The 127860-nt window shown below is 39.0% G+C and overlaps 1 protein-coding gene across 3 annotated transcripts; it reads left to right on the top strand.

Moving 5' to 3' along the window:
- Positions 1 to 23817: 23817 nt before the first annotated feature.
- On the top strand, positions 23818 to 104329 carry LOC141497398 (fibronectin type-III domain-containing protein 3A-like). 3 transcript variants are annotated; one of them, XM_074200044.1, is made up of 26 exons: positions 23818 to 23923; positions 50203 to 50330; positions 53675 to 53750; positions 55563 to 55639; positions 58755 to 59013; positions 59405 to 59689; positions 69603 to 69658; positions 72189 to 72340; positions 73648 to 73707; positions 74075 to 74213; positions 80300 to 80353; positions 81572 to 81693; positions 81778 to 81955; positions 82225 to 82311; positions 83293 to 83431; positions 84385 to 84453; positions 84600 to 84718; positions 84839 to 84944; positions 86000 to 86175; positions 86269 to 86382; positions 93166 to 93315; positions 95003 to 95277; positions 97490 to 97702; positions 101513 to 101679; positions 103533 to 103654; positions 103997 to 104329. In XM_074200044.1, exons 2-26 carry the CDS (start codon positions 50238 to 50240, stop codon positions 104309 to 104311), a joined length of 3603 nt encoding a protein of 1200 aa, XP_074056145.1. In that variant the 5' UTR covers positions 23818 to 23923; positions 50203 to 50237; the 3' UTR covers positions 104312 to 104329. The 3 variants fall into 3 exon arrangements, with proteins under 3 accessions (XP_074056145.1, XP_074056147.1, XP_074056146.1); XM_074200046.1 differs by lacking the exon at positions 59405 to 59689 and having other exon boundaries at positions 23819 to 23923; XM_074200045.1 differs by lacking the exon at positions 23818 to 23923 and having other exon boundaries at positions 49316 to 50330.
- Positions 104330 to 127860: the final 23531 nt, after the last annotated feature.

Raw genomic sequence — 127860 nt, 5'->3', positions numbered from 1 at the left:
TTCTGATGTGGGCGGGGGGGGGGGGACTTGTTTGAGGAACAGTAAATAAGCCAGGTTGGTTCAAATTTAGGTCCACAGTTCATGACGATGAGTAGTGGGGGAGAGTATTTGACCAGATTTTCCCCTTCCAAATATAAAGGTCAGCTTATGTCCTTTGGATAGAAAATAAACATTCATTTGAAACTCCCACGTAGGTAAACTATGTCCTCCCATCCTGTGATGCTTCGATGCCCCAGGTTCTCACACCTGGGAGTCCTTCTTCTACCTTGTGCCACATTCACTTCTTCCCATGAACCCTCCATCAAGGATCTCCCAACCAGGTCAAGGCTTTCACAGTTTTGTTGATACTACTGTAATACTCAATCCTGGAAATAGATATTGTTTTTTTTCTTAACTATGTACTTAACAGTTGGAAACACTTGAACTGGTGAAGTGTTATTTAAAGAGGAGTTTAGTAGGAAAAAAACACCATCTTTTGCACGAACAAATGATGGTGTGAGTGTTTATTAATGCACAAAAAATGTGATTGATTAGAATCTAAGACTTGCATAAAGAAGGGCCTTAGAGAAAAGGAGACAGAGCTAAAAGAGACAGAGAGAGACACCCAGTGACTTTGAGCCATGTTATTAAAGATGGAAAACCAACGCCATACACAGGACAGCTTCTTAAAACATACACACACTGGTAAATTACCGAAGTATGTTTATCAAAAAAACAAAGTTAACATAAAATTTAGCATAACTGTTTTTCAATCTTAAGAAAATTATAGCTGACAGACTTTTAAAATAAAAGACAATTCCAAACAACTACTCTCAAAAACCCTGAAAGCTAATGGATTAAAAATGGAGCCCTTCTGACCTAGCACCCTTGATTTCTCCTTTTGCCATTTGCCATTTCCACTAATTTCCCATTATTGAATAGTTGACCTCCTATTCTCCTCACGTCTTCTAGCTGTCTGACTAAAACAATATGGTGAAGTGACTAGAGACAGGAAGAGTTGAATTCAAGTGCCACTAGATGTGTCCCAGTGAAGTCAGTTAGCCCCTCAGTGTCCCAGGCAAGTCTCTAAGACTGTAAGTATCCAACCAACTACCAACCTTCTACGCTTTGTGATGGATGCAATCCATCGAGGAGTTACTGAGGGTTTTTAATATACCAAAGACCGAGGAATCATTTTTTAAGGCAAAAACTGTCCCAGCCCTCAAGGGACCTTATATTCTAATGAGTGAGACAACATGTACATATATAGAAATATACAGGAGACTTGCAAAGTGGATGGAAAGTAACCTTAGAGGGAGGTGAAAGCCCTAGCAGCTGGTCACAAGTCCTCATCAAAAAAAAAAAAAAAAAAAAAAAAGTCGGCATGTCTCTAAAGCAGAAAGAGATTCCACGGCTGCCTGGGAGTGAAGTTAGAAGATTCCAATTTGGAAGGAATCCCTCTCCCCACCCCCCATTTTACAGCTAAGGAAACTGGGGTCTTGAGTGGGGAAGCATCTCAGATGAGTGGCATCATAACTTTGTTCTTTATCAATTCAGAAATATGTGATTTGAGAGCTACAGAAACCACAAAGGTATATGTGATGCTAGGAGAACTGGGAGTTCATCACATTCAGATGCTATGTGATTGGATAAGGATGTCCAAGGTCAGTTCCTAAATTGTTCTCTGGTCCCCATTTTGTATACATGAACAATACAGAACATGGTGACCAGGAACCAAATTACACAGGAATGGCAGTGTGTCACCTCATTTCGAACCATTAAAATGGATACCATCGATGTGTATTAGGTCAACCATGGATTGTCTCCAAAAGGAGGGGATTTCAAAGGTTGGAAGGGTATCCATTAAGAAGAGTATATGGTTTAATGCAAGGATAGACCCCCTAAAGAAGCAAGGGCCCCCAGAGAAATTTACATTCATGTTAGTGATACTCTTGCAACCCCTACTCCGTCCCACACTTTCCCCTTTCTTTCCTAAACCAGATCCAGAACTGAACCACTGGATCTTTGACCCAGAACACCACCATCCTGAGAGCTCTCTTCCTCCCCAGGGTAGTTCTCCCCACCACAAGGTCCTCTGTAGGTCCCATGATAGCTGATTCAACTGTTCCTTACCATGGTAACCTACATTTTCACTTGGGCTGGGGACAAATAGCATGTAGTTTACCCAGGATCACTAATGATGTTCTATAAACGTTCACATACCATCATTTGTTTGTGCTGTCAACCTCAGGATTTTGATTTCTCTGTCTCTCCTGGTGCATAGTTTTCCTTAAAATATCTCTATTTCCCTATATATCTTTATCAGCCTCTTTTTTCTACCTCTTTTTTCTCAATTTCTTTTTCCTTTTAATTTCACTCTTTCCCTCTTCTTCACTGTCCAATCGAGATGTAATATAGAATTAAAATGTATGTTTTTGTGTGTTAATTTTCTGATCTTAATTTAAACATCAGAAAAGTGGAATACTTTACATTTCTTTCATAAAAACTAAATTAAGTTGCTTTTTATTTCGGTACAGCCCTCAATTTTTATAGAGGGAGGATGCCTATGTAACTTGGGGTTTTTTTTTAACTGTAGGTCAATGGCCTATGATAGAAAAAATGTTCTCCACCCCTGGGTTATAGTATAGACAACATTCCCATTATAGGCTAACCCTCCAACTGCCATTTCAAACCTTCTCATCTCAACACCTAACTTAGCTTATCTCTCATAGCATGCTAGGCTCTTAGTCTTGCCAAACTGGTTTCTGCATTTCAAGAAATATTTTTTTTATTCTATAGAAATACCTTCATTTCAGTCTCCATAGATCAATGTTGGCATATTAAAAAAAACTATTAACTTCTGGCAGTGGGAGTATCAAAATCCACTGATTTCTCCCCTCAGTGTCTAGATTTTGTTTGACTCATTCCTTCCAAGGAGAAAGAGTACCCCTCTTCTCATTCATTTTTAATGTTCCTCCCATTAGCCATTTGTTTCTTGGGCTGCCATGATCAAAGAATATCCAACCTAGTAGTGATGAGCCTTAGTTAAATGCTAATCCTTGGGCAATAGGCACAATTGATTTCAGGGATCCTACTTGGAGCTTAGTAAGACTGACCAGAGTTTGTACTTCACCAGTAATCTTCCAGGGTCCCTCATCTCTAGGTTATGATGAAGAAACAGAATTAGATAGAGGGAAAGAGTACATTTATGGGTTGGGTTGGGAGTTTTGGGTTTTTGGGGGTTTTTTTTGGACTGGTGGTGTTGGTTTCATGGCTATAGGGAGCAACCACTGAGTAAGTTCCCTTGACCAGTACAGATCAGCTCCTGCTCTGAAATTCATAGTCTTAGCAAGTTACTTAAGGGACCTAGAGGTTAAGTGACTTGCCAAGGATCACACAGCCAGGGTGCATTATAAGCTAGACTTGAACCCAGGTCTTCTGGAATCCATCTATACTGCTTCTCCATATGTAATTAATGATAGGGACTTCCAGCTGGATAGCAAGTGAAGGCAGTTCTGAAGAAGCATAGAGACATTAGTTTGATCTCGGAGTCAAGATCAGGGTTCAAGGGAATATTTAGATGGTCTAGAGTCCCAGTTAGGATGGCCAGTCATTCCAGACTTAACCCTCAGGTACAAAAAGGTGCTTGGGGAAGAGGGTCACAAGAAGAAATACCTTAGGATATTGTTCTATCATAAAGTACCAAAAGAAATACTCATGAGAATCTCAAATCCCAAAAAAGCTCTTTGCTCAGTCCTAGGGCTCAGTTTCTCCAGGGGAGAGTACAGGGGGTGTCAAGAAATGTAAAAAACCCTTTAATATAGCTACTAATTTCTCTGAACATTTGTGCACCATGTCTATTTCCTTACACTTCATATAATCCCCAGGGTCGATCTCCTTGTAACTCTACTAAGTTACAGAGCTAGACTTTCCATTCTAAATTACAAAGGCATAACTTTAATTTTGCTGAGCAGACTTTCTTAGAACACTCGTCCATATGGCATTTAAATTTGTATCCGCAGGGATTACCATGAATCTGACCTCTACAGTCCTTCTTGAGAGTTGGTCACTTGATCTGGGAAATGTTATGTATGTTGCTAGTGCTATCTTAGAAATTCAGCACAACTAACTTATCATCTTGGAAGTTGCCCTTCTCATGTGGAAGGTCATACAATGGCTGTGTCTACAAAATTCAAAAGTGGACTGCAACTTTTCTAATTCTCCAGCTTTTAGTTCAATTCCGATCACAAAATTGCCATTTGGGTTCCTTACATCATTTTTGCTCCAATTTGTGTCCTCTATTTCTTTAAAAAAGGAGACTGTAGGCTCTGCTTCTTTTCTGGCAAATATTTACTAAATCAGTGCTGAATTTGAGTCTTTCTTAAGATCTTTAAAAATCTAAATAATTACCAAAGGAAGCCAAGAAAGTTCTCACTCTTCTGAATTAACTCTACCCATTTTCATTTGCAACAAAATGTGAATCTCCATTGAAGTCCTCTCCCATCAGTGCCTCACTATAGGATGGAAAAGAGCCTGGGTTTGGCCAAAACAAGTTCTGTCAGGTTCTATCAAGCTGGAAAAGCTTGGAATGCTATCATAACTAAAGTAGGAGAGATTTATTACTGGAAGATTGATAACTCACTTCAATTTTTCTTTCTTTTTTGTGGGAGAAGACACAGCAATACATGAAACTTTTTTATAAGGTGTTGGAGTTAGAGTTTGCAATGGTCAGTACAATATCCTCACCAATGCAATTACAAATACTTCAAAATCTTAACAGATGAGGGGACTCTTTCTCCATATCATGTTAAAACAATGCCACTGTTTTTACATGCATAATCTCTATCAGATTACTCACTGTCATGGGAAGGAAGGAGAGAAGTGAGGGAGGTAGAAAAATGTGGAACTCGAAATCTTACAGAAAATGAATGTTGAAAACTATCTTTACATGTAATTGGAAAAAAATTAAATTAAAATTATAAAAACAATTTCATGTCAACCCTTTCCTCATTATCTTTGAGATCTAAAGCTGGAAGGGACCTCACAAGTCATCTAGTCCAACCCAGAAATAATAAGTAACTTGCCTAAGATCACTTTATACTGGAGTACCTTCTAGTCTATTTTCTTCTCCATTGAATAGTAATGATTATAACTAATCCGTGTATCTGGGCCATGGTTTGTAGTGCTTAAGTATAAACTGACAGTCTTTCTTTCCCATTTTTAGCCATATACTATTAACAATCTATGTCTCATAGGTGTCAGAGGACTTAGGACGTCATCTATTTTTATCCCCTAATTTTACAGAGGGCCATAGTTTCCTCCTCTAAACAATAAGGCATTCTTTATCCACTTAGTTTTTCCTGTGTGAATAGTCAAGTCAAACTCTTTTGAATGATTATGGATCTCATTTAAGAGATCCTGAAATGTTCAGGAGCATGATGCTATCAGTACAATGTCATCTACAAACAAGAACATCTGGAGTACCTCACCATCCATAGAGAATTGTTGTTCAATGTGGATCATTGAAAACATCCTTCATGACAATGATAAACACCTTTGGGGGACAGGTTTCTCCCAGTTTTAGGACTTGCTTGATATTATTAGAAATTTCCAGGTCATATAACTAACTAGGTTGAGGACCAAACATTTTCTCTGATCTTTATCTCTCAAATCTCTCCATAAGAGGAATTATGTATAAGAGATAAAGGACTTTTAGCTAACTCCTCTATTTAAGATACCTAGAACCCCAAGGATATAAAAATCTAATGAACTAGCAGCTGAGAAGGCTAATCCATAACCCATAACTTGATAGTTTAGCACCCTCTACCCCACTACACATCTTGCTCTGACAAGCCTCCACAAGCTGACCCATAGACATGTAACAAATCTCAACTCCCTCCTGCCTCCTCCTCTCTATACTGCAGATATATTCTGCTAGAAAAATGAGCAACAGAAGTGTGGCAGGACACCAGAATGAATATGGATTAACCAGGCCTGCCTGAATCAAAAGGTATGGCATCTATCTAGAGCTCCTTCAGTATCCACAAAAGTCACTTTGGGGGGGGGGGGTAGGGCAATGGATAGAGCACCAGCCCTAGAATCACTTCAAATCTGGCCTCAGACACTTGATACTTAGTAGCTGTGTGACCTTGGACAAGTAACTTAATCCCATGGTCTTGCAAAAAAAAGTCACTTGGAACAGAGACTGAAACCAGTGAAATGTGAATTGATCAGTATGGAAGTAAGATGAGACAGTTTTCAGGTCCAGCCCTCAGGAGGGCCATAATCAAATGGGAATGGATCAGAAACTAAGCAATAAGGGAATAAAAAGAAACAAAGACTGAAATTGCCAAGGATCTCAGGAGGAAAAAAATTCAACTAAAGACTTTGAATATAAGCAGATAAACCAATAGTAACAGCTGGGCAAATCTGGACATTATGAATAAATACTTCAAGACAAAGAAAAATTAATCAGTACCTGATAGAGGATCTTATATCTCCCCAATGATTTAAAAGAAAAAGAAAAAGAAAAATTGGAAAACTGGAAGAAATAACTTGAACAGAAGAAATAACTGGCAGAAACAAAAAAGAGAATAATTCATTGGTAATGTAATTGAGTGAAGAACAATCTAGAAAAGGAGAGGCAAAAAGCAATAACATTATATAAAAATGTGATCTTCACACAAGCAAAACATATTAACTTCAAAAACAGGATTATAGAAACAACTTAAGTAGTATTCATCTCTGAGAACTATAAGAATAATACAAGAAAATGTTTTAATACAGACAACAAAGTGCTAGTCGAAAGAATCTGCAGATTGCCTCCAGTGGTGGAAAAACCCTATGCTGAAAATTCTAGGACACATAGTATTGAAACTTTAAAATTTCAATGACAAACAATAGGGGAAATACCTTTAAATATAAAGGAAAAGAGATTCAAATAACATAAGACTGTTCTATATCCATCAGAAATAGCAAGAGGGAATGGAATACTGTCTTCCAAAGAGCAAAGGAGGTCATACCCCGAAGGTGTGACATACCCTGAAAACCTAATATTGAAATGAAATGAAATGGAAACAGCTGTACATTCAATAGAAAAGAATAATTGAAAGTATTCCTACAAAGAAAACCAAACCTAAACAAATTATTTGCTTTTCAAACACCCTAGACAATGTAAAAACACACACAAAAAAATATTACTCGGAGTATTATCTATCAATGTTGCCTTTGTTGCATATCTTTCAAGGAATCTTGTGTTATTTTTGGCATACTCATGGGAAAATCTTTAAGATAGTATTGCTCTAATGAATCAAATGTTTTGTTGTTTTAAAGTATAAGTCTCCCTATCTTGCCAAGACTGAAAGCACTAGAGCTACTTAATGGCCCAGCTTCAGTCTGATTGGCATGGAATCTTCAACCCGCTCTATTTCAACCTTCCATTTTGCCCCTTCTTAAACAAACTGATGCCCTTCCCCTACTCTTTGGGATCATCATATTAGTGCAGATACCCCAAAGAATTACCACCACCCCCATAGCTCAGAACTCCTGAATTCAAGGAATCCACAAGCCTTGAGTTCTCCATAGCTAGGATTATAGTATTGTACCACCACATCTTGTAGCAAAGGAGTTTTTATAGTCAACAAACAATAAGTACAGTGAGAAGTTCTATTTTCTTCCTCTTTCAGTCAAATGTGTAATTATGAAGATACAGTCTGCTATTTTGTTGTTATTTGGTTTTAATCATGTCAGACTCTCCATGACCGCATTTGGTGTTTTCTTGGTAAAGATATTGCAGTAGTTTGATATTTCCCTCTCCAGCTCATTTTACAGATGAGGAAACTGAGTCAAACAGGTTTAAGTAAATTGCCCAGGGTCATACAGTTAGTAAGTGTCTGAAGTCAAGATCTGAACTCAGGAAAATGAGTCTTCCTGACTTTAGAGCTGGCACTCTATCCATTGTGGCATCCATCTAACTGCCTAGGTTCTGCTATGGTATCTCATTTACAGAGGCCTGCCTTTTTCCTTTTCATACCTTCATGTGGAGATTATGCTCATAAAAATTTTGTGCAGATGATGGAAAACTAGGCATAGGAATTATTAGTCTTCTTTTATGGTAATAAAGTCTGAGATTTATCTCAAAGCTTTGGTTCTTTCCCCTCTTTTTAGAACCAATGACCTCAAAAATTGTGTCCCCTTCAGCATGGAATTGTGTATGTATATCTTTACACATATGTATATAGCTACATATATGTGTATATGCAGAGTGGTTAGAGCATTGGCCTTGGAGTCAGGACAGGTGTTTGAATCTGACCTCAGTCACTTAACACTAGCTGTGTGACCTTGGACAAATCACTTAATCCTGATTGCTTCACATCCAGGGCCATCTCTAGTCATCCTGATTCCTATCTGACCACTGGACCCAGATGGCTCTGGAGAAGAAAGTGAGTCTGGTGACTTAGCACAGCAACCCCTCACTCAAATCCAATTTATGTACTTTTCGTGACATCACCTACCTGATGTCATGGTCTTCTTTGAGAGGAAAGGACAAAACATCAACATACATGTTATCTATATTTATATATGAATGTGTATTTGGTCTGGGGAAGAGGAAAGGAAGAAAAGAGTTTGTTATAAACATGTTTCCAGATCTTTTCCATTTCACATCTGTTTTTCTGTCCTTCCAGTTTCATTCTAAAACTATTTAGTTGGGTTTCTCCTGGAGTTTTCTTTAAAGCTATTTTTCCAAAAACACTCTTATTAGAGGAAATAGTTTCTGGGAGGAAGAGCAGGAGATAAAGGAGATATCTCTCCAAAGAAAACTGAGGAGATAGAAAACCAAAAGATATCAATACAAAATTTATTTTTTTTAAAAGCTGGTTTTCCATTCATTACTTTTCCAAATTTTATGAAATGACATGCACTTTCAACATACATGGCGCAAGGATTCCTAACAAGGTTACCAGGTAACCCAAAATGAACCACAACCAAATAATGACCGATCCCCTTGCTCCCCATTTTCACTGTCCCATTTCTTACCAAACTTTACAGCTAGCTAAAAAAAGTAAGTAAGATTTGGTTATTTTTCAAACAACAGCTTTTAACATTGCCCTTTTTTATTAAGCATGCAATCAAGTCCATCTGGGAAACTGACTCAAGAAGTGAAATGCCCTAAATTGGCGAATCCCCTACCACTGTCAGTTGACCAAAAGTAACACCTGGCCTAAAGAAACTCCTTCCTGGCAGTCAATTTTCTCATCACTACACAGTAATCGTAGCCCCTAGTAAAAATAATCTGGGTAACATGTTACAGTAGAAAAAAAGATAGGGCAGCTATAACCCCTTGCTCTTTTGAAAAGACAGCATATATGTGACATATGTATATTTAAAGAAGCTCTAAATCTGTCCTGGTGCAGCCCTCCTGGATTAGTCTCTGAGCAGAGGCCAGTCAGCTGGAGGGAAAGATCTCTAGCTGACTGTTGAGTGAGAGGATTCAGGCTAAGGCTCTTTCCCCCCTGCCCCCTCTCTGGGAGGGGAGGTGGAAGCCTGGCTGTCTGTGAATGTATCCTGCTCCAAAGCCCAAGAAAAAACAAATCCCATTTAAAGAAAGCTCTCCTCAAAATGGCACGAAGAACTGTTTTTATTAGCACAATCGGCTTTTCTGCACTCTGAACAAGGAGTATTCATTTCCAGGACTTGGTCTCCTGGCCAGAGTTGGCCTCGGTGGCTTCTTCAGCAGCCGCCTGGGTGGGAGGGTCAGACTTCTCTATGGTCCTGTACAGTACCAGGGTGAAGATGACTGTGAAGCCTTGGGCCCTGAAGGCAGCAGCTCCAGTTTGATATTTAAGAGGTGCTGACAGGATTTCCATTGGACAAGCCAATTCAATTCAACAGACATTTCTCAGGCCTCCTACTATGTACAAGGTAAGAGGAGTCTTTGAGAGAGAGCTGGCCTCAAAGACAGGAAGACTTGGATTCAAGACCAGCTTCTGCTCCATCCTAGATGTGTGACTCACTGGCAAGTACTGAACCACTAAGATGAAGTCATAGGGAAGAGGTTGACTGACACTGGTAGAGGGAGTCTCCATACCTGGGAGTTACCCATACCAAGAAAATCACAGGCCTAGTCGCTATCCCTCTCTGTAATCTAACATGCTAGGCACTGGGGGGGGGGGGGGGGGGGGAGAGATAAAGGAAAAGGCCCTGAGCCTGTCCGCCTGAAAGTGAGGGCCAGGATAGCTGGATAAAACTTCAAATTCAGAAAATTTCAACTACCTACTCAATATAGTGCTTGCATTATAAATCCTCTGCCCCCCAACCCCCACCCCTTCCAGTGTTATCACCTCCTGCTCCCCTTCATGTACCAATAATGCTGGTAGAGCTGGACTATGCAATGCCCCCCCACATATGGCCTGGTGTGTATTGATCTCAGAAATTGGATGGATGTCAAATTTCCACTTCACTTTTAGCTTTGAAGACGAGCCGTTGCATGACCTTCCACATGAGAAGGGCAGCTTCCAAGATGTTAAGTGGGCCTTTGCTTGCTTGGAGTTCAGGCATCTAGAAGGCTCACATCATCTAGCAGGCCCTCCCCCAACATTTCTCCACCTGTCGAAACTCTACCCATCCTTTAAAGCCCAGCTCAAATGCCACTCACTCCATGAAAACACGGCAAGAAAAATTTCAAGGGAAATAGGCCCTTCTGCCCCTCCAAAAATAGACATCACTGCTACCGCCTTATCCACTCCCCCCTCCTCAGAAGTCATCTCCTTCTCTCTAAACTCTGAAAGCCTTTTTTAGTACTTCTCAGTTAGTCATTTCCTTCTATTTTGCCAGGACTGTATTAAAAAATTTTGAATTTATTTTGTTAAGGCTAGTGCCCCATAGCCATGTAACAGTCATTGCATTATATTTATGTGTGTTATCTGTATATGTGTTAGCTCCACTCCTTCATTATAGAATGGTCAGGTTTGTGTAGTCCAACCCCCCTCATTCTACCACTGAGGCAAGTGAAGTTGAGAAGTGACTTGTCCAAGATCATGCTGGGATAAGTGACAGAGCTGGGATTTGAATTTCAATTCACTAACTCCAAGTCCAGTGTTTTCACTAAATCATGCCACCTCCACTTTGCTTAGCTGGTAATTTTATGGCCCTTCAAGACTTTCAAATTCTGTTACTCACAATAACTCTGCAAGGTAGGTAGAAAAGGTATTATTATCACCATTTTGACAAAGGAAGTTGAGGCTCAGAGGTGAAGTCAAAATTCAAACCAGGTTTTTCTAGTTCTATGCCCAGCACTCTCCACTCCCCTTGCCTGTCACCCCCAACCTACTTCTACTTTCTGGCTCCCTTCCTTTTCAAGAATAAAAGACAGAAGCAAAGGAGGAAAACAAATTAGTTATCTTCTTCAGTTTCAAACACTTGCAAATAGAAGAAAGGATTCAACTGTGCCAACTTTCCTGAGGGTTATCATCATCTATTTGTTTGGGTACATTTTAAAGCATGGAGGCCGTTTCACATTCTTGAGAGATAATGATATCAAAACCTTCTCGGCCACATTGAACACGGGCTCCCAAAAAACAGGCAAAATCATATCTTCACAGCTCAAATTCTTTAATCCTTAAAACCAGTGAAGGTCAAATGCTTCCCTTCCCAGCATACAACTGGAAGGAAGATGATAGACCTTCTTTACAAAAATTATCTGTAGACTGATTCCCAAACTGTCTTCTTTTTTTCCCAGTTGCTTTTGTTCCAATCATTTCCAGGGAAATGAGTCCTGGACTAAAACCCAAGTCCAACAGCTCATGAACAAATGTGTCAAAAGAACTCTGAATGTGGTTTGTATCACAACTCTGTTCCTTCTTCCCTATGTGTAGCACAGATGAAAGGGTTGCACCTTTAGAATCAGAGGGCTTGGATTCACATCTTGCCTCTGACATGACATGAGTGGCCTTGGACATGTCATTTAACTGCTCTGCTCAGTTTCCTCAACTGTTCAGTGAAGGAGTTTAACTTGATGATCCTTACAATCTCTCCCAGCCCTATATCTATAATCATATGACCTTGATTCCCTTCTTTGGGTCTCAGACTTGGCTTCAGTGATCTCTACATTTCCTTTTCTTCTGTCTTTGAAAGCTCTGAATATAGAATTCCATAGCTTCCACTGTTAATCCTCAAAGACTCTTACTTAGGAGTGCTAAAATAATATTTATACTCTTTTGAGTGATAATAGCAATTTCCTTACAAAAGAGCCAGCATGCACTGCCCCCAAATCTTGTATAACTCGAAAAAAATGGAGAGGGGCAGCACAAAGAGGGGTAGAAGCAATAACTCCAAATACACTGGGATCCTTTACAAATGAACAGGGCAAGACCCCCCCCCCCCATCTCTACATCCCAGGCGTCCAGTTACACCATAATTTGGAACTCATTTCTGCAACTGGCCTTGAAGTCACTTTGTCCCTCTTTCTTGTTACACTTATCTTATTTAGGATGACTTCAGTCCCTGTCAGATGTCTTTTGTGAGAATTCATCTCTTACTCTGTTTTGGGAAATGGAAAATGCCTTTTGTGAGAATTCATCTCTTGTTCTGTTTTGGGAAATGGAAGACAGAGATCTACTGATTTGACCGGATAAACCCAAGGAAGAAATCAGAAGAGCCTTGCTTAGAAGGATTAGTCAGGCTCTACTTAGTTTGTGAAGGCAGAGCTGGTAGCAATTGGGGGAGTGGGATAGTTGCAGAGAGGCAGATTTCAAGTAGATGTTTGGAAAAAACTTCCTAAGAATCAAAAGTATCCCAGAGCAGAATGTTCTACCTTGGAAGCTTTGTCCTCCTAGCAAAGGGCTTCTGGGAAGAAATCAGGGGTCAGAGGACTAAGAAGCAAAGTATACTCAAAAACCTAAGTTCTTAGTGTCAGATTCTCCATTTATTAGCTGTGTGGCTGTAGGCATGTCATTGACTTTCTCTGAGTTTAAGTTTCTTTATTCACAAAATGATGTTTGGGGAGGCTAGGTGGCGCAGTGGATAAAGCACCGGCCCTGGAGTCAGGAATACCTGGGTTCAAATCCGGGCTCACTCAATAATTACCTAGCTGTATGGCCTTGGGCAAGCCACTTAACCCCATTTGCCTTGAAAAATCATAAAAAAATAAAATAAAATAAAATGATGTTTGCCCTTTATCCTTGAAGAAGACCATGACATTGGGGAGATGATACCATGACAATCCCATGAATTGGATTGGAGTTCTAAGTCACCAGCCTCACTTTCTCCTCCTTAATTCATAAAACAGGGTAAAGGTCAATGCTGCATATCATGTCTCCCCACAAAGTTGCTATAAGAGATTTAGTTTTCCAGAGGCAAAGCACAAAATAGATTTGAGATGTCATTACTCTCCATTTACCCAAATTAAACTTCATTTTTCTCATTTGGTCTCAAGAATTTACAATGAACTAAGCTGAAGGCAACCAGCCTTTGTGATCTCTTTATAAATATACAGACATATACATTTATTTTTTTCTAGAAACCGAGAGACAAAAAGATACTCAGAGAGACAGACATACACACATCTATAGGTTGAAATATTATATAGATATAGATACATACACACACATCTATGTATGTATATATATATATATATATATGTATATAAAATCAATCTTCCTATTACATATATATATTTCAACCAGGTTGATAAAACTGGGAAAGAATCGAAGGGAGAAGGGAGGGCAGGGGGAGCATGCAAGCTACTTGCAAATATTTGAAGGGCTGTCATAAAGAGGTGGATTTATCTTTGTTCTACTTGGCCCCAGAAAACAGAACTGAGGGAGCGTGAGGGGGTGGAATTGCAGAGGGGGCAACATAGGCTGGATCTCAGCAAAAAAAAAAAAAAGCTTCCTAACAATTAGAGTTGACTGCCAGGACTCTCCACTCAAGGTTACAGGGAAGCCAGACTTCAGAAAGAAAAAAAGAAAGAAAGAGAGAGAGAGAGAGAGAGAGAGAGAGAGAGAGAGAGAGAGAGAGAGAGAGAAAGGAAGGAAGGAAGGAAGGAAGGAAGGAAGGAAGGAAGGAAGGAAGGAAGGAAGGAAGGAAGGAAGAAAGAAAGAAAATGAAAGAAAGGAAGGAAGCAGGGAAGGAGTGAAGAAAGGAAGAGAGGAAGGAAGGAAGGAAGGAAGGGAGGGAGGGAAAGAAAAAAGTATACAGAGAAACTGAAGTAGCTAACATACCATTAGCCATGTGGGGGAAAAAACGAACTGAAAGAGACTTCTTGTTATTGTTGTTTAGTCATTTCAGTTGTATACAATTCTTTGTGACCCCATTTGAGTTCTCAGCAAAGATATTGGAGCGTTTTGTCAATTTCTTCTCCAGCTCCTTTTACAGATGAGGAACTGAGGCAAACAAGATGAAGTGACTTGCCCAGGTTCATACAGCTAGTGAGAGTCTGAGGTCTGATTTGAACTCACAAAGAAAAGTCTTGACTCCAGATCTGGCATTCTATTCACTGGGCCACCTAGCTGCCATGCTCAAAAAAGAGGCCCTCCTTCAAAAGGAAAATGACTCATTTAAAGAATATATGCAAGGGGGCAGCTAGGTGGTGCAATGGATAGAGCACCAGCCCTGGAGTCAGGAGGACCTGAGTTCAATTCCAACCTCAGACACTTAATAATTACCTAGCTGTGTGGCCTTGGTCAAGCCACTTAACCCCATTGCCTTGCAAAAACCTAAAAAAAAAAAAGAATATATGCAAGAATTAACCCTAGTTGGGTGTTTTTAATAAATCACAAGAATAAAGGAAACAAGAGCTTATAGAAATTTAAAAATCAGGTAGCAACTGAACATGCAAAGGTCAACAGAGGGGTAAGGGGACCTGTCCAGGGTCACCTGGATAATCATTGTCAGAGGCAGGAATCTCAATCCCAGATCTTCCTTCCTCCAATCCTACCCTTGTATTTCTCACAGTGGAAAGAATGTTAACTCTGGAGTCAGAGGAATCTGTCTGAGTATCTTAAGCTCCCTGAGACTCAATTTCTTCAAATGTAAAGTGAGGAGGTAGGATTAGATGAGGTCTTTTTCTAGCCCTAGATCTATGATCCTTCAATCTTAGAATTAAAAGAGCCCCACCAAAAAATTATAAGAAATAATGAAAATATAAAGACCTATATACAGTATGTGATAGGAAAACTGAAAAAGAAAAAAAATGTGAAGAGCTGTCCAGTGGGAAAGGGCAGCCAGAGGGAAAAATCAGGAGCAATGGATGGAAGCCCCAAATGCAAGGAAAGTTTTTCTAACAATTAAAGCAATGTCAATGCATCCTGTCTAAAAGTAAGAGATGACCATGTGCAAAGTGTGTGAACTTTGAAAAATTTACAAAGAAACATAAGCATTTCAAGCAAGTCTAGAAACAACAACCAAGTCATCGAACCAAAAAGGAAAGTACTTAAAATAAATCCCAGTTCTCAAAACAATAAAAACTAGGTGTTAAATAATGTGAGACTTTGCAGTACTCTATTGGCTAAATATCTCCGTGTTCCAGAAACCTCTTTGAGATACAGAACATTTTAAAATCAGAGGGTAGAAGGAGAGGGAAGGGAAATCCCAAAGTAAAACATTAATCATATAAATAAAGCAGAAGTCCATAGTTAAAGAATCATATATAAATAATAGTAAAAGACCATGGAATTTTGTCTGATGAAGTTTGGATGGTAACAATAAGAATCAAAAAGACTAGTATTTCCATCTTATAAACTAAATAATAATTTAACAAAGAATGATAGGGAAAAGACAAATTTGACAATGATAATCATAAATTTAAATGGATTGGATTACCCAGGAAAAAAGAAAAAGTTACATAGAGCATTAAGAAGTGTATTCAGCACTCTGTTCTTTACAGGAATCAACACTGTATTCTTTACAGGAAATGAATTTCATTCAGAATAATTTGTGGGAATTTATACTGAAAAGGTTAGTCTAAATTACTGTGCCACTGCTAACTCACCAAGAGTAGGAGTGGCATTGAAGATAGTAGATAAGTTTCAAACCACAATGCATTAAAAGAAATGAAAAACATGTTAATAAGTTCTAATCGAGTTAAGAATATGTTGATTTTACGTATTATATATGTGTGTGTGTGTGTGTGTGTGTGTGTGTGTGTTTTAATTTCTCTGTAGTAAAATTTATCAAGGAAAAATTCAGTTGTGCAGATTGAGCCCTTTTTTTAAAGGTTTTTGCAAGGCAAACGGGTTAAAGTGGCTTGCCCAAGGCCACACAGCTAGGTAATTATTAAGTGTCTGAGGTCGGATTTGAACTCAGGTACTCCTGACTCCAGGGCCGGTGCTCTATCCACTGTGCCACCTAGCCGCCCCTATGAGCCCTTTTTTTTTTTTTGCTTTTTGTTTTTTTTGCTATGGCCAATGCAGAAATTTGTTTTGTGGATTACATATATTTGTAGCAGGAGCTTTGCTTTTCATGTTTTCTCCCATTTGGAAAGTAGGAGAAAGAGAATGCAGCCCTGAAAATAAAACAAAACTGAATTTTTAAAAAATAGGAAAACACTCTCTAGTTACATCTATTTTTAGTCTCTCATTTTTATTTTTTGTTAGATGTAGCACATTTTGGTAGCCTGATATAAAAATCTCTCACTATTACTGATTTCAAGCCTTTATTTCTTCCTTCAAATTCTCTCTAGAGCCAATAAAAATATAATTAAGAAATTAGAGAGGGAACTAAAGTGAATAAACTAGAATGAACACATGTAGAGAGAACTCAATGGAAAAAGCAAAGGATCTATATTTTTCTGAGCAAACACCGAATGTACACAATATCTGACCATTCACAGGACACAAAAATGAGGGGAAGCAGGAGAATCCAGCTATGCAGTATATTTTGGGAAGATCCATGGGTTGTTGCAGGAAGGGTACATGCATATCATACCTATCATTTACTGTAACTCATAGGGTCTTAGGATAGGAGAGGGCTTTAAAGATCATCTAATCCAATCTTCACATTTTACAGATGGGTAAATAAGGTTCAAAGATAAAGTGCCTTGGGGCAGCTAGGTGGCACAGTGGATAGAGCACCGGTCCTGAGTTCAAATCCAACCTCAGACACTTAATAATTACCTAGCTGTGTGGCCTTGGGCAAGCAACTTAACCCCATTGCCTTGCAAAAACCTAAAAAAAAAAAAAAAAAAAAAAAAAAAAAAAAAAAAAAAAAAAAAAAAAGATAAAGTGCCTGTTAAGAGGAAGGATTTGAACTCAGAGGCTCTGATTACAAAATAAGCAATCTTTCCATAGTACCATGATACCTCCTGGGAAATTTTGCTTACTGAATGAATTTCTCTTATCTATCATACACTGAAGGAAAACTAGAGCTCATGTAAGTTGCACAATGACTTAATATTGCTCAACTTTTTCATTTACTTTTTCTCTATCATAGAACGAAAAGGCCCCAACACATTAACAATTTTTCTGATCCCAGGGCAATGCCCCACCTTGTAGTGACATCAAGTAAAGAGAGGGAACGAGTACAGGTTGTTTGTTAGAGTTCCTACATATAGAAGGGAGCTGAGACTTTTCCCAGTGGATTAGGTGACTGATTGTTGAATAAATGACGGTTGATGTTTCCAACAGAGTCAGGACTCAAAAGAAGGCAGCCTATGCTGGCCAAAGTTGAATTGAGGCCAAAGAAAATATTAGTAAAGAAAGAATCTGAAGAAAAAGCAGGCAAAGTGTAATTTTTTTAAAGCATGAAAGTTTTATATGCTATATTTAGATAACTTACTCGGGGTTCAATATTATGACCATTAATTGAAACAGATGCTATTCTTTTCATTACTAAATTATCTAAGTATAGTTATTCCATTTAGATTCATTTACGATTCAATTTAGCTTAAAAGATTTTAATTAGGAGAGGAAAGTTATTCATGCTTCAGAAAACTAAGCTTTAGTGTAATCAGCTGTAGATTATTTTAAGCCTTAATTTGTTTTATTTCAGGGAACTCCTCTACAAAAGCTTAAACAAGCCTTCAGTTGGAGGATCGCTCACTGTTAGTTTTTGACTGTGTCTCTCAACAATGGTTCCCAAACTGAAGCCAAAACACAACCTAACAGTCCAAATGGTCTCTGGTCTAGCATGGGAGTGAGAAGCCAAGCCTTTTTTCCAACGGACCATTATTTGGCTTTAGACGTTTTTCATGCTTCGAAGAGACCATCTATATGACAAGTGATAACACGGAGCAGGAAACATTTTTAGCCAAATGTGATCTGAAGCAAACCCCTGTCTCACACTAACCACACAGATCCTTTTTTTTTGGGGGGGGGGGGATTGAGGGGTTATAAGTTTGGTTGTCCCACAAAGATGGCTGCTGGCTGTTGCCTGTGATTGCAATAGGGGACTTTTGGCACTTTGGCTAGAGTTCCCTGCATTGACCTGTTGGGCATCAGGGTCAGAACTGGACCACATCTTTGGGAACAACTTCCTGTCCCATTCTGGGATGCCTTCCGACCAATTAGTTGTAATCAGCAGTAACACAAATAGCCACCAGCTCTAGAGATAGCAATTAGCCTATCCCCACAATGGTGTGGATAAGGCCCTTTTCTTCTGTGCTCTTGGAAAATGTATGTTCCCTAGAGTATAAGGGAGCAGGAATCTCATTCAAACTGAATTTTAGAACTTCTAGGACCTTTTGATTCAAGTCCACCCTGCTCTAGCAGTTGTCTTTTACTGAAAGTCCTCTCATTTGGTACCTCTAACTGTTCAAACATGCCATGCTATCCTGGGGGTACATATCTCCTCGTGTATATCATTTAACAGTATGTAGATTATTCAGGAATAATGGAAGCCTACCTAGCCAACTGAAAAACACTAGACCAATTCAATGTTCTCAGCTGCTTCAACAGCTGATTCAGATTGCCATGAAGTCAAACCAATTGATTTTGTGGAACTTGGCCATGGAATCTGGGGGGTGGGGGGGGGACCAACCCAACTCCACTGTGCTGGAAGTCCTTTCAGTAATGTCATGACTACCAGGTCAGGTCTAGTCACAGTCTCATGACTGGTTCTGATCTGAGATCTTGACAAGCATAAGGGGCATCTTCAAAACCAATTATCTTTAGCATTGGTGCTGTAATATACAATATACAATATGCAATAAATCCCCTAGAGAGCACTTCAATATTCCGTGATCTGTATTATACTGAGCCAAACCCCACTCCTATCACAATGGTAGATGCCTAAGACCTCTCTCTCCATAACACAGGTGGTATACTTGTTTCCCAAAACTAGCATTAGAAAAAGGACTTTACTGTACTTAGAATGATTTATGTTGGAATACTTGTATCTCACTTCAAGCAAGGATTTAGCCAACTTTCTGCCTTTGGAGTAGATTCAAAACTCACGGATGGCTGTAACTTCAGAGTATGATGGCAGGTTTTGAACTAAGCTTTGAAACCAGTCATAAATCACCAGGTTTTCTAGGAGGGGTAGAAGGCAGAGTGAAGGGTGGGAAGTGGGAGGTGGTGGTGGCATCTTTTTTTTCTAAAATGTCCATTTGGAACAATGGTTTACCATAATGGCCCACAAACCCCAAAATATCCTTTCAAGTGCATAAGATAAAAGGAAAAGAAGCAGGAGTTTCAAGAAATCTGTCCATGGTGATCAAGGACTGGATTATGATCTCCAGGGAATCCTTTTCTTAATTACTGCCAAGCTTTAGAAAGCATATATTCTGCAACATAAAGAATGTGAAGCATTCACCCCTTAAGAACTTTGGTACTCTGGATATGAGACTCTAGTTCTCCAGATGAGAGAGAAATCCATTATATAACATGGCATCATTAATCACAGTTTTCCTTGTTCAAGACAATTGAATCAAAACATGAACAAAGTGCTTCCTGGGAATTCACAGGGCCATACAACTTTGGCATCGAAGAGAAGAAACGTGTCTACTACCTTTAAAAATACACCAGCTTCTAAGCAAAAGTTACAGACATCTTTAAATAGATTATATAGACCACTTTTTCATAATTTATTCACTTAAAAATAGTTGAGATTGTCATTGAGTACAATAACCAACAAAGACTTGGAAATAAAGATACATCTCATTTGAATAAGCTCTGTGGAATATCCAAATTGTCTTTCTCTTTAGCTATACGTGTAAGAGATAAGGGTATAAAGCCAATCTTAGCTAACAGAAATGACTTGATCTGGCCAAAAGTATTGTAAAGCAACTTTCTGCTAAAGTGACTTGTATTTTGTCAATGACTTCTGTGGCAAAATCAGGGATAAAAATCAGGAAAATATCAAATAAAAACAGGACCCTGGATGTAATGAAGGTATACTTTTGGAATTCAGCAAACCTTCAAAAATCATTTATTTTGTCATATTTAGAGCTAGGAAAGACCTTCAGGGTCATTTCTAAAGGTTCCTCATTTTATGTGTAGGTCATTGACATCATGAATCCTTTTCAGAATCACGTTTCTCAATGCCCAAAATAACATATAGAGAATTACAAAGGAAATTAATTATACTGAAATAGTTATTAAAATATCTGAGAAACAAGTGCATGGACCCCTAGTTAAGATACCCCTGAACTCATCCAATTGCCTCAATTAGAGAGGAGGACAGTGGGGCCCAGAGCAGGGAAGAGACTTCTCTGAAGCTCATATAGAAGGGATCCAAGCAATGAGCAAGCAGTCTTATTAAGCATCTAACTCATGCAATGAGCTAAACAATGGAGAAATGCACAGAATAGTGAGAAATGTGCTTCCAAGGAGTTTACATTAAAATTGAGGGGTGGGGGAGATATAGTAAGGGAACCACAGTGATGGGAAGGTACTAACAATTGAGGGTAATAGAAAAGATACTGAAAGGAGACAGAATTCAATAAAAGCAAAAAGGAAGATTTCATTTATCTTGATTGCTAACACTTGCAGAAAAGTACATTTGAGGAGGAGAGGTTAAAGAAGAGGTGGTACCTTTCAATTTGAGAGACTCCGAAAGGGTTAAAGGTTAATGATGAGGTGTCCTTCAGGGATGGTTTCAAGTCTGTACCCCTCAAAAAGTCTAGTCAGTTGCTTTCTTCATGCTACATTTCTAGGTCTGGAATGTGTTGCATATCTTTTGGAGTCAGAGCCTTACTTTTCAATATCCTGGATGCTCCATTGTTTTTCATTATGAATTTTCAGATCCTAGAATCTAGATCTGGAAGGATCCTCAGAGATCATCTGGCTTACTGCACCCCACACCCCAAGTCAAACTGCCACCTTCTGTGAGGCTTCTCTCAGTCCCTAGATGAAAGGGATCTCTTTCCGTGTAAGAGTAGTTGTCCTGAATCTCTCTTTTGTTTTTCCCTGGCTTGCCTGTGCCTTCTCTTTTACCTGCCTTTGTCTTGCCCTTATAGTAGGCATACTTTGTGGTTGATGTACTGGATGTGGGTCTGTGTTATGGAGTATTTTCCCACCATCACCCACCAAGGGGATCAGAGGAGAGTTTGGCTAACTTAAAATATGTTGGGTATCTGCTGTACATAAGAAAGAACCTATGGTGTTGGAGGGAGAGGTGAGGCTGTGCTAGAAGAAACATGTAGGTCATGGTCCTTGCTTTCCCAATATGATGACCTTTGTCCTTGCACTCTCTGCAACTGTATTCAGAGCATTACAGTTGAAACTGAGTTGGGTGTTTAAAGTACACAAGCCACTTTCCTATAATGTGAGGAAAGCTGCAGGCTGGAGCAAATTCTCCATAGAGAAGTTACAGGTTGATCACATTGTGTTCAGCTTGACAGAGCGTTACAGAGTCTCATTTCAGGTCTAGACTGGCTACTGTTGACTTCTGTGCCTTGGCTTCATCTGGCTTTCCATGCACAAGTCCAAACACCACAGGGGTTGATTTCTCTCTGCTACTTGGGTTTCTGAAAGTGGGTAGTGGGGAGAGGGCTAGGGGGCAGACTCCAGTTTTGGAAGTTGTCCCCCATTTCAGGTCTCATCAGAGTGCTGTTTCTGAATTCCCCTCCATTAGTTTTTGTACCATTCCAAGCAAGAGGCACTCTGCTCAACTCCGCCCTCCGTTTCTTCACACCTTGCTGCCCTTTGAAGAGGGATTTCGCTGGGTTCTGCTTCGCCCCAAAGAGCAGGTACTAGAAGCAGAGTGGGCAAGTTGCACAGAGGTGGGTGTGGATTTGATCTCAGGCAGGCTCTCCAAAACGGGAGAGTTGTCCGCCAATTACCCGCCAAGGCAGAGGCTCCTTCTCAGAGTGATCACTTTTTAGGTTGAGATTTGATTCTGTGGGCTTTGGAGCCTCCCGATTCTGAGACTCTGTGTGTCCAGCTCCTCCTTCGTGGCCAAGGCTCCTGTTGCCCCCCCCTCGGGCCCCCCAACTTTACCCGCTCGTTGCTTAGCCTACGGGAATCACCTCATAAATGATCGAGGGGCAGGGGGGGGCGTGGTTTGGGGTTTCCGGTCAGTTCATTTCGCACCTCCCCAAACTTTTCCCTCGCGTCTCTTCCCAGCGGCTCCAACTGGGGATTCTCCCACAGTCCCTTTCGAGGTCGGGGGAGGCTTTAGTTCCCGGACTTCTTCGGCGCCCCTGACCTTCCCCCCCCCCCCCCGGCCGCCCTGGGCTCGGCGCTGTCCCGGCGGGGCCCCGGCAGTTTCTTTGGCCCAGCCCTTGCCCTTCAGGGCTTCCGCTCACCTCGCAAGATTGTATGCCTTGGGCGTCCAGGCCCGCGCTCGGCCTGGTCCCTGGGGCGGCGACCTGCGGGGGGCGGGGGCCGGGGAGGCCTGCCGCGGGGGGCACACGGGTTGTCGGCCCCGTGAGTTTGCAAGCCCGGCCCGGCCGCTCGCAGCCCAGACGCCGCGGAGCGCCGGCGGCCGAAGCCCCGAGGCGACTTCGCGGAGCCATCGGGGCCGCCGGCCTTGTTGCCTCGACAGCTGGGTAAGTGGGCAGCCCGCGGGGCACCCCCTCCCCGCGCGTCGCCCCGAGCGCCCGCGGGCCGCTCTCTGGGGGCCCGGGCCCGGGGGGCCCGTCTGTGCCCCCCCCCCGCGGCGGCGCATGCGCCATGGCCGCATTCCATCATGGCGGGGCTGTCGGGCCGCGGGCCCGCCGCTCCGCGCCGAGATTGAAGCGGCACCTGGCCGGCCGAGGCGCCGGGCGACGACGACCGCGACGGCTCGCGGCTGGCCGAGGGAAGGCGGGACGACGCCGCGGCGGCGGCCCCGGCCCCGGTGTCGCCCCCTGGGTGTGGGCGGCAGTGAGTGTCGCCGCTCCGGGGCCCCCCCTGTGCGCCCCGGCCGGGGCAGGCGGGCTGGGCCCGGGGCCGGCCGCGCGTGCCGAGGGAGCAGGCGGCTGGCGGCGGGGGAGGGGCGGCCGGGCCGGCAGCTGCTGCTGTACATCGGCCTCCCCGCGGCGGCGGCGGCTCCGGGAGGCGCAGCCTTGCGGGGCGCGCTGGCCGCCCGGGGCCCGGGAACGATGCGCGGGGGCTAGGGCTGCGAGCCGCCGGGGCGCGGGGGGGGCGGGGGCGGCCGAGGCCCGGCCCCGAGGCTCAGCCAGGGTCGGAGCGTGAGAGTCCGGCGGGGAGGGGGAGGGAGCGGCGCGCGCGGGCGGCAGGGGAGGGAGCGGGGGGCGGGGGGAGCTGGGGGCTATTGGGGGAGGGCCGGGCCGGCGGAGGGGAAAGTTTCCGAGTGGGTGGGAGGGGGAGCGCCGCCTGAGGGCTCCTTTTACATCGCGGAGCTTAAAAGTGCCTGCGGCCCGGCGCTGGCGGGACTGAGCGCAGGGACCGCGATCCGCCCCGCGCCGCCCGCCGCCGCCCGCCCTCGGCCCCTCGGGCCGTCGCCGGCCAGTGCCACGTCGCCGCGGGCCGCCCCTTCCCGGACCCCCGCAGCAGCCCCGGACGGCTCCCGGCCCGAGGGACGCCACTTGTCTCCGCCGCGAGCCGAGCGAGGCCCCGGATCGCCGGTAACCGGCGGGGGGGGGGGGGGGGGGGGGCGCGGGCCCGACGCGCGGTGGCCGCTTTGGGGTGGTGTTGCCAACCCGGGCCGGGGCAAGGGCCGTTAGCGCGCCGTCCCCTCTACGACTGCAGACGCGGCGAGCTGCCCGGCCCCGACTCCCCGGCTCCCTGGGGTGCGGGGGGGGGGGGCGGCCGGGCTCCCCAGCCTTTACCTTTCCTGGCTCCCGGAGCAGTCCGCTTCGGCTCCTTTAGCTTCGGGGTCCGGGGCTGAGGGCAGACAAAGGTGCCTGCTAAGAGCCCCGAAGTCGGTCGCAAGCGAGGGCACCCAAACGTCCCGACTTTGCCGATGTCATTCATTGGGTTGGGCCAGTAAATGATGTCTTTTAGCACTTGCCCGACCGCCCGCTCGCTCTCTCGCTCGCTCGAAATCGGGGCAAGGAGATGCTTAGGACAGTAGCTGGTTCGGGAAAAGAGCCCTTCTGCTGGCCCCCTTCGGGCTCCCTCGGGCCAGTCCTCCTCAGCACCCCTAAAGCCGAAGCGTTCGTGACGACAAAACCAAGTCGCAATGGACTGGCTTTTTTCTCCCTGTACTTTTTTTATGATGAGAATAACTTGAATGGGTTCCTTGTGCAGTCCTTTGAAACAGGCTATTTGGGGAACTCTAAATGGTACTGTTGCAACAAGTTTTTCTTTTCCAAGAGTTGGCCCGAAACAGGCAGCACTTTGGCAATAAGGCAAAAGAACACATGTCTAGGACTGTTTCCTTTTTTAAATTTTTTTTTAAATCAAACGTGAGGAAAGGTTCTGATGTGAATTTTATTTAAGAGCCGAGTGGTTATTTTGCAAGGATTGTGCCACATTTCCAGATGAGGCATCCGTGCATACCTTTGTAGGAAAGAAATCATTATTTTCTCTCTTCCCTTCACTCCACCTTGCAGAATGTGAGTCCATGCTTCACTTTTAACTCTGGTTGCCTTGAAACCACCAGTAAAACACTTTTTATATTTAAAAATGCTCATTTTGAAGATTGTTTTGCATGCATCCTATAAAGTGGCTATGACAAATACCCAAAAGTTTTCATGGGGGGGGGGGGGGGGGGCGGAGTTCCAGCATAAGGTATTATGCTTTTGCTATATACTCACTTGATTCCTTTTATTCTTGGCTAATTCTGAATATTTAAACTAATGTTTGCAAAGTTACCTTCTTATGAAAGTCTATGAACAAGTTAAGTGAAAGATTAATTTCAGCTAGAAGATAAATGAAGCCCTAACTTGAGATAAGACTTGGAAATGATGGTAAATACATCCTAGAAATATTTTTCCCTTCATGGTGTTCTAGGGAGCTTTCTTTTATCTGCTTCTTTGACATAAATGAAAAGATAAGATTAAAACTTTGTTTTCAACAGTCACTAAAGCTTGCAAAACACCCTAAAATGTTCACTTTTCTTTTCCTCAGTATTGCTTAATTTATGTCTGAATGATCAATGTACTATTTTTTTTTTGTGCCTGTGTAACCAGGATTTCACCTGCCTTTGTGTCTGACTAAGAGAACTGTGGTTAAATTAGCCAAGGTCAAGGTAGTTACCTTTATCAGTTGAAGTCAGAGTTGAGTTTGAGGAGTAACAGTACATGCTGACCTCTTTACTATATCTTTGAAAAACTTACTGTAAAATGAGTGATTCACTTCTCCTAATTCTGTTTGCCTCCATGGCTCAGTCCAGAAAGGGAATTCCAAAGGCCCAAATGCTTTTTTTGGAGGACTTTTGTAAAATGACTGTGAAGGTAACTCCACTAAAGTTCTCTTCATAAGGAAAAAATCGGAACCCAGATTCATTTTTATTATGCTTCAAATCTGTGATATAAATTGAAGTTGCAGTTCTTAATACAATTTGCTCTTGGCTATATCTCAAATGTGACTCAAAATTAAGTGAGAAGTCATTGGGCACTTTGAGACCTTGAAAGGAATCGAGTTTATTCCCTCAAAAGTGCAGAGCCATTAAAAAAAAAAGTGGACCTTGAGACTATCTCTAGTGCCTTCATTCCAGGTAAAAACAAAATACTCATTTGAAGCCAACTCCATGAATGTTTATTGAAACAGTATTCATAAAGATAATTTTAAACATAAACTGTTCAATTTTGTTGTTGTTTAAAGGCATGTTGGAATATTTTCTCTAGGCATGTAGACTTTAAAATTGGGGGAAGAGAAACTCATTGGACAATTTAAAAATTTGATAGAAATAAATATATAAAAATCTATTAGTACTATTAATTTATATCAGCAGTCATGATGTGCAGACAGGACTAATTTATAATGATAGCTGAAGCATCTTCAAAAGGCTTTCTGAGACTAAATATTACGTGACAGTATGTATATTTATAATTAATGTGATTTTTGGATTCTAAAAATTGAGAAATTCTTGGATATCTTGTGGCCTTATGGGTAAATTAGTGAGTTCTAAAAAATCAGACAAGACTTCCTTTTGCATATTCTGTAGTGCTAAAATGTTCTAATATTAGAGTAATACCATATCATTTAGAACAGGAAATTGTACTTTGGAGATTATGATATATTTTAGGTAGTTGTGGTTGCATTAAGTCAATGAAAGCAGTATGTTTGTAGATATTAATCTGATACAGTAGTCCTTCCCATTTCCATGCCTTAGCCACTGTGTTTCAGATCATGAAGTATCACTCACTGCATCAAAGAGTAAGGGGCCACAACCCTGAAATTGAGGCTTGAGAGTCTGTCTAGGAATTATAATATAACACATGTTCCCTAGGAGCCTATGGATCTTTGCCAGAGCTAAACATAATTTTATGAGTTAGAAGGTGACTGCTGTCTGTAGTTCAGACTTTCCTTTTTTGGCCTTACTCATAAGGTAAGTGTAATTTAAATATATTGTTACTTTAAGGAGAAAATCTTTCATGACAAATGCCATTGGGGGGGTCACACTAGTAGTCCATCCTACATTATTTTCTACATCTGATAGGGCCAACAAGGCAGATTTTAAATAACCACACGGTTGCCCTCTATGACTTGAGCTCCACAAGTTTAGAAAAACATCTCAAACATGGCTACCTTTCCCTAATAGCTCATCCATGAATTTATTGTATAAATTGTTTTTGAAGTGGTTTATATTTTTAGCCTATCTCAGAAATCAACAGCCCACTGTTCAAGCAGGGTTTCTTATATTGTCCCAAGACTGTGTCAAGATGTGCCACCGAGAACTAGTTCCAGAATTACAGGGTTTGATGATCAAGCCCGTGTTTGCCCAATCCATAGTACGTATACTTATTTCCATGAAATTTTCTCTCAGCCTTCCCCCCCATCGCAACCCTAATTTCTTTTGCCTGTCTTCAAAGACTGCTGCTTTCTTGAGATCCTTGATAATTCTATACCCCCATCTCCAAGTGATCTATTATTTCAGCAAGCATATTGTATTCTTGCTTCAGAAAATTGTAATATAATCTTCCCAATAATTGCATGTATATGGAATGTTAATTTCTGGCATGAAAATGTTGTGGTCTGCTAAATGGGAATCTGCATATCTTAAAAATATTGCCTGACCTTTTTTTTAAGCATACTCAGCCATGTCATGTTTTATTCTATACGCATTATATCTGCTAAGAACTCATAGTCTTTGTGATTTAAATTGTTTTCTACCAGATCAACATTTAAAATAACAGTTTCTTAAAATCCTTGTTTTCCAAAACCATCCTTATTCATTATGCTTTTATTTATGTAGGACAACTTGAGAGTTTAGAATTTAAGCTCTCCTTGTGTATGATGTTTTCAACACTCTCTTTCTCTCTCTCTCTCTCTCTCTCTCTCTCTCTCTCTCTCTCTCTCTCTCTGAAGCATTTTGAAAATGGTTTAGTGATATTTAGTGTTAGTTATTCTTGATGGTCCTTCTCTTGATCATGTAGAACAAGGACTCCTTGATCATTTGAAGGTGCATTAAAAAAAAATATGTACTTGTCCAGATTAATCAAAGTCCTTTTTTAGGATTTGGTAAATAAGCTATACTTTTTCTTGCTTTATTGCCCTTAATAGTTTAAAGGTTAGTTAGTTAAAGGTTAAGCGTTCATGATGCTTCCAGGTTTATATAGGGATTTTTATAGAATTCTGGACTTGCACTTTACATGAATTGAAATAGTGTAGAAATAATCATTTCATATTATTTCTATGTATACAGTGTGTCTGGTTCTATAGCTCTATCCTGATTTTGCATTTTCCCACAGGACTTCTATAAATTCCAGTTGGAAAATGGTGGGTATTTTTCCAAAAATATCTCCCCCAATATTGAGGCAAGGACACAGTTATAATTAATCCTTCAATTTTACAAATAGTACAAATTGCAATGCATTACAAATACATTTTATAGTAGTCACTGTAGAAACCAGAGAAGGGAATTCAAACAGTGGAAAAATTTACATTCAGTTTTTGTATTTAAATTACTCTGTCACTTTTGCTATATGCCATAATATTTTGTAGCATTGAAACTTAAATACTTAAATAACATAAGGACAAAGAAAGACCTTGGTGTAAAATTGTGTAAGCAGTGCTTCAGACTGTGTAAGTGCAGTTACCGAAGTCCTACATGTTCCATGAAACCTTCTGCAGCCAACCTTGACTTCTCCCTAATTCTGATCAAAAACAGCATTTACAATTAATAACTTGCATTTTACATACTTTACAGTTTATAAAATATAAATGTATCACACTTAATCCTCACAACAACTTGCCTCCCTCTTCAAACCTCTTCTGATGTTTTGAATCTCTCTTCTTTGCATTTAGAATGGAATTTGAAATAATAAAACGTGTGTATTTTTTCCCCTATGAAACAAGCCTCTTGAGGGCAGAGATTTTGTCCTTTATTTCCTTAGTAACTCCAATAGTACCATTCATACACCATTGCTTTCTTGTTGCTGTATGTTGTACATACATTTGCTTGCATTATGTTCTATTACATTACATATACACAGGAAAGCTCTAATTTCCAAACATAAAAAGAAAAGTTCCTAGCTAAAATTTTTGGAACTGTGAAATAAATTTTCCTGCAGAAAAAAAATATATCAATGACACCTGTGTTCCTAGGCTGTATCACACTTAACACACAATGCAGGTGACATACTGTATACAGTATTTGAATTTTTTTTAAAGGATGCTATTATGATTGTGCTTTAAACAATTTAATGAGGCATTTTATTGTAAATGCTGGTATTTGAGAAAAGGGGAGTTAAGATAGACTTGTGAAAATGATTCTGAAGGACGATTCAGGATATTTTCAAGGACTTTGTTATCACGTCTAATTTAAGTTCTTAATTATAACTTGTTTTCTTAGCTACAGATGTCTTCCTAGCACTTCTTTAAGGGTTATTTATTTAAGGGTTATTAAAAAGGGCTCCTTTTTTAAATGCAGAATTTTCTGAGGTACCTAGGCTAGAACTGGAAGAAGAATGGGGATTTGTAGGACAGAGAGCTGGAAGGGACCATCTTGTTCAGTCTCCCTTTCTTATGAAGGACAAAGCTGAGGTCCAGGGAGGTTACTTTATTTTGCCCAGGAACATACTGATAGTGGATTTGAATTTGATATAAGATTTGAACCCATGGTTCTCTTAAAAATGCACTATTTGTACATTTAAGTAAGTAATTACTGGGGGGGAGTGGGGGGGGTTAACTGACTGTTAGTGGCAAAAGAGGCAAGTTGGAGAGATCTTCATTCACTTGGGTAGAGTGAGAGGGCTGAGAAGGCCAGAGTGTAGTTTAAAAAAAAAATAGTAAAGCAGAAATGTTGGGTTAGATAGTTTGTCCCTGTGTTGGCCACGAGGTGGTACCACTGACCCAGAACAGCTTGGTTTCTATCTAGAGTAGAACCCGGGGAGAGAATTTTGGTCTTTTTAGTTGGACATTCATATGAATGAGGCATTCCCAAGTAGGGGAGTCTTTCTTTTGTCTCTCCCCTTTGTGAAATATTTCATTTGTGTTTGTAAGCCCTGGCTCAAAGATACTATATAAGTACACCATGATCAGGTAGGCAGGGGGAATAGTTCAGTATTAGGGAAACAGTCAACATAATTGAATGTATCAGTAACAAAACCAACAGAAATCATGATTTTCTCAATAGATGCTGAAAAAGCCTTTGACAAAATAAAACATCCATTCCTACTAAAAAAAACACCAGAGAGTATAGGGATAAATGAAGTTTTCCTTAAAATAATGATATATATATATATATATATATATATATATCATTATTTTAAGGAAAACTTCATATATAAAATGGGGATAAACTAGGAGTATTCCCAATAAGATCGAGGTGAAACAAGGATGCCTATTAGCACCATTTCTGTTCAATATAGTATTAAAAATGTTAGCTTTAGTAAAAAGAGAAGAAAAAGAAATTGAAGGAATCAAAGATATTATAAGGCAATATATTACCAGACCATATATTACCCTGTATCCCCCCACAGTATGGTGTACAGTGCTGAGCCTATAGTATTTAATACTAGCTAGTATTTCTAGAATACTAATGAATGTTTGCAAAGTACTTATACATATATGATCTCATTTGATCCTTACAACAAACCTAAGAGGTTGATTCTATATTATCTCCATTTTATAGATGAAGAAACTGAGGGGCTAAGAGGTTAAGAGACTTGCCCAGGGGCAACTAGGTTGCGTAGTGGATAGAGCACTGGCCTGGAATCAGGAGTACCTGAATTCAAATCCGAACTCAGACACTTAATAATTACATGGCTGTGTGGCCTTGGGCAAGTCACTTATCCCCTTTGACTTGCAGAAAACTAAAAGACAGACAGACAGACAGACTTACCCAGGGTTACACAACTAAAGTGACTGAGGATTTTTACTTAGGTCTTAATCTCAAATTCAACTCCCTATCCATTGCACCACCTAAGATTTTACTCAATAAATGTTTATTGAATTGATTTAACACTCTTTAAGTAAAGTTTGTGCCTTCTTTTTCTGATTCTGGTTAACCATATCATTTAATTTCATGGTATCTGCTTATTTTTATCACTCATTGTTGGTATTCTTTCCAATGATGTAAATCATAACTCATTTAACTTCTTTCATCCTGGATGACTTTTTTCATCCCCTTGTATAAATATTCCCCAGGGAATCCGACTAGGATGCTGGGGATCTTCTACTTCCTTTAACATTCCATGGACCACAGTGGCATACACAGGTTGCCCATTGGTGCTCTCTTGTTCTTGCTCCATGACCAGTTCCCCTTCTTTTCCAGTCAGTCAAGTCATCTTTCCAATGTCATGCTTTCTGCTGCTTCTCTTGTACAGTCCTGGGTTTGTAATGTGGGGCAGTCTTCATGTGTCCACCATATTCCTCTCTAAAGCCTTTTGCGGTAACCTCGAATAATAATTGAGGAGGGTCTTCCCCCCTTTCATGACTTAGCAGTATAGCAGCATCAGAATAATAATGTTGACAAAAAGGATGGATCTTTGTTTCCAGATAAAGCTTGGGTCATTAGAAGCATTGCACAGTTTCCTGAAGGCAACCCAGCTCATTCTCTTCTTCCTGTTTAATTCTGGGCCCAGCTCCTTGTCTACCCACAGTGTCTTTCCAAGATATGTGTATTGATGGCCCAGTTTTATGGGTTGTCCATCGAACTGTGTGTTATTCCAGACAAATAGTCATTTTACAGTCATCTCGGGGTTTTTTTTTTTCCTGTTGTAAATAGGTCAGAGAGTTGAATTTTTGCTTAGGAGGACTAAATTCATTTTCCAATGAAAGAAAAACTTACTAAATTTTGTCTAGCTAACCTAATTAGTATGCAGTGAAAATTGTCTTACATTGGACCTGGGCTCAGAAACAAACTAGTTGCCTTTTGGAACAAGGCCTGGAACTAGAGTGGCCTTGAGTTCAGGGTTGGGGGTGGAGGTACCCTTCTTTGTCATTTAACTCCTTTATATTGTTGTGTCCTGACTTGCTTTCCTCATAGCCCACCTCTGTGGTCCTCATCCATTACTTATATCTTTGAGAAAATATCGTGAATAAAAATTTGTTATTATTTTATACCTTCTATGTATCACATCATTTTGCTTTTTGACAGAAATGTAGATCCTTCTGAAATATAGCAAACAAAAAAAAAGATGAATGTTAGATGTACTCATCATTTTAATAGTTTTAACTCCATCTTTAAAATGACAAATCCTTAAAGAAATTATATATGGGGGCGGCTAGGTGGCACAGTGGATAAAGCACGGGCCCTGGAGTCAGGAGTAGCTGGGTTCAAATCCGGCCTCAGACACTTAATATACCTAGTTGTGTGGCCTTGGGCAAGCCACTTAACCCCATTTGCCTTGCAAAAACCTAAAAAAGAAAAAAGAAATTATATATGTATTATGCTGATCTTTATAATCTGTAACCACATACTGTTCATTCATGCTATGCTTCAGTGGGACTATTATGATGAATAATTAATTATTCAGCTAAAATTGTTGTCAGCTTTATGATATTTATAAACTAGGCAACACAATTTAGTCAAAGAACAATGCAGTTTTAAAAAATTGTTAGTGACCAAAATGAAAATAATGGAAGATCACACCTTATCAAAGTTTTACATAATTAGCATTGCTGTTTAATATAAATTTAAAGGAGTAACAAAACATATTAATCTGCTTTCCATCTAGAAATTTGCCAGAAGGCTTAAATCTTCAAAGACCTGACTATAGTATATTCCAGAAATTGCTTTTGTGATATTTCAGGGTTTATTTTTTAATGCACCTGTATGTAACTTTAGAGTTCCATTTAAAACAAATTAAAAGACCTGAGTAAGTGGTTGTCATGGAGAATTTCAAGTCTGATGAATACTATTTTTGGAATGGAGTAGGGAACATGAGCTACACAGGGAACTCTGCATTCTCAATTGAAGCACACACTTGGCTGTTGGAAATGAAAAAGGTAATAATAAAAATTATGAAATTACGGGGAGCCAGAGCCTAGAATTTTGTTTCTCTAAAACATGGGGGAGAAGAGAAAATTCAAATTGGCTATTGTGAACTTGAGTCAGGTTGAATTATTTCTTCTGAGAGGTAGTTCCACTTTGAAAGAAAGATTGCTAATAGTGCCTAGGATGCAAAGTGAAATGAAAACATTTATGTCACAGGATGAAATGTGATTAATTTTGGATTACCACTTCCACTCCTTTGAAAGTTTTCAAAAGTACTGCTGGTGGCCCAATCTGATTTAGTATATTTGTCTTCATTTTCTATCAGTTACCAAATGCTAGTGATGATTATCTGTCCAATAAGGGAATCAAACAGTTTGTTTTTGAAAATTCCATAAAGTAGAAAAACTTCCTTTTCTCTCTCCTTCCTCTTTCCTCCATTGGTGTTAGTGTTTAAAATGCATGTAAGTCTCATGGCTGAACTGATTGTTTTCTCAGGGTGGTATGTCCTAGGACATCAGGTTGAAATAGGGCATGAAACCTACCCTTTGTTGCAAATCTCTAAGCAGTTTTGAAACTCTGAAGGTGTTTTCCTTTTCCTGAGCCTGAAATCAGGATTGTAAATCCTGCTGAGAGGTGCCTGGACATCTCTTGGAGCTTGTATTGCTTGCTTTTTTTTTTCCTTCTCCCTCCTCCCTGCTTCTGGCTGGGGCCCGAATTTTCAGCTTAATTCTTTGTTGCAGTTTAAAGGTAATATCCACAGAACTTCCCTCAATGAATTCTCTAGGTGGTTTGGTTTGGGTTTTTTCCCCCTTTTGTGGAAATGCTCCTCAGCATTTTTGTGGTTTTCCTCCCCTGATCATTTCTTTTAGGACTGCCCAGCTACTCAAGTGCAAAGTTGGGGGGGGGGAGAAAAAAAAAGCAGCAAGACCAGGAGCTTCTAGCGGAATTGAGTAGGAGATTGCAGGAGAATGGAAAGCAAAATTTAAAAAGCTGCTTTGAGAAAGGTACTTTAGGAGAGAGAATAGTTAATTGACCTACCTAATGAGATGGAAAATAGATTATGTTGGGGGAGGGGCACTCCTTGCAACAGCCAGAGAGATTCTCTACCCTGAAAAAAAATCCTTGGCAACCAAGCCTTTGTCAAACTGTCTTTCATTATGTAGTTATTTATCTTACTATATGTGGGAGATGAAAGCATCAGTTAAATTAAATGGTAAATGATCTGTTCTGAGACATAAAATAACCTCCCTAGTTGGCTTTTTCTTTGGATCCCCACTTGATGACTAAGAGGACTCAAAAACTTGCTGCTTCCTAGATTTGTGCCGCATGCCTCTTCTAGAAGTATTTTAGCTTCCCCTCATGAAGATAGCCTTAGCCTTGGTGGCAAAGACAAACTGAAATGCAGTCCTGGTTTTACTCTCAAATGTTAAGTGTTCAGGTTATGCAAATATTTGTAGCCCCCTCAATTACTTCTCTATCTTTTAAGCACTGAGCTTCAATTCTTTGTTCCCTCCTCAAAAATCAAGGCCAGAATTTATTTCTGAACAAAAAGAGACCCAGATACTACCCCAAAGGTAAGTATTCTCAAATCCCACCATGTCAACCTTACCAGATAGCACAACTAGAAAACTCCTTTTGAAAGGTCAAAACAAGTATTTCAAGCCTCTCTCCACAGAAATAACAGTTCTGATTTCTAGCTGAAGTCATTTTCACAAGTGCTTAGAGATGAACTCTTAATAGCTCTGTACAGTGTTTATAAATTATTCAGGTTTGGGGTTTTCTTTAAAACATTTGTCACCCTTTCCTAATCTCTGTCTCCAACCGTGCTTCTCAGAAGGGGAAAGAGCAGACAAGTTAATAAAATTCTCTTTAAATGATGCCTGTGTTGGGGGGGGGGGGCGGGGGGGGAGAAGGAATGGAGCAATAATTTTCCCATTACAGATTTTTATAGCAAAACATTTCTCAGAATCTTGAGACTTTTGAAACTTATTTAAGCTTGATTATCACACCAAGTTGACCCAATTCATTAAGGATTTATCTTATCTAAATTCCACAATTCCTATGTTGTGGGTCAGTCATTTCGATTGTGTCTGGTTCATCGTGACCCTATTTAAAGTTTTCTTGGCTAAGATACTGGAGTAGTTGGCCATTTCCTTCTCCAGGTAGGAAACTGAAGCAAATGAGGTTAAGTGACTTGCCCAGGGTCACGTAGCTAGTAAGTGTCGAAGACCAGATTTGAACTCAGGAAGATGTCTTCCTGACTCCAGACTTGGCACTCTATCCCCCCCCCAAATAAAAAGGTTGCAGAAATCAAGATGTATATCAGTTTATACCCCTTGGGTGTTATCATGAGACCCCCTATATGCAAAGTGTATTCATCTAAGCCCATTGGATTGTGGAAAGCCTATAATAGTATTGTTTTGCTGTACTAGGATTATAAGGAGGATTCTGTTTTCCAATTCTAAGCAGCTAATTACTAGCTCAGTACAAGGTAAGAGTATTTCCCGACTTCCTCAGTACGTTGGGATGATATGGAGAGCGATGCTTATGCCTACATTGCTCTTCTACTCCTAGCCTATTGGTTTCTTAGCCTTTGCAGTATCTTCAGTGGTCAGAGAAACGATCTCTTTTTTTATTGAGCAGAGTTGTGCCCTTCTCTCAAGGGTGGATGTTCCAAAAGACGTTTTTCTGACCTTGCAGTTACCTTGACTTTATATTAATTTGGTCATTCAGCTTAACCTTTCCAAGACACATTTATTTCTTCATTCTAAAAGCAGTTAGCCAGTATTCCATATAACACCTAGCCTTTTATATATCCCTTAACTAGTGCAAAGGGAATAACTTGTTGGCTTTAACTTGTTTCAGTATCTTCAGTCAGAAGAATCTGTTGTAGGAAAAGGGACTAGCACATGTGAGACAAGTGACTCAGACTGGGCCTGAAAACAACTACCTCTCAGTTGTACTAAGTCTAAGAAATTGGGTTGAGATTGTTGATTTGACCAGTTTCTTTAAAAGGTGAATTACATGGACTTCCACCAAAGTTAATTTTGTCACTGTGAGAATACAATTTCTATAATAGTGTGAGCTTTTTCCTCAACAAAAATGGGCCATTCGTGTATTGTTTTAAATTTGTTGTAACACCGATGCCTGAGTATCCTGAAGTCAGCAAAAACTCATTTGACATCCTAGAATTACTTACTACTACTCTTACTTCAGCTTAAGAAAAAGGCTTCCTAGGGCAGGTGGCGGCCCTGTAGCTATTCTGTGCTTTAATCAATGCCTTGTAACTATGGTGTTGAATGGTAACAAATAGGACTAGGCTGACCCAATGCAACTCTTGAAAGGTGTCCCCGGATGACAATGCGCAGCCCCGCGGTTCTCTCGGGAGATCCCAGCCCACTTTTCCAGTCATCTGAGTTGTGACCAAAGGAGACTTCTGTTGGAATACTTGATCGAGTTCTTCAACAACTTAAGAACTAGGAAATCCCAAGTCTTGATCAGCTCAATCGGAACTTCAGGGTGATGCAAGTGAAAAAGGGAGAGTGAAAAAGCGAGCCAGGGGGCTGGAGGGCTAGGGGACAGAAACCCTCCCTGAAGTGGAAATGAATGAGTCTCCAGGCAATTCCTCCCGCTCTTGGTGAATTTCTTGGGAGTTGGGGGTTTCTGTAGTTCCACTAAATCAGGGATCTTTGGTCATTTGTGTGTCATAGACCCACACTTTTGGAAGTCTGGGGACGTTGTTGGACCCCTCTCAGAATAACGTCTTTAAATGTACAAAATGAAACACATAGAATTCCAAAGGACACCAATCAAATTGAAATGTTTTTTAAAAAATCTAACTTCACAGAGCCCAGGTTAGGAATCACCTCCCCCCCCAAAAAAAAGTTAGAGGGTATACATTTGGGAGCAGTATCTTCTACCTTTCCATAAAGGGAGAGAGAGAATGTTGTACAATTATTAAAACCTTTAAAGCAACCTTCTCTGTGTCCTCCAACCCTAAGGACCCTTGCTAGCTAAAAACATTCATTCTTTCTCATGTAATGCTCTCTCTGACTCCTTTAGTAAGGTATAACTATTGCTGTGCCATCCTATTTCAGCTCAAAAAATCTGGCACTGTATTATCAATGAAAAGCTGTGGGTATTTGTTTGTAGAATGCTTGTGAAAGGGAGCTTCATGGGGCCAAGAAAATTCTGGCTCTGAACTCAAGTACTTACAAAGCAGCTGGCTAAAAAAATATTACTGACAATGCAGTGTATTTTCACCAGATGGTGTTTTCAGATGTTATAGTTCAGCTGTCCCTTCTGTTAAACCAAGCTCACTTCTAACTTTTGAGAAAATAAAGCTACTTAGGGATGAGTTCATTAGAGTTTCTCAACTTCAAGCAATTTTGGAGAAGTTGGACTCTTTTTGAAGATCTACATTGGTGGAAAATTGAAAAAAAAAAAAAACCCTTGTGCTGCTATGTTCCACTTTGCATTTTAAAATGCTTTTTAAGGTTAGTCCATCCCAGCCATGCAGGCTAGTTAAAAAAACAAACAAGCCAGTGAGCCTCAGCCTTATCTGGCCTTTGAGGAACAGTCAGGATGGTGTGAAGAGCTAGCTATGTGTGTGCCAGGGACTTTCGCCTTAGGTGGGGAAAAAGTTTGGAAAAAGACCATAGCACTAGTTACTGGAGAATAGGTGCTGTCTGGCAGCTGCCTTGGGAGAAAGAGATCTGAAATAGCTCCCATTTATCAGACTCTTGAAGGGCTCCAAAGCACTTGGCTCCTAATAATCCTGAGGTAAATAGCATAAATATCCTCACTTTATAGATGAAAGCCCTGAAAAGTAATGGAATGCAATTTGCCACAGCTAGCTGAGGCTTGGGTTGTGTTCTCCCAACTGACTCTGACTCTGCCACTCTATATGTGTTATAACAGAAATAATGAGCAAATGCTAACAAGATCTTTACCCCAGAGGAGGAGGGAGGAAGGATAGTACAGTGGAAAGAATAGTAGCAGAGCAGTTGGGTTCAAATCCTATGTAAGGTACATACTGCCTATGCGACCCCGAACAAGTTATTTCACTTCTGTAGAGGAGCTCTGTTTCCTCATCAGAAAAATGAGAAGTTTGGAATAGAAGACCTCTGAGGTCCCTTCTAGCACTAGATCTATCATCCTGTGAAATTCCCAGTGATCCTGTTAGTTCCCCATATCACCAGGCTAAAGTCATGTAAGCATCTTCAAAGAAATATACTCACTCATGTTACTTTCCCCACTGATTTTTCTAGAAGGTTTAATAAAAAGAGACAAGAGTTTTTCTTTGATTTCCTTTAGCCACAGAGCCCATGAACGTGTGCTAATTTTCATTCCTGGTGTATAGGCTGGTCAAAGATGATCATCATCATGGAATTTGGTCACACACACAAAAAAAAACAGAAAGGTGTGTCTGAACATCTTCTTGAATCGTGCATAATTTACCCTAAAATCATCAATCCCTGAGCAACCTTCTAACAGGTTTACATTCATGTCAACAACCTCAATTGTATAACTTATTTCATGTAATCTCCATTTTGAAATTTTTAAAAATCATTGCCTCACTGATTTTCCATTAGTGTCTCATTCTAAGAGGAAATGTCTTTCTGGAATCTGAAACCAAAGAAAAATTAAATGATATCAAAATTAAGTTTTTGAAATCCGATAATTGTAACATAAATTAGTGTGTTTTTATCATGGAAATCTGAAAGTATGAGTATAGTAATACCTCAGACAATTTTGTCATGGTATCTGTGATTCTTAGTGAAAATACAGTTTGAAAGAATTTTTCCCTATAAATTTTTAAGAACTTTCTTGTAAGTAAAGGAAATTTAATCCAGAAATACCAAAGAATCAAGAAATGAAGGAGTACCTCTAACTCTAGGATGCAGCAATTGTAGAGATTCTTCTATGTGTAGAATTTCAGGTTTGCATGGTTATATGATAAAGCTTTATTATAATTGAAATTTTTCTTTCAAATTCCATTTAATTGACCATTTATTAAGCACTTTCTATGTGCTAGATTAATAAGTCATGGTCCCCCTTTTTTTTTTTTTTTTAGTTTTTGCAAGGCAATGGGGTTAAGTGGCTTGCCCAAGGCCACACAGCTAGGCAATTATTAAGTGTCTAAGGCCAGATTTGAACTCAGGCACTCCTGACTCCAGGGCCAGTGCTCTATCCACTGCGCCACCTAGCCGCCCCATGTTCCCTATTCTTAAGGAATTTAAAGTCTAATATGTCAGTTATTACCAGTCTTTATTCTAGCTCATAGAACATTTCTACTGTACTTAAAAATAATGAAGTTGGGGGGGGGTGGTCCAAAACCATCTAGAATTCTAACTATCATCAGCTTACATATCAATCAAGGGAACAATACAAATTTACTAATCTAATCAACAATCACACACCAACCAATTATTATTAATCACTTACTGTGTGCCTGATACCATCCTGGGGGCTAGGGAATCAAATATAAAGAATGAAATAATTTCTATTCAAAAAGAACTGAAGTTTTAACCAGAGAAGATAAGTCATAAGTAAGTAATAACAGCTAACATTTTCTAGTTCTTCAAAGTTTGTGAAGTACTTTCCACATTTCTCATTTGGTCTTTAGAACATTTGGAGGTAAGCACCTTTCTTATCCCCATTTTATAGATGAAGAATCTGAGTCAGAGAGGTTAAAGTGATTTGCTCAGGGTCACGGTAAGTGCCCAAGGGAGGATTTGAATTCAGATCTTCCTGTCACCTATGCTGCCTCAGTTTAAAATGAATAAATATAAAGAAAAACTATGAGAGGAACAACACTAACAGAATGGGGGGGGGGGCAGGAGGGATCAGGAATGGCTTTATGTAGAAGTGGTAATTTAATTAGTTCCTAAATAATAATATTAACAAACATGTATGGTGCTTTAAGAATTGCAAAGCATATCTCATTTGATCCTCACAACAACCTATAAGGTAGGTGCTATTATTAATTCTATTTTACAATGAAAAAACTGAGGCTGAGAAAAGTTAAGTGATTTTACCTAGTGTTGCACAGCTAGCCAATATCTTTCGATTTGCACTCAGGTCTTCAGAATCCAATGCCAGATTTTATCTACTGCAGCATACATGAGACAGGTTGGGGGGGTTGCTGCATTTCAAGTATGTGGAATAGCAAGTTGGCCAGTTTGGCTGACATATTAAGTGCTTGGAAGGGAATGAAGTGTAGCAAGACTGTTATGGTAGAGCAGGGCCAGCTTGTGAAGAGATTGAAAGATCCATGAGAAAGTTTATATTTGATCCTAGAAGCACTAAGGTCCACTTCAGAGTCTGTTTCAGTAGTTCAGTCCAGAATTAGGGTTGTGGCTGTGTGAATGAAGAGAAGGAGCTATGTTGGAGAGGGCATACAGGAAAAAAATGGTATATTTTGGCACCAAACTGAATGCGGCAGGGCTGGGGGTGGGGAGGAGACAGTGAATGAAGAGTCCAAGTGATACTGAAGTTATGAACCTAAGTGACTAGAATGATGGTAAAGGGGCAAGTTTGAGGGGAAAGATAGTTCCATTTTGGACATGTTTAGGATGCCTATAGGACGTAACAGTTTTAAACATCCAATAAACAATTGATCTTGAGAGATGAGTTCAGAAGAAACACTCAGGTTGGCTCTATTGATCTGGGAGTTAGATGCATATACAAATGACAATTAAACCTATGATAACTGAGGAGGTCACCAAAAGAATTCATTGAGAAGGGATAGAATTTAGATGATGATACAGAAAAGAAATCTAAGTGGACACCCACATAAAAAAAACCAAGAGAAGAGAGGGAATTCAGGAGGAGAAACATAATCAGGAGCATCAGATGAGGAAGACAAGAAAGATGAAGATAGGGGAAAGGTCATCAAACTTGGGAACTGTATCATTTAGAAATTTGGAGATAGTTTCAGTTGAGTGATGAGGAAGCCGGATTGCTATATTAGAAAGCCAATTCTTGGGAGAATACAAATATACCTCCCTCAAAATCTGAAAGAGTCCTTACTGTATGATTATTATGAAAATACTGTTTAAGCACATTTTCTATGCATGGCATTTTCTCTTAATAACTGCTCTAAAATATAGGAAGCTTGGGTAACTTAGATTCAAAAATGTGTAGGAGTAGAATCGCGTAGTTAGAATTTCTGATTAATGCTCCTTTCAAATTACTAAAATGTAAGGTTACTGAGTTAAACTGTTTTTTCCCAAGAATTCATTTAAAGTATTTGTTTACTGGAGGAGTTTCTGAGCCCTGTCTTCTTGAATTTACATGATTTGATGAGATTTGAATTAGAATCTGACAAGAAATTTAATCTGAAGGCACCATGGTTTAGTAGTTGACCAAGTCAAGAAGTGTTTATTAAGTACCTACTATGTACCAATACTGAGTGCTGGAGAGAAAGAAAGAATGATCGAAGTAGCCCCTACCCTCAAGGAGCTCACATTCTGTGGCTACCCTGCAAATAGCTATGTCCAGGCTACCCTGGAGATCACCCCAGCCTGCAGGTGCTCGGCTTCTTACAGAATAGGGGGTTTGAGATGAGGCTAGAAGGAAGCCACTGGGTAGGGTGAAGGATGGAGAAAACTTCAGGCATTGAGGCCAGCTAATGAATAGAGGAATGGAGTCTTTTTCAAGGAATACCAAGATGGCTCATGGCACTGGATCATAGAGCATGTGGGAAGATTGGAAATGTTGGAAGGGGCAGAGTGGAAGTATCTTTAAAAGCTAAAGAGAGGATTTTATATTTGATTCTGGAGGTGCTGAGGAGCCACAGGGAGGTGACATGGTCAGACCTTCACTTTAGAAAAATCACTTTGATAGCTGAGTGGAGGGCATATGGGACTGGGGAGAGGTGAGGCAGGGAGAGCAGTCAGAAGACCAGTATGATAGCTCAGTGGGAGGTGAAGAGGCCCTGCACCAGGGCAGTGGCTTTGTTGGAGGAGAGAAGGCAGAGACCAGAGATATGGTGATGGTAGAATTGTAGAACTTGACAACCGATTAGATGTGAGATAGTGAAGAGTCAAGAATGCCACCTAGCATTTGAGTGCCTGGGAAAAGAAATAGTTCACATTTCTAGAGTACTTTAAAATTTACAAAGCACTTTACACATGTGCTCATTTGATCCTTGCAGGTGTTATTATTATCCCTACTTTCCAGGTGGGGAAACTAAAATAGTTTAAGTGACTTGCCCAGGGTCACATAGCTAGTAAATATTTGTATTTGACCTTCAGATCTTGACTCTAGGTCCAGTCATCTATCCATTGCCCCACCTAGCTTCCTCAGTAATAAGAAAGAGGGGAGTGTTTGTGGTGGGGGGGGAGACTGGAAGATAATGAGTTCAGTTCTGAATAAACTGAGTTTAAGATGGCTCTGGGGCATCCAATTTGAGATATCCAATAGATAGTTGGAGATGTGAGATATTATTAGGACGTAGACCGAGAATAATTTGCATAGAGATGATAGTTAACTTAATAGGAGCTGATGAAATTTCTCCAAGTGAAGTAGTACAGAGGAAGAAGAGGGCCCAGGAGAAAAGTTTAGGAAACAGCCACAGTTCTCAGGATCCAACAAGGGGTCAAACCACTAGCACTCTAGGCTGGGAGTCGGAAGACCTGGGTTTAAATTAGAGGTTGGACTAGTGGGGAAGCTAGGTAGTGAAGTGGATAGAGCACTGGCCCTGGAGTCAAGAGGACCTGAGTTCAAATTCGGCCTCAGAGACTTAATAATTACCTAGCTGTGTGGCCTTGGGCAAGTCACTTAACCCCATTGCCTTACAAAAAACTGAGGTTGGACTAGAAGAGTCTTCTTTCCAACTCAAGATCTTCCACTCCTCTGTTTGCTTCCTGATATTCATTTTAGTCAGCTTCCCCTCCTTTTAGGCAGGAATGTTCTCTTCTTGAAAAGCCACTGGTATGTGGAGCTCTGAAGAGGCTGAGAAGATGGCTAAGAAAAATGGCTGATGGGGCAGCTAGATGGCGCAGTGGATAGAGCACCGACCCTGGAGTGAGTTCAAATCTGGCCTCAGACACTTAATTATCTCACTGTGTGGCCTTGGGCAAACCACTTAACCCCATTTGCCATGCAAAAACCTAAAAAAAAAAAAAAAATGGCTGACTTAGCATTTTGGGCTGCCTGTTGTGGGGGAGAAAGCGTAGCTGGGTCTGGACATAGGACTTGTGCACAAGGACCACATCATTTAATTTCTCAGAGCTTGAACTTCTTCATCTAGAAAATGAGGATAATATTGGTACTACCTGCTTCACAAGATTAGGGTGAGAAAAGGAGTCTCAGGTTTTCAAAGTACTAAGTAAATGAGAGTTGTTATATGGGGCAAAAACTGAATATGTTCCTGGAGATTTGTTTACAGGACAGCTTAGAGTCAGAAGGATTCTAGGCACTGTTCAAATAATCCCAAAAGGTCTTATGCCTAAACCAATTTGCCAAGAGGATCAGGATCCTTTTTGATTTGCTCTAAGTGGTGAAGACCTGTTGGACCTAGCCTTGCTTCTGGACTATATATGCATGTTCTTCTAGCAGTGAATTGATTCTTTGGAAACATGATGTTGGATGAACTGTTTTGAGTACAGCTCCATATGAGCAGTGTTATAAATGCATTATCAGTCAAATAGTACTACAGCAAGGGGCACCCCGGGTAGTATTTGGCTTCATTTGTAGAACAATATTTGATATGAACCTGTAAGGTTTTTGATAGCCCTTATTTATTTACAAATTTGACAATTTATTTAAACAAAATCATACTTGCTACTGAATAGAGCCAAGTCCACAGCTACATAGGACCTTAAATAGAGTGTGTGAATGTCCCCGATTTTAGCAGCACTAACGCAACAGAAAAGGGTCAGAATTGTGGGAGGGGGAGAATGAGAAAGTATTGATAATGCTTAATAGGTAGGGGGAAGTATGAAGCAGTACAAATGGAAAATTTGAAAACCCATCCATAAGAAATGGCTTGCATCTGTTCAGTGATAATCCAGCATAAAGCGCATGTCAAATCACTTCCTGATTTTTTTTAGAGTAACAGTTGTGGAATCTTTAGTTATATGAGAAATATGTAGCCTTGCCAAAAAATAAAATGACAATAACACATTAATGTGGGCTGCCATACATAGAAAATAAAATCTAGTTTGAGACAGATTGAAAAGGGCTATAAAACATGCCTAGCCTTTTCAAAATTATGTAAATGAGTTGATGTCATAATTAATCGATGATGCTTATCACCCTTGGAGAGCCTCAGAGCAAGGTAAAGATGCCCTACACATTCTGATTCTTTTGGAATGTTTAGATCTACTTCCAGCCTGCCAAGTAATTTCTTTTTTCAGAGAATTCTCAAAAGCATTCATTTCTACCATGTTGGCGGTTCATGTTTCTACCTTTTCAAAAAAAATGAGATTTTTCTCTGCAACTCTGGGCCAACACTGTCTCATGTAATGTTATATGAATAATTTGGCTGACACTTTCCATCCCAGAAATGTTGTACTATATTAAGGAGTTTCTATATGTGGCTCATGAACCACTTATGGAATTCCTAGAGTGAGTGATCTGAATCTTGGCAGCTAGTGGTATGTAAGTGTGACATGTAAAGTTGGGGGTTTGTGCCAGTTTTTAACTCTAGAATCAAATGGAACTGGAACTGAGCCTGTAACAGGGCTTTTTAACTTGTAATTTCAGTCTCCTGATGTGTTTATACATAATATACATATGTGTGTGTATATTTATATATATATATATATATATGTAAGTTAAGGATATCCTTATCTATATTTTTAGTTCAGTGATAAGCTGATGTAGCCATACATATTTAAGAAATCCAATGCATTTTCAATTAGATTTTGGTACAGGTGGCCCTTCAATATTCTCAGGGGATTTTACTTCCATTAGCCATATTACCTCCATTGGTGCAGATCATAACCCACCCATGCCTTTTTATCAACTTTGATCCTAACAAAGATGAATAAGATACAGTCCTCACTCTCCAGGAGCTTAGATTCTCACATGGGAGAACATTATATAATTTTGCAAAAAAAAATAGATATAAAAATAATTGATAAAGGACAAGAACGTGGTAACCACAATAAAAGAAGGGTGGATGAAGAATGTAGATTTCAGGTGAGGGACAGCATAGGATTGTTGTTTTAGAGCCAGAAGATAACCCCAGAGGGCAAAGAGTCTGTCTTATTTTACAGATGAAGTATGGGGTGGGGACAGAGGAGAACAAGAAAGGGGAAGTATGGAAGAGGTTGGACTTTGGCATACCTGGAAATCATAGTATCTTAGTGCTTCAGACCCACTGACAGTTGTAGAATCTGTTTCACAGTTGACTTTTTCTTTGCAAAACTTTTATAAATCAAGGATCCTTCCTCTATCATTGGTCACCATGGTGACCTCCTGACCTCTCAAAATCATAATTTTCTTTCATCCTGGGGAACCCACTAACTCTTGACTCTCTAGGAATTTGTGCTTCTGGGGCTCAGCTGTAATACCCAGCTTTGCCTTTAGGTGTTACCTATGCAAAGTAATTTATGAATGATGATTTGGGTTATCTAAAGTAAATTAGCCCTTCTCTTTGTCAATCTATAACAATTCTCTATATTCAATTTACTTAGAGATACCTTTTCAAGTACTGCTGTATATTATAGGAGCCCTCATGAGATGCCATGCGTATGAGAACAGTAATTGTTTTACATGAAAGAAAAATAACTGGAACTTGAACGTCTCTTAACTTACAAGAGCAGTAGAGAAAACCTTGTTATCAGAGATGAACAAGTGTGCTGGATATGTTCATGTTTAGAACTGTAGGTGACATGACATTAAATATGCAAGCCTATTACATTTGGATACCTTCAACTAAGTATAGTTAAAATTGCTGAAGGGGTTTCCTCCCGCTCTAATGAATTTAATTTTTGTCTTAAGCACTTCAATTCTTTTATAAGACTTAAGTTTAGGTTCCTGAACTGAGGTGTGGTATGTCACATTCCTGGAAGAGAAGATTTTTAAGGCCTAGCTATAAGTCACTAAAAATAGGGGGTTTAGACTCATCACTTCCAGCATAATTTAATTTTAGCATTGCGACTGGCAGCACTATAGTACAGGTATTTTTAGTAGGGATAATTATATGTCATCTGATATGAATATATTTTATATGCTGTGGTAATTCAGAGAATGGTAAATTGGATGACATGGACTGACATTCAAATGCAAATAACTTAAGTAATCAAGAATGATTAAATAATTTATGCAGTTTCAACTGTTGTTAACCAAAAGCAAATAAATAGTAAGTAGTATTTTATATGAGACATGTGTTTTTCTGACTTGGCATGTAGTTTGGGCAAGGCCAGTGTTTAACTTTTATATAAACACTTGACTTAAGGGATATTAACTGTAGGTTTCATCTATACCTTCTTAGGGAATGTTTTTAGAGAGATTCAACCAATCAACAAGGATTGGGGGATGCAAATACAAAAGTCACTGAAAAGCATAAGAATCATAGCAATGGTGGTGAGAGTATTTTTAATAACATCTTCAGTTTAGTCTGATACAGATTCAATATTAGGAGGCATGTGTATTGTAGATCTTTCTCAGTTTGCCTATGTTGAGCATAAAATAAAGGCGGTAGCAGGCTTAGATGTTTAAACTGCTCTTCTCCTAGGTTGTAAAATGTTTTTAATGACTATTTTCCTTGAATACTGTGGAGATCAAGAGCAGTGTGGTAATGAGCAACTGGGGGGGGGGGTCGGAATAAATCATCTCTGAAGTCCTTTTTGGCTCTAACATCCCTTAAGTCTATGAGTAGAATTTGTTAGACACAAAACTAAATGGGACAGTTGAATCCACAGGACTGGGCCTTTAAACTGTTGAGTGCAACAAAAATCATTCATTCTCTCTCTGGACCTGGTTTGCAGCTGAGCCTAAGAAGGAAAGACCCTGTTAAACAAGCTTGGATGCTTTGAGGAGGAATCTGCAATGTGTAATGGACTACTGTCTAACACTTGGACTAAGACCAGTAGCCATTTAGCTGCTTTGTAGCTGGGGAGCTGGCAGTCTGTGCTGGAAGAAACACAGATGATAAAGCAGGGCTGCAAACAGTGTGCACCTGGCCAGATGACCATGGCTATTGTGGGAGGGAGAAGAGCCTATGGTTGGGGCTATTAGGATTGTGCTTTTCCAGATCATATATCACACTTGATGTCCATAAAGATAATGTAACTGCTGAGGCTGATGGGACTGCTAAAAATCACATCTCTATGTGACATGATAGGATTTGGGGCCTGATCTCCACAACTGATTTAAAGTCTTTCCATTGTAGCACATTTGAGAGTCTGTTGTCATTTACCTTTCTACCCAAATTCAACTGGACCTCAGATTGGTGTGGTTATTAGTGGAGCTGCCTCAGCCATTTGAAAACTTCATCTTGCATGGCACTGGCAGCTTCGGGTACAGAGTAGTTGCCAGGAGACAGTCTGAGGTGTGTTCTAGCATCATCAACAAGGAAGGTAGTTGTAACAAAGCTCTAAGCTCTTCCCAGGCTCTAAAGGGCCCGTTTCTTATCCAATATTCGGTACTCGAAAGCAAACACAAGAAATGGCAACTTCATTAAGGGTAAATCGAGGATTGCTGGGGAAAGGGAACAAAGTTAATTGCTGTATTTGTACTGTTATATTCCAGTAAGGAATCACTGTCATCCTGGTACGGAGTAAGCAATATTGTATTTATTTGTGGTTTCTCTGTTAATTGCAAAGTAGTTTTCAGTTTTGTCTTATGCAGTCTGAAAAACTGATAGAGATAAATGTTGGCTGGTCTACATTGGCATCTTTTTTCCAGAACAGGTGGTAGTTTTTTAATATGGTGTTTATATGTAGGAAAACTGCATTTTATCTGGTGTAAAAAGAGAAAGATTTAATGGATCCCACAATAGTAAGAATTGTTCTGTATTTGTTTGGCATGTTGTATTTTCCAGATATTTTCCATTTTACTTATTTCATTATATTTTTACACCAGTCCTGCAAGGTGAGCAAGGCAGGTATTATTTTCTCCATTGGGTAGATGAGGAAATTTCTAGTGCCCTGATTTAAATTCTGGTTGAATTGATGCAGTGTGATTTAATGAATAGTCTTCGAGTTAGAAAACTGACTTTTTTTCTGGTCATGTCACTATTAAACATTTATCAAAAGAGTAGGTCCTAGGGCAGTTCAGTGGAGTAGTACATAGAGCATCGACCCTGGAGTCAGGAGGACCTGAGTTCAAATACAGCCATAGACACTTAATAATTGCCTAGCTGTGTGACTTTAGGCAAGTCACTTTAACCCCATTGCCTTAAAAAAAATTTTTAAAGTAGGTCCTTCCCCCATTGAGTTGTTATTATCCAGTGGACTTAGAAATGTACTGTTCTTGGGAATCACCTACTTGTATCTATGTTATTTAACTTCGATATACTGTTCAACCATTAGTCACTCTTTGAAATGGAGCAGACTTTGCCACCTATGTGAGAAGAACCAAAATCTGTGATTCCAACTTCAGTACTGCCTTTCATTTATGAGGTGTGGGATAATGACTGGATTTGAGGTTAGGAAAAACTGCTTTGATGCTGTGTAGTTGTGTCACCATGGGCAAGGCACCTATTCTAAGTCAGTTTCCTCACCTGTAAAATAGGGGTAACCTGGCAACCTCTCACTCTTGATTCATCACTCTTCCTCACCTCATTTATCCAATTAATTGCCATATCTGGTCATTTCTTTCTCCAGATGCTCTCTCAGACATCTTGCTTCCTTTTCATTTCTATAGCTACCACTCATCTTAGTTCAGATCCTCATTCCCTCCCACTTTGACTATTGCAGTAACCTCTTGGTTGGGGTCTCTGCCTCAAGTCTATTTTTTTTTAGGTTTTTGCAAGGAAAACGGGGTTAAGTGGCTTGCTCAAGGTCTCACAGTTAGGTAATTAAGTGTCTGAGACCAGATTTGAACTCGGGTACTCCTGACTCCAGGGCTGGTGCTCTATCCACTGCACTACCTAGCCACCCCTGCCTCAAGTTTTTACCCATTCCAAATCATTCTGCACTTGGCCACCAAACTGAGTAATGTACAACAAACTCCAATGACTCTCTTATTCTAGCATCAGTTATAAAGTCCTTTGCTTGACATTTAAAGATCTTTGCAATTTGGGTGACATGTAAAGATCTTTGCAACTTTGCAACCCTTTCTTACCTTTCCAGTCTTATTAGACTTTACTTCCCTCTTCACACCCTACATTCCAGCCACACCAGCCCACTCCATCTCCTTGCTTTTGCACTCATCCCCCAGGCTTACAATATACACCTCACATCTGCCCCCTTAGAGTCCCTAGTTTCCTTCAAGATACAGTCTAAGTGGGATGACTAGGTGGCTCAGTGGATAGAGCACCGGCCCTGGAGTCAGGAGTGCCTGAGTTCAAATCCGGCCTCAGATACTTAATAATTACCTAGCTGTGTGGCCTTGGGCAAGCCACTTAATTAACCCCATTGCGTTGCAAAAAAAAAAAAAGATACACTCTAAGTGTGACCTTCTTAATGAAATAGCCTGTGATTTCTAATGTTGCCAGGGCCTCCTACATTCCCAAAATAAACTTGTATTGATTTTGTGTATTGTATATATGCTCATATATGTATGCCTTATTTCTCCCACTAGAATGTTAGTTCTTTGGACTGTTTCACTTTTTTTTTTCTTTTTATCTCTAGTGTTTAGCACAGTCCCTCCTCATACACAGTAGGTGTTTAATGTTTGAGTAATTGATTGTCAATAATGATACTTGTATTGAGCTCATAGGCTGGTTGTGAGGCTCAAGTTTTATATTGTTGTTCAGTCAATTTTCAGTCATGTCCAAGTCTTTGTGACCCCATTTGGGAATTTCTTGGCAAAAAATACTGGAGTGGTTTGCCATTTCCTTCTCCAGTTCATTTTACAGGTGAGGGAACAGAGGGAATCAGGGTTAAGTGACTTGTCCAGGGTCACACCACCAGGGTCTGAAGTCAGATGAAAACTCAGGAAGATGACTCTTCCTTATTTCAGGTCTGGCATTCTATCCACTGCTCCACTTAACTGACTTATATGAATAGGTATGCCTACATGTCTATATGTGTGTGTACACAAACATATATTATAATGTGTCATTTTAAAGCCTCTATAAAAATCTGTTGTTATTATTTATAAAAGCAATTTTCATAAAACTTTTATGGAAGGCAAATTACTTAAAGACTACTACTTTCTAGAGTATTTTGGAAAGTGACTTATTAGGAAAGAAATACGAACTTCATTTAATTGGCTTCATTTCTTTTACAGGCTGATCAATGTAAGAAATAGTCCTTTTATGTATTATGGCTGAACAGGTTCCTGCTTTAGAACCTACACCCGTAATGAATGACATGTCTCTTCCGCCTCATCTGGTAAACGGGGAAAACATGCAACAGGTGAGAATGGGTATTATTTTTAAATTAAAAAAAACACTTAGCTTTTTTAAAGCCTAGTATAACTGTTATGCCAAAAAAAATTATGCAGATACATGGAGTCAAACCCTTTTTTTGGCACTGTGTGCTCCAGCAATGAGCTCATGTCTTTAGTTCTTAAGTCATCATTACCAACAGTATTATAATCCTCATCTCTTTATTGGTGCTGCTCATCATCTACCCTAATTTTTAAAGACATCTCTTTGGTTCCATCCACTTGTGTGAAAATTTTGTCTAAATATATTAAAAGTGTTTAAATATATAAAAAGGTTTGGTGCCCCAATGGCTAACAGTTTTGGACTTTCCAAAATGTCAGAAAATATTGATTTACAAATGATGATTCAATATATCCATAGGAAATAATGTGTGTATATAGATGTGATATTCACATATATATGGTACATTTTTTTACATTTTACTAACACTGATAAGGGTCTGATAGCCAACATATAGAAATTTAATATGCTGAAAGCTATTACTCATCAGATAAGTGATCAGAAAACATGAACAAACTTCATGAAAGAAAAATTCCAAACTATTAACCCTATAAAAGTCTGCTCCAAATAACTAATAATAAATGCAAATTAAAACAGCTCTTGAGATCTCACTTCACACTCAGCAAACAGGCAAAGATTATAAAATACAGAAATGGTCAATGTTGGAGGGTCTGTGAAAAGACTGTGAATTGATCCTGCTGTTCTAGAAGGCAATTTGGAATTATGCAAAAAAAAAAGTGACTAGAATGTGACTTGACTCTGAGATCCTACTACTAAGCATATAAGAAGTGTTAAAGACAGAAAGAAAAGTTTCACTTATATCAGATTATTCATAGCAGCACATTTTTGACATAGCAAAGAATTAAAAGCAAAGTAGGTGCCCATTAATTGGGGAATGGTTAAATCATTTGTGGTATGTGAATATAATAAAATATAACTATAATGACATAAAGCACATCAATAAAATAAAAATAAATTTTAAAAAATTTTTTATTTGCAATAAGCTGACCAAAAGAAAAAGACATGTCCAAGTAATGTTTGAACTAGTTATCTAGATGATACCCTTGAACCCAGCATTGACCATTCATAGATTTAGAGCTGGAAGGGACCTCATGGGTCATCTGATCCACTCCCTTCACTTTATAAAAGAGTAAACTTTAAGTTCAAAATACTCTCTGTTATTCTTTAATGCCTCTTCTGTAGAAATACCAGAATATTATAGTACCTTAAATAGCTGACAAAGTAGGTTATTTTATTGAAAATAAATTTTGTATTTACTTATAAATCAAAGATGTTTTAAAAGAACTGTTTATCAGGTAAGCCCAAATGTTTATAAAAACAGGGGATAACTTCCCTACTTATCCCAATGCCCTATATTACACAGATCACAATCACATTAAATTTGTTTATTGGCAAAATGGTCACCTTCTTATACCTGGCTAAAGAGTGAAGTCCCAGAATTTGGAGGTGAAAGGCACATTAGGAATGAGCTTGTCCCGATTATTTTTTTTTTATTTCATAGATGAGAAAGCTGAAGCCAAGAGGAGTGAAATGTTCTCACCAAAGTCATATAACTAATTAGGAACAGAACCAGAATCTGCATTTCTTAACTCTTTCCATTGTACTTGGTTAGTTCTTTGGGGGATTCAACCAGATTGAGTTTTATTCATAAGAGGAAACTGTCTCTCTTGGTTTGAAGAATTGATCCTTCTTGGCCTAATGATTACTTCTATTGTCATCCAAGATCAAAGGTGTTGTCAGAATTGATGTGGCTTCTATTTTAGACTTACATGATCAAATCAAAAATAATGATATGCATTCTTGAAATTTTAAGTTCTCTTAGCTTTCTTCTGATATTGTGGACATAATAATGATAGCAGATATTTCTCTAACACTTTAAGGTTAACAGAGCATATTTCAAATGTTATCTCATTAGATTCTTACAATAACTCTGGAAGGTAGGTAATCATTTTCTCATCTTACAAATGAGGGACTGAAATTCAAAGAGATTAATTGACTTGCTTACTGGCACAAATCTGGGAAGTGTCTGATACATGATTTGAACCCAGGTCTTAATTCTAAGTTCAAGGCTGTATCTACTATGCCACCTAACTACGTGTATAGAAAAATGATGATTGATTCCTTCAGTCAATTTCATCATAATGGTTAAGAGTAAAGTTTTTGTGTTTAAAGTACCATTTTGAACAACAATGATTTAAGTTACTAATACTTTCTGATGGTAATAATTTTACAAAAACAAAATACCATAGACTTCACTTTTGTTGGTTTGGTAAACCATTGCCATGCTAACATTTCCTTTTGGTCTTCACAGTCCTGCCCAAACGAGATGCAAATGTTGTTGGAAAATATTTATCAAAATAAATAAAAGCACGATAAAACAGAGATAATATTACATTTTAAAACTTAGTCAATATGTAGTCTGCAGCAATCCTTATGTACAGATGAATAGCTCCCATTTCTATTCAAGTTTAATACCATTGGGTTACATGACCATTCTAGAGAAATCCAACTTAACATATGGAATGTCAGGCCCTCATTTCATATCTACATTAAAAAGAAGCACAGCAGAAAAGTGGGGGCTACTAGGACAATATATTGTATCCATTTTCAGAATGAGGCTTTCTTTATTGAATGCTTTTGTTAAACTGATTTTCATTGTCACAAAGGGAAAAGGCACCAATAAAATGTGTTTTACAAATGAAAAAGCAGTGAAATCCAGAGAGAGTACATTCAGCTTTTAACTTTGATATCAGCTTGTTGAAGAGAAGGCAGTATAAAAATAGTTTTGTTGAAATAATCATCCAACTTCATTTTTTGATCACCAGTTGTACCAGTTTACATATGGAGGGCACTATTGGTATCCATTTTGTTGGTCATTAGCTATAGCTGCTGGTCCAGTAGAGGAAGTATGCCAGGTGACCATATATTCTCCAGTGTACTGTTCCTCAAGTATTCTGGGACTCTGTAGCCAAAAAGAAATTAAGGTTTGGTCTTTACACCTTTCAGCACTTGTTTTCTAATAAGAAATTCTTGTGTGTTTATCCTGAACTTTATATTTCCAGTTTTTAACCAGTGGAGTAAAGTGAAAAAGCCTGGGACGGGTAACTATAGGTTTTTAAAGGGATTGATTAATTTAATTTCTCCTTTGGGCTAATTTACTTGCTTAGCTAGAGATCTGGATGGCTCCCAGTGGGCCCCCTTGACCAACCTGAGACTCTCATAAAATAAACAAAGATAGATTCTTTTCTAGTCATTAAGGACAACACATTTAACTATAGCTCTTCTTTATAGGTTATATTGGTGCAGGTCAATCCTGGAGAAACATTCACCATTAGAACTGAGGATGGACACGTTCAGTGTATCCAAGGTAAGTGAAAATTTAATCAAATGGGTGGTATTTGAATGAAACTAGAATGTAGTGAATCTAATAGCATGAAAATATTTTAGAAACATTTGTTTTCAGTAGCTGTATCAAGCCTATTTAATCATTTCTTGGGTTAACACATACCTTAGTTGGAGGTTTATTATTATTATTATTATTATTAGCAGGGCTTATGGTCCAGATCTTGCCAGCAACTTGTGATAAATTAAGCTACTTCAGGACAGTTAGTAAGCAATTTTAAGTACCTACTGTGTGTCAAGCACTTCAGACACTTGAAGTGAAATAATTCAGAAGTCATATTTCCAAGGTCAAATTCCAAGGCTTTCCATCTGCCACCCCTCCACAATTAGTCATCCAGTCTTTGCTTGAAGACATCTAGTGGGGAAGATCCCACTTCTTTCATGGTCAGTCCATTCTGCACATTGAGACAATTCTCATTGTTAGGAAGCATTTCCTGATATCCAACCTAAACTGGTCTCTCCAGAACCTCTGCTCATTGCTCCTAGTCCTGCCTTTTGGTGTCAAGAAGACAGAATCTAATCTCTCTTCTGACTGACTACCTTTCAGATATTTATGTTCACATTCTCCCCCCACAGCTCCAAGCTAAACATCCTCAGTTCCCTCAGATGATCTCCATATAGTATGAACTTGAGGTCTTTCTCCATCCTGGACCTTCTTTACTTCTTTTGAAACCCCTTCAGCTTATTGGTGACTGCCCTAGAAGGCAGTGCCCACAATTGACTCAGCATTCCAGCTAGGGTAGTGGGTAATGGTCCTCTTGCCTCCTTATTCCTGGGTGCTTGGCCTTTTTTTTTTACAAGGCAATGAGGTTAAGTGGCTTGCCCAAGGCCACACAGCTAGGTAATTAAGTGTCTGAGGCGGGATTTGAACTCAGGTACTCCTGACTCCAGGGTCGGTGCTCTATCCACTTCACCACCTAGCTGCCCCTGCTTGGGCTCTCTTAATGGAGCCCAAATTCATGTTTGCTTTGTTGTATACCCTGACTCCATGTCAAACCTTAGCTATTGTTCACATATGTATCTGACTTTTTGATTTTGATTATGAGTACTTTAGGTAATTTTTTTAAAACTTTGTACTAGGTATGTTACTATTCTAGGATTTCACAACAAATATAGAGTTCATATTCTTAGGAGGTAAACACTAGTTTGTTTACCTACTATATGTGTTAAAGACTGAGGATAATGGCATGTTTTGGTCTCCATGCTTTGTAACATTTTCAGTCATCTTTTTATTGTTATAGGGATTTGTATATTTTTCAGAGTCAAATAGAAACAAAAGGTCTGATTTTCCATGGGTTTTACACTTTACACAATACTTTCTTCCCACCAGCCTTAGGAGGTCGACAGTAGAAGTATTCATATCCCCGTTTTAAAGATGAATCTTGAACAGGCTCAGATAGCTAATTAAGTAGGCCCTGAATCTGGACTCACACCCAAGTATTCTGACTCCTAAGCCCAGCATTCTTTCCATTTCACCACTACCATTTAGTAAAGGAAGGCTGAATACAGTTGAAGTCTGGCACTTGTTACATGATTAGCATTAGATCTTTTATTTCTTAATATGCTATTTATAAGTAATAACATTAAGTTATAAAGTGGACTTTGATACTAGCATTGAGATGACCGAGGGTAATTTAAGATTTTGTAAAAAAAAAAAAAAAAAAAAGCATTGTCTTCATATTTGTAGTTTGAGAGAGAAATAATGTGTAAGTATATTATTGTAGTAATATGATCCTGTGTTGATTTGATATTCACATTTTTAATCATCCTGCTTTAGGACCAGCCCATGTTCCTATGATGTCACTAAATGGCTCTATGCCACCGATATTTGTTCCTCCTGGTTATATGTCTCAGGTATGTCAGAAAATTTTATTTGGCACTTTGTGTTGAGGAATTTTTAGAGATTATTCATTCATTCACCAAATAGTAAATGCCAAGACACTGTGGTAGGCCTTCATGGAATATCCCATAATGAAAAACAAGTCTTTGCCCTCGAGAATTTATAATCTCAATATGATTTTTTTAAAAAAGCAATTATGTAAAATGTTTAATATTCTTTCTATTCTTATAGTGAGTGAATTTGGGAAAACTGATTAGTTTTTCATTAAAACATTTGGCAACACGTTGCAAAACAGTAACCAAAGTGTATTATTTGACCAATCCCTCCATAGAGCTCACTTGATGCCTTAAATGAGAACTTTTTTATGTAGCCAGTGCTAAATCTAGGAATCTGAAGCTAGTTAAATAGTGCTGCAGTGTTTCTGTTAATGAATCAAGACCCTTAGGACATGATATCAAACAGTGCTTAGAAAGTTTGGTTTGAACAATGCTGAAGATATATAGGGGGCTTCAGAGGAAAATTTCCCTAGAACTCTAAATAAAATGTGGTGTTAAATGCAACCTTGAGAATTTATGGGTCCAATTAAATATTAACCATGAAAAAAATCAAGCTGATCACAGTGCCCCCTTGCAGATAGGGGTCCACATTCCCTAATACTTCATGTGCCAGTATTTTTATTACACTGAAAAGGGTGTGTTTTGTTGTTTCCATTTCCCCACTTTAATGTTTCCTTGCTGAAATCAGACTTGTCTTTATACTTGGAGTCTCCTTTTAAAGCATTACTAGATTCTTGGTCTTGTTAATCTATGATGATAACTATTTTTTTATTTAAATGCTTTTTCAAAGTTTTACTAACATTAGCTATAGAAGTGTTAGATGCCAGAGAGAGGAAGACATCTAAGGGGATTAAAGGTCCCCAGGAAAGCACAAGTAGGTGAAAGAAGAAGGTTCATAGTGGCTCTACCAATTAGTGATGGGAGTTAGGTTGCTGCTAAGAGTGTAAACATTTCTATGATCTGGCAGGAAGGAAAAAACCAAGAAAACTGGGGAACTGGAGTTCAGATTAAAAATCTCTTAGAGAAGGAGATGAATGTTTCCACAATTTTGCTCCTTGCAGTAAGCTTTGCAAAACAATTGGAAGCTACATGTGTCCTAAAGGCCTGTGCTTCTTGGTGTAGAGAGAATCTTCCTGTTGTAAGTCCTTTTAGAAGTGAGGTAGGGTAGTATGTGACCCAGTGGGAGCAGGGGCTGTGGGTGAAGGTTGGGGGCAGGGGGAATCTCCAGAAATTTAGCCTTGTGATGTTTGGTCTTTTCATTCAGAAATGGAGTAATTGGGGCAAAGTTATTGAACTTTCATCCATGTCACCACATGGTTGAAGGAAATTTCTTCCTTAAAATATTAAGAACAAATTACATATATATACAACTTGAAAGTATTTTCAAATGTGTATATGGATAGTGTGTGTGTGTGTGCATAAAATTACATTAATAACATGAAATGTCTTGAAGGTCTCTGACCACTTTCATAATGTTCTCTGAATTTGACATATTTCCTTTTACTAAACTTTCTCTGGGATCATGACACTTTATCATTGTCAAAAGAATTTAAGACTTCATTTTGGCATAACTACAATTTCCACATCTGTAATTCCTGTTTAGTTGAATAAGAAATACTCTGAGTTTTGTTTTACCCTAAAGACAAATTAAATATGCTGAGGGTCTTACAGGAACTTGGAAGACTTAAACAAATGGTCTTTCTATAAATAGCCATTGGAAATTCATAATTAATTATAACTCACAGTACAGTCATATTTGTAACTTATTAATAATAGTCATCAAAACTTCTCTATGAGTTAATAAGCTTCATTTCTAGTTCATTAGTAAAACCTAATTTGATGAAGTTGAGAAAAAATCCTGTAAAATGATTGAAGTGATAGGGATAGGAATTTGTAGCACAGGGAATAGCCAGATGAGGGAAGTCCCTCTGAGGCAAATGGATACCTTCTGTGCAACTTAGAATCTAGACTGAATCACCTAAAACAGTGGCCCCAACACCCAAAGTCAGATGGAACCATATTAAAATGTCATTGAGAAATATTTAATACAAACAATAAACATACAATAAAACATGGGTGGCATCAGTTAGTATGCAGTCACAAGGATCCCGATATCCAGATTATTCTGTTCTTTCTCCTACCAGCCCTGGCTTAGACCACTAAGAGGTTCTGTCACTTGGTCACAGGTTTAGAATATATCACAGGTAGTGCTTGAACCCAGGGCTCACAGGCCCCTCTCTACCCAACTACAGTACATGTAGCCTTTCAACTTATTTATAAAATAATTTATCACCAGTTCTTTTGATTTAACGGGTTTATTGGTAATAATGTAAACCATTACTTTTGATGTATAGTAATATAAACACTGTTTTCCTTATTTTTCTAGTATTCAATCTAATTGGTCAGAAATAATAAATGCTTGAATTCATTTTTAATTCTGTGTAATTTTAGGGAACCAAAGAAAATCTAATCCATTTTTGGCCAATGGCTACCAGAAACTACTGCTATACTTTTTCAAGCAGACAGCTCAATCAAAAGGCTGTATTCCTTTGCTGTCAGACTAATTAGAGAGCATTATCTTTATCTTATTCTTTCCTTAATAAAGCAGTATTGTGCCTAAGTCCTGTGGAGGGAGGAATGCAAAGCTAGACAAGAAGGCCCTGCCCTCAAGTAGAGAAGCTTTGTGGTGACTTGAATGGGCATTGCTTATTTTACTGAACTTGCTCTGCTTCCCAGCAGCCTGATTCTACTTTAATGACTTAGTCATACCTTCTACATGGCAAATGAGGTATATCTCCAATTAAGTCACTGTGCAGTATATTTTGCTTTCATTAAGGAATTCTCTTTTGTTGAGAACTACATTGTGATGTGGGCCTGAGATTTACTTCTTTGACACCTGAACTTTCAAAGGGAAAAGAGCAAGTCCCTCTATGTTAACATACTTCTCATTAACCAAGTTTCTCAGAGATAAAGGTTCTGTGGATGACATGACCAATCTAAATTTCAACAAGAAAAATAATTTGGAAGCTTGTTATGTTATTCACTTTCAATATGATCATTTGTTCTGTTGTAGGTGGTGGAAGAAAATGGAGTTCGCAAAATTGTAATCTTGCCACATTCTGCTGAATACCACCCTCCCATGCATCCTCCTCCACATCTGCAGCATTACATACATCCACATCCTCCTCATATGCTTGCCCACCCACCTCATCCAATGTATCCCCCAGTTCCAGGTTCTGAATTGCATCCACCCCAGTATATGCACCAACATGCAATGCCACCGCCACCACCGCCACCACCAGTGCCACAACCACGCATTTACCATGAATATGGTAAGATGGTTTGTTCGATTAATGTTTGTTTTAATTTGTTGTAATCTGTCCCTTTTGTCTTGGATACTTGTTCAAAAAAAGTAAAAAGAGAGGTAAGACTTTAACAATTAATTATTGCATGTTGTACATAAATCATAAGTAAGGATTTTAAGTTTCTTGGAGGCCGTATTGCCTGTCATCCTTAAGCCTTTCCTTTTAGAAGTGAAGTCACATCTTGATCTTCTTGTAGATGTTTTTCTCCTCTGTAACCCCAGCATGGAATCAAAATTGAAGCAGAGTGAGAGCCATTCTAAAAGTTAACATGTCCTTCTATCAGCCTTGGTCCTTATTTGGTTACGTAAACAAGGGGTCTCAAACACTGATTGAACAGTATGACCCTGGTCTGTTTTAGAAACCCGTTCCCATGGAAGAACACATTATATTCCTCGGGATGAAAGAACTGGTAAAATGCAAGAGCATTTGAAGAAGAGAATAAAAGACAGACATGCTATTGGACATAACAATAATAACAACAAATCTGGCGTCCCACCTTCTTCACTGTCTAAAGTTCACACTTCTTACAATGCTAATGTTGAGAATGGTTATGGAAAGGGACATTATGTTGTAGAAGAACCTGTTAAGCAAAAACAAAGTGGGAAAGCAAAGGATGGTCCAGCAGAAGATGCAAAAGCTGAAGGTAAGATCAGCCTTTTTACCTCATTGCAAAAGAAAAACCGACAAACTAAGAACCACAGTGCATCTTAAAACATTTTCCCTTTCGGTCCTTTTAACTCTCAGGTTCTAAATTCTTTTTCTGAGATGGTCCATTTGAGCTGTAATATAAACTGGGAGCCACAATTCACCTGCTTTTTAAAAACACAGGGAAGTGACTGTTCTGCAGTAATTGCCTGCTACTTTATGTGACAATGAATGAATATACCACATGTGGTTTCTACCACTTGTCTCCTATTATTAACTTTCTGAAGTAGAGCCATGTGATACAAGAAATTGGTCTAGGTGACCAAGGTATTATGAGATTACATTCATTTATGTGATCACTATTTAATTTCACACTGGCAAGGGAGGAAGAAATTTTGCAAAACTGAGTGAGATACATGAGATTTTGTTTGCTTTTCATATACTTGAAAAAGTATTTGGAAAATGTGGAAAATGTGTTGTCTCCATAGAAAAATTTGCCAAACGTCCTTAATCGAGTCCCCATTTTTTATTTTTCATCCAGTAAAATCAGTTCATATTTAATCCAAGATCCTAACCAATTCATAAGGCAGTCTAGTTAATTTAAGAATTTCTGCTAATTTCCTATTATTAGACCTCTTTAATTTTTGTAGATGTATGATTTTTGATTTATAGTTGTCATTTCCCAAAGCCTTAACACATTATCCAGTTCATCAAGTTGTCAGTGCTAGAGTGTTTCCTGCTCCAGGGAAGGACAAGAGATATGTAATGAGAGTCAGCAGGATTGGAATGTCACACCCCAGAAGGTGCAAATAGAAGCCACTTGGTTTTCCAGTGAGAATTTTAAAACCTAAGAATGTTCTCCAACACTGCAAAGACAAAATGCATGGAAAAATGAATTTTTATTTTAAAAAAACAACTTATGAGTTTTAAATATTTAGGGTTTAGGATTTGCTGTTTACTGCGCTCAATTTATATTACAAAGGGGAAAAGTGCTCTCTGGCAATCAGGGGGCTAGCCACAATTTGAAAGGTTTGTGGTTCCAGTTGTAGATGTAATGAGATTATGTGTCCTAAGAATGAGATAGACTATCACCTAAAACTTGTAGCAAGGAAGGGTGGGGTGAAGAAGAAAGGAGTATGTCTGCTGTGCCATCCTTAATAACTATCCCTTATAAAATCATTGCCATAAATTCTCCCTCAAACATAAAAGCTTCCCATGGTGGGATTGAGGATCAACCCAGCTGATTTGGAGTCTTCCCAACCACGTCTTGGAATTCCAGGAAGCTCCTAAATGAGGTGCTTTGGTAGCCACCAGTGTTTTCACTTCATGGCTCTCCCAGCTGGACGTGGGTTCTCAACATTCTTTGTAACATCATTTTGTTTCCAAGCTGGAGCACCTACTCTTTTCCTGTCATGTTTCAGTTCTGTACTCCTTGGGAGCTTATTCAACCTAACTCAGTGAAAAGGAACCCTGTTTTAGGGATCCAGGGTTATGACCCTGCTACAGGTGGGCAAACAATCAGTGGTTTTCCATTCTCCATTTCAAAGTTCCCCTTCAGTAGTGAGGAAGATTGATTAGGCCAGATAAAAGAACTTCTAGCACTTTCTCTAAGCAAACTAGTCAGCCTTCTGAGTGTTTGTTGAAAGGAATGTTTATTTTATTGAAATCAGTGGTTCTCTGAGGAATAAGAGGAATTCCTCTGAGGAAGAAGTCCAAATAAGCATCTCAATTTGTTGCTGGTAGGTACTAGGTCTCTCATGTTGGCTATAGCTAGTTAACTTTTTTAGTTAGTGTGGTGTTAAGAGGCCACGGTCAGATGCTGAGTTTGTGTACAGGCCAGTTGTGATTTTCCACAGCCATAGTCTATCCTAACAATGCCAGCTGTCTCACAAATGTGTCTGAAGAGCAACAAGCAGTCAGCATAAATCTATCATTAGTCCTGGGGGAAAGAACTAGGAGCCCTTCCCTGTTGTCAGTAGGTCAGTAGCATCATCCCTACTCATCAAAGTACAATGCTGTTGTTTCTTCTTATGCTCTTTATATTCAAGCCTGGACATTTGGAGCATGTATTTGGGGTCAGCTTTGTCTTTCCTTCTGAATGATGAATTATGGTTCTATTTATTATTCTTTGCATCCAAACTATGTCTTTTCTTTTTTATATTCATCTTTTTTTGCCTCTGGCCTGTTTCTTTTCTCCAATGTAAGGCATTTTCACCTATTGTTTGTGATGCTAAAATTACTGCCACCACACTGATAACTGTGTCAAGTGCTGGTGCAAATTTTGTAGCCTACTAAAGTCTCACATCTTGATAGAGTTCGGTCACCAAGTTTAAAGCAAAGTCAAGGATTGGAAATATGGTTTTAGGACATCACAGGCTAGAATATAGATACTCATTTGGTGGAGAATAATGAGAAAAAGAAATTATCTTCTGCATTTTTAATTCCCAACTCATCTAAGACAAAGATCTATTAGACTTGTAACTTCAACTTAGTATTGGTGGGTGGGTAGATTTCCTTCAGTGGACTCTTTTGTACTCAGTAAGATCTGTCTTGACTACACATATGAGGAATACCGCACGTGGCTGAAATGGACAAGCTGTGATATAAAGTACATGAGAGGCACTTAATGTACAGCACCATAATTAAATGGTCCCCTTCTCCTTTTGTGTCCTTTTGCAAATTGCCAACCTAACCATTTCCATTAAGTGGTTTGGAAATTTTCCATTTCAGATAGGCAGCTGGAAACAGGTCACAGCCTCCGCTTAGTATATGATAGTAGGGGACCATAATTATGCTGATTGGACCAGAGGATTTGTGCAGAGACACACAGGTTAAGAGCACTGCCTGTAAAATTGCAAATTAGAGCAATTTAGAAAAGGGCAGAGAAAGAAGCGACAGAAAATAGATGTTCCAACAGAGTATATAAACCATTTATTCTTAAAACACACACACACACACACACACATACACACGCACACACAAAGAATTTAGTAGACAAGCCTTCCATGTCAGGAGTGATTAACAAAAGAACCACAGCAGTATGTGACTAGAGAATAGAGAGCTGGCCTTAGATCTTTGAAGACAAGGGTTCAAGCCCTGGCTCTCACCCATACTGACTGTCCACTCTTAGGCAAGTTACTTAACCTACTCCTCAATGGCCTAGGCAATACTGTAAAACTTAGCTACAAAAAAAGGAGCTGACTTATATTGGTAGATAGGAGTTCTCTATATCAGTGAAATCCTGGATCTGGTCCTGGATCTAGTGGCCTAAAACCCAAAAATCAGCTAGTGATGGGCTGCAATCAATGGAGACCCCAAGTTGCACACTGAGAGGACCCTGGCTGTCTATGTGACCTCAGGCAAATCCAAGACTAGAAATGATATGGTCGGTACATTGGGAAAATGAATTTCATCCTCTGGAGTTTCCTATGCAAGTACATTTTACAGATTCAGTCCAAAAAGAATCTCAATATGACTGTGGAACAGCCCAGAAATGGGAAAGCATCTTTACAAGTTAGTGGTTACCACTCTGGAGGGTGAAGGGTTTTTCTTTCTAGAAAAATTGTAATGTAGAATCAAAAGACCTCAGTTGATCTCCCTCCCCAATTTTTAGAAGTCAGCAGTTAGAAAAACAGCAGCTGAAACCCCTTAGGTAGAAGAGAAGCTACCTAGCCAGCTGGTGGCAATTTGGGGGTCTGTCCTGTTGTTTGGAAGATATCTGCCAGGCCATCTGATTTAACCTGGCCTGCACTATAAAGAGGTAGGTTTCAACTTACCTGTCTACCAACACAAGGAGCAGTCTTGGAGAGTAGCCTAAGGTTACTGGCCAGGTAAAGTGGCTTTCTTCGAGTCAAAAACCAGCTCTTAGTGATGGGAGGGCCTGGATTCCATGAACTGCAGTGTTCCTGGCTGGCTCTCTCTCCATTAAGAAAGCCTCTTGATCAAGAGGCCATGTACAAACCCTCTGGAGCTGGGGCCAGTACAGTAATGGGCAGTGGTCCCTCCAGACTCCTGAGCACAGCTCCATAGAAGTGGAGAGCTGGGGTGGGAGCAGAACCACCCCCGGCAAGGAAATTCACACTAACTAGGCAGATCAGAAACTCTGAATTATATAGTCTTAGATCATTGCTTGGTCTACAAGTAAGCAACTTGCCCAGGGTCACACAGTCAATATGTGGGAAAGCATATCTAACCCAGGCTTAGAAGTCAATAGAGTCAGGATGGCTAGGTGGTACAGTGGATAGGGCACCAGCCCTGGAGTCAGAAGTACCTGAGTTCAAATCTGGCCTCAAAACACTTAATAATTACCTAGCTGTGTGGCCTCGGGCAAGCCACTTAACCCCATTTGCCTTGCAAAAAACCTAAAAAAAAGTCAATAGAGTCTAATCTAAGAGATGTCTAATTTGGAGTTCTTTCCATTGTGGATACATCTACTTAGAAGTGGCTTCCATGTTTATTTAAAGGTCAAACAAGATTCCTTGGTAGCTATAACCACTGGAAGGGACTTCAGGGAAACCATTCAGTCCAAGTCCCTCATTTTACATAAGAAACTGAAGCACAGAGAGGGAGGGCAATTGCTAGGGTCAGAAATAATAGGAAGGATTAGAGGCAAGATTTGAACCCAAGTCTTCTGATAGTGCAATAATTTTTAAATTAACTTTCCTGGATCTATTTTCTTCAGGTAGCTTTTATAACTCCTTTTCCATTTGTCCAATTTTGCTTTTTAATGAGTTTTTGCCTTAGTGAATTTTTGTGCTTTTTCCATTTGGCCAATTCTGCTTTTTAAGCCATTCTCCTCATTGACTTTTTGTGTCTTTTACCATTTACTTTTTAAGGTGTTATTTTCTTTAGTATTTTTTGTGTCTCCTTTACCAAGCTGTTGACTCTTTCTTTTCCTGATTTTCATGTATCACTCTCATTTTTCATCCCAATTTTTCCTCTACCTCTCTTACTTGCTTTTCAGAATCTTCACCAAGCTGTTGACTCCTTTTTTTCTTTCTTTTCTTGCATCACTCTCATTTATCTTTCCAATTTTTTCTCTTACTTCATTTTCAAAATTCTTTTTGAGCTCTTCCATGATCTGAGACCAATTCACATTTTTCTTGGATGCTTTGGACATAGTAGTTTGGGCTTTATCTTTTTGTAAATGTATGTTTTTTATCTTCCTTGTCACTACAGTAACTTTCTATAGTCAGAATTTTTTTCCTGTTGTTTGCTTATTTTCTCAGCCTATTTATTGACTTTTAACTCTTTGTTCTGCTTCTGGGGTGGAAGGTGCACCATCTCTAATTTTAGGGGTTTTGTGCAGCTGTTTTCCTTAGACCTGTATGTTTTCAGTTTTTCCAAGGTAGTATGATCTAAGGAGAGGTGTTTACTATTCTCCTGACCTGTGCTCTGTTCTGTGAGTGACAACATGCACTCTTTTCTGCCCTGGAACTGTGAGGAGGTTCCCCTGCTCTACTGTGGCTGCTAGTGCTTCCCTTATGCTGGGACTGCCACTCAGGACTATGACTCTGATCCAAGTCTGGGCAAAGTAGCAGAGTCTTCCCAAGTGTTAACAAAGAGACCCCTGTAATCTCCTTTTGACTCATTGTTTAACCCTTTCGCCAGCTGTGATCTGAGAGCAGCAGCCACTGCCGCTGCCAATTCAGTGGCTTCCAAGTGTTCCTAGTTTGTTGGAACCCAGTCTGTGCTAAAACAGCCTACACTGGGACTGGGCTCCAGTCTCACCAGGTGTAACAGACCTTTCCTACTGAACTTCTAAGTTAGCTTTGGCTGGAAAATTATTTCACCCTATCCTTTTGTGGGTTCTGCTGTTACAGGAATTGTTTTATGGCATTGTTTAAAGATGTTTGGGGGAGAACTCAAGGGATTTCACTGCCTTGTCTCTACCATCTTAGCTTTACCGGCCCCTCTACCCAATTTTTAAAAGATTGGAATTACCCTAAGAGAAATTAGTTTCAGAGTTGTTTAAAAAGCCACTTTTCTAGGATTAATAATATACATTCAGACTAATTTTACATCTTTCTACAAACTATAGATTATTACTGATATTCCAAAAGACTGTATTTTAAGGTATATTGATATATATTGTACTTCAGAGGAGAAGAAAACTTAGTAATCAAGTTGAGAAGCATTTTTAACTAGAATTGAAAGAAAAGAGATTTTCTGGTTAACTTTGTCCCCTAAGCATTTAATTACATTTTTCGCTATAATTGGATATGAAAATTTACTACTGATCTTGCAAAATTTTAGTTCAAAAGGCAAATAAATGGAGAGAAGTGAATTTCATTTTATAATGGGATATTTAGGGCTTGTATGACTAAAATTCAAGCACTTCTTGAAAGAATTTTGTATTTTTTGTAGAATATACTAGGATGATGACCAGGAGCAACTAATGTCCTGTCACTCCTTAAGAGCCTCCCTCCCAAATCTCTCAGGGAATATAGGTTTGATGATGACATTCTAGAAGAGCCCTACCTCCTTCATCTTTTTAGCACACCTGATAAACAAGCCCATTCCAGCAACTAAGAACCTAAGAGGGAAGTGGCAGAGTTCAAGCATTCCATTTTAAACAGTATTAGAGAGAAAAGATTAAAGAAGAAAAAAGGTCTGTGTGAAAGAAAGAACCTGGCCTGAAATGCGTAATGTATTTATTACTGTTTACCTCAGATGTTTAAGATAGGCCTATTTTAAATGTTTTGTAAATATGTTCTATATTTGTTGCAAGGTTGAAAATATTTAATAAATATTTACCCCCAGTGAGCAGCATAATATAGTTTATTGAAAAGATCACTGGATTGTAAGTCAGGAGATCTCAATTTTAGTAGGAGTGATGTTAGGCAAGTTGCTCACCCTCTCTGAGCTGGAGGTTGAATTTGAGTGGACTATCTTTGAGGTCCCTAATACCTCATGCTATTGATGCCATGGTTCTCTGAAACAGAACAGATTTCTATTGATGTGAACTTCACAGTGTGCTACACTATTCTGTCATGGTGAACAAATAAATGAGGCTAGTGATAGGAATACTGGTGGCAAGGATTATACAACGGTTGACCTTTGAGCCTGCTCTCTGCACTGTTTTCTTGCTCCTGGTTATTTGACTTAGGAGTACATCAATGTTGCTGAAGACTTACCTTGATAGTACGTATTACTGCACCATGAATACTCAGGTCCCTCCACTCCAGTTTTATTGCTTAGTAGTAATGTTCAAGACCCTCTTGCAAGGAACAAAGACAGGAAAGATCTTAGGAGAGAAACATTCTCAACTGAGGACTTGACAAAATGTAAATATTGGAGAGTTAGGACTTCTCAGTGAGGAAGCCTTCATTTAATTGCAGTAAAAGGTCAAAGCTGGAAGGATCTAACAAGATAGAATACTTATTTTAGATTGACTGTTGCTATAAAGCTTGCTGTAATCAAATTCTAATCTTTGAAGTGACATAACATAATGGATATACCAATTTTGTGTTAAATGAAAGTGAAGTGTTATTTGCCAAAGGCTTACTCTTGCTATGAAGGACAAACGATCGCTGAAAAAAGAAATGAAAAATAGGAGGCCAATAAAACAATGAATTCTTCAGAGATCAGAGTATCCTTTGCTAACTCCTGATGGAGCTGTAGACCTATGCTTGCCTTAAGGAGGAAGAGCTAACATCAGACAACCAGAAAAAGCAGTTTCTTAGTTCATCTGAAAAGTGGGGGGGGGGATGTTGTTTCACATTGCAGAGACCAAGTATCAATTCCTCCCTTGCAGCTCCTCTGGAGCGACTCCTGGAAGAGTTACAAGGTGCTCTTAGAATATAGGACAGGGATGGTATGACCAGGTCTGGCACCCCATCTCTGTGACTGCCCTCCTCTTTGCCCAAACATAACACATACTCCACTCTAAGTGAAGTGTCAACCAAGAGAATTCCAAATAGCTTGGTGAGAGAAAGGCAACAGGAAACATAAGAATCAGAGAGAACTGAATCCTTACTAGAGATGAAGCACAGAAATATCAACACACAGGAAACCAATTAACGACGTGGGTGTTTTACATATATGTGTGTGTGTGTATGTATATGTGTGTGTGTGTGTGTGTATATATATATATATATATATATATATATATATATATATAGAGAGAGAGAGAGAGAGAGAGAGAGAGAGAGAGAGAGAGAGAGAACACCAAGCTGAAGTTTGTTGTGGAGGGGGTGGCTTCAGATTGGGATCATCCAGAAAAATGTCACATCAACAAGCACCAAGACATATTTATCAGATCAGAACTTCAAGTCATGACATGTAATGCCAGAAGGGATTTGTAGGAGCCACTAGTATAGTGACAGAGAGGTGGTACCCCCTTTAGGGTCTGACCTTTGCATTCTTCTTAGTTATCCTAGTAATAAATCAGATTGCTTTTCTGGTTTTGAGGTAATAAATCAGATTGTTTTTCTGGTTTTGATGTGTATCAGAAAAGACAAATTTGACGTTGAGTTTTATATTTTACAACTGTTGACCAGTTTTTTAAGTATTTTCTTTTTCTTTTTTTTTTGGGGGGGGGGAAGTGAACCCTATAGAAAGTTGCTACAGTAAAGAGAACCACAGTAATAGCTGTTTTCTCTTCCTTCCACTCTTATCCTAAGGGTGGGTCAGTACCACATCAAAAGGGTAGCTTGTAGTCTTAGATGAAGCTTTCTTTCCACGGAGAGCTTAAGATGAAATTTCAAAATGTTAATTTACAGATTGAATTTCAAAACACTTAACATTGTCCATAATTGTTCCTCTTTGTATCTTCATGATAAAGGTGAAAACATTATGAAACAGAAAATCAAAAGGCTCATCTTTTGCCCGGGGTCTTCTTATCAGATCAGAGGACAGTTTTTAAGCCCTCTCTACTCCTTCTGGCATAGCATGTATTACATCTAGATTACTCAAAGCATTCTAAATGAGCACCTTTTCCCTTCCATTTAATTCCTCTGTTGTCTTATTATTGAGAACATGAAGCCAATCTTGGTAACACTTTAAAAACGTGACCTGCCCTGGAGTTGTCCAGTGCTTTTTGAAATTAGGAAAAAGATTAACCACATTAGTGTCAATTTTCATTTGTTCTTAACCAATTGAGGCCTTTAATTTCACACGTGCAAATTGGATGACTATTTTGATAGTGTAAGAAGTCTCTCCTGAAATAATTCTAATAGAAACAGGTAATTAGGAGGTTACAGGTGTGTTGCCTTGGCTTTAAAAAGCAAACCACTAATACCACCCAGAAAAACAAATCTGCCCCTGTTGTGCACAGCTTCTCCATTCTTGGATTTGAATTTTCAACGTGGTGGATTGGGGATGTGTTTGGTTAGTTTTATGTGAAAGAAAGTGCTATTGGAGAACTGAATAGCAACATTCACAGCCTAAAAAAAGGACGTTGAGGACTTAGGGTTTTTCCTTCTGGATTTTGATTTTGGGTGTATAGTCCATAAACCTCAAATCCTCCGATTTATATTTTTTTTATACAATCTCCCTTAAAACTGAAGCTGGGATGCATACACCACCAATACTAATCCCACTCCACTCAATCTTGGAAATGAACCAGGCATAATAATGAAGGGTAATAAGAAATAGACAGGTTTTAATTTGACTGTTTATCTTCATGTAAAGTTTTTTGCTCACCTATAGTTAATTAGAAGAGATGTTCCTATTGGAAAACCCTTCTTCTTTGTACTACAAAATGATTTCCATAACGTTATTCATTGAGTGTTGGTTTTGGCTTCTTAGACTCTTATACTTCCGGCAATTAGATGATTAATAAAAGTCATTTGGTGAAGATCTCGTAATGAATCTGATTCCATCTTGTGGTTATAATTAGGTAATACACTACTATCTGCTCCTTTTTTTCCTTGAATGATCTGTTTCTCTGGGTTTTTTTTTTTTCCTAGAAACTGAACAAGAAGTTAAAGAGTTACAGGATCTCTTTAGCACTGGAAAACCTATAGTAAGTAATGCTAAATTGTCTCTCTCCAGATTTACTTTTGGTCGGTTTTTTAAATAATTAGTTTCTTTTTTCCTGGAACAGAATAAGAAATGTGGAATTCAATCATACTTTTTTTTCCATCAATGAAATACACAAAAATGTAAAGTCAGCATGTGCTAAAGAAGGGGATAGTAGTTTATTATTTAATGAAAATATTTAGTAAACATCTACCATATAAGATGGTAGCAATGATATAGTGTAAAAAAATTCTGCCCTTGGGGTCAAAAGAACCTACATTTGAGATCCCACTTTGACGTCAAGCACCCTCCCCAAACCTCAGCTTCCTCAAACTTAGGAGTGGACCTGAATTCAAATCCAGCCTTAGACACTTGATACTAGCTGTGTAATCTTGGGCAAATCACTTAACCCCCATTACCCAACATCAACAACAAAACACTGATGCTCTACCCTACCAGACTATTGAATTTGAAATGTTTTTCCTAACATTTAATGGATTGCATGTATTAGAAAAGGGATGACTTTCCATCTATGGGAAGGAACTACTCCATTCCTAATAGACTCCTAAATGTTGGGATACATTTGAACAGTAAGTATGTTTACTGCAACTTGGAGCACATCACTTGAAATTAGTACCTAAATTTACTCATAATGACCACTCCCTGAAAAAAAAAGCTAGACTTTTCAAAGCAAGTCTTGTTGGACCTTACTAAAAGTGATGAGAAGAGTATTTCAGTTTAAATGGATAATGCCTTTAAATTAGTGCCTAAATTAATCTAAAAAAAAAGTTTACCTTTCTTCCATGCACAGGGATGCGTGTTTGACTTTTGCTTCCTGCCTTAACTATAGAGTAGATGAGTTTTATTTGGAAATGTTGGATTTTTCAATCAATCCTTTGGGTTCAGTGCAGGGGATGTGAGTTCAAAGAATGAAACAGTCCCTCCTCTCTTTAAGCTTACCTTCTAATGGGGGCACAAACAAGTGCATATGAAAATAGATTCACTAAGATTACAGATTTAATAAAAACAAGCCTAGACAACAAGGTAGTCAATACAGGCTAGTCTGGAAAGGGAGGGGAGTCATGGAGCCCAGCTGCATCTTTAAAAAAGAGCAGCACTAGAGAAGGCTATGGTAAGAAGGGAGTGCATTCCAAGCCAGTGCAAAGGCACCAAGGTGGGAGCCTCACCTGGGAAGGGCAGAGGGGAGGCCCAGTCGGCCCAATCACAGAATACAGGAGGACTAGTGATGAGACTGGATGGAAAGCAAAGTTGGAGCAGGTCGTGTTGAATTTTAAAAGCTAAGCAGAGGAGTGCATCTTCTATCCCAAAGGCAACAGGAAGCCACTGTAAGGAGTTGATTACAGAGGGGACTCACCCAGTCAGATCTGCACTTCAGGGAAGTGACTCTGTGACAGTGTGTAGGATGAACTGGACCAGACCAATGAGGAGACTGTGGTCATCATCTAGATTAGAGGGGAGGGAGGCCATGCTGGAGAGGTTGTGAGGATAGAAATGATGAGATCTGACAACTGGCTGGACAGGCAGGGTAATACTGAGATTGAGACCCCCTGGAAGGAGGGTGGTGCCTCTGACAGAACTAGGGAAGTTCAGAAGAGAGAAAGAAGGAGCTTGGTTATAGACATGTTAGGCATGTCTCTGGGATGTCCAGGTTGAAATGACCAGTGGGCAGTTGGTGAGATGGTGATGAAGCTCAAGGGAGAGACTAAAGAAGGCCACAGGGAGAGGAGAAGAGTTCCAGGGGAAAACTTGGGGGAACAGCCACAATTGGCAGTTGAGAACACATGGTGAGCCAGGAAAGTAGACCAAAAAGAACTGGCCACACAGGGAAGGAGATTTTTATCGAGTCAACCTTTTTTTAAGTCTGTTAACGATAAGCCTTTGGAAGCAAGTTGTTATCACAGAGTAAGAGTGAGTAGAAAATGAATAAGTGATGCCATGTCTTTAAATATTCTAAAAAGTTTTAGAACTAGTTCAATCAACCTCAGCAGAAATTTGGGGGCCATCTCAAGGGAGCATCCTAGTTGAGGGACCTTAGAAATTCTGGGGTTTGAAGGAAGGGCTCAGGTCAGATGGAGTGGATGGTGTAAGCCCCATGCATCTCTTGGCAAAGTTGGGCTGCGGTGTATCCCCAAACTGGCCCTCGTGCAGAAATGCCCCTGCAATTACAAAAATTGGTAATACTGTATATGAAGGTCTGTCTCTGATCACTTTTGCTAGAGATAAGGGCTTCAGCTTTCTTATTGCAAACTGAGGACATTGGACTAAATGATCCCTTCTTTTTTCATGTTGTCCTTCTCTTCCCTTCCCTAATGGAAAGTCCTTGTGGGAAGAAATTCATTTTTTCTTTGGGTCTAGCTCAGCACAGTACATTACAAACTGCTTTAAAAAATTAAATTGAAAAAGGAAGAAATCGAGAAATTAAAGATTCCATGATAAAGGAAGTGTTTCCTCGTATTTTTATGTAAGAAACAGAACCCTGAATTTTCATTTCCATTTATCCTAATTTCTATTAGGTTTCTAATATTCAAGCAAGATCAGCTGTTCTCTCATGGAGTCATCTGGTAAATTCCCAGAATGAAGAAAATGCTAACCGTCCAGTATCATTTACATTTGAAGTGGCACTATCCAACTGTGGTAAAAGTGGAAAATTTAAAACTGTTTACATGTAAGTCTGCTTTTTCAGATTTGTCACTCAAGTATACTAATATTTTATACTACGATTGAGGCAGTTATTGGTTTCTTGATCCCATTTAAAAGTTAATTTACTCAAATTTGTTATGTGTAGTCAGAGACTCAAGTTGACCTAAAAATATTTGAATAGAGTTCTCCATTTAGTTGGTAAGAAAGCCACTATTATTATCTCATAATTAGTGACTGATACTTTAAAACTTCAAAAATTTCCAGTAGAAACTCCTGAAGGGAATAGAGTTGAGAAAAAAATAAAATGATTTTTTTTATTTATTTTTATTAAAGATATTATTTGAGTTTTACAATTTTCCCCCAATCTTACTTCCCTCCCCCACCCCCACTGAAAGCAATCTGTCAGTCTTTACTTTGTTTCCATGTTGTACATTGATCCAAATTGGCTGTGATGAGAGAGAAATCATATCCTTGAGGAAGAGACAAAAAGTCTAAGAGATAACAAGATCAGACAATAAGATATGTTTTTTTTTCTAAATTAAAGGGAATAGTCCTTGAACTTTGTTTAAAATGATTTTTAAAAAGTAAGTCTTACACACATTTACATAGTATGCTTTTTTTTTAAATCCCATGATACTTTTAAAACAGATTTTTTCCCCTTAATATTTTTTTATAAAACTAAACTTATTCAAACATACCTGTGATTCAACACTAAGGCAGACTTCAAGTTTAAGTGGTACTTTTCTACTCACCCTTCCAGCTCACCTCAGTGGAAGCAAGAGCTTGTGGAATTAGCAACCTTCTCAGTCATCTTTCTGTCTAGAAAAGTGTGCCAGGGCCAGGCTGTGAGCACCAAAAGGTCAGGGGGTTGGATCTGAGCACAATGACTTTGCACCTTTGGGCTCCTGGTACCGATGGAAAAGAGAACCAGCCACACAAACCGTCATATTTCTCTATTAGAGAGAATTCTGTGCCAAACTAAGGAATTCTGTGACTTCTTTGAAATTCACTTGGTAGTTTTTGAGGCTTCATTTCAAAGTTATTTTCAGTAAGCTACATAAATATGCATGTAATATTATGAGATTTCACATTTCAACCGAAAATAATAAAATTTTAATTTTGTAAAGCTGAATTAACTTAACTTGACTTTGGTATGCAAATGAAGTGTTTTACATTATTACTAAAATTGTTTTCTTCATGTTTACAGTTTAAGTTAATTGTTTACATCACTGGAAGAAGTGCTTACTTAGAATAAAGGTTAATATAAGCAGGCTCTGTTCTTTGGCCTTTTTAATCTGTGAAAGGTCTTATATGTAATTTTAATTTTCACAGAGGGGATGAAGTGACAATTGGCCTACCTGATCTCCAGCCAGCAACTGACTATCATGTAAGGTAGGTAGATGTTCCTTCTTGGCCTGAAAAGCTTTGGTTGCCATAGATAATTATTAGGACATTTTCTCTAAGGTCATCCCTATTTCCTGCTTCAAATAATGCTATCAGAGGATAACTAGTTTCATCCAGTGTAGAGGTATGAAGAGGGAATAGGAGATCTTTCATCTATTGAACCCAGGTGTCTATATTAGAGTGCACTTCCTAGAATTAACTCCTAAAAATTCTGTCTGAAGACATGGGTCTTTTTACAGCTTTTTTTTTAAGTTCTGGAATTAATGTAGGTCTGACATTCTGTATCGTAAGTTAAAATATATTTAAGGTTTATAATAATGTGTGTGTGTGTGTGTATTTATGTATATGTTTTCAGAGTTTCAGCAACATACAGCTCTATAGAAGAATCTACTTCTGAAGTGATTAGTTTTACAACCGAGAGTTGTGAACCAGACCGTCCTGCTGTACCTAAGCTAGTCAACCGAAGCAAGAATACCCTGATTTTACAATGGAAGGTAAGAAAATGCCATGTGAGAGAGATTTTTCAGTATTTCTTTGAACTAAAAAATGACTTCTGTGTATCTTGAATTTGAAATGTGGTAGGTAGTTTGCTATTATTGAAGTATCTTTCTGGGTCGTTGAAGAATCTTTTTTAAAAAAATACAATGGGGGCGGAGCCAAGATGGCGACAAGAGAGCAATGGCTCTTAGAAGCTCTGTCATAAAACTTCAAAACTAAGGACTCTAACTAAACTTTCGAGAGACAGAATCCACAGAGGGACCCAATGAGGCAGTTCTCCTACTCAAGGAAATCTGGAAAAGAGCAGAAAGGCTCTGCTCCCCAGGGTTGGAGGGGCAGCCCACCAGAGGGGTGGCCTGCCAGAGCGAAAGAACTTCAGCCTCCCGGAGGCAGCCCCAGGGCGCTGGGAGTCTCAGCTCACAGCAGCGGGGGAGTCTCCTGAGCTACGCCCCCAGGGAGCACCGGGCACAAATTGGGGGAACAGCGGGGGACCTCTGCCAGAGCCAGCACGTGAAACCCAGCCCTCAGGGCACACAGTGAGCAACATGGTCTTTCTGCAGCCCAGATCCAGGAACAGAAGCAGGCGGAGCAGGAGCCCCCAGGGCATGAGCCCATTGAACCTGGGGAGGGGAGTGAAGAGAGACTGCTGAGCTCTGTCCTCTGCCCCTGGAACAGGACTCTGGGGCTCTGACCACATTCAGATCCTGATCACAGTCTAGCCCCCCCCCCCCCACAGAACAGCAGGGCCCCCCCACATCAGCAGAGAGGACGCATATGGTCATTCACAGACCAGGAGGGAGGACAGAGCCTCACACACTGAGACCCTTGTGGAAGTGTCCCCGAAGCTCAGGAAGCACCCCCAAAAATCAGGCTCAGGCTGGGAAAATGAGCAAGCAGAGAAATAAGAGGAACACCATTGAGAAATATTTTGCATATGAGCCCAAGAAGGATCAAAATACTCAGTCTGAAGATGAGGAAGCACAAGCTCCTGCATCTAAAGACTCCAAAAAAAACAGAAATTGGGCTTAGGCTATGACAGAGCTCAAAAAAGACTTTGAAAATCAAATGAGGGAGTTGGAAGAAAAACTGGGAAAAGAAAAGAGAGAGATGCAGGAAAAACATGAAAATGAAGTCAGCAGCCTAGTCAAGGAAATCCAAAAAAATGCTGAAGAAAATAGTATGCTAAAAACCAGCTTAGGTCAAATGGATAAAACAGTTCAAAAAATTATTGAGGAGAAGAATGCTTTAAAAAGCAAAATTGGCCAGATGGAAAAAGAGATAAGAAAACTCTGGGAAAAATCCTTCAGACAAAGAATGGAACTCGGGGAGATTGATGAATTTACGAGAAGCCATCATTCATTACTTCAAAACCAAAAAAAAATGAAAAATTATAAGAAAATGTGAAACATCTCATTGAAAAAACAACTGATATGGATAACAAACTTATGAAAGATAATTTAAAAATTATTGGAATACCTGAAAGTCATGATCAGGAAAAGAGCCTTGACATCATTTTCAAAGAATTACTACAGGAAAATTGCCCTGATATTCTAGAAGCAGAGGGCAAAATAGAAATGGAGAGAATCCACCAATCCTCCCAAGAAAGAGATCCCAAAAAACCAACCCCTAGGAATATTATAACCAAGTTCCAGAACTCCCAAGTCAAAGAGAAAATATTACAAGCAGCCAGAAGGACACAGTTCAAATATCGTGGAGCTGCACTCAGGATCACACAGGACTTAGCAGCAGCTACATTGGAAGTTCATAGGGCTTGGAACATAATATACCGGAAGGCAAAAGAGCTTGGAATGCAACCGAGAATCACCTACCCAGCAAGGCTGAATGTCCTTTTCCAGGGAAAAAGATGGACTTTCAATGAACCAGGGGAATTTCAAATGTTCCTGTTGGAATGGCCAGAGCTGAACAGAAGGTTTTATCTTCAAATACAGGACTCGGGTGAAGCATAGAGATTGGAGGAGAAGGGGAAAATATGAGGGACTTGATGATGATGAACTGCATGTATTCCTCCATAGAAAAATGACACTGATAATACTCATAGGAACCTTTTCAGTTAATAGAGCAGGTAGAGGGAGCTTTTATAGTTGAAGCACAGGAGAAAGCTGAATTTGAAGATAAAATATGGTGTAAAAATGAAGTCAATAGAAAAAAAAGGGAAATGTAATGGGAGAAAGAAAAAGGAGAGGGGGAATAGGCCAAGATATCTCATATAAGTTTTTTCTTTATTACAATGAGCTATTGCAATGATATGGAAGGGGAGAAGGCAAGGGGGAATGAGGGAAACTTCACTCTCATCGGCGGTGGCTAGGAGAGGAAACAGCATATATACTCAATGGGGTATAGGCATCTGGAGTAAGAAGGAGGCGGGGAGCAGGGGGAAGGGGTGGGGATGTGAATAAAGGAGGAGAGGATGGACCATGGGGGGACAGTGGTCAGATATAACACATTTTCCTTTTTACTTCTTGCAAGGGGCTGGGATTGGATGGCCTGTCCGGGACCACAGGGCCAGGTGGATGCTGGGCCTAAGGGGTGGTAGGAGGACTTGGGGCCTCTTGGCCACAGGACCAGGGATCTGTCTGCTGTGCCACTCAGCTACCCTACAGCAGAGTCAGAGTGAAAGGAGAGAGAAAATATAGTACATGATGGTGGAGAAATATGAAAGGAGGGAGTTGCGATCAGCAATAGCAACGGTGGAAAAATATGGAAGTAACTTTTGTCATGGACTTGTCATAAAGAATGTGATCCACTTGCGACAGAATTGTTGGTGTTGGAACAAAGACTGAAGCACATTTTTTATTATTATTATTTGGGGGGGGGTGCAGTGCAAATGGGGCTGGGTGGCCTGCCTGGAGCTGCATAGCAGGGTGATCTTTGGGTGTCTGAGGCCTGATTTGGAGCTGGGTGCGGAGCCGGGTGCGGAGCCGGGTGCTCCTGGCTCAAGGGTCAATGCTCTGTCTACCACCCAGCCACCCCTACTATTATTACTATTTTATTTTATTTTGGGTCTTTTTTTTCTTTTTTCGGTTTTTGCAGGGCAGTAGGGTTGGGGTGGCTTGCATGTCACATGGCTGGGTGATTGTTGGGTGTATGGGGCCAAATATGGACTCGGGTGCTCCTGGCTCCAGGGCTGGAGCTCCGTCCATTGCGCCACCTGGCCATACCTACAATTATTACTATTATTTTTTATTTTAATTTTTTTCTCTCCCTTTTATCGCTCAAGTGAGTCTATATTTTGTGGGGGGAGGGGGTATTCTGTTTACTCTTAAACAAGAATATTTTATTAATGTATGAAAAAATTATTTGTACAAAAAGAGATAAATATTTTAAAAAAGTGATTGGACTCAGTGCAGAATAAAACATAGATTTTTAGATATTATAAATCAGATACCATAATTTAAATACCATAATTTCTCAATTATCCATATTTGTTACAAGAATTTTCATTTTCTAATGGTAAGATGCATGTGGGAAAGAGAAAAGAATAAATACTTTTAATATAAAAATAATGTTTTTAAATAAAATGATTTTTAAGTAAAAAAAATACAATATGGAAGAGAGTAGAAGACCTTCAGACAGAATCACAGACAAGTTGGATAGCTTTGGAAGTTACACATTGAATTTATTATATATTTAAAAGAAAAGACTCACAGTTTCACATACAACCTTGTTATACCATGGATATGGAAATCCCATTTTATTTGTTGTTTCACATTCAAAATAAAAAGCATTTCAAATGTAGCAAGTCAAAACAATTGTAAAGTAGGCATGCTAGAGGTACAAGGAAGCCTTTGTAACATCCTTTTCATAAAAATAACAATAAATGGCATTTCTGTAAGTCTTTACAATAGGTAAATCATTTGACATACTATTATCTAATTTACTTTATGATAAATGAATAACACATGCTATAAAGATGGTAGACAGTAACATGCCAAGTACAACCTTGAAACATGGGAGCTCACTTTCCAAATCTCACCCCAGATATCCAAGGAAATGCTTTTCTTTGACTCTTCTGGCAAGTTCTGTTCTCTATTATCTCCTCTTGATATCTGCCTCCTCTCTCCTCTGTTTCTCCCTTCTCTCCCTCCCCAGGATAAAGTCTCTATAATAAACTGAGGTATTAAATCAAAGTCTAACCAGTGGATAAAACCATGTCTGTTTCTCTGTAAAATGTACAAATGTCTTAATCTTTCTTGAACTTTCCAGTGCATCTGCCAGTTCAGTAATGTGGGTATCCTCTCTATTCGTTCAGATCATGTCATATCCATGCTTGTGTTTTTCTGGTCCACGCTCTTCCATACATGTTATGTATCATCTCTACAGAAGAGCCATCCACTGTGCTAGAGGCCTTCCTTTAGGATGTATTTTTCTGGGTTTCTATACTTTATGAGGAGTAGTGGAGCACTCAAACTGTGGATTATTTATAACTTTGATCCTTCTCCCCCAATCAACTTAGGTCTCAGTTTGCCACCTATCCCAATTAAAAACCCTCAGTTTGTCATGCATTTTTATTTTTTTTTTCCTGTGTGCATGGGTGGCTCATCCTCTACCAGCTCTTATTGTGGAAACCCAAATATTCTGGGGCTTGATACAGGCAGCACAATATTATCCACAAACAGAACAATCTAGAAGACTATTGCATTCTTAATAAGCACAGTAACTTCTTAACATCCCAATCTTCCATTTTTTAGCCCAAATTCACCTTGATTGCCTTTGGATTGTTTAAGCTGCCTTGTCTCAGCAGACTAATCAATCACAAGAGTCCTTTCGATGAATTTAATTTACTGAAGGCTTTCTACCTAATTTGGTTGTTTTCCGATAGACCATCAGTTTTGCCAGTAGCTCAAGCTAAAATGAGTTAATCTTCCTCTTTAACAAATGATAAAATTCGATTTATTGGATGACTGACCAATTCTGAAAACTTCTTTGCCATGCCCAGGGCTCATTTCTCCAATTTCAGTTAAGTGCTGCCATGTGAGAACACAATAAAACAATGTTGGAGGAAGAAGGAAGTTATTTAGAGGCTCATTAGGCAAGATGAGTCATGGCCAAGTGTGAACTACTTGTTCTTCTCATATTCACCTATCACCTAGCACTCTGCATTTTGCTTTTATATCATCCTTTATCTCTTTAAAAACAAAATAGGAGAGAAAACAATATTCCCATCTTTCCCTATTCACCTTCTCATGGACACCAGTGTACTTTTTAAGATAGATGGGTGTGGGCTGATGAGATGTGAATTTGGGTAAGGCTATAGACTGGTATAAAGCACCTCCTTACTCTCTTTCAAATCTATTGAAGGAAAACTGTAAATTTATACCATCCCAGAACAGGATGACAACCTTTCTTTGATGCTGTCACCTGAAATTTTTTAATGAATATTTCTACTTAATTCATTTATTAAATATAATAATAGAACATTGTGCTAGGTGCTGGAGGAATTATAAAACTTAGATAAGATATAGCCCTGATCTCATGGGTTTTACAGTTCATAAGGTACTATTCAAATAGATAGATAAATATAAAATACATTAAATTAGAATCTGAAAAAATCCAAAGTGCTCTATGACAAATGAAAGTGAAGTTTATTGCTAAGTAGGGGAATTAGGGAAGGCTGTTAGCTTTCTGCTCTCTCTTCAGTCTAATTAGTAATTTTCACATCATTTTTGAGGTGATAGATCCCCCAGTTAGGATGACAGTAAACAAAAGTATAGAAGGTATTTTACATTTATAGAATTTTGCTTTTAAAAAAATTACTCAGTAATATAAAAAGATTAACATATTTAATATTTTGTATATCATGGCCTAGTGAATAGAGATCTGGCCTCAGAGCTTGGAAGGTGAGGTCTTGAGTCTCATACTGATTGAGAAAATCATGTAATCTCTCAACATTCTAAAACTATAAAGTGCAGAGAAGGGGCTGATGTGCATTCTTCAGCCTAATCCCTATCCCTCCATATGTGAATCCTGTGTCTATTACATATGATATTAGTTATGTTGCATAGCAATATTTTAAAAGAAAATACTAGAGTCCTAATTGTATTTTTCTGTATTATTATTTTAGGGATCTAATGACAATGGCTCCAAAATAATCAGTTTTCTTTTAGAATGGGATGAGGTAAGCATTTCCTGCACATATTTTATGTATGATTAAATGTCACCGAAATTTTACAAGATTAAATGGAATATTAGAGAGAAAACAAGGTTGTAACTGAGTGAAACGAAGGCTTAATCAAAACAGATACTTCTGCATTCAACATATGGACCAAAAGGGTGGAAATGATCACCTTCAGTTCTCCCAGAGAAGTGAATTTGCATGATTTAAACTCACTGGCTGTCCTTCCCTGGTGAATTATAGATAGGATCCTTTGGCCCAAGAGCTATTCTGAAGTCCCTGGTATCCTAGTTTGCAAGAATTTCCAGGACCAGATGTCTGATAATCAGTTTGAGGTCTTTAGTAAAGAAACTCTTTGGGGGGGCCGCTAGGTGGCGTAGTCAGGACGGCTAGGTGGCGTAGTAGATAAAGCACCGGCCTTGGAATCAGGAGTAACTGGGTTCAAATTCGGTCTCAGACACTTAATAATTACCTAGCTGTGTGGCCTTGGGCAAGCCACTTAACCCCATTGCCTTGTAAAAAAAAAAAAACCTTAAAAAAAAGAATCTCTTTGGATACTGGGATATATGACATGGTATCAGATAACTGATCCACCATCTAAATTTTATCATTGTGCAAATAGCGGAGCAATTATAAAAATCTCTGTACTCAGATGTCCTGAGTTGTTCAGCTTCAGTTAAGTTTGGGGACCATCTCTGGATTTCATTGCTCTCTGCCATCCCCATTCCCCACTAGTACAGGAAATCAATCTTTTGCTGCTGTGACATTTTAGTGTTAGAGATTTTTCAGCTTACATTCTCTAACAGTCTTTTGTTTCCTATTTTCCTTTAGTTCATTGTTTTGACTCATGAAACACTTTTAAAAGCACAGCAAAAAATAGTATTTTGCCCTGTAACCTAGATGATGACTGTTGCCCAACTACAAATATCAAATATATGTCCAATTATCACTGACCTATGAAACTTTTACTAACAGAGATCTTTAGTTGGTAAAACTTGTCCATTTTAACAAACTTTCTTTCATCTTCTTACCTTTTTCTCTTTTATTTTTTCCTCTTCTTCTCTTCCAGCCCCACCTTTCTTTCTCCAATATCTTCCAGCACCCACTCTTAACCACTACCCCCCAAGTAAATAGTCCACAGAATAGTTTAAGTTGGGCAACATTGTCCTCCAGAGGATGCTTTAACAAAGCATCTAACAGATGATGTTTGTGTGTTTTTAGGGGAAGCCTGGAACCTTCAAAGAGTGCTATTTTGGTCATCTTAAACAGTACAAGCTGACCAAGCTGTCTCCTTCCACAAAATATTCATTTCGATTAGCTGCCAAAAATAACTTGGGAATAAGGTAAATTGTATTGTCCTTTTTTTAATGTTTATTCTTTGGAAAGCTAATTACTAATTTTATTCAACAATCTTTTTTTTTTCCCAGTGAATTCAGTGAAACTGTTGCCTTCAGCACAACAGGAAGTGTCCCTCCGGCACCTCCTCCCCCTCAGCTAAATCAAGCCGGAATCAGTACTCTGTCACTAGAGTGGGGTCCTCCTACTGGAGCAGTTCCTGAGGAATCTCAGTTTACTTACACCCTGGAGATGGAGGAAGAAGGATCTGTAAGTTGCCCCTCAGCATATCTGCTTTAGAGGACAGTGGCCACATTGGCACACATGAGATACCCATGGTTTCCTCTATTCTGGACTTAACTAACCTAGCCTCCCTCTGGCTGGTCACTAGATCTCAGCCTCTTCCCCTGCCTCAGAAACCACGAGGAGGCTCCCTTTCATTCCAATCTCAACTTTAAATCCATTTTGAATTTTGAATCTAATTTTCTGTGGAAACTGTGGTTAGTCACTGATCAGTACACATTTTTCTCCTTTCCCAGGGTCATGGGTTCAAGGCTAAATATAATGGAGAAGAACCCTCATGCACTTTAAAAAATCTTCGGAGAAGCACTTCATATAAATTTAGGGTATGTGTCTTCAGTTGTCTATTTTTGTGGAATGGGGGTCATTTGTTTTTAATCTAAGTGAATTTTTAAATGCTTACAAATAATATTAAATAGCAACAACAAGAAATTGAATGTTTGGGTTTTTTTCTAATGATCTGGATTTAACCAAATGAATTTCAATGCCTAAAAAAACTTTTTAGTCACTTTTTCTAACCTCTCGATTAAGAATCAGTTTGCCCATTTCCTCCCACTCACCTTTCCTCATAATATTCTCATGGTGTATTCTCTCCTCGTTTTAAGTTCTCTTTTCTTTTTTTCAGAACGCTGTCTGTGTTTCTTTATATATTCATCATACTTTAAGAGAATGTTATTTCTATGATCTTATTACCTTACATTAATGTAACACGAGTTATTTAACTATTCTTGTATTATTAGATATTCAGGCTGCTTCAGAGATGCTGCTGCTATAAAAACCCACAAAGGCAGAGTTCTTTTTGATTCTTGGTAATATTACAATAGAAAATGAGCTTAGTGGGTACAGGCAAGATAGTGGGGTAATATAACATCGGAGTAATTGGGCCTAAGGGCAGGATTACCTTTTGACTTTGACTCTGTACAGCCATATTTGGCTTTTCAAAAAAAAATTCTACTAATCCGCAGTTCCACCAGCAGTGACTCAATGTACCTGTTTCTCTATAACCCCTTCAGCATTGAATTTTATTGTTTTTAATTATTCTTGTCAATTTGATGGATGTGAGGTGTTACCCCAAAGTTGTTTTAATTTGCATCTCTTTATTAGTGAGGGTAAGCATTTTCAAATGATTAATAACACTTTGTGCTCCCTATTTTTAAGCATATTGTTTTCATTATTTCTATAGTGATGAAAATACTTTTTAAATTTTATCCAGTTTCCAAAGTAACTTGCTTTGTAAATGGTGCAAAATCTATTCATGTAATGAATGTTTCCAGTAACCAACCAATGTATTCTCTTTATTCAAACAGCTCTTTGCCCATAACAGTGAAGGAAAAAGTAACCCAAGTGAAGAAGTAGAATATACCACATATCCTGATAAGCCAGGCCCCCCAAGTAAACCATACACAAAGGGGAAGATCCGTGCATACAATGTGAAAGTCGCTTGGGGTAATATTTCTGTATTTAAAAATCTACCCTAATTTCCCTAAACAGTCCTATTGTTGTAGTGAGAAATGCTTTGTCTAATTGTTTGCCTTAGACTTTTATTCTGTTAACCATTCTTACGTAAAATGGTTTTGACAGTTTGTTTTAGTCATTAATATTTTTGTGGACCGGGGTCATTCATTTTTAAACAGAGTATATTTTAACCATTCTTACATAAAATGGTTTCTACACAGTTTATTTTAGTAGTTAATTACATTGTCATTCTCTCTTATGTCAAGACAACAAAAGTGGCAGTTTGTCATCTAATTCGGATCATGAAATTGTTGGGTTTTATGATAGAGCAGGGAATAATCATTTTTCTCATAGAAAAGGCATGATTAAGAGGGAGCGTGTAGTGAGCAGTGACTGACAACAGTTGTTGACATTATACAGGTTGTTTTCTTTCTATATCTGGGGCCAAATCAGCTCAACATGATCAGTGTGTTATCGTATAATTATGTTACTACATAAATGTTATGGTAACATAAATGGTGCCATATAACCTGTTCTAGAGAGCTTAAAGATGTGATTTAAATGTATTTAATGTTCTGACTGAGAATTAAGGGGGTGAAGAGTAGTCCTGAAAATCTAGATTCAAGTTCTGCCTTTGGTCCTATGGGCAAGTCACTTCAATTCTCTGAGGTTCTAGAGGACCGAGAGGATTCTAGATTTAGTGCTACAAGCATCCACCGAGGTCATCTAGCCCACCCCCGCCCTTAAAAAGGTAAGAAAATTGGGGCCAAGAACAGTGAAGTCACCCAAGGCAGAGCCGGTGACTCCTAATCTAGCTCTCTCTCCACCATGCTGACATTGACATTTGACCAAAATGTATGACATTATCTAGTATATAGTTTAATGATAAAGATAACTTTTCTGTTTATTTAAGAATAACTTTGAGATGAAAAATGTCCTTTCAGATCCACCTAAAGATAATGGGGGAGCAGAGATCTCTAAGTACGTTTTAGAAATTTCTGAAGCTTCAAATGGTAAGGGTTCTTTATAGTCTCTTTTTGTCTGAATGTCTGTTCTATTCATTTTCTAAGTGGTTATTTCTTAATAACACAAAAATCATAAACTCTCACAAAACGGTATTAAGTGGTTCGTAATAGATTGGTTATGTTGTGTCCCCTAGGAAATGCATGGAATGTGATCTATGATGGTACTTTGAGAGAGCATGTATGTGACCATCTCCGACCTGGTACTTCATATAAGTTGAGAGTATATTGTGTTGGAATTGCTGGGCAAAGCCAGGTGAGGAAAAAAATGAGAAGTTTAATATTTTAAGTATTAAACTATATTATTATACAAATTAATCCTAAAAGAAACTGAACTTATATGTCAGTAGAGATATAATGTGCTATGTCCTGTCAGGCCTCAGATATCCTGTCTATTCACACATCTGCTGTTCCTCCTGGACCTTGCCGGTCTCCATACTTGGCTAACAGAGCTAAGCCCAGAGAAATCAGCCTGCATTGGGGTAAGATACCATTTTGGGACCCAGTCTTTTCATTTAAATGGGGAAGGGGGGGGTAGAGAAGAAAATTATCTTACAGCTGTAAAGAAAAACATGAATTATTTATTCATTAAGGTACAACTTTGAGTATAGTTAGTCTGAGTATGTAGTTCATTTAAAATAAAAAATGCAAACCATAGTATGTTACCCCTTTATAATTTGGCATTTAGGAAAAGAACAGTTTTTTTTTTAATACAGTAGTTGTTTCTATGATTCACATTTGGATTGTCTTTCCCAGTATGAATTACGGCTCCCTGATTTACCCATTCTGTAATATCATATTTGTCTTATTCAATTTGTTCGAAATAAAAGCATACCTGTGTTATTTTCAATGACAATATCGGGGGTCCATATTTAAGCATTGAGTAAACATATCATCCCTTCTCCTTTAGCAGTAATGAACATGACCTTAGCAAATTGTTCTATTGGTAAGAATTGTAGGTTGGACTGTGGAGTATGGTAGAAACCCTGGCCCGGAGTCAGGAGATGGAGTTTCTCGGTCCAGTTGGGTCACTAATTAATGATGTCAATTTAGTCACAGTTTCTTCATTTTCTTCAATGAGAGGCCTGCCCTATAGGTTTTTTTGTTTGGTTTTTTTAAAGCCGTCCTGTCTTCAGCAATTCTTCTTTTGGGGGAAATGCCTAGAAATAGTATAAGAATATGTGACGCTCTTTTTATTGAAAAATTGATTCTGGCAATGCATGGACAACTTTTCTTGCATTTCATAACTTTTGAGAGCTGCTGGGAATAGTGAAAGGTTTAGTCATTTCTCTGTACCAGGCAGCCATCCGAGGCACATTCAAACCCAGGTCTTCCCGGGACTGTACCAGGCTGCCTCTCTATGAAGCTAAACTGAATAGAATTTGAAATTTCCTATTATTTTAGGCAACATTTTCACAAGCTATAATTGTTTTTAGAATCCTTCATAATGATTTCTCAGAGAACCCTAAAACTATTTTTTTTAAATAAAGTGTTCGGTGTGTGTGCGGTTTTTAACGCTCACTCTGTCATTTCCTAGCTCCTCCCGTTGTGAATGGGGGAGCTGAAATAATTGACTATGTAGTGGACATGGCCGAGTCGGACCAAGCTGAGTGCAGACGAGTCTACCAAGGCCCCAGCTTGCGGTGCACCGTGAGCAATCTGCTTCCTGGGAGGACCTACAGCTTCTGGATTAAAGCAGCTAATAAGACGGGGGTAACTACTCTGCTAAATTCAAACCTATTTGTACTTCTCTTTCAATGAGCACAATCTTTTAGTCTTCCTTTTACGTGTTCCTTCTTTTTCTAGTTTGGACCTTATTCAGCCAAGTCTCAGATCTCCACAGCCCCAGCACCTCCTGATCAATGTGGCATACCTCTGTTAACTTGTAAGACTGCTACCAGTGTGACTGTCAGCTGGGAGGTATGTTAGCAAGCTTTATTCTCTTTATGTTCTGTCCTGTTATACATTCTCCTTTATGCCTGGGCCCTTCTCTAAGGCATCACTTCAAGGTTTGGAATTCAGGGTTCAGACTCTAATTCCTGGAACCACCCCCATGGCAAGGCAGTCATGGAATCAAGGATGCCAAGGCATTGTCCTGCCTCCAGTTCATGTTTGAGATGGGTAATAAATTTGGAGAACATACTCAGGCCTATCAATAAAGAGCCAATCAAAATTTTCACGTAATATAGCCAGAATTTCATAGTACAAAGAATTAGCATTGTGCCAAAAATACATGTGATTCTAATTTTGACACAAGATGAATATGAGGTGTATTATAAAGTCATAAGACTTGTGTGTATTTTTTTTTCTTTTGTTTGGGAGGGTGGAGGAGAGTTTGTTTGCTTTTTTTTTTTGGTGGGATTTGTTTTGTTGTTTCTAACAAACATACCAGAATGCATCCTGGATACTTATTCCAACATTACTCAAAACATTCTTTAAATTCCTCTTTTGGAGTTGCCTTCAAAGCCATTTAATTTTGTAGGAAGAATGTGGCTGGCTAGCAACAGCCAGGGAAAGATTGTGGAAGTAATCAGATTAGGGAGCAGTTGTTTGGATTTGGGGAATTTTTCCCCCTTGGTTAAACTGATTTCTTTCCTCTCCAGACTTTAGCAGAGGGCTCACAGCAAAGACAGGGTGCCTTAATTTCATAGTAAATGGCAAGTATTATTGTGTGATTATCAGTAATCTTGAAGAGCTTATGCCTGGAAAAGGCTGATTTCCAAGTTGAGTCAGTCACTTAGTGAGAATGAGGCAAAACTAAGGAAAATTCAAGTTCCCCTCATGTCCATGCCAGATCAAGAAATGTAAAGAAAGGGCACTTTCAGTGGATCCCTTGGGTAGGATAGAGATATGAATCACAAAGGATGGGGAGGCATTAATGGGCCATAATGCCAGGCCACCTATGGATCCATTAAAGAGTGTTTGGATTCCAGAGTTCTGTTCGAAAGTCATTTGCCTCCCCAATGTTTGACATATCATAAGCCCTCAATAAATGCTTTTTTATTCATTATTAGGTGGTTGAAGGTAACAGTCCATTTATTTTAAAAAAAAATTGTGCTAGTCCCCGTCACTTGTTTTTCCTAACTTTCTTCAGGCACTTGGGGATCTAAAGGACCCTCTCATCTAGCGCCCTCCCTTCTCAACCCCTGGGCTGTTATTGTTTTTCCTCCTCTATCCTCTACTGGACAAAGTGCCTGGAGGGTAGAGAATGATTTAGCCCAGCAGCCAGCACACATTGTTTTGTGAATAAATGTTTGATGAATAAATAGATCACATCATAATAAAAAATTAATTTTTGTAAATAACAATTTATATAGGTTGTCCCCAAAGTCTTAGTGCCATTTTAACAACTTTAGAAGTGTAAATGCTATCTACACACTTAAAAAAGGTGAAAGTTGAATGATTTTTTTGTGAATTCTGAATGATACATTTTTAAATTTTTAACCAGACAGGACATGCTGTCATCCTGCATTATGTGTGATATTTTTTGACTGACACTTTAATAAACCTGGGATTAGTAGAGGATATCCTCTTACTTGGCTACCTCAGTCACCTGAATCAATCACATTAGAGACTTTTTTCTGGTCGAGTCCTGTCAAAACTCTCATGTGTGCAACAAAACCTTGCTCTTCAGGTGACCTTAAGGCTAGGATTACAAATGCAATCTCTTCAGTCCCTGAACAACAACTGACAAAAGTGTTCGCCAGTTGCCTGAAATATGTGTGGCCTGAGATGGTGCTTGTGTTGAATTGTAATAAGAAATTTAGCAGAATTTTCAGAATGTAAACAATGAACTTTTCAAATGTTTTTGTCAGTTTACAGCATTTATACTCCTATAGTCATTAAAGCTTAAAACTGTTCCAAAACTTTGGGAACACCCTGTATAAGGAGTATGTGAGATAGAAGGTCAGTCTTAGAGTTGAGAAGAGCTGGATTTAAGTTCTTTCTCTGACACGTACTGACCAGAGACAGACTCTTGAAGAATAAATTGCAGATGAATTTCTGAGTTGAATGTGGAGGAAACAAATACCCAGGGAGTACCCTATTACTTAATCACTTCTCTGAACCAAAAGAAAATTCAATTTAGAAGTACTTTAGTTGTGGGTAAATTGGCCCTTAAACCAGTGTTCAAAGGTTCCCTTCTAAAGTTCCTAAATAAGATTACGTTGGGTTTATTGAGTGCTTCTTTTGGAGATAAGGAAGTGTCTGTGTGTGTGTGTGTGTGTGTGTGTGTGTGTAACATTTTATAATTCAACCCTCACAAGCATTCCAAACATATGGGGATGTTTGATCTTCATTTGTCTTAGGAAGAGGAAGGAAATAGTGTGATGCCTGTTTTGCAGACTAAATAAGTATAACCACAAATTTCCCCAGGAGGCCGGGAGAACTAATGCCTCCTTGTTTAATGTCCTGGGATCTGTGCTTGGTGGACCTTTGGGGTTTAATATTTTGATATTAATAATTTGAATGGCGTGCTTATAAAAATTGTTGATTATACAGCTCAGCAGGCTAATTAAGACATTGGCTCATGTCATGCAAAAAGATTTTGGCAGGTTAGAACAATAAACCCCATCTGTTAAGATGGCATTTTATAAAGAGAAGTGGAATAAAGTCTTCTCATTGAGTTAAAACCAGCTTCACAAGTACCAGGTGGGAAGAAAAAGAAGTGTGGTCAAGACAACAAGATCTAGGAAGCTCCACAGGAGTCAGTGGTGTGAAATAGCAGGCCTTACAAAGCGACAGCAAAGTCAGGGATGAGGAAGTGATGGGCTCACTTCCATGAGCCACATTTTAGGAAGGACTCTAGGGGAGGGGATCCACAGGAGAAAAAGGCCTTGACTGCGTCATAGGAGGATTGTTTGAAGGAACTTGGGATATTCAGCCTGGGGGGAAACTCAGGAGACATGCTAGCTATCAAGTTATTATTTGAGGGGATGTACTCTGGAAGAGAGATTAGACTTTTTCTCCTGGGTTCTGAGGGGCTATAAACTAGGAGCAAAAGAAATGCATAAAGGTAAATTGAGGCTTAAGGTAAATGAAAAGCTTTCCAATGATTTGAGCTATCCCCAAATGGAATGGGCTACCTTGAGAAGTAGGGAGAGCAAAGACTGCCCCATTTGAGGGCTGCAATGAAATCTAGAGAACCTCTTGTTGAGGCTTTTCTAAATGGGCTCCAGTGTCCCTTCCCACTCTTGAGAGTCTGAGGCACAGGGTTGAATCTTCCTGAAATAATCATGACTAGATATTTTTCTATAGAGTACTTCACAGATGTTGAATTTTGTTAGGGAGGACCTCCTTCATTCTTTAGTAGATGACTGAAAAAATGGGGGTGCAAAATCTATTCTGCTGCACCTAACTTGGCTGGTTTTCAAATGACCTTCCTGCAGTCTATCATCAGGTCCCTATTCAAGGCCTTTCCAGCATTGTAGAGCCTCTGAGACTAAGAATAATTGACATTTATGTAGCCCTTTAAAGAAACCCCAGGGTTACCTTTAAGTAGGACATTAATGGAGTTTTACTGAATAGTAGGGAAAAAATCCAATCCCTTTTGCTTCCAAGCTTAACAATCCAATTTAACAAGCATTTATTAGTTGCCAGGCACCACGCTAGGAGATACAGAGACAAAATGAAACGTTCCCTCTGCTCAAGGAGCCTGCGTTCTATCAGGGAGAGAAACAGCACGGACACATACAGACAGAAAATATATACAAAGTAGAGGGCTAATAGGAACAAGAAACTAGAGGGGAGAATGAAGGAGGAATCTGGAGCAGCTTCAGCCTAGGCAGACTACGCCTCAGAATCTTGGAAAGGAAACAAGCATTTATTAAGTGCCTACTATATGTGAGGTACTTTTTTTTTTTAACATTGGATTTTCCCAACAACCCTTTACAGTAGATGCTAGAGCATTATCCCCACTTTATGGATAAAGAAACAAGCAAACAGGGTCCCATAGCTATTAAGTGTCAAAGGCAGGATTTAAACTCAAATCTTTCTGACTCCAGTCCCCGTGCTCTATCCCACTGCAGTGCTGCCTAGCTGCCTCTAAGGTATAGGGCAGTAGAATGTCATACCTTTCACAGTTCCAAAGGTAACACTGATTTGATTATCAGTCCGGGGTGGGGGGGGGGAGGACCTTTAAAGATTGGGGAGGTAGAGTCAGCCACGTGAAGCAAGCTTGGCATTCACTTCTTGGCCTCTGCCTGTCAGGGTGGGGATTTAGTGTAATCCTGGGGTCAGGCCAATTATGGACAGGTGGAAATGTGAATAGAAAGAACTCTAAAAGTCACTACCCAGGTTTGAGGCCCACCTTTACATCTAATTGGCTGTGACTTTGAACAAATCATTTAATCCTTCTAGATTTTCATTTTCTTATTTAGAAAATGAGGAAATTAGATAAAGATAATTTTTCAAGTCCAATGACAAAATTACTCTGTAAATCAATTTCCAACCATATCTATAGGACACCAACTGGCATTTTTATATACTTTTAAAGTTTACAAAGGTTTACAAATTATCTCATTAGTCTGTACTTCCTAGAGTTGTATTCCTTTCTATTTTTAAAGCTTTCTGTCTCCCAGGAGTTGATTAGCCCATCACTCAAAGAGAATAATTTGTTCTAAATGACTGATCTTCAATTGGGGTCAGGAATCAATGGGGATGGTGGCCTCAAACTCAGTTATGATAGTTCAAGTCAGCCATTGGAGTAATCGTGTAACTTGGAAATCTTTTTTCACTCCTTCCTCTCTTGGCTCCCCACATCTAACTTATTAACATATGTCTGCAGTTCTTCCTGTCTACTCAAATGTCACCTCTTTCTTCATTCCCACCACTGTCCGTCCTTATTACTGCTAAAATAGCCTCTTTGTCCCAAAAAAAGGTTAGAGCTGGAAAGGCCCTCAGAGGAAGCCTACTCCAAACCCTTCTTGTCACAGGAGAAGAAACTGAGACTCAAAGAAGGGCCTTGCCGTTTTCCCTGAACATAGTCGCACCTTGTTAGTGGCAAAACCAAGGCTAAAAGAGATTCTCCCACTCCCAGATCAATACATTTCCATTCTCTGTCACATTATTCATCTTCTGATTAGTCCTATATGCAACAATAAGCATGATCTTCATGGAAACATAGAATTTGGATCTGAAGAGTCATCTAAACCAACTTCATCATCCTATGATTATTTCTTGTGATTGGCAGCTTTTTGTTTTCATATCAGCTTTATTTCTGAACGTGGTCCTCCCTAGCAAGCATCCCTTGTAAACCAACAATAAAAAAAAAAACTTAAAAATTCAGGTTACATTAACCAACACATCAGTCACTGGAGAATGTCATATCTATACACCCAGAATCTCCCAGAGAGAGGAAACTGCATTTTCTCCTCACTCCTTTGAGTCCAAACCTGGTCATTTAAATCACACAGCCTTTGGTATCAGCTTTTTGGCAATGGTTGGTCTTTCCATTGACATTGTTCCAATCATCGTGTGCTCTGTTCACTTCATTTCATTTGCCTTCCCGTCTGATTCTCAGTTCTTCATATTTAGCTTTTTTTTTTTACTGCCTAGTAATACTGCTTATAATCACTTACCACAATTTGTTTATCCATTTCCCAATCAATGGGATTCAATTTCCACTTCTTTGCTACTACACAAAGTGTTATGTGAATACAAGACTTTTGATCAATGGCTTCCTTGAGATGTATGCCTAATAGTGGGAAGTATGAATATTTTAGTATATTACCAGAGGGCAGCTGGGTGATGCAGTGATTTTAGAATGCCAGGAAAACTCATCTTCATGAGTTCAAATCCAGCCTCAGACACTTACTAATAACTGGGTGACCCTGGGCAAGTCACTTTACCCTGCTTACCTTACTTTTCTCATCTATAAAATGAAATGGCAAACCACTCCATACCTCTACTCAGAAAACCCCAAATGTGGTCATGAAAAGTCAGACCCAACTGAAAAACAACTCAAGAACAGAAAAATCATACTACCCCCCTCCTCCTTCTTTATAGAGATGAGGAAACTGAAGCTAGGAAAGGCAAAATGACTTGCCCCAGGTCACACAGGTAGTACGTGGCTGAGCTAAGACTCAAACCATTCCTGCTACTGAACTGCTTCCCCCAATTCAGTCATCACTTTGAGAATCTTAAAGCAACATGTCTAAAATGATCAAAGATTAGTGCAGTGCACCGTCCCCTCATTTTACAACCTAGGCAAGAAACCTAGCCCTATTAGAGAATATTTCTCTGCTGCCTCTTGATTCGGCTAAAACCTGCCTGCTGGGTCTTCTCCTTGACCTCCCTCTCCTCAGCCAACAGGAGCCTGTCCCACACTCTTCGTCGCTTCCTCAGGATGCGCTGCAACTTTCTGCCTCTACCACCAGCCAGTGCATTTGCCCTTGTCTAAAATGCTCATTCCTCTCTTCCAAACCATGTCTGTTTCTCTTTTCCTTCCAAGCTTAATTGTAAAGGGTTTCACAAACTCTAAAACCTCCAAACTTCTGCCCTCACATTCTCATCTCCCAAATGGCAGCTGATTCCATAGGTCTCTCTGTGGAGAGCTAGGCTGGTGTTGTAGAGGCCACTCAGGTTGATTTGCATTGATGTTGGTAATGAATGTCCTTGTAACTTTCTAGAGGGAAGGGAGCACTGCTGCATCTCCTGCAGTGACCTGCAGGCCACTCAAAACTTTGTGTTTGGTACATCTTTCAGGTTCCTATGTGCAATGGTGCCGAAATTTGTGATTACAGACTGGAGTGGGGCAAACTAGAAGGATCCATGCACGTAATATACACTGGCCCTTGCTTGAACTATGAAGTAAAAGGTCTTACCCCTGCAACTACCTATTTTTGCAGAGTACAGGTATCTACCCCCAAGTGACATTTCCCTCCTCCAGAATCAGAATTCACTTGAGACCATGACCAACAAGGAGTGCAGCCTTCCTCTGTCACCGAGATCTCCTACCAGTATTATCCCTCAGCCCAAAAGGACTTCTAAGGCATGTGGAAGCAGAGAAGAGAGACAAGAGAAGGAATCCCCAATAACCTTGCTTCCCACATGAAGGCCATTAGAGAAGTTTTCTCTTGACCTCTAGTCTCTCTGCATTCAGGTTCCTTGATGGAATCCTCCTGAATTGACCTTGCACTATTCTCCACAGTATCTTTCCCAAGTAGATGCTCAGAAAATCATGAGAAAAATGAAGATCACTCCCTTGTTCAAAAACCCCTCCTTAGCATAGTCTGAGCTCCTCCTGAGCCCGACCTCCAACATGTGATCCTAGCCTACCATTCCAATTCTATCTCCTATTAGAGTCAAACCGAGGCCCAAAGATGCCTCTCGATGCCCTGCTCTTCTGTATTTTGGCTTACATAGGTCCCCTGTGTGAAATACCCTTTCCCCTGATCTATCCAAATCCTAAGCCCAAAGGCTCCAGTTGAGCCTTTAAAGCCCAATTCAGATCCCAGGTCCTCTAGGAATCTTCCCCACCCTGGACTCCTATAAAATAACCAATTGGGAGTTTTTACTCCTTAATCTTGTTAATTATTTATATTTATATATATTACATATTCTTTGAAGGATCATGTTTTATATTTGTTTTATTGCCCAGCACCTGCCATGGTGCTTTGTACAGAACAGATGCTTAGGAAATATTGATAGGGCTGAGAAGAGGATGTATAATTTCTGGGAGTAGTCTTGAAGGGTTGACATGTTGAGTGTTGTACAGATTCCCTCAAATTCCTATAAGGGTTAATTAACTGTGCTTGGAAAGTGAAGGGTGAGCCCTTCCATTCCCTGCCCCTCTTTGGGGTTCTGGGCAGCCACTAAAAAGTGGTGGGAGCCAGAGAAAACACCCAGAAGGGAATCCCAGTAAAATGGTGAGCCACGAAACTGGAAGCACTAGGAAAAAAAGAGAAGATCAGGGTTTAGGCTAGAAGTCATAAAGCCTCACTGTTATAATCTCAAAAGCAAAAAAAAAAGCCATGTGAGATTAGGTGGCCATTTCAGTCTGGGCTTTTCCTATATTGAAAAGAGGTGAGTGCATTAAGAGTGTAAACATATAAAATTTTCTTTCTACTCAGTTGGAAAAATCAAAAATCCTAATACCTAGTCATTATTCCTTCATTCCTGCTTCCACATGTCCTCCACATGGCTCAGGGGGTGTAATATGGTCCTGGGACCCTAATTAATCAACATGTATTATAAGAAAGCCCATTTCCTGAATATTCTTCTGTCAAAATTTAGAAACAGTCACCCATCATTTCAGAGTAGGAAAGAAGAGCTTAGTTTATGCTTAGCTTGGGGGAATATGATGATGGCTATAGAATAGATTAGAAGTTTGAAAATAAGATTGAAAAGGAAGTTCAGCCTTCATTACCCGTGTGCATGGTTTCCCTGATTTAATTCTGCAACCTCTAAACAGTTTGTCAGCTCTCTTATAAATTCTATTTAGCACTGAGGATAACAGCAAGATGGCTTTTTTTAATTGTTATAAGGTTTAGGAACAGAAACAGTAAGCAACTAGTGAACTTTAAAAGCACCTCCTTTTCAGGCTGTGAATGTGGCTGGAATTGGCATGTTTGGGGGAACGGGCATAGTGACAACACCAGCTTCAGTACCAGGAGCAATGTCACTGCCACGACTGCTGGAAGGAAAGATCCCGCTTCCTTTGGCATCAACTTGCCTTGCTCTTCAGTGGGATGAACCCAACTGCCATGGATCAGAGATCACTGGATATAACATAGAATACGGAGAAAGACAGATTGTGAGTGTGGATAGAGTCACAAGCTACACCCTAGAAAACCTGCAGCCAGACACTGTGTATAGGTAAGTTTCTCATATTATTTGGGGTCTATTTACAGAGGCCTTGGGACTGCCTCATTCAGTTGCGTATTTGTATTTCGGTAATGTTAAGTACATCAGACACCTGCTGTCATGAAGAACTTATTAGTCCCCTCCATTGTGGACACCATCTGGCTGTGTTCTTTGTTTTCTTCTCCTCATTTAGCATCTATTGAGGGGAAAAGGGAAGCTCCCAGCAGGAGGGGGGAGGAGGGGAGGCCAGAGCTAGTGGACTACAGACTCATTATGATGTGCCAGTGGCACTGGATGATTAGAAGAGCACTTAACTTGGAGTCAGAAGAGGCCTGGAGTTCAATCTTACCCCTGCCACTTCCTATCTCAGTGATTCCAGACCCCTCATTTAATCTCTCTGAATCTGACTAATAATGTACCACCTCCCTCTTAGAGGAGTATTGTAAGATCAAATGAGATGTGTGTAAAATACTTGGCAAATGGTCACCTACTAACTATACCAATGTTAACTATTCAGATCTAGAACATGACCTTACAGTGTTCACTATATAGTGCATCTTCAGTATGTTTTCAGTTGTATGTAAATCCATCGATGTTAAACTGGTTAGAGGGTTGGTGTTTGAAGCCAATGTGGATTTAGTTTCTTTGTGAATCAGTTGGCTTTACTATACACAGATACCTTAGCCCTAGCTATCCTTTAGCTGCCCCTTAGATGCCATGATTTCATGTCCTCTCCTCTAGGACATGATCCTATGAGACCTTAGAAAAGTCACTTAATCTCTTTGGGCTTCAACAAGATAACCTATAAGGTCCTTTAGAAATGTGCTCTAGATAAATGATGCCATGACCTTTGGAGTTATTTCTGGAATGTAAACTATTTGTTAACAAGCTTCCTAAAATGTTGTACCCAGAACTAAGGGCACTATCAGCCTTCCATTCAACTAAACCCACAACTCAGAACCAATCTCTTTGACACTTTGCTCTCTCACATCTAGTCAGTTGCTAAATCTTAATCATTCTACCTTCCCAGGATCTCTTGTATCTCTCCTGCTTCTGAAGACAAGTTATAGTCACAAATCCTAAGGCAATTTGGGGGCTGACACCAGGTCTTTTTCTGAAGTATTGCTGTCTGGCTACAGCTCTTACCCAAGTTCAGAACTCTCCATTGATCACAGGACAATCTATTTAGAGCTGAAAGGAGCCTTAGCTCTCCCTTTTGTTTATATACAATGACAAGCAGAGTGAAGAGACTGCCCACCATCACATAGACAGGGATAGGATTGGAACCCAGGTCCTTTGACCTAGTCCATTGACCTTTCCAGTGGACTTGGCAGCCTTTCTCCCTACCCAACATCTACTTCTCAGCCTCAGTCTTATTTTAGTATTCTCTCAAGATGATTGTGTATCTCAGTTCTAGAGAGGCATTGAAATTTGACTTAAATCTATTGATATGAATTCAAATTTATAACAAACACAGAAATAAAAGAATTTTCATTTGCTAATACTTAATCCACTTGCCATGGACACAGAGACATTTGTAGCTTTGTGGAAAAGGTGGAACTGTTCTCGCCTATCTTGCTTCTCTTACTTTCTCAAACCCTGGATAGAATGAGTGACCACAAAATCAATACAAGTACACATGACCTATGTCATTCATTGGTCCTGAAAAAGCCTCATTTCAGGCTAGCTGTTTCAGGAGGTAGTTAATTCCATAACGAGCTACCTAAAGGATAGTACATTGTGTTTTAACTGTAATGTATGAGTGACAGTACCACAAAAAACCCCATTAGTCATGACCAGATTATACATCTATCTTGTTAGAGATTTGATGATAGGTGTCAATTTTTAGAAGCCTGGAGAAAATATCCATTTTTACTTTCAAAGGTTGGGTAGGATTTCTTTTCCACTTAGTCATCGCTGAAAGAATTAAAGGCAAACCCTGAGCTGGATTTTCTCCTCTCTCCACTATGACATATATTATAACTCTGTTGTCTATAATAGCAGTAAACATGATTACTCTTTAGAGAAAATCGAAATTACTAAGGGTCTCTTTCTTTTTCTGATAAAGAATAATGCTCACCGATGATGAGAATCTAAATTATTTTCCTTCCTAAAAATTTACCTTCCACATTTCAGATGGTGTGTTTTTCAGTCACACAGAAAAAGTAATTCTGTTCCTAGAAAGATGAGTTCACTTTTTTTTTTCCTCTCCTTCCCTATCTAGAATTAGAATACAAGCTATCAACAGTTTGGGGCAAAGTCCTTTTAGCCAATCAATTAAAGCCAAGACAAAGCCACTACCTCCAGAGCCTCCAGTCCTTGAATGTGTGTGCTTCAGCTACCAGAGTCTAAAACTGAAATGGGGTGATGGGCCAAACAAGATTTCACTCTCCAACTCCATACACTTCAACTTGCAAATGGAAGATAAGACTGGCAGGTGAGATCTTTATTATTTGATATGTGTGAAAAATCTGTTGATTGGATTAAAGCTTCCTATCCCATTTTCTGTACTCAGGATGATTTTAGAAACTCATTTGGGTCATTTCTCCTGTGGATGTACTTTCGCTGATTCTCTTCTCCCCCTTGTGAGGGGTTCTACAAATTCCTCATTCTGCCTTAGAATTCCCACTTCAACTTCCCTTTTTCTACTCATGCTGCTGTGGGAATGGGGCCCATGGGAGATAATGGAAAGTCAGTGAATTTTAGACCCTGGTGCTCATTTCCTGAGATACCTATACTCAGGGGGGCTTCATCTTAAGTCTGTTAACAGATAAATAATAGCCAGTCCAGTCAAGCATTGAACCTTTAAGGTCATCGTAAGGAGAACTGTATCAAGGCATGGGTACATAGAGGCAGAAGATGTCTGATGCTATCTAACTTCTTGTAAGCATCAGCAAAGCTGAGATGGATGCAGAATGGGCCCTGACTCTCAAGGAGACACATACTCCAGGTGATGATGTCACATGGCCTCCACAGGGAAGGGGAGAGTTCCCAGGTCAGGCCATATTGTTCTTCGAGTCACCTAAGCTTGAAAACATGGAATTACCCCCTCATACCACTTAGGCACCAACTCCTTTTCATTCTTCACCATCATATCTGTTTCATCCATTGTTGTATTTCCATTCCTGGCCTACCACCTTTAGCACTTCATGCCTGGCTTCTTCCTTCCACAATTCATTCTATACTTCATAATCACATTAATCTTCTTTATCTTATCATTCCACTGCCATTTTAAAAGCCTTTCATTGTTCTTTATTTCCCAAAGGATAGGTTTCAGATTCTTCAGTTCAATTCGTAGTATTATTGCAAGTCCTCCTCAATCATTATTCCCACCTCATACCCCCTTCTCTGGCCGTTCTGCTCTACCTTATCTAACATTTTTGCCTCCTATCAGTGCCACAACTTACACATACAAATCCTGCCCACCATTTAAGACCCAATTCATGTCTTGCCTCTTCTCTGAAGTCTTCCCCCTCTGAACACTCTGGAGAGTTCTCCATTGTTTCAGCTCCTGTTTCATTCTCAGTTACTTATTTTGTCAATCAAACGTATATAACCATTCCTGCTACCTCACTAAGCTGTAAGCTCCTAGAGGACCTTTTATGTTTCTTTACATATTCCCCATAGTGTACTGCATATGGAAGGCCATCAAGAAATATTTCACTCTTACAAGCATATGTGTGTGTATATTACAGACACCCATACACCCCTCCCCTACCAGCCAGATACTGGGGATAGAAAATCAAAAACAAAATATCCCTACCCAGAGATGACATTCCACTGGGGACTGAATGGATACAGTGTGGAGTAAGTTGGCTACACAATAAGCATGTATTAAGCACTTGCAGTATGCTAAGTGCTGGGAATACAAAGGAAAAGCAAAAAAAAAAATAGACCCTGCCCTCAGATTCTTAAGAATAAGAAAACATGAAAATAAATGTAGACAAACAAGACAGAGACAGGATAAATTGTGGCACTAAGATTAATGAAAACTACAAAAGACTTCTCGCAGAAGAAGCAGTGACTTGTGACAGATACTAAGGAAAGTCTGATAGAGCACTGGTCCTAGAGTCGGGAGGACTTGAGTTCAAATTCAGCCTCAGATACTTAATAATTACCTAGCTATGTGACCTTGGGCAAGTCACTTAACCCCATTGCCTTGCAAAAGAAACCCAAAAAACACATTAAAAAAAAAAGAAAATGCTAGGAGTAGGGAGAGCATGTGAATGGATCGAGTAATTAATAGAGGAATGGAATAAGGTATAAAAAGAATGTAAATATAAAGCATTTGTCACTGCTGCATTCAAAATATACAATTCTTTTCCCCCTCCCCACCAGATGAACAGTAGAGAGAATCTGGGAGAAGGTGACATTTAAACTGAGTTTTGAAGGGGGCTAGGTATTGAATGAATTATGTTACAGAAATAATAATAGACCATTAAAAGCTAATAAATTCAAAGTTCAAACCAAAAAAATCCAATTTTTCAGTTCCTATGTTGTATTAAAAACTGAGAGTGCAAAGATGAAAGAGGACAGAATACTATACCTGCCTTTCAGGAACCTTCTAATGTAGTGGGGTGGGGATTGGGGTAAGAGAGATTAATTGAGTGTGAGAAGAGGCCATCACATAAAGGGACTGGGAAAAATTTTATAGAGCACATCCCTTAAGTTGAATCTTGTAAGAAGAGATTTAAACAGTTGAGGAATAGAAAGGGGGGATGTCTTTTCTATGTATACAAGGCAAACCTGGACACACGAAAGATTGAACAAGAATAGAGGGCAAGACACGTCATTCATTGGGGCTGGAATATAGTCTACTTGAAGAATAGTAAACTGAGGCAAAGAATATCATTTGTCAGCAGATTACAGTGGGCTCTGAATGTCAGGATAACAAGTTGATACTTGCCAAAGTAGACAGTGGGGACCACTGATAACTTTAGGGCAGAGACATTACACAATCAGGGCCGCGAGCCAAGATAATGATTTGGCCAGCTATCAAGAATGAGTTAGAGGGGAGCACAACTGTATGGAGGAAAACTAGTTAAAAGGCTGTTAAACTTTGAAGGCCTAGACTAGGATATGTGGGGTAAGGATAGGAGAAAAGACATGAGAAATTACCAAAGCAGAATCTTTAGGAGACAATTGATTGAAGACAGGAAACGAGAAAAGGAAAGAAGTCAAAAATGACAAAGGAAAACTAGAACTCAGAAAGGAGTCACTAAACAACCTTGGAGGAAAGAGGCTGAGTAAAATAGTGGTTATAGAAGCCACGGATTTAGGGTGGGAGTGCGTAGACTACTCTTTTTTTAATATTGTCCATGAAGGGGAAGAAAAATAATATAGCTTGAGGAGTTGAATTCTAGAGAAAGTTTTCCTGTAGATAGAGTTTTCTTTAATATGTTTGTGGGAGGGAACCAGTAGAGAGGGAGTAACTGAAGATCCAAAGGAAAAGATTGTACATGATGGAAGATGGTCCTGAAAGAAACAGAAAAAGGATGAGATTCAAGGGCACAGGTAGGTGGGAGTGTTAGCTTTAGCAAGAAGGACCACCTCATCTTCTAGGAGGATGAAGGGAAGGTGAGGCCATAACTTTAGATGAGAGAAAAATTAGCATGAAAGGAACTCCCAGAGGATGGAAGGGCTCAGTTAAGTCGGAGGTGAAGTCATCAAAGGAGAATGAGCAGGTGAAAGGTTCAAAGTTCACACACATGCTCACGTGTACACACACATGACTTAAAACTACTTCATCCTGTTTTTTCCCCTCCACTTCTGCTACTTCTCTCTGGATCTGCATTTTTCTTTAGTGATGACAAGACTGGTATGTCATCATGGTTTAGTCAAATGTTGACTATCCTTTGCCATTGCCAAGTTTAACACCTTGACATTTATAGCTGGAGTCAAATTACAGACCTGTTTATGTATTAGGTGACCTAAAAGGTGATCCAAGCTTAATTGATTTGTATCCCGAGTGAGTATACACTGCATTATGTTTGAATAAACTAAACAAAACTAAAAAGACTGAAACCTGAAAAGTCAGCAAGTAAAAAATTAGGCCAAGATGCTAAATGGTGTGACCAAGTTTGTCGTTAATATTTTGGGAGGGTTGTTAGTTATATATTTAAGCAAAGAATTCTAGTATATAAAACTTCAAATAAAAAGTAACTAGTAATTGATATGTATTAAGTTTATATAAGCAGAAGTAGATGTGTTTAAAATGTTTAATAATGCTGCTTTATTTTTCTTTCAGATTTGTTACACTTCTCAATGGGCCTTGTCACACATACAAAGTTCAAAGACTGAGTGAATGTTCTGCTTACAACTTTAAAATACAGGCATATAACGAAGCTGGTGAAGGACCATTTTCTGATATTTATACCTTCACTACAACCAAATCTCCACCAGCCCCACTGAAGGGTAAGTATTTTAACTACGTCATTAAGTGTCGTCTTAATTTGAGCTTCTATACCTGGTATAGCAAATTAGCAGTAAAGATTTAAGTGTTTAACAATATCAAGATCAAGTCGCTTAATTCTATGAGGTTCCCAAAAATAGACTTGTATCTAATGGGACAAAAGACCTCTTCCTCTGACTCACAACATGTAAAAGTGACTTGAGGTTTTCCAAAGCTTTGTCAGCACAAGCTTCAGGAGAGCTCATTTACCAAGAGGAAAAGGTTTCAAGGATGGGTGGAACAACAGTCTAGCTGTTGTCTGACTCTTAAACCATCTGTAAATTATAGATTCCTGTCTGTGTCACTGGCAAGAAAACCCCCACCAATGACATCGCAGACCCAAGAAAGTGTCAGAGCGCTATGTGATTATGTATTCAGAGGGCAAATACCACTATCAGTTGCTGCCATTGGCTTAATTCTGTACCACTCCTTGAGTGTTAGCTTTTTATGACATAAAGCGAACAGATTCTCTCCCAACAATTGCATGTGGTATCTGAAAGGCCAGAAAATTTGCTGCTGATACAGATTTGTCACTGAAGGTGGCTACTTCTGTTCTGCACGGCTGGAGAGTACCCATTTTGGCAAGATCACAAATCATTGGTATTCGAAGAACTTGTTTAAAAAAATGCATTTCTTTCATAGATGAAACGCCGGGAGGGTGAGAGCTTGGAAAGGCTTTTCCCCCAGTCATAAGCTTAGTTGGATTGCTTTATTCATTCTTTTTGGTCCTCCTCTTGACTGCTGTCCCAGCTGGTGATCAGGGTTAGTAAAATGTGGCCACACAGTTTTCCTGCTGTCATCAGTATGAATCCTGCAGGCTGCTTGGGTCATCTCCTTGCTCTAAACTAACTGGGCTAGACATTTGAGCACTAATTCGAGTGTACAAATACTAATAGTGAGAAAAATGTAAACAGACCGGACCTTCAGTTTCATTGGTGTCAGAGAGCCCCACCAATTCCAGTTAGCACTTTCTCTGCAAGGTCAAGTTTTATCTAGTTGGCCCAGGACACTAGAGGATACATGACTTGCGCAGAGTCACATGACCTCTCCATCAGAGGCAGTACTTGAACCCAGAGAGCCTGACTTAAAGGCTAAGTCCTAGCTGCCCTTCCTCTACTGTATGGAGATAATCATGGTATAGATGCTCTCTTTTGCTTCTTACAATTAATCATATGCAAGTGCTTAGGAAAGTATATAAATAGAATGGAGGGGGGATCCATGCTCTCATTGGGGAGAACATGGGGAGAATACTCCCTCCACTAGAGAAGATTACATCCCAAAGGCATAAAGCTGTAGGGGGCTTAAAAGCACAAGTTTGCTGCAATTGACAATCAGTCCTTCAAGAACAGAAATAATCTGTGAGGGTGAGGGCTAATAAATGGACAAGCTAAGTGTTGCACTGAGATCCACAAAATAATTGGACCAGAGGAAGACCTCCGGCACATCGGGTAGATCTCTATGGAGAATTTACTGAAAGATAAAAGTTGGTGGTAAGAGAACATGGACCGATTATAATCTGAAGAGAGTACTTATACCAAAGAGATCACAGATCCATTGAAATAAGATTGGAAATAGCAAGACCTTACTGGATAATTCAAATATTTTAACTGACTTAGAATGCTTAAATTCCTTGAGTTTTTCCTTTAAAAAAAATTAAGATCCTTGTATGTAGTATGTTGAAAGGTTTTTGCATTGAGAATTATAAAATTTATGAAGGTCTTTATAGTGGACCATTTTTGAGAGGGTCGGATAAATTGCAATTTGTCTCAGAAAAATGGAACCTCTAAATATAGGACGACACTCCCTTCTTTTCCAGCACCCAGAATTTGTCAATTAGAAGAAAACCTTTGTGAGGTTACATGGGACCCTCTACCCCCTATGAAAGGAGACAGCATTGTTTACATTCTCCAACTCCTGAGTGGAAGAGGAGCTGATCAGGTAACTTAACTTCTGGCAAAATCTTGTTCTTGAGATTTGTATTGTGACACCCATGATATGAGGTATTTTTCCATGAAATCCATCTTGCCTAATTTTACCTCATCTATCCCTCACCCCAAGAGTTCTAGCCTCTGTGGAAATTGTTTCTATCTGTCTGGTTCATAATTTACAATATGCACCTTCGTGAAAGCTTATTTCCCTAATGGAAATTGAGGTATTTAACAGATAGAATTCTTTCTTTCAACAGAATTGTTTAAACAATAAATGCACTGGACATTTGAAATTTTGGGTATTCCCTATGAAATTGAAGTGTTCTTAATCCTCAAACTCCTTTTTCTTTAGGTATACAAGGGGCCAGATACCTCTTTCTGTTTCACAAATTTTCAAACCAACTGTGAATATCGATTTCGGGTGTGTGCTGGCCGACAATATCAGCAGAATGGTGAATTACAAGAACTATTAGGACCATACAGTCCCAGTACAGTATTCTCATCTCAGAAGAAGGCGATAGACCCACCCCAGGATGATGCAGTAGCAGAAAACAAAGACAAGAAGAGATGTTTAACCGATGATCAGTTTGCTTTCATCCTCGTTGTGGCATTTGCAGTGGTTGCCATTTTGTGTGCTGTTGCTATTCAGTATTTTATAATCAAATAAATTAGGGAGAACATTTAACAGAGTCTGTACATTTCTGGTTATTTGGCAAATTTTATCTCAAATTATAGCTGGAGATAGTTGCATAAAATTCATGTGTAGATTTCTTTCTCAAAATGTCACTTAAAAGCTAGTGATTGAAGGGTGAAGCCACGCTACAGATAGGTAATTGGCAGTAAAATACTCCTGGGTCTTTTGTGAGCAGGTTTTTATTGTAAGAGAAGCAAAATTACTGCCTTAATGTAACTGCTGGACTCAGAATATCCAACAAGGTAGAGAAACAGATTGATGTTGAAGTTCTTTTAAGTACATTTGAGAAAGTGATAGAAGTTTGGGGTTTCTTAAGAAAATTTGGATATAGTTTAGAATTTGTGAATTTTCAATGATAAGTGTTTCTTTTGAAAATAGTATTGTGATCTAGAGTCCTTCTAAATCTTTTACTGAAAAAATTGCCTGCAGTGATTTGTGGTTTTGTGAAATGGATCCTTTACAGTTTTGTTTTAATGTTGACATTAAATATTTAATATCATTTAAAGTACTATGTGAGGGTACCAATAATTTTGAAACTTTATTTACAAGACATAGATAAAAAAATGTACTGTACATGTCAGACTACTTGCAGTCTTCTGAAATATTGTAAAAGGTGTCTTATAACCCTCTGTACTGTGATTTTTTTTCAAAGTAATGTTTCCAGCATTTGTTCATCAATTTTGGCCCAGTGCAAATTTCACTTGGCCACAAAGATGGTAATACTCAGTGCTTCTGACAAAATGTCTACAGCACCTTTTTTTTGGGGGGGGGGGGTTAAGAGAAGGGGCACAGTCTTTTAGAATGAGTGCATTAATGACAAATATTTTACTTTTTTGACTCAAAGTTGAGCAAATGATTTTGTATTGTTTTTAACCTAAACAGAAAAATCAACATGTGTGTATGGCCTTCTACCCTATTTAGAATGAGTAAATGTTTTATATGTAATAATTCCCGTTTTTACATCACATTTCTAAACCATTTTTAAAGATCTGCCCTCAAAAATCGTTTTTCATCTTAAACTATGCTACAGTTTTTGTCATCATTAAACTGCTTTGAGGATTTTGCAGACACTGCACTTCATATACATGACTGACTGGTCCTTCTCAAGCCTTTTAGTGCAAATGTTTTAAAACTGGCTATTCTGACAAAGGTGATTTTGTGGCTTGGAAAGCGGGAAGCCACCAATTTTGAATGTGTTATGTCTCAGTTAACTTGACGACGAGATCCCATGTGACAGATACTTGCATATCCTGTGACACTTTGTACCTTTCTGTGTGCATCAAGAATTGCACTGGTTTGTAGCATGTTTTCTAGAAGTAGTGTGCTGAACTTGAAATTTTTCAAAAGATATAACTCCATGTTTTAAGAATGTTGCCAACATGGCAGCTGTGCAAACATCAAGGTTGGAGATCTATTTGAGGTGCAGAAAATATACCAAATGTATCCTTGAAAATAGAGAATAGTGCAATCAGAATGAACATTTTCCAAAATACATTCATTCTCTCCTATATTTTTATTAAGTTCTGAAAAATGTCTGTCTGCCTTAGTAGCAGGTATTATACCATCAACACCTCTCCCCCATATTTAGTTTTATACACATATTTAGTATCTTGTTTGAAGAATTTGTCCTGCCCTTTTTTCCTTTAAAAGGCCATGAAATAATCTGCCTTCAGAAAATGTTTATTTTTCCCCTAAAAGAAAAATGAAAAAGGCTGTATTGAAAACAGAACCTGTAGAGAGATCTCCTTTGATAAATAAGAGATTTTATTCATTAAAAATTGGGCTGAGGGGGCAGCTAGGTGGCACAGTGGATAGAGCACCAGCCCTGAAGCCAGGAGTACCTGAGTTCCAATCCAGCCTCAGACACTTAATAATTACCTACCTGTGTGGCCTTGGGCAAGCCACTTAACCCCATTGCCTTGCAAAAAAAAAAATTGGGTTGAGTGCATACCAAGCAAAATTCTAACTTTTTGGAAAATGTAAATGTTTTAGAATGGTCTCAGGATGAATATTTGACATAATTACAGAAAAAGGTTGTAGATTTTGCAATGACAGACATTCCAAATTGATAACATCTTAGTGGTAAGAATATACTAGATCTCTCCTTCTTTTCCCCCCTTGAATTGGTTTCAAGTATCTCAAACTTATGTCAACACTGCCATACATATATGTTAACTAAATTGTAACTATAAAATAGATAATATATTTTAAATGGCCAATAAAAATTATAAAAATTATTCTGGTGTGTTTGTGGTGATTTTTTTATGACACCATCCCTCCTCTCTTTTAGCTTACCTTCTAATGGGCACAAACAAGTACATTCGAAAACAGATTCAGCATTAAATCAGTTTGACAAACCTGTATTAAACCTGTGTTGGTTCTGGGGAAGATCCAAAGTTCGCATAGTTCCTGCCCTCCTGGTGCTCCCAGGCTTATGTGTTTACTTGATAATTCAAATGCTCTCGTAGACATATAAACTGGAACGCTAAGCCAATCCCCACGTCTTCACCAGATCTAACCTGGAGTCTTCTCTTCCTTGTGGTAGAATACGGATGGCCCTTTTAATCCATCCACAGTTCTGGGATGTTCCTCAGTGTCGGGGTCAGCACCAGTACATTGCCGATAGATTTCCTTACGTAGTAACATGTGCCAATAAGTGATAGTCCTGATTGCACACCTGCTTTTGCCATTCCTGTGACTGCCAAACAGTGAGTGCGTGATTACCTGCCCTCCCAGAGGGAGGGGGGAAAGCTGCTTGGCTCCTAACAGGATTGCATCGTATATGCAATGATCATCTACATAAATTTTGTGTGTATAACGATTTCCCTTTTTATATGTCGGGTAAATATTTGTAAGAGCTATACTTAACGCAAATGAATTCTTATAATGAGTCCCAGTATATTTTTCATGTTTTATTGCCTGAATAAAAACTGTTTATCACTGTTTAAAAAAAAATAGATTCAGTAAGGTTACAGATTTAATACAAACAAGCTTTAAAGAGCAGCACTGGAGGAGGCTGTGGTAAGGAGGGAGTGCATTCCAAGCCAGTGCAAAGGCACCAAGGTGGGAGCCTCACCTGGGAAGGGCAGAGGGGAGGCCCAGTCGGCCCAATCACAGAATACAGGAGGACTAGTGATGAGACTGGATGGAAAGCAAAGTTGGAGCAGGTCGTGTTGAATTTTAAAAGCTAAGCAGAGGAGTGCATCTTCTATCCCAAAGGCAACAGGAAGCCACTGTAAGGAGTTGATTACAGAGGGGACTCACCCAGTCAGATCTGCACTTCAGGGAAGTGACTCTGTGACAGTGTGTAGGATGAACTGGACCAGACCAATGAGGAGACTGTGGTCATCATCTAGATTAGAGGGGAGGGAGGCCATGCTGGAGAGGTTGTGAGGATAGAAATGATGAGATCTGACAACTGGCTGGACAGGCAGGGTAATACTGAGATTGAGACCCCCTGGAAGGAGGGTGGTGCCTCTGACAGAACTAGGGAAGTTCAGAAGAGAGAAAGAAGGAGCTTGGTTATAGACATGTTAGGCATGTCTCTGGGATGTCCAGGTTGAAATGACCAGTGGGCAGTTGGTGAGATGGTGATGAAGCTCAAGGGAGAGACTAAAGAAGGCCACAGGGAGAGGAGAAGAGTTCCAGGGGAAAACTTGGGGGAACAGCCACAATTGGCAGTTGAGAACACATGGTGAGCCAGGAAAGTAGACCAAAAAGAACTGGCCACACAGGGAAGGAGATTTTTATCGAGTCAACCTTTTTTTAAGTCTGTTAACGATAAGCCTTTGGAAGCAAGTTGTTATCACAGAGTAAGAGTGAGTAGAAAATGAATAAGTGATGCCATGTCTTTAAATATTCTAAAAAGTTTTAGAACTAGTTCAATCAACCTCAGCAGAAATTTGGGGGCCATCTCAAGGGAGCATCCTAGTTGAGGGACCTTAGAAATTCTGGGGTTTGAAGGAAGGGCTCAGGTCAGATGGAGTGGATGGTGTAAGCCCCATGCATCTCTTGGCAAAGTTGGGCTGCGGTGTATCCCCAAACTGGCCCTCGTGCAGAAATGCCCCTGCAATTACAAAAATTGGTAATACTGTATATGAAGGTCTGTCTCTGATCACTTTTGCTAGAGATAAGGGCTTCAGCTTTCTTATTGCAAACTGAGGACATTGGACTAAATGATCCCTTCTTTTTTCATGTTGTCCTTCTCTTCCCTTCCCTAATGGAAAGTCCTTGTGGGAAGAAACTCATTTTTTCTTTGGGTCTAGCTCAGCACAGTACATTACAAACTGCTTTAAAAAATTAGATTGGAAAAGGAAGGAATCAAGAAATTAAAGATTATTTATATATGAGGCCCATGCTAGAGATGTTGTGAGGATAGAATGACAAGATCTGGCACCTGACTGCATAGGCAGGGTAAGGGAGAGTGGAGAGGCAAGGATAATACTGAGATTGAGACGCTGGGAGGTTGGTGCCTTCGCAGAACTAGAGAAGTTTAGAAGAGAGGGGGGTTTAGGGAGAAAGAAGCTTGGTTAGATATGTCTCTGCAATATTCAGGTTGAAATGCCCAATAGGCAGCCAGTGATGTGTTAATGAAACTCAAGGGAGAGACTTAATATCAAAATTCAACCATATGTGTACCAAGTCATATGACATCTAAATTCCTAAACAAAAAGTCAAAAGTTCCAGGGAGAAACAGACAATAAAACTATAATAATGAACCCCTTGCAGAACTAGATAAGCCTAACCAAAAATTAAGAAAAAAGTCTAGGACCTTAGATAAATTTTAGTAAAGTTAGATATACCAGACCTCTGGAAGTTATTAAGTGGGAATATAAAAGGGTATATATATATATATATATATATATATATATACATATATATATATATATATATATATATATATATATATATATTTCACAACTACACAAGGCATCTTTACAAAAATTGACCATGGGGTATAAAATTCCAAAAACAAAAGGAGTAAAGCTGAAACACTAAGCACTTCTTTTACTGGTTATAGTGTAATAAAAGTGATATTCAATAAAGGACTGCTGAAGAAATGAAAAAAAATAGAAATGAAATTATTTAATACTAGAAGTGAGTCAAAGACCAAATCAGAGGAACTATAGATTACTTCATGAAAGATAAAGACAGTAAAACAAGATTCCAAAATGTGGGGGATGGAGGCAAAAACAAGCCTTAGGGAAAATCGTAAATGTTAAATGGTTTGAAAACTCATCAATAAAAGAAATGATTAGGAGATCAATAAATTGAGCATGCAACTAAAAAATGAGAAAATCAAGAGTTTTAGAGATAACATCAAAGTAAGAAATCATGAAAATACGGGCAGCTAGGTGGTGTAGTAGATAAAGCACCAGCCTTGGAGTCAGGAGTACCTGGGTTCAAATCCACTCTCAGACACTTAATAATTACCTAGCTGTGTGGCCTTGGGCAAGCCACTTAACCTCATTGCCTTGCAAAAACCTAAAAAAATTCATGAAAATAGATTAACAAAATTAAAAGCAAAAAAAAATGTAATTATGAAACAAAACTAAGAGCTGAGTTTTAAAAATCAATGAAATAGATAAACCCTTAGGTCATTTGATTTTTTTAAAAAGTGAAACCAAATAACTAATATCAAAAATTAAAATGGTGAATTCACAACAAAGAAGAGACAAAGGAAATTATTAGAAACTACACTGCCTACAGGTGCCAATAAAACTGATGAGCTAAATGAAGTGGATGAATAGTTACAAAAATAGGACATTCCTAGACTAATATAACAAGAAGTAGAGGATTTGTTAACCAAAATCTCAGAAAAGGAAACTGAACAAGCCATAAATGAGATCCCAAGAAAAAAAAACCAATCAAATTAATTTACAGGTGAGTTCTTTCAAAAATTCAAATAACAATTAATTCCAATATCACATCAATTGAAAAAAATTGGAAAACGAGAATGTGACCAACTCTTTCTATGATACATATATGGTCTTGATATCTAAATCAAAAAGTCCAAAAATAGAGAGGAAAAAAACAGAAACTAATATCTTTAATGAAAACTAATGCCAGGGTGGCTAGGTTGCTCAGTGGATAGAGCACCGGCCCTGGAGTCAGGAGAACCTGAGTTCAAATACGGCCTCAGACACTTCACAATGACCTAGCTTTGTGACCCTTAACCCCATTGCCTTGCAAAAACCTAAAAAAAAAAAACCTAATGCCAAAAAAAAAGTCAAATGAAATAACAGAAAAAAAAAAAACCAACAGCATCTTCTCACAAAGATTATTATTATAACCAGCTTGGATTTATGGGAGGAATGAAGGGTTGCTTCCATATTAGGTCACATTAATAAGAACAACAACACAAATCCGATCAGTAGATGCAGAAGAAGCTTTTGACAAGATAGAATAGTCCTTCCTATTTTAAAAAACAATAAAAATGCTAGCAAACAGAAATAGACTGTTTCGATAGGTGGTAAGTAGTAACTGTCTAAAACCAAGTCAGCCTCAGATAGATAGATGGACAGATAGACAGATGTGTGCACGTATCTATAAAATGGTTATCAACTGGAGGACTTCCCAAAAAGATTAGGATTTATATTATTTCCACTATTATTTGATACAGAAATAGACATTACTTGTTATGCTAAATAAAACAAAAAAAAAATAGAAGGAATAAGTTTAGGCAGAGAGGAAACCATATTGCTTTTTATGATATAATGGTTATTTAGAGAACCCTAGACATTCAACTAAGAATTTAAGTGAATTAGTCATTTCAGCAAAGTTGTAAGATATAAAATAAATCCATATAAATTGTCAGAATTTCTGTTTATTAACAATAAAACCCTGCAGGAAAAGACATAAAGAGAAATTCCACTCATTTTATAGAACTATGGAATGTTTAAAATAACTGAGAATCTATAAAACACTCTATATAAACACAGACAAATAATTCAAGAAATATTAATGGTCTTGATTAAATCATGTCATATAATAAAGATAATAATATCTAAATTAATTTAATTATTCAGTTCACATCAAGATACCAAAGGATTATTACATAGAGCTAAAAATTATTATATTAATTATATAATCTTATAAATATTAATATTATTATTAAATAAAAAGTTATTAAATTAGAGCAGTAGACCTGAAATCAGGAAGACTCACCTTCCAGGATTCAAATTTGGTCTCAGACACTTACTAGTTGTGTGACCCTGGGCAAGATACTTTACCTGTTTGCCTTGATTTTGTCATCCATAAAATGACCTGGAGAAGGAAATGGCAAGCTACTCCAGTATCTTGGCCAAGAAAACCCCAAATGGAGTTACAAAGAGTCAGATACTACTGAAAATGACTGAACAACAGCAAACTCCTATCTATAAAACAATAAACCTTCCATAAATCTATACCATACCTCAAAGAGATCAAAGAAGAAAATTGCAGTGAACAAGAAGCAGGAAGTGGGAACCATGTTGGTAGCCATCAATTGAGACTGGCCAGGTCGGCTTGATGGTGTAGTGGGGGTGGCTAGGTGGTGCAGTGGATAGAGCACCAGCCCTGGGTTCAGATGCAGCCTCAGACACTTAATAATTACCCAGCTGTGTGACCTTGAACAAGCCACTTAACCCCATTTGTCTTGCAAAAACCTAAAACAAAAATTGAGATTGGTCAAACATTGAATGTGAAAGAATATTTTTGTCCCTTCTTACCAGTCATTAAATTTTCAGTGTGAGCATTTACACCTCAGAAATACACAAATGCTACAAATTAAGGGTTGATTTATTTCTCTGCTGAATCCTAGATTTTTAAAAAGTGATGGGACAGGGCAGCTTTGTGGCACAGTGGACAGAGAATTATCCCTAGCATCAGGATGACCTGAGTTCAAATCTGGCCTCAGACCCTTGATAGTTACTAGCTATGTGATCTTAGGCAAGTGATTTAACCCCATTGTGTTGCAAAAAATTAAAAATTAAAAGTGATAGGCCTCAGCAATGCCACTACTAGGTCTGTATCCCAAAGGAAAAGAGAAAGTATTTATTGCAGCTCTTACTGTGGTGGCAAAGAATTGGAAATTGAAGAGATGCCCAACAACTGGAGAATGATTGAACAAGTTGCAGTATATGATTGTGATGGAATACTATCGTACTATGAGAAATGACGAGCAGGGGATGGTTTCAGAAGAACCTGGTAAATCTTCTATGAGCTGATCCAAAGCGAAGTGAGCCAAAGCAGGAGACCATTGGACATAATAACAGCAATTTTGTAATGATGATCAACTGTGAAAGACTCAGCTCCTCTGATCAAGGCAATGATTCAAGACAGTTTCAAAGGCTCCATAATGAAAAAGGTTATCCACGTCCAGAGAGAGAAAGATGAATTCTGACTACAGGCTGAAGCACTTTTTTACTTTATTTTTTTTTTGTTTTGAATGTGAGTGCATGTGTTTTCTTTTACAATATGGCTAATATAGAAATATGTTTTGAATGACTTCACATATCTAATCAAGATCATATTACTTGCCTTCTCAAGAGGTGGAGAAATGGCAGGAGAGAAGAAGAGAATTTGAAACTCAAAATTAAAAAAAATTAATGTCTAAATTTTTTTAAATGTAATTGGGAAATGTTTAACAAATTAAAAATATATTTTAAAAAGTGATGATGAGGGCGCAGCTAGGTGGTGCAGTGGATAGAGCACTGGCCCTGGAGTCAGGAGGACCTGAGTTCAAATCCAGCCTCAGACACACCTAGCTGTGTGGCCTTGGGCAAGCCACTTAACCCCATTGCCTTGCAAAAAAAATAAATAAAGTGATGATGAAATCATCAATAATAGAAATTAAATTTTAAAATATATCAATATGGGGCAGCTAAGTGGTGTAGTGGAAAGAGCACCAGCCCTAGAGTCAGGAGGACCTGAGTTCAAATCCGGAATCAGACACTTCATAACGACCTAGCTGTGTGGCCTTGGGCAAGTCACTTAGCCCCACTGCCTTGCAAAAACATAAAAAACTAGTATCTATTTAAAATATATCAATGTGTGATTTCTTTCTCATCACACTCAATTTGGATCAATGTACAACATGGAAACAAATTAGACTGACAGATTGCTATCCATGGTGGGGTGGGGGGAGGGAAGTAAGATTGGGAGAAAAATTGTAAAACTCAAATAAAATCTTTAATAAAAAATATAAAAGTTAAAATATATCAATGGGTAAACTTTTTTTTTCAGAGCACCAGTTGCTAACCATTTACAGCAGAACACCCTTGGCTAGAAGAGATGATTAAGGGGATAGTTACAGAGGAACATGGTAACAATGCAGGAACTAATACAGGGTTAAATAAAACCAAAAGAATAATTGATATCAATTTAGATAATATTAATAATATTACAACAATAAACAATATTGAAAGACTTAAGAACTCTGATTAACACAATGACCAACAAAGATTCTAGAAGAAACATATTACCCTCCTCCATACAGACTGAGATATGGTATTTTTAGACATGGCCAAAGCAATGATTTATTTTGCTTGACTATAGATATTTGCTATTCTTCTATAAAATGGAGATAATAACCAACACCCACCTCCCAGAATTGTGTGTGAGGGGAGATAATATTTTTGAATCACTTCACAAGCACTATATAAATGCTCAATATTATTTTCTTAATACTGTTACAAGAGTTTTGTTTTTCTTTTCTCAAAGTGAGGGGAAAGAGATGGGAAGGTGAGAAAAGAGACTTTTGTTCATTGAAAAAAATTAAATTGAATTTTTAAAAAGATAAACAGATACACTGATATACTGTTGATGGAACTGTGACTTGGTCTAAACATTCTCGAAAGCCATTTGAAATTATGCTGAGAAAAGTGATGGAAAACCTTAATAATGCAAATAAAATTTAAAAGTGTGTTTGCATACTGTTTTTTGAGAGACAACTATAAGCACTTACATGCTCCTATATGACCCCAAGGTAACTGAAATAGCTATAGATGATAGACAGACAAGAGACACAAATGTGTGTGCGTGAATATATATATATATATATATATACACACACACACATATATAAACATATATGTGTATATATATACACACACACATATATAAACATATATATGTGTATATATATATATATATATGTGTGTGTGTTTTGAATGACTTCACATATCTAATCAAGATCATGTTACCCCTGTCCCAAAGGTCATTACTATGGGATTCTCTCCTAATCGGTAGAGATGAAGGCCCAGCCCTATGTGAGGGGCAAGGCAGGGCTGAGTTGGTGAGAGGCCAGAGAGCTTTAGCCTGAGCCAATCCTACTTTGGGATTCTGTAGTCGGAACTCTTTGAGAACTATCAAACTCTGTGTCCTGTTCAAGCAAAGAATCCCTTTAAGCACTCCTGGTTACCAACTTCAAGATAGAAAATGGAAGAAACCAATCCCACTTCAACCTCTCCTGAAGAAAAAGACTGTGGGAAGGCATAAGAGGAGTTGGAGGTCTCCACCATGTCCCTATCTCCAATCTGCTACTCTAGAGATTTGGGGGAATTTTCACTTGGGTGAGATCCAAAACACTCTCTCTCTTGGTTTAACTGTTTAGCTTTGTTCCTTCACCCAGTGCTGTCTGGTATATATTCTCATTCATATATGTGTGTGTGCACATACACATGCACACACACATTCTGTTTTGTTATGATTTGGATAAAGGGGTTTTCTTGCTCTTCGCTATGTGTTCATTATAAAACTGCTATTAGGAAAGAAAGGGATGAGGAACTTTGTGTCCCCTTGTCCTCAAAATGACAAAAGTAATCAAAAGTTCGCTGGAATTCAATCATATCCCCAAAACTAGCAATAACTAAAGGGAGCAAAAAGACTCATAGCCTGGGAACTCTCTCACTGAGGAGAGCAGAGTAGTGGCCTCTGACGGAATGAAAATGTCCCTTGAAGAAGGGTGAGGGAGAAAAGGTTAGAGATGTCCTTTGAGCCACAGTACCCTTGAAATGTGGAGTCTCACTCCACATGTGGGTCCCTGGGAATACAATTTGTAATCACTTCTGGGTGGTGGGGAAGAAGGACTACTTGCAGTTTTTCCCCTATTTTCTATCCTGTGCTTCTTCAGTAGTTGTGTTTTTTTTTCCTCTCAGAACTAGCATACTGAGTTTTAAACAGAAGCCCAAAGCACCCCAGGCTTTTATCAAATAAGCCAATAAAAGTTTTCAGCCCAGTCTATATAAGGTCCATAGTTTTGATAGCTTAGTGTGAGTATAAAGTAGGAAATGTTTTTAACCTGCAACCTCACTTATATTTTGTATTTGTAAGCTAACAGTTTCTTGGGAGAAAACTTGGAGGAGCTTTATCTCAAAGAATGGCTTTGTCATGATGGTGAATCATAAGGCCATTTTGTTATTCTCAATTCTTACCAATCCCTCAGTGATGAATGGGAATTCCCTCAGAAAAACAAACTGAGGTCTGAGAAAAGTTCTTGATTTAAAAAGAAAATTTTTTGCCTTTTTCTTCTGGTTAGGTTTATTCCCCAGGTGAGATTTTTCTCTTCTGATTCTGAGAGAGACTTTTTTGTGCATTTTCTTTTCACAGGAGGGAGAATTTTTTTTTAGAGCCACAATTTTGTTTTTCCTGGTTCTTTTCTGGAATTATTTTCAATGTAATTTTTCTTTTTTTTAAAGAAGCTGATCTTTACTTGGCTTCATCCTACTGTGAACGAAATTACTTCATTGAGACAGTATTTTTCTTAAAAGTCTGAATGCTTTAGCCATTGACTCCATTTTTACAGTATATTGTATCCTCAAATTCAGCTCTCTCCTGTGCTTCATCTATACAAGCTCCTTCTACCTGCTCTATTAAATCCTCCTTAGGAGGATAAGTATCCCAAGGTGCATGTGTCCAGAACTGGTGGTAACCTTGTGAATTCTGAATGGCCTGGGAAGCCTGGGAAGCAGCAGAGTTGATATTCTTGGAAAGGCAGTAGCTGTCTGTGGAGGAATTTTCTGTTTTTGGAGAGTTTGGCCACCGAAAAAAATCATTGTGATCATACATCAGTGTGATGCTGAAGTGAAACACCAAATGATTCTTATGAGGAATAGCAGCCTCCCAACTGAAGGTAACTAGTTAGCAGTAAGTTACTGAATCCTGTTTCAATCATTTTTCTCTCTGTTCAGTATTCTTTCTTGTGAGGAGAAACAGACACCCTGTCTCATAGCCACTCTATATTGTACATTAAGTGGCCCCTTTGTGGGGAGAAGCTAGACTTGAACCAAAAAATGACATTGTCCCCAGGACATTGGGTTGATATTTAATGAGTCAATGAGTGTGAGAAGGAGTCAAGTTTCCATAACGAGAGGACATTATTCTCTAGGACTGAACCAAGTTTAGGCCTATCTGTCTGGCTACAGGTCTTGGAGGGGCAGATCATTCCCATCATAGACTTCTTGCACAGGTTCATTTATTTAGACAGTACAAGATAGGAAAGGGAAGGGAGGAGAGTGAGCAGTTCACTTGAAAAAAGACCTGGGGTTTGTCATAGATCACAAGCTCAATATGAGTCCAAAAAAGAATATGGCAATGAAAAAATTGGATGTAATCTTATGCAGCATTGCTGCTGTTCAATCATTTCAGTCATGTCCAACCTTTCATGTCCTCATTTAGAGAGTTTTTGGCAAAGATATTAAAGTGGTGCGTTATTTCCTTCTCCAGTAGAGTCAATGGATGCTGCATTAGGGAAAGCATAATGACTACAAGAGTGATGGTAACACAAAATCAGACTTAAATAACTGGGCAAATATCAACTGCTCATGGATAGGTAGAGCTAATATAATAAAAATGACAATTCTACCAAAACTAAACTACCTGTTTAATGCCCTACCAATCAAAATTCCAAAAAATTACTTTGAGTTAGAAAAAATTGTAAGTAAATTCATATGGAGAAATAAAAAGTCAAGAATCTCCAGGAATTCAATGAAAAAAGTGCAAAGGAAGGTGGCTTAGACCTGATCTAAAATTATATTACAAAGTATCAGTCATCAAAACTGTCTGATATTGGTTAAGAAATAGAGTGGTAGACTAGTGGAATAGACTAGGTGCAATAGCAGGAGATGATTATGGTAATCTGCTGTTTGATAAACCCAAAAAGTCCAGTTATTGGGATAAAAACTCTGCCTTCGATAAAAACTTTGGGAAAATTGGAAGATAGTATGGAAGAAACTTAGACTAGACCAACACCTCACACTCTATACTAAGATCCAAATGCATACAGGATTTAGACATAAAAAGAAATATTATAAGCAAACTGGAAGGTAGCTTACCTGTCAGATCTATGCAAAGGGAAGCAGTACATTAAGTGGCCCCTTTTGGGGGAGGAGCTAGACTTGGAAGGAAGAGATAGAGAACATCATTAAAAACAAACTAGATGATTTCAATTACACTAAATTAAAAAACTTTTGCACAGACAAAACCACTGTAACCAAGATCAAAAGAAATGTAGTAAATTTTACAACTAGTGTTTCTGACAAAGCACTCATCTTTAAAATATACAGAGGGGGTGGCTGGGTGGCTCAGTGGATAAAGCACTGGCCCTGGAGTCAGGAGTACCTGGGTTCAAATCCGATCTCAGATACTTAATAATTACCTAGCTGTGTGGCCTTGGGCAAGTCACTTAACCCCATTGCCTTGCAAATTATATATACATACATATACATATATATATATATATATATATATATATATATACAGAGAACTGAGTCAAATTTTTAAAAAAAAAGACAAGACATTCCCCAATAGACAAATGGTCAAAGGATATGCAAAGGTAATTTACAGATGAGGAAATCAAAGCAATCCATAGTCATATGAAAAAATTGCTCTAAATCACTAATTATTAGAGAAATGCAAATTAAACATTCCTGAGGTACCACCTCACACCTCTAAGACTGGCCAATATGACCAGAAAGGACAATGATCAATGTTGGAAGGGGTGTGGGAAATCTGGGACACTAATACATTGTTGGTAGAGCTGTGAACTCATCCAGTATTTCTAGAGAGATCTGGAATTATGCCCAAAGGGCAACAAAAATGTGCATACCCTTTGATTCAGCAATACCCCTACTGGGGCTATTCCCTGAAGAGATGATAAAAAAAAGGGTAAAAACATCACTTGTCTTCCAGCCAAGATGGTGGAGAGAAGACAGGCATAGTTCTAAGATCTCCTGATATTCCCTCATAAATAATATGAAACAAACCTCTTAACAGAAACTCAATGGACAAAACCCAGAAAAGTCAGAAGAACATCTACCTCAGGATTTGTCTTCTGAGATCATGGGTGAATCCGGGCACAGAGGGCAGACTCTGCCAGGAGCAAGGATAGGTGAGAGTTTGGGAGCCTGGATAGCCACGGATTAGCCCGGTCAGTGGCGTGGCTAGAACCTGGTCGACCACGGGGGCTTGGGTCAACTAGAGAGCAGAGGCATTGGTGTTGGTGCTGACCCTCTGGAGCTTGCTGACAGAGCTGGGGGGGAGAGTTCCAGTGTGGGAGAGCTGGAGACACCATCCCTGGGCTCCTCTCTGAAGCCTCTTCCCAGAACAAACACAATTACAGACTACTTCTGCCCCAGGCACAGGTGTGTGAGCAGAGAACCAGCCCAGTTGACAATAGGGAGAGGGATGACCTCACCCCAGGCTACAGCCCACTACTGATTGAAGACAAAGTATTTAACCTCTTCAATCACTCCCTCCAGGCCAAGGGAGAAGGCCTCAGTCAAAGTCACAGACACTTCAGAGAAAGCAACCAGAACCCCCTACTGGCTACCTGAAGATATTACACTCAGTGAGCAAATCCTCTAGCACCCCCTACTGACCAACTGGAGATATTGCACTCAGTGAGTAAAGCCTCTAGGGATCCCAACACCAAACATCTGTGAACCAGCCCCTCCCCAACTCAAGGAGAATGAAGAAAGGTCAGTGGAAAGGTGAATCCATAGAAAAACTCTGGGAAAGAAAAGACCCTAACTCAGAGAGACCTAGAACCACTGAAGAGAATGTGATCTGGTCTCCAGCACAGAAAGACTTCCTTGAAGAAATAAGGAAGGAGTTTAAAAATCAATTGGAAAACATCACTTGCACAAAAATATTCATAGCAGCCCTGTTTGTGGTGGCAAAGAATTGGAAATCAAAGAGATGTCCATCAACTGGGGAATGGCTTAACAAATTGTAGTATATGTATGTGAGGGAACATGTATTGTTCTATTAGAAACCAGGAAGGATGGAATTTCAGAGCTTAGAAAGACTTGTATGAATTGATGCTGAGCGAAATGAGCAGAACCAGAAGAACCTTGTATACCCTAATAGCAACATGGGGGTGATGATGTATCTTAATGGACTTGCTCATTTCATCAGTGCAATAATCAGAGACAATTTTAGGGTACCTGTGATGGAGAATACCATCAGTATCCAGAGAAGAAATTATGGAATTTGAACAAAGACCAAAAATCTCCATTTAAAAAAAAATGTGTCTTATGTACTATATAATCTTGCTATCTCTAATATATTTTTGTCTCAAGGATATGATTTTTCTTTCGACACATTCAATTTGTATCAATGAATAGCATGGAAACAATGTAAAGATTATCAGACTGCCTTCTATGGGGAGGAATGGGGGACAGGAAGAAGGGCAGGAGAAAATGTGTAGGTAGAAAAATGATAGGTAGAAACTACTATTGTATATAATTGGAAAACAAAATATTTATATAGTTTTTAAAAAAGGAATCAGGTCTTTTATTGTACTATTGTTTCAGCATGGTATATTATTCCAATAGATCCTTGTTACTATACTATTGTACATTTATTCATTGTATTAATATTTGTGTATTAATGTGGAAATACATGGAATCATCTTCAGAAAAGATGAGAGCCAAACTAGATTTTGCAGTTGAAAAGCATGAAGGCTTTCTCATGACATTCAACTTAGATCAATGCTTACTATGGGAACAATATAATGACTAACAAACTGCCTTCTGGGGGGGGGGGAAGCAAGATTGGGGAAAATTGTAAAACTAAAAACAAAACCTTTCTAAAATTAATATATATATATATATATATATATATATATATATATACTGAAGACAAGGAAACTGAGGCAAATAGGATTGAGTGACTTCTAGGTCACACAGCTAGTAAGTGACTAAGGTTTGATTTGAAGTCAGGGCAGCCTGACTCTAGGTCTGAATCACCTAGCTGCCTTATTTTTTTTCTTAATTCATCTTCTAAGCATAATTAAAGACTTCATCGAATATTAGGCAAAAAAAAAAAGCATGAAGGTGTCCTAAGGTCAGGAATAGATGGAGCCCTTAAGAATGAAGACATTTTCAGGACTGGGGATGGGAAGAATAGACAAAAGGTCAATGATGTTAATTAAGCTAGGTGAGATAACTTCAGCATATCTTCTAATCCTGTTGGAGAATTTGGAGCTGAAGAATCCACAGAAGGATCTGTGTATCCTCTGAGGATGAAGAAATGCTTAAAGAAATTAAAGCCCTAGAGTGGCTAGGTGGTGCAGTGGATAGGTGGCCTTGGAGTCAGGAGTACCTGGGTTCAAATCCGGTCTCAGACACTTAATAATTACCTAGCTGTGTGGCCTTTGGGCAAGCCACTTAACACCATTGCCTTGAAAAATCTAAAAAAAAAAAAATTAAAGCCCTTTGAATCAAAAGAGGCATCCCTGCAGAGACACGAACAGCATAATGATTCCCAAGAGCTCTGCTTCATCTAGGACTAAGGCAAAGGCCACATTTTCTGTGGTCTGTATAATTATCACAAGTCCCATATTAGCAGGAGCTGCATCCCCAAAGAGAACAATGGAGTGAGACCAGTTGGACAAATAAGAGTGTGCCTGGGATGCTGGTGGGCCCCTGAGGCAGACTTAGTGATGAGACTGTCAGACAGTCTAAGAGGGATGGTTATAAGGGCAGTGGATACCCTCAGAGAGGCAAAGCCAGATGTTACTTGGCAAGAATTGAAGATAATCTTTAGCTTTGATAACTGAGCACAAAGGAGAGAAGTACCCCCTAGGGTTTGAGCAGTGTGTACAAAGAGTAATGCGGACAGGTTGGTTCTGGGGCTCCTGAGGACGAAGGGTAACGTACAGAATGTACTGGTACTTGATCTTCGTGCAGCTGATATCATCAGATCATCAGAGTAAAGCAGACGCAAAAGCCACCATCAATAATGGCAAAGCTGAGCTTCCAGTATCACTATAATCCACAGGGCTTAGCCTTAGCAGAATCCGCCTTCTTGACTATGAGCCACAGAGCAACGCAGAACAATAACTTCCCCAGTGCTGAGCTGTGGGCCCAAAGAGATGATGGGGAGACAGAGAACAGAACACTCCCAATCTCCTTGAAGAGATGGAGCCCCATGGGAATGAAGAGCAGAAAAACCATGTATCAGTGCATCTCCAGCAGGTGGTTGATCATCAAAGTAACAGTTCTAGCCACTTCTGTTATAATTGCTGATTATTAGGTCATATTTCTATGAGTTGGATGTACCGACAAAAAGAATATCGTTTTGGTCATGACGTTAAAGTCTTCTGATGAAGCCTCAGGAACTAGAGTGAGGCCAGGGAAGAAGGTCACCCTGAGTCCCAAGGGCAATCACAATGATCTCATAATCAATTCCCTAGGAGCCTATTCCACAGGACCTCATGAAAATGTGTTTCTAAAAATTGAGAACATGGACTGCAGTGCTGTCCTGGACAGTGAATCTCAAATTAATATCATTTTCTAATCTTTTTTTATGACAAGTATTTGAGTAAAATAACTTTATAGCCTATGACAGGGCCTGTACTTGGAGGTTGAAGTGATAAGCACTGATCAGACCTGGGATCCATTTCCTAAAGAATTTGCTGGTGTCAAGAGAAAAGTAGTTTGTCCAGACCTTCCCATGCTCAGTGGATCTCAGCACATTCCAACAGAGTACTGGAAGTGACGAGCTAGGACCCAATACATATGCACTGACCATCCAAGTAGACATACAGAGACCAACAGGAGGATAGAGGCGAGGGGTTCCAGTGAACATCACATGAGTCCCAATTGCTCACCCTCTGTGCTGTTGCCCATAGGAGAGTAGTTGAACTAATGAGCAAGTAGAGAGAACTGATGGACACTCACCAATTCTTCACCAACTGAACAAAAGGGACCCTGGAAGTAATACTTCCAGTGAAGGAAACTATCTGCTATAGAAGTTCTTAGGGTACAAATTCAACCCACAGAACAGGAAAATACAGAGAGCCAAGCTGATGTGGCTTCCAGTCCAGGTGTAGACACATCATTCTACAATGATCCTGATGGTCAGTCCATGGTATAGGAGCTGAGAGATGAGTCAGTGACAGAAGTACAAAGCTGTTATGATGTTACAGATAAGCCTGAAGATAGTTAAATGTGTAGCATATATCTCTGTGCAGCAATACTAGAAATTGCTCTTGTAAAAAGTGCCTGCATTTAATTGCTTAGATTTTACTGCTATACAAGTGAATTACTGCATTTTGAGAAGGCCTGTTTTTATTTTGCTGTTATTTGATCGTTTTGTGTTGAGTTCAGGCTATAGCAACATCTCCTAATTGGTTTATACATAAACTGCTGCTCACGATTAAGCTGTATGTTATTTATAAGCCTAGTAATATTGATATTGTTGTCACTAACTGACTTTTCTCTGTTAGTCAGCCACAATATGGAAATTCACATGCTTCCAAATCTATTGTTCCAGGGCATTTGTTCTATTTGTTTCAACAGGGTCAAAGGAATCATGGCTGGCCTGTGATGGCAGGAAAATCATCCTTGCTGCTTCAAAGCACTGATGTTTCTCTTCATGCTGTACATTTACAGGTTTAGGATCTGCCCCAGCTGAACTTTGCAAGGGATCTCAAAGAGTTTCAGCCCAGAGGAGAAATGTAACTCTTGTCCCAAGTCTCATTTTTCAAGTATAGATTCCCTTTGGGCTATGCTGGGTTTCAGCTGTAAGCTACCTTCCAGCTCCCATTTCAACTCCTACTGAAAGAATAAACTCGGGGAAGACACTGGAAGAGCTGGCAATCTCGATCATGTCCCTATCTCCAGTCTGCTGTACTAGAGACTTGGGGAAATTTCCCATGAGGTGGGATACATAATTTTCTCTTGTTTAAGCTGAGTTACCTCGTTACCAATGGTAGATTTCCTTCACTATATATTGTTTGGTACAGAGTCTCCTTTTATACAGACATGTATGGACACGTGTGTATGTTTATGCCTTCTTTGATTTCTGCTTTGTTGTGATTTGGATAAAGGGATTTCTTTACTATTCACTATGTGTGTTCATTTAGAAAAGTTAGTTGGTTGTTTCATTACCATGATGAACAATATTTAAGGGAGCAAACAACTTTACTTCCCTTTCTCTGAGGAGAGCAGAGTGATGACCTCTGGCCTCAATTTCTTGCTTTTCCTCCTGGCAAGAATGAAAGTTTTCCTTGGGAAAAGATGGCAGGAAAAGAGCCTAGAGATTACAGGACCATCACCCACTGCTAACCTTGGTCTATGATAACAGTGAAGGCACAAAGTTACAATGGCAATCATCTTAAATAACAAAAATATCTTTGAGAAGGGTACAGCAATTGGGTGACTGAGCATTACTTAAAATCAGGAAACAATAAGAAAAGGTCATTCAAACAAAGAGTTTAGGGCAAAAAGGAGAAGAGAAATATATTAATCATGTTGTTATTTAGGCTGGACCAGGGCAATACACATGTATTATAAAAGTAGAATAAAGTATTCTGGGCCTGGATTTGAAAAGGGGAAAGGGAGATATGATGGTGATGAGGAGAAAAATGCAAAACGTGCCACAGTAGCATAGAGGTAACTCAAAAGAGGTAAGCTCTAAAGATTTCAGTTGAGGTTAGGGAGGGAGGGCAAGAATATGTCTTGTTGGAGAGAGCAGGCTAGCACCAGATTTTTAAAGCAAAACCTGCTATAACAATCTCATGCTTCTTTCTTCATTTAAGCAAATAAGCAAAATGGATCTATAGAGGGCAAAGCAGGTAGAATTTACTTATAATATGTGAGAGTTGCAGAAAACATTGGAAAACATGCCCCAACAATTTACTGCATATATCAAACATAAATCTTCATAAAAAATAAAAATTAGGGACTAGAGTACATGTTTTAGTTGGAGGAAAAACATCAGAAATGATCCTAAAAGAAATAGCCTACCACAGGGGCTGCTAGGTGGCACAGTAGATAGAGCACCGGCCCTGGAGTCAGGAGTCCCTGAGTTCAAATCCAGCCTCAGACACTTAATAATTGCCTAGCTGTGTGGCCCTGGGCAAGCCACTTAACCCCATTGCCTTGCAAAACCTTAAAAAAAAGAAAGAAAAAAAAAAGAAATACCCTACCACAAAAAAGTTCATTTTTGTAAAATTAATATTTTCCTAGCACAGCCTGCATTCCATTGGCATCACCTTGAGAACCCAGGTGTAGTGGATAAAAGGGTGATATTCAAGAAAGAAAGATCTCAATTCAAGTCCTGATCTTGTCATATACTCACTTTGTGACCATAGACAAGTCACTTAAGAATCTTCAGGTAACTAGGTAAGAATATGAGATGCAGATGAACTATGTACTTGCTTTAAAGGAAGGAGTTTCTACCCTGAAAGAAAACAGATGCAGTGATTACTGTATTGTTAACCATATACTAATAAACATATGTATATAAGTATAAACATAAACACTGATGAACAGAGAAAGACCTATAAATCACTGGGTAGATCTTCTAGGAAGGAACTGTGAAAAGACATACACATGAATCATGGAGAATGGGAAGGCATGAACAGGTGGTAATCTGAACTGACCAAAGAAATACCCTGATGAGATCCATAAGAATATCACATGTGATCTGATAAAACATGAAGTTAAAAGAATCAGGAAAGCAATATACGCAATGACTACAACAATCCAAGTGGAAACAAAAGTAAAACCCAGAACACCATATAATTATATAATAATAAATACTATATAATTATAATGATCCAGCTTTGCCCAAAGAAGAGAGAAGAAAATATCTCTCCCTCTTTTCTTGGCAAAGGAGGGGGACTATGGATATGGAACATTTAATACACTGTCAGACTCAGTTGATGTGTTGATTAGTTTTGCTTAACTTTTTCTTTCTTCTTTTATCCTTTGTTATAAGGGATGGTTCTTTGAGAAAGGGAGGGGAGGGGCTATACTTGAAAATAAAGATGCTGTATAAACAAAAGATAGCAGTAAAAAAATTAATAATCAAATAGTTTTTTAAGATTAACAAATAATAAACACAAAGGCATCTTGCATTCTCTATTTTTCAGTGAACTGGGGTAAAAATATTCACTCAATAATTTTATTTGTAAAAACCTGCCTATTACTTTCTCATAGTTTCATGGAGAATGTCCCTGATACACAAATACTTTTCTCTTACAAAGATTTTGTCCAACAGTAAAGTAGGCACAAGGGCTGGTAACTAATGACATTTTTTTCCACTTCACCTTTTTCAATAAGAAAGTCCATGATAAAAGTTAAACAATCTGCACTAACAAAATCAATGCAAAAAGGATAAGAAGAGAAGTCTGTCAGTTGAGGAAAAACAATCTTCCTATCAAATCTCTCTAATAATTGTATGAGATCCAAGATAATTAGGGAATCAACTTCTATAAAAGCCATTACCCAGGGGCAGCTAGATGGCACAATGGATAGAGCACCGGCCTTGGGAGTCAGGAGGACCTGAGTTCAAATTTGACCTCAGACACTTAATAATTACCTAGCTGTGTGACCTTAGGCAAGCCACTTAACCCCATTGCCTTGCAAAAAAAAAAAAAAACTAAAAGAAAGCCATTGCCCAGTAGATAAGTAGTCAAAAAGTTGAGGTTTTGGTTTTTTTTATAATTAATTGTTGTCATGAGGGACAAGAAGTTCTCAAAAAAAAAAAACTGAAAAACTATTAACTATAGGAAAGACTACTCCAATTCACGAACAATAAGAGAAATGCAAAATAAAACAACTCTTGAGATTCCATGTCTTACCCACAAATTGTCAAAGATGACAAAGGATTGAAATAGTGGAGGTTTGGCAGGTTATGGAAAGAAAAAGATAATTAAGACTGCTAGAATATTCTACTACTTTTCCTCACAAAAAAATCATTTCAAACAACTATTTGCATCACCTGTTCTCTTAATAATCTTTGGGCTGCTAAAATGTATTTTCTGTGATGCTTTTTTATATTCACCAACACCAAAAATCACCAAATGCTTAAGAGTTTAGATAAATCACCAAATTTTAATACTTAATTACAACCAAAAATAAAAGAATTTCAGATCACTTCAGCAAGTAACTTAAAAACTAGCAACCTTAAGACTGTTCAAATCAGAAAATGGAAGGTGACTGTCGTCAAATTAGACTAACAGGTTGTAAGGAACAAGAATGCTAATTGTTCATGTTAAACATATTCAATTTGTGATATGATTCAACTGGATAGTCTAACAACCAGTCTTAAATGGAATTTTAAATATAAACCACAAAAATTATTAAAATCCCAAGATATTTTGGAGCATAGGGGTGATGCAGTAGATAGAGTGACAGGTCTGGAGTCAGGAAGACTTAACTTGAGTTAGATACTAGTTGAAGGAAATGGCAAACCACTGCAGTATCTCTGCCATGAACCCCCCCCCCCTTCTACTCCCCTCCACCAAAAAATGGTCAGAAACAGCTGGACATGACTAAAAACAACTGAAACCAGATATTTTTGCTGTGAACCATGTGACCAAAAAGGTTATCTGACAAATAACTGGTCAAATCTGGACAAAACACAAAATCTACCTCAGGGCTTTGATGTTAAGGCAGTTATCATAAATATATAAGGCCTTGGGGTTATTATTTAACACTTTAGCTAATCTAAAATTTAACTGACAGAATACTCTTTTCTCTCTCTCCCCCCCCAACCTTCATTCAAGTTGTTTTGCTTTTTTCCCCAAAAAAAATTGATATCAAAGGCAGAGATTCTCCCCATCAATAATACTTAAGGTCTGGGAGTCAAAGAACAGAAAAAAAAATCTGTCCTTGCTCTCAAGAAACCTACATTCTAATTGAGTAGTCAATATGCCAGTAATATTGCTTGAAGGGAAGGTGTTCAATACTGGGGTTTGAGTTGTCATGGAAGAAGCTGCAGCAGTGGGGAGAGGTATGAGCACTAGTCAGAGGATGATATGAAAGGTCTCATTCGAGGAACAGTGTATAGGCCAGTGTAGCTGGAATATAGAGTACTAGAAAGGAAATAGAGGCTAAGAAAACTGGAGAGACAGGAAAGGGTCCTGAAATGCCAGAGACCTTGTATGTGATGCTACAGACAACAGGGAGTCACTGGAGTTGACTGAGGAAGGTATAACATGGTTAGACCTTGGGTAGGCAGCTATATGGAGGTGGGAAACTTGAGGATGGCAGAATGACTAGCAACCTATTTCCAGAGTACAATAT

This window comes from Macrotis lagotis, chromosome X (genome assembly GCF_037893015.1).
Source record: "Macrotis lagotis isolate mMagLag1 chromosome X, bilby.v1.9.chrom.fasta, whole genome shotgun sequence".
NCBI classification, from domain to species: Eukaryota; Metazoa; Chordata; class Mammalia; order Peramelemorphia; family Peramelidae; genus Macrotis; species Macrotis lagotis.
This window is presented reverse-complemented; position numbering and strand designations above follow the sequence as displayed.

Bases quoted from the DNA above. Each gene is read 5' to 3' on its own strand.
- LOC141497398 (XM_074200044.1), top strand. From the start codon at position 50,238: ATGGCTGAACAGGTTCCTGCTTTAGAACCTACACCCGTAATGAATGAC. The intron at 81,694-81,777 runs GTAAATTGTATT...TTTTTTTCCCAG, and splicing joins AAAAATAACTTGGGAATAAG to TGAATTCAGTGAAACTGTTG. The intron at 86,383-93,165 runs GTATGTTAGCAA...TACATCTTTCAG, and splicing joins GTGTGACTGTCAGCTGGGAG to GTTCCTATGTGCAATGGTGC.